The sequence below is a fragment of the Rhipicephalus microplus genome, chromosome 3 (assembly GCF_043290135.1).
Source record: "Rhipicephalus microplus isolate Deutch F79 chromosome 3, USDA_Rmic, whole genome shotgun sequence".
NCBI classification, from domain to species: domain Eukaryota; kingdom Metazoa; phylum Arthropoda; class Arachnida; order Ixodida; family Ixodidae; genus Rhipicephalus; species Rhipicephalus microplus.
Window position 1 is genome coordinate 25,167,059 of NC_134702.1, and position 110,548 is coordinate 25,277,606.

Sequence of the window (110,548 nt, forward strand, 5' to 3'; positions counted from 1 at the left end):
CAATGATCCCTGTGATCAGACGGTGTCCATACAAGGCCAAGAAATACCGAGGGTAAGTGAATACAAGTACCTTGGAGTATGGGTAAATGAGAGTGATAGATACATGGAGGTACAGGAAAAAGCCTCGGCAGCAAAAGGAAAGAGGAATGCGGCAATAATGAAGCACAGAGCGTTGTGGGGATACAATAGGTATGAGGTGCTTCGAGGTCTGTGGAAGGGTGTAATGGTTCCAGGGCTTACTTTTGGGAACTCAGTGGTGTGCATGAGGGCAGAGGTGCAAGCGGGAATGGATGTAAATCAAAGGACTGTGGGACGCCTCGCGTTGGGTGCTCACGGGAAGACGACAAACGAGGCTGTAAAGGGCGATATGGGGTGGGCAGGTTTTGAGGCGAGGGAAGCGCAGAGCAAAATAAGGTTCGAAGAAAGGCTAAGAAATATGAAGGAGAGTAGATGGGCAGAGAAGGTGTTCCGTTATTTGTATAGGAAGAGCGTGGACACACAGTGGAGAAAAAGAACTAGAAGACTCACTAGTAAGTATACGGCTGGTATTGTAAGCCGTATGTCAACAAAGAGCGTTAAGGGAAAAGTCAGGGAGGCGGAGAGGATTTACTGGATGGCAGCTATGGAGAAAAAACCGGCTTTGAGTAACTACCGAAAGGGCAAAAATGAAATAAGGAGGGAGGCATTTTACGATAATTCAAGGGGAAGCGCTTTACTGTTTGAAGCGAGATCGGGTTGCCTTAGAACGCGTAGTTATAAAGCAAGATTCAGTAAAGAAGAAGAACAATGCACATGCTGCGGGAAAGATAAGGAAACGGCGGAGCATGTTCTGATTGAATGTGGAGATATCCACCCAGGTGTACGTTTGGGCACGAGCCTACAGGAAGCCTTGGGTTTTAGGGACAACAATGGAAAGCTGAACACACCCGCGATTGAAATAAGTAAGAGACGGTTAGAGTATTGGTGGCAGAAAATTAGAGAGAAAGGACAAAAATAAATATTGGAAAAATAAAATATGGACAGTGTGCCGTAAATGGCAGAGAACTTAAGCTGAAAATTTACCCTTTTTTCTATTAAGATAGAATTTATCGAAGTAGAGGCATTAGGCCAACATAAAAAGGAAAAAAGTTTTTTTTTTTTTTTTTTTTTTTTTGTCGAGCCTGGTGGCATACTTGTCACCACCCCGTTATAAAGGGGACGCTCATAGCATCCATCCATCCATCCTGCTGAAGCAAGGCGGAAGCTGCCGCGTTACCCAGGATACCTTGCGCGTGGTCTCTTCCGCTGTCTGTTTCCAAGGGGGTTTACCAGCATCGCCGCATCGTTCGTTTGCCTGTTCAGCGCTATTCAACTGTGTGGAATGGACATCACGCCAAACGTGCAACAGCTATTGTCCACGCTGTCTGCGATGGTGACCACACAGTATGCGGAGCAACATGGTAAGTGTCTCCTCAATTTCAACACTGTGCTGTAATTGTAAGTTGAATGCAACACACGTGTTGCGTGGAGCGATTGTCTGCACGCGCTATGTTCATGTTGCAACGTTGCTCTACTGCTGATGCGATCGTGTCACTGAAACGCATCGCATGCGTCATACCGTTGTTCGTTTGCCTGTGTCCGTGGAGAACGAAAACCTTCGCCGCATCGATTGCACAAACACCGCTGTAAATATACAGCCAAGAGGAAACGTGCGCGCGACGCCGCTGTTCTTGCACGGAACGGCGTCATTACCAGGAAGCGACTTCCTATCACTTTAGAATGCAGCCACACGAATAGAAACGAACCGCGTTGGTGACAAGCGTGTTTTGTATAAGGGCAATTTGACCGATTGTCCACTGAAACAATTTTTTTTCTGCCCCCTACTCCGCTCCCGCGGCGAATCTCCCGATTTCAGAAGTCCCTAGGTTGGCAGGTACGCATTTGCGGCGAGATACCTCCAAAGTAACGCTTTTACAGTACAAGCACAACGCAGCGCGAGCGTTTCAGTACTGCACTACTATGTGGCAAGTTCCAGTGCACTCGCCTTTCAGTGGAAGCGGCGCAGAAGCAGTTGTCTGCCTTTATATGTCTCGAAGAAACTATAAGCAAGTGTTAAACACCCGAGAATTTGACTCCCAGGAAATTTTAGCTGCAGAGGTAGCAGCGTGAGTGCATGTTCTGCTATCTAATGGGTTGGCAATGTTACCAAGGTCAGGACATTGAGCACATCCAAATTAGGAATCGGTCTCAGTCCACAGAAACTAAGTTGCTTTTCCTGGAGTGTCACTGCCTTTTTCAGGCCTGAAAGATCGTGCTTCATTTTGATTAACAGTCAGCTGATCAGAAACTCTGTGCATCATGATGAGAGTGTGTAATTCAATCAAGAATGTGCACAATGTGTTGAGCTACTGTTGAAGAACTTGCATGCCACCATGTATGCTTACGTGAAATTGTTATTCAATATTTTGTGCCGCGATGAGATAGCATAGCAACCATAGAGTTACTGTTTTGTGAAGCTGTGTTAGGAAGCCTCACATGGCTTAGCTTAATTACATACATAGTTGCTAGAAATTCACATGGTGCTTCAATGTACAGCAATTTGTGTCACAGAACACAAGTCGTTGGTCGTTATGTCGCTTCATCTATGCCAGCTGTATGAATAACAATGCATTTCGTTTCTCCATTCACAGTGCCAGAACACAGCCAAAAGAGCGAGCAGCGCAGTGAGTCCATTTATTTATTTATTTAGAGAATACTGCAGGCCCATTTAGAGGCCCTAGCAGAAGAGGATACAAATGCATTCAAGTAATGAATTATACATGATATATACAGTTAGATCAGTGCAAAGAACACCAAGCACTTTAACGACAAAAATCAAAGTAGAAAAATTGATATCAAGACAAACTAAAACAGGTTGGTGCTTATATATGGCTGTAAGCTCTACAATTAATATCAACATAGCAGAATACCACAACCCTCTAACACCTGTGTCGGGTGACGTGCAACTGGTAACGTTTGTACAAATGTCTCAAGCACTTTTTCTTTTCAGGTACAGGCTGTGAGTGTACGGTGGGAGAAACAAAGCTGTTGCTCGACTACTACCAGCAGTATTTTTCCCAAATAGGGCCAATGAAGAAATTTAAAAGTAAAAAGGCAATGTTTGCCAAAATAGCGGCCAACATCACAGAGGCTGTCGGAGTCCCTAAAACAGGGAACCAGTGCTGCAGCCGCTACAAAACAGTCATGCGACGAAAAAGAAGCGCTGCAGCACATAACAACAAATCGAGGAATTCTCCTTGCAACGTTCCTTTTGAAGATGACATAGCCAAAATACATTGGCTAGATGATAGCCTTGAGCCAGAAGAGCTCAGGGACAGCTCTGTAATAGTTTCTATTAAAAGACCGCCCAGCCAAGCGTCGACGAGCCAATCGTCGACAAGCCAAGCATCGAGGAGCCAGGAGTTGACAAGCCAAGGTTCAACTAGCCAGGAGTTGACCAGCACAACGAAGGAACCTGAGCCCAAAAAGCCGAGACTCTCGGCTTCTAGAATGCTGGAAATTAATCACTTCTTTGACGAAATGAGCGAAATTCAGGAAGAAAAAGAAAAAAAACGAACTGAACGCGAGAATGAAAGAAGGAAGCGTCATGAAGAGAGGCAAGAACAGAAGGAGCGCATTCGGCAAGAAAAAGCAAAACAGCATGAAGAAAAAATGAAGCTTTTGAGCCGCTTTCTTGGCTTAGACAATGAATGATTCCAGTGGCCTAAAATACAATTAGCATGTTGAAATAAAATGTACAGTGCAAAACATGTACTTGTGCATATTGTTGCGAATGTATTTACTACTTTAGAGTAGAAAAGTACTCCAGCAGTCAAGATGGCAGCCGTTGTGTATTTTCGAACAGCCCAAAAAAACGTCGTCGTCTTCTTCTTCGCACCGCCCGCATAGCTGCATAGCCGCGAACCCGCAACATCGACCTCCGGCGGCGAAAAGCGCCGACCCGGCGCTTGTTAGCAGGTGTTGGACGAGATGTACGGCTTGAGGCGAGCGACGTGGACGATGTCGGAAGATGTGGAAGGTATCGAAGGGTTTAGAGGTGCTATTTCATAGGTAACATCAGTTACCTGCCGTAGCACACGATAAGGTCCGGAATACTTGGGTAGAAGCTTTTCAGCCAGACCAACATGTCGCGACGGAGTCCACAGAAGAACGAGGTCACCTGGACTAAAGTGGACGTCCCGATGGTGGCTGTCATAGCTACGTTTCTGACGGAGCTGCGAGTCCGAAAGGCGCTGGTGGGCAATCTGACGGGCTTTCTCCGCGGTGCTAATAGCGCGGCGAGCATATGCTGTGGACAGGTCGGCAGGGTTGGGTACAAGCGTGTCGAACGGCAATGTCGGGTCTCTTCCATACAAAAGGTAAAAGGGAGAATATCCAGCAGTGTCGTGGCGTGAGCTATTGTAAGCGAAAGTGACAAAGGGTAGCGCAATGTCCCAGTCACGATGATCCGTCGACACGTACATGGCGAGCATGTCAGTGAGTGTGCGATTCAGACGTTCTGTGAGGCCGTTTGTTTGAGGATGGTAGGCCGTCGTAAGCTTGTGCTTGGTTGCACAAGAACGAAGTAGATCGTCAATTACCTTAGATAAAAAGTAGCGACCGCGATCGGTGACCAGTTGACGAGGAGCACCATGATGTAAGATGACGTCTTGAATCAAAAAGTCGGCGACATCTGTAGCGCAGCTGCTTGGAAGAGGTCTCGTAATTGCGAAACGGGTCGAGTAATCTATGGCGACGGCGACCCATCTGTTACCGTCGGTAGAAAGAGGGAAAGGGCCCAGCAGGTCGAGGCCGACACGATAGAAAGGCTCGGCAGGTACGTCGATCGGTTGAAGGAGCCCGGCGGGGTGTACCGCTGGCCTTTTGCGGCGTTGGCACGACTCACAAGACCTAACATAACGTTGTACAGAACGGTAGAGGCCGGGCCAGAAAAAGCGTCGGCGGACACGGTCGTACGTTCTGGCAACACCAAGGTGGCCAGCCGTTGGTACATCATGTAGTTGCTGAAGTACGGTCGAATGCAAATGAGTGGGTATTACGAGTAGTAGTTCGTTTCCCACATGGTGCATGTTGCGGCGGTATAAAATGCCGTCTATGACAACGAACATGCGAAGCGAACTGTCTGTACAGCCTGTGTTCAGGCGGTCGATTAGCTCGCGTAGGGACGCGTCACGCCGTTGCTCACATCCCATGTTGCCGAAAGCAGAGAGCGAGGAAATACAGATGGACGCGTCGTCGGTTACTAGATCTGGAGCGTCAACGGGGTACCGAGAGAGGCAGTCGGCGTCTTGGTGTAAACGGCCAGACTTGTAAACCACTGTGTATGTGAATTCCTGGAGGCGCAGAGCCCAACGAGCAAGGCGCCCCGTTGGATCTTTGAGGGCTGAAAGCCAGCATAGAGCGTGATGGTCAGTGGTAACTGTGAAAGGCCGGCCATATAAATAGGGGCGGAATTTACCAACTGCCCATACAAGCGCCAGGCACTCGCGTTCCGTAATAGAGTAATTGCGTTCGGCAGGAGAAAGGAGCCGGCTGGCATACGCAAGAACTCGATCGTGACCGGATTGACGCTGGGCTAAAACCGCGCCAATACCGTAGCCACTAGCATCAGTGCGGACCTCGGTTGGAGCAGACGGGTCGAAGTGGGCGAGAATCGGTGGCGTGGTCAGAAGTGTTATGAGCTGGGAAAAGGCCGTGCCTTGATCAGGACCCCACTCAAATGGTACATCTTTCTTCAAAAGATCAGTGAGGGGGCGTGCGACCTCTGCGAAGTTTCTGACAAATCGTCGGAAATATGAGCATAGGCCCACAAAACTTCGAACGTCCTTGACACAAGTCGGTACAGGAAAATCCAGGACAGCTCGGACTTTGTCGGGATCGGGGCGGATGCCGGAGGAGTCAACGAGATGCCCTAGAATAGTAACTTGGCGATGCCCAAAATGGCATTTCGAAGAATTAAGTTGGAGCCCAGCCTCTCGAAATACTGAAAGAATTGAGGAAAGGCGCTCGAGGTGAGACTTAAAGGTTGGGGCAAACACAATCACGTCGTCCAGATAACACAGGCAGATAGACCATTTAAAGCTGCGCAAAAGCGTGTCCATCATCCGCTCGAACGTTGCCGGCGCATTGCACAAGCCAAACGGCATTACCTTGAATTGGTAGAGACCGTCAGGCGTTACAAAGGCGGTCTTCTCCCGGTCGAGGTCGTCCACGGCGATCTGCCAGTAACCGGAGCGTAAGTCTATCGAAGAAAAATAGGTTGCGCCATGAAGGCAGTCCAGGGCATCATCAATACGAGGAAGCGGGTAGACATCCCTTTTGGTGACCTTGTTTAAATGCCGATAGTCCACGCAGAAACGCCAGGTGTTGTCCTTCTTTTTAACTAGGACTACAGGGGACGCCCACGGACTCGATGAGGGCTCTATGATGCCTTTTGTGAGCATCTTATTCACCTCCTGTTGGATAACTTGGCGCTCTGATGGTGACACTCGATAGGGACGCCTGTGAATTGGAGCTGCATCACCGGTATTAATGCGATGTTTGACTTGCGATGTTTGACCTATGGGCCTACCGTCAAAGTCAAATATGTCCGAATAGCTCGTGAGAAGATCAGTGAGGTCTTTGACCTGAGACGGCAACAGGTCTGAGGCAATCATCTTAGTTACATTGTTGAGCCGTGTAGAGTTGGCTACGTCGGTGCTATGCGGGTTCGGCGAGGCGACTGTGGCCAGTTCACGTGACACTGATGAGATCTGGCACTCGTGTGACGGTGAAAGAGTGGCGAGAACAATGCCTTGTGGTAGGATTTGAGGGCTGAGTCCGAAGTTCAGAAGAGGAAGGCACGTCTTGTTCGCTGTGACAGTTAATATGGTGTACGGGGAGGAAACGTTGCGGGCCAGTAAAACACCGGGAGAGGGAAAGACCACGTAATCCCCATCCGGAACACTGGGATATGGTTCAACTGTGACACAAGTTAGGGCTTGGGGTGGGAGGCGAACAAACTCAGCGCACGAAAGCTTGTTCTGTACCATCTTCGACTCTTCGGTGGCCGCAGGCAAGTCAAGTTGCACGACGCCGGCTGAGCAGTCAATTACAGCGGAGTGGTCGGACAAAAAATCGAGTCCAAGGATGACGTCATGTGGACAGTGAGCGAGAACATGGAATAGAACGGACGTCTGGCGGTCGGCGAATCTCACACGCGCGGTGCACATTCCGAGCACAGCCGGGGTCGCTCCACTAGCGACACGTACAAATAGGGACTCTGGCGGCGTAAGGACCTTGTTTAATCGTGCACGGAGGTCAGAGCTCAGAATTGAAATATGTGCGCCGGTGTCAATAAGGGCAGTAACAGGAAGGCCATCCACTTCTACATCAAGCAGGTTTTTGTCCGTAGTCAAGGTCAGCAGAGGGTTTTCAGGTCGGGAGTCCAATGCAGCGTCACCTCCGGGAGCTGCATTGCTCAGTTTTCCGAAGAAGGGCGTCCACTAGGGTGGGGCGACGAATAGCGGCGGTGCTGAGGTGACCTGGAGCGACGGTCATGCGGGGACGGCGAACGGCTGGACCGGCGGACTGGTGTCGCAGGAGTGCCATTGTACGGTCCATCGTCACGAGCGCTGTACTGCAGGGGCCGGTGGTTGTCGTCACGTCGATAGCCAGGAAACGACCGAGGTGGATACGTGCGGAAACGACAGTAGCGGGAGATGTGTCCTACACCATGACAATGAAAACATATAGGCTTGTCGTCCTGTGTCCTCCACTGAGCAGGATCACGATAGCGGCGGAATCTTTCTGGTGCAGGAGAAGGCGCTATGGTACTGACCCGAGGTTCCGTCAACGAACATACAGGCTGCAGCCCAACGTTTGCCAGCTCCTCTCTCACGACCTGTTGGATCAACGAGATCGTTGGTCGATCATCAGATGGGCGGGTCAGAAAAGACGGAGACGCGGCCTCGATTTCTCTACGAACGATGCGAACCACACTCTCGTTGTTATGTGGTTGACTGCATGGCGGCTGAAGGTCCTCGCAAGATGACGTAGCGGCCGTGTTCGGAAGACGCAAGAAATTCTTGGCGACCCGGCGACTCTTCAGCTCTTCGAATCGGCGGCACTCTTTGATGATGTCATCAATGGTGGAACAGTCTTTGGAAACCAGTATGTTAAAAGCATCATCTGCAATGCCTTTAAGTAAATGGCTTACTTTGTCTTCCTCGGACATGTTGGGGTCGGCACGATGGCAAAGGGCGAGAACGTCAAGGATGTAGGTGACATATGATTCGGTCGTAGTTTGTGCCCGACCAGAGAGTTCTTTAGAAGCGGCCCGCTGGCGTCCGACGGCCTTACCAAACAGGTCACGAAGCTTCTGTTTGCAAGTATCCCAGCTGGTTATGTCCGCTTCATGAGCCTCGAACCACGCGCCAGCTGTTCCGCAGAGATAGAAGCCAACGTTGGCGAGCATCATCGTAGGGTCCCACCGGTACACTGCTGCAAACCGCTCGAACTTCGGAATCCAGTCGTCAACGTCAACATGGTCGGTGCCGCAGAAGTTGCCAGGGTCGCGCGGTTGCGTCAATACGACCGGCTGTACAGGCTGCGCCGGAGTCGCGGCTGAAACAGGAGCGGCAGAATTGGTTTCTGTTGCCATGGTCGGGCAGTCGAGAACACGTCCGCTTCGAAGTTCCGTCTTGCGTCGTACCCAGCGCCACCACCAAAATGTTGCGAATGTATTTACTACTTTAGAGTAGAAAAGTACTCCAGCAGTCAAGATGGCAGCCGTTGTGTATTTTCGAACAGCCCAAAAAAACGTCGTCGTCTTCTTCTTCGCACCGCCCGCATAGCTGCATAGCCGCGAACCCGCAACAATATAAAGGGGGCTGCGCATTGGTGCACACACACAGCCTCCCAACTACTGTGGGGAACTAAAGAGCTAGTTCAGACAAAACAGAGAATTATGTTGTTATTTCCCACAACCACTTCGCAGGAGCTTAGTCAAGACCTTTGCACGCTTAATTTCGCCAAGCTTGTGCAAAGCTCGCTCCTCATCAGTTTTATCACTGTGTTTATCAGTGCAGTTCTCCCACTGAATAGCATTGGGTGCTCCATCATCATCATTATCATCATCTGGCTCTTCATCACCGTAATCGATGCACAAGTTATGAAGGATACAGCAGCTTATGATACTTATTGAGCCAGTGGATAGTGTGCAACTCCAGGTACATGAGCTGCCTGAAGCGCTTCTTCAGTGTGCTGAATACATTTTCAATGAGCACTCGTGTGCCAGAAAACTTAAAATTGAAGCCTTTTTGTTGCTTATTCGTTGCACCGTAATCCGTGTATGGTGTCAACACTGCAGGTACTCCCGCAGCGGATATGCTGCGTCACCTAATATATGATAACGGCCCTGACATACTGAAGCTATGTTCTTTGAAAGAGGCGATAAGCTAAACACATGAGAATCGTGCATTTTGCTGGAGGTTCCAGTGAATGCATCGAGGAAGCCCCTCTTGTGGTCACAGACGGCTTGCAGCGTTAGTGAAAGGTAATGGTGCCTGTTGCAGTATGTGGAGGCAACCTTGTTGGCTGGGCACTGTATCTTGACATACGATCCATCTATACAGCCAATAACAGCAGGCATTCCAGACACCTGCAAGCAAGTTGTACTCTTCTAATGAGTGATATCATCCATGCCTGATCAAGAAATGAGCATTTGCGAGGAGTTTTTTTTAACAGGAAATACTGGTGCTCAAGCCCATTAACTCACAATCACAGCATATGCTTCATGATTCAGCACAATATATTTTATGTTAAAGATGCAAAATGCAAACCAAATTCAACTTTGAGAACTAGTTAAGATAACATACATTGCTGTCCACACTGTATACTACACGTTTTCTTGCTATCCACCTCTCTTTTTACAATGGTAAAATGGGAGAGAAAACAAAACAAAGCCTGCGTATGTTTTTTGCTTAAGGGAGTTGAAGTACGTAATTGGAATTTAATTCTTAAATTTAAAACCAAACCTCGTCCATATTGCATCGTACATCTGAACAGAAATTGCAAAGCATGCAGCATCATCCGCATGCAAGGAATTGACTGTAACTGCAGGAGAGACATAAGTTGAATGTTTCGAACACAACTGGATGAAGCTCGGTATTATCATCATGACCTATCACATTTTTCTTAAAGTCCTACCTCAGCGTAAAATTGAGCTTGAAATAACCCACAATAAAATGTGCACTCGTGTTTGTGATATGATGAATATAGCTTGGCCGGCCAATATTATTGGTCCTCACGATTGGTCCTCCCGGCATGTTGCAGTTATTGAACGCAACGAAATGCGCGTTGTGTCTTGTCTGTTGGCCGGCCACGATATTTCGCAGGGCCAGCGTACGCGGCGAACGCGGAAAGTTAGTACATCCAGACGAAGCAGGTGCATTGCTCTAGCGCTACAGAGCTATTTTTTTTTTGTATGAATGAATGCTATGAGCGACATAGAGTTCTCTAAAAATTAACTGGAGAGGCTCTGGCGCTGCGATCGTTCAGCGACCATTGGAATTATGTGTATGACATAGATTTCCTTAGTCTCTGTGCTTGTGGGCGGCGAATCACGCTTATGGCTTCGTTTTTTCCTGTATTTTGCTATATGTATATATTCTAGGTACTATAGTTTTGGTACAATTACGGTGTCGGAAACGGTTGGCTGGCCCCAAGAGGGAATCGTGCAGGTGTATAAATTACTTGTGCTTGTGTACATAAAAAAAGGTTGCCGCCCGGGTATCGGCTGTGCCACTATTCCTCCCGGCCCGCGCTTCAAGCCTCGTGTTCTCCGTGCGTCGCGTCCTCTTGTCCTCTGTGTCTTTGTCGAATTTGCGCTAGTATACATTATGTACATGTTAAAATAATATCTCACCAACTGGCCCAGCTCTCAACCCTACTTATCTACTCCTTTACCGCCGGTCAGCACAAGGGTACCATCGTTCCAGTCCCACTTTATGATAATGGTTTGGGAATTCGTATGCTTCTGTTTGAGGTGACAGCACGGCTCTGCGTATACATATAGTCCGTAAACAAGCATGCGACAGCGAACTCACGAGTGTGGTGTGTCGCGCTTGTGGTGGGGCTGGTGAGACCATCGCACACATTGTGACGGAGTGCACGCTACTGAGCCCTTCTAATGTGAACACAGATCTCGCTGCCGCGCTGGGGTTTGGTGGCGCAAATGGCGTGGTGGACATACGCCGCAGTGAGGCGCAGCAAGGCTCGCTCACAACAATGGAGGAGGATAACCCTCTAGGGAATTCCGGAGGGGGTGCTTCACCCGCCAGCCTGCCCAGTCTCCTGAGCTTCTTTTTTTCCTTTTTTCTGTTTGTATTTTATTGTACTATCTGTTTATTTATCATTGGTTAGGATGCCACAGGGTGCCCGCTCGCTACGAAAGGAATAGCCTCACTATCATCATCATCATCATCAGATCACGCATATGAAGATTAAATAAGTGTTTTGTCTTCTTCTTCTTCTTCTTCTTCTTCTTCTTCTTCTTCTTCTTCTTCTTCTTCTTCTTCTTCTTCTTCTTCTTCTTCTTCTTCTTCTTCTTCTTCTTCTCCTTTCATGGCTCTTACCCTGTGCAGGGGATTGGCCGAGTGTTAGGTGATTTTTTTTTCCTTTCGCCATACTACTCACATATGCTACGGATAAGCTACAAACAAATAATTACTGAACAATAATATTTAAATAATTAAAGGAATGAAGAAGTTAGCTCTATACTCTTTTAGTCTGACTGATAAATTCCTCTATGGCGTAGTGAACATCTATACTCTAGGAGTGTTTCCGCCCAGGCCTCGTGTGTGCCACTCTCTTCATTTTTACCGGCCCGCGCTTCGGGCACCGTGCCTGCTGTTCTCTATAGGTCGCATCCGACGCGCGTACAACAGTGATTCTAAAAAGGAAAGGTGGTGAAGCGTAGCTGCCGAACATTTGCCGATTTTCGTTTCGTGACAAAGCAGCTTCAAGCGACGCGAGGCCAGAAGGAACGTGAAGTACGAATACTAGGCAAATTCATGTACTATACCCTTAATTTCCATGCTCGCTAAAGCGCCACCAGTTGCAGCTCCGATAGACACTAGCGCCAGAGTTCCCTCTAGTGTATATTTAGAGAACTCTGTGATGGGCGACACCAACGCTTTGGGTATAGTGAACAAGTTGACTATAGTAGTTCACTATATCTTTGGCCAAGATCACCCTTTGGGCATGTGTTTATCGTTGACAAAATTGCGCACCCTCCTATCAGAAGCGCGCCGAATGTGACGGACTCTTAGAAACGACGCGTTAAAGGAACTAATTGCGGATTCTATGATCATGATGCATTACTGCACTTTACCAAGAACATTTAGAGGACTGTGGTAGATATAAAAGGAGTATTTTGGGTTCAAAGCATGCGATCATGGCACAGTGCAATAAAGAAAAAAAACAGCAGGGTGCAGAGGATAACGTGCCCGGCATGTGTTGCCGCAGACCTAATGGCCACAGATTTGACTTCCCATGATGGAACTTTTTGCTTTGTCTCTGACCACCCGTATTTTTTCGACGTCACTTCCGTGACAGAAATACGTCACTGAAGCCTTGGTGGACCCTGGCATAAAACACTTTCATGTTAATAAAATTGGAGTGGTAAGGATGGCAAGGGATCGGTGTGCCAACTCTGGCTCTGCCACTGGCACGATATAGCCTGCAAGCCGTGCGTTTGCGAACATGCGCGCAACTTCATCGTCCCGTCTCAACAAGTGCGGTGGACATGAGCGCGCATCGGCTGACTCGACAGTAAAGCTTTGGTGCAATGTATTCTATTTGTAAATGATGAGAAAGCTGGTGACTGAATCAGAAGTTCAAAGCTGCCTGAAATAAGCCATGGTGTGAAGCCTAAATCTCCGTCGCGTACTGGAATATTCTACCACATTGTCATCGTACCGCAAAGAGGCACACAGACGTTCTCCTGCTCCTCTCCGTGCCTTTGAGCTATCCGCAATGGCCTTCGTGACGTCACCTGTCCGATTAGGTGACCGCGCGAGCAACTGACTCCTTCATTGGGCGAACCTGTTTTAGGGGCGCGCGTTTCTTGCGCTTTCACCAATAGGGTGCTGAGAAAGGGCACTCGGTTGAAGTGAACAGACGAGCCGTGAAGCGCAGCGTTGCGATCCTGGATATGCGTGCAGACGACGACGAGGGTTAACTGTGCACTTCGACTATACGGAGAGAACACGTTCCTCGTGTACGTATGACTGACGAAACAAGCCCCTTCGGGGCATCCGGTGTTTATTCTCAAACGACGCGCGGGTGGTAGGCCATGACGGCGTTCGCCAGGAACATGAGGCTGTTGAGGATTCCCAGCGCGCCGGCGATGGAGCCCTGCACGTAGATGCCAACGCGCGTCTCGATGCACAGGTACGCGATGCTGGTCGGCACGTGGATGAAGGTGGCCATGAAGTAGTTCATCCGGTATATCGTCGAACCCGGGATCTCCAGGGCACCTGCGCAGATTAACACAAACATGGAGGCCACTGACCATCGGCAGTCGTGTCTATATGTGTACAGGAATGACATGTACGTACACACAAAAACTGATGCTAAATAATTTCAATATCGAACATTCAGAGACTGTCAAAACTTTGGGCGTCATCTTTCATCAACATATGTTCTGGAATTCTCACACTGAACAATTGTGTATTAAGCTAAGAAAAGCCCTTGGCGTGCTGAGAAGGTGTCAGTCATGTCTACCGCTCCCCCAGAAACTTCTTATCTTTAATACGCTTTTTTGTTCTCATCTACGCTATTGTCAGTTGGTATGGGCTTCTGGAACTGAAACATCAAAACAAAAGTTGTATACACTTCAAAAAAGCGCTTTACGGGCTGTTGCAAATATAGGTTACAGAGAACACACATCCCATTTATTTGTCAAGTTTAAAGTTTTAAAATTTTGTGTTGCATATGAACATAACTTGTTGTTGTCTTTGAGGTCTGAAATTCGAAATAGTTGCGCAAACCTGAGAGGCTTAGCACATTTACAGCCGAAAATTTTGTTGCGTCCGATGCGGAGTTCTGAACACTGGCACATCCCCCGACCGCGAACAAATTACGGACTCCAAATGCTAAAGCACTCTGTTCCCCATATACTAAATAAGTTCAAGCTCACAGAACAGCAATTGCGTCTCCTTTCAAGTAGTGATATATTAAACCTGTTTGTATAAAAAGCTATAAACCCAGAAAAACTACACCCAGTACTTGTAAATGCATGAAATTTTAAGTGTACCCCTTTCTGTTATAGCGTCTTATTTTGGTTGCCTTTTTTCCCAATAACTGTTTGTTTGTAAACACCCAAGTGTGCATCTATTCTGTACTTCATAAACAACCACTAGAATGTTATTTTCTTTTCTTTTTTTCTTTCAATCATACGTGAGCATCGTATGGAGTTTGGTGTGCCATTGTTTCTGTTGCCTTGTACAAATGGGAGGTGGGGCTAGTCAAGCTGCTATAGCGCAGCTTTTTTCCTACTTTCCATGCCACAATTGTTTCTTGTGTGTGTAAATCACGGTGTATCGTTGTGGTGAAATAAATTTAAATTTCAACTTTCAACTTTCAACAGTCAAACGACCAACTACTAGTGTACAGGCGGGTGCACTGTTAAAGGAGACTGCTGCGTGCAGAACACGTTTCATTTCCCTTACCCTTCAGAATCATAGAGGCCTAGATATGCATAAGACTACTGGTGGTTGTAGTGCTGACTACTCTTGACAGACTATAGTGTCATGCATGAAGATTGTTTCTTTGCCGTTATAGGGCCAGCAATACTGATTTTAGTTTGCGTGTTCCCTTTAACAGTAGACCGTACTGTACAGTCAAACGACCTCAGTATTCGGTTTTTCAAGACACTTCAAAAAGATTTGTATGTTCTGTACATCACGACAGCGCTCCAGAGGAGCGTGTTCTACCAACATGTCCATGATGCAGAAAAAGCAAGTATTTTCGGGCAATAAACGGTGTTTCCGATGTACCACGAAAGACCACAGGATTCGCGAGAATCTCGTGTTCGAAGTGCAAAGGGCAACATGCTTCAAGTAGGAGTTATTCATAGAGAACTACGCCAAAGTCACGCCATGGCTTCAATGGAGACAGTGTGAACCAAATGCATACACAACTAAAAAGAGGCTTACCCTGCATGGATGCGCGCCTGCGTGCGATGAAGAAGGAGAGGACATTACGGAAGCGCTTGCTGATCCACAAGGGATGTCCCTACCAACAGCTCGGGCCGTAATGTGACTTCTGGTAGTTTGACGATACCTGCTTCAAATGGACATGTTGCGGCGATCCATGCATGGTCCAGCGGATCACATTCTAACTGGCGCCCGCGTTCCTGTTTTGTCACACATGGACATGCCTGCCGCTTCGAGGGTGTTAGGATCGGCGCTTGAGCCAAGCAGAGAGGAGTGTACGCCGTTCTGCGAACAAGTTGTCGAAAGGAAGCTGCCCTACTGACAGCTGTCCAAAAATGAGTATTGTCCTCCCAACCGGGGAGTGAGGAGCATCCAGTTGCGACGCCGTGCCGCAAAGTGTACAACGACGGCCGAAATGTCTCCTAGAAGAAATGGCGGTGACAGCATGGATGACCTTCAGCTCCGCAGATTGAGCGTGGCGAGCCGGGGTCATTTGACGCTTCCGGCAGTGCGAGCGTGTGTGGCCCAACTCAAAGTGGCCTCATCATTCCAAAGAAGAGACAACCTAGCGCCAGAGGAGAAGCGTGGTTGCTACGGCCCGGTCAAAGACGTTGCCCAGGGTTGGTGTGGGCGGCACCGTCGAAAGTGATGTGTTTGCGGTGGTTGGACAGAGAAGTTTGAGCCCGTTCTTCCCATCTAATGGTGAGGGAAAAAAAGACTCTTGATAACCAGCCGCAGTGTGCTCCTGAGAGAGCCTTCGACGAGATCGTTATGATGTGGGACAACATCTTCTAGATGTTCGTCTTGTGATGAGAAATGTCGCTTGTAAATAATGTAGAATAAACCTCCGTACAGTTTTCCTCGTCAGTCTCTTCATGATTGGCGTTTTCCTACCGAGTCCCCGATGCCGGTAACAGCAAAGTCCAACTCCTCAACAACTGGTGGCAGTGGGTGGGCTCCTGGTCCATACCACCGGTTACAATAAGGGACATGCTGGACTTTACGGGACAGAATGCAACTGCTCCTGCTCCGGCTATGTCTGCTCAGCTCAGGTCTGTTGGAGTCCCGCGCTGCATCTACTCGGGTTCCGAGGGCGCGTTCTCCTGCTGTTCCTGCTACGACCGCCATATCTACCTCTGTGGTCGTGCCTAGGAGGCACGTTCATATGCAGCATCAGCCTCAACTGTGCCCGTAGGTGTCTGAAGTGTCTATAGCGCCTCGCCATGCCCCTGCATGCTGTACCTGAGCATGACAGGATTCCGAGAGTGCCGAAAATTCACTGCAGAGGCCAGAAGAATGAATGAATGAATGAATGAATGAATGAATGAATGAATGAATGAATGAACAGACTTTATTTCTGGAAAGTTACCGAAAAATGAAGCGAATCTAAAGGCCATTCAGCCTGACGTGGCTTCGCTACGCGAAAAGCCTCCTCCCGGAAAGGTGAAGAATTCGCCTGGCTTCTGCCCCGCCGGCACATCTATAGGGATGGTTCACTTCCGTCGGCTTGTACGGAAATGGCACCACTACAGGCGTAGACTGAAAGATGACAGTGCACGCTTAAATGATGCGGACATCCTCTCTCGGGAGAGTAAGGGATGGGGTGATGCAATGGTCAGTGTGCTGTGCATTTCGTTACGCTGTTATGTTGTGCGTTTTTTTACTTTTCTGTGTATACGGCACATTTTTATTTTTATTTTGCATTCATTACGTGTTAGGACCCCTCATGCTGTTCATTTCAAGGGGGAGGGGATGATGTGGTGTCGGTTTTTAGGTTCCGGTTAAAGAACTATAATTCTCTGGTCCCCCCCCCCCACCCCCTTAAAGGGCGCCGTACGGTTGTATATATAGGGACATGCTTGTATACACATAGTAAAGGGAGTTTTTTCGCCCGGGTCTCGGCCATGTCACTTCCTGATCTTTCTCGACCTGCTCTTCGGGCGCCGGGCCTCGTGTTCTCCGTGCGTCGCGTCCCGCGCGCGATACAACACTAATGTCTTGAATTTCTCGACAGTCGAGGGCGACGCATTTTCCGTAAACCCAACCCTGAAACTTGAAGCGCTTTCATTGAACAGAAACTAAGTACCTCTAGACGGTACATTTACGGCATGCAATACCTTTATGCTTTAGCTCAGAAAGTGCTGCTATTTGTATTGAATATTTTAACCAGGATAACGAAGTTGCAAAAATCCTAGCGCCTGCCTACGAGTTGCTAATAGAAACTACCTTCGCCATGGGATATCGCTTATATACTTTTAGATAATCAGTGGTATTTCTTATTACCGGGTGCTGATATTCATGCTCATTTTCATTGCTATAATTACTATACGTTAATGCACAATTTCAATTTAATTTGATTAAAAGTAAAACATGTGTTTAAAAACAATACGGCCACCATTTGAAGATGTATCTCCTCCTGTGTGGTCTTTATGGTTTTACGGCACTGTCCGTGGGCACTTTCACAAGGGCACGGCAACTCACCGACCAGCACGCAGACGAGTATGAGTAGCGCGTTGAAGAAGAAGACGATGGACGCGATGAAGAGGATGAGTGCGTCCAGGCGCATGGACAGGTAGCAGTTTGCGTCCAGGCGGCCCTCGCTCAGCAGGAACACGATGCCGGCGCCAACGACCATTTGGAACAGCTTCAGGATCCCGCTGGCCGTCAGCACGTACTCGCAGTAACAAGCCATGTCGGCCGATTCACCGGCAGTGACCGAGTGCGGCGCGTATTACACGAGACGACCGAAAGCACCACTCAGTGCGACCACTCGCCGGATGGACGTTCTTCACAGCACGCACGGCAGCTGGACTCGAGAAGCGGTCGTTTCGTGCCGCACGTGATGGCTGGCTTGCCGCTATGGATCACACCCACTGTGTGGGATTATTGTTGTTGTTGTTGTTTCCCTGTGCAAGTGGCTCGTACCCAAAGGAAGGGATTGGCCGATTATAAGGTGAATTTGCCCTATACTTTCAGCATTGCATCATTCCTACAAAACTTTTGTAACTTAATTTTGATTTGAAATGCCGATATCAAGTTTGCAGAAAAGAAAATAAAGAAAAATAGTGAGACCGTAATTTAGCATGAAAATCGTTTAGTCGCAGTGATGTATTCCTGAACGGCGAATAAAACATCCCTGTGGCTGAAACCCAGTGTATACAGGCTCCAAATGAAAGAAGATCAGGTTGTGATAATTGCAAGCCCAGTCTTTGAAGAGGTGGTGCTAGTATTCTTTGCCTGAATAAATCGAAACGGCGACAGTGTGGGATTAACAGCATTGAACTGACACTTTGTCTTCTCCGACAACCGGCAGTTAAAGGAAGATGTTTATGGCGAATTTTACGGAGAGTATCTGGGAGGTGCACGCGAGAAACGAAGAACAAGACCCGGACCTGAGGTGGCCACAGTAACTGCGATAAGGTACCGAAAATTTTCGCTTCGTGCAGATGCCATAGAATTAATTACGTCGTGGGCAGAGTTCAGTCATTTAAAATTTCCGTGGAAAATTCAGTGGTGTCCTGGAAGACAACTGGAAGTCGTATTAACTAGATTACGTTGTCGTGTCCCCCCGTTAAATTTGTATTCATACAGGGCTGGTCTGGTGATATCTCTTTTATGCAACTTGTCTTTGCAACCCGAAACAATAGAACATATATTTTTTTTATTATGTCACCGGTACAGACTTCTAAGTAAAAGACTACTTGATATCCCGCTCTCTAAGCAGGGGCTGAATTTGTCAAGGGACAATATACTTACCTTCGGTGCTGCGAGTTTGAGCTTCAGCCACAGGAATGTATTTGGTGCCGCTTGTGCTTATCTTTACGAAGCAAAACGAATGAGACTTGAACTGCCTAATTGTGTCTCATTAGTGCAGCAATAGCTTGACATTGAAAAAAAAGCAAGACAAGTTGTTTTATTTTTCACTGTGATTATTATTAGTATGAACAATTTTCAAGCACATTCAGTGCTAGTCAAAACAATATATATTTTGTCTGGTCTGGACAATAACACTTATAGGACTCTTTTCGCTTTACGTAGATAACTTGTTCACAAATATTCAACATTGAAAACGCCTAGGTCAGGTAATCAGTTCTTGGCCGATCCCTCTTAGCGGGTATGAGCCAAATTTAAGGCGTCATCATCATCATCATCATCATCATCCGAGCGCCTGATTACATCGAAGGTCAAAGGAACAACTGAGCGAGCCAGCGCCACTGGCTCCTGCCTGCCGCCCCTTCTTCGTCCTTTAGTTGTAACACACTCCCATGGCCGGCAAATTTGCGCACGTTTAAAAAAAAAAAAAGCTTTGAGTTTGCCAGGAGGGATTATACTGTGACGGATAGGTTTTGCCAACAACGGAGCTTGTGGAGGCGGCTGATTGTCTTCCGGAGGCTGTCGTTCAAATCTCGCTTTGATGTCCAGAGGGCTTTGTGGTCACGTTGTTTGCTATCTTCAGTTATGTGCTAGCGTTAATGGACCCAATCAGGTCAAGCATGGAGCTCTGTGCTTTGGAGGGAAGAGAGGGGCTGTTGCGCGGTCTCCCGTTCGGAGACCGAGTCCTGGTTGTCCAGCGAGTCATCTATATATGCCCCTCAGGCTATCCCTGCCAATCCCATCATGGAACTATCCAGGTGTACGAGGCGTCCTGCTTTGGAACATGCGCTATTTTCCTTGCATGTCTATGCAGTTCCCACTTTCTTTTATTGTGTGTTGCAGTAGCTTAATCAGAACTAGTCGTGAACAATTTTAATCTAAAGCTACCCTATGAATCTGCCAAGACACTCGCGCTTGTAAAGTGCAGAGAGTTATTAGGACAAGGGAAATGTGTGTGCGTGCGTGCGCAGTTTGCTAAAATGACCGGGAACCCCAATTTTATGCGGGATACTAATAGGGTTGTGGAGAAACTGATTAGTGTGAGCGATTCCCACTTGCAGTCAGCATGAATAAGGATAACAGAAGGACACACCCGCAAGATTACTGTCTGCCCCCCTTTGACCCCACCCTCCCCCGCCTAGAGCAAGTATATTCAAAACACAGCCTTACCAGTCTCCCTGACCTTCTGAAGGATCTCATTTCGAACTGAATTGAGTTTATTGCGCAACAAAGGTTGTCGCGAGTTCCCCCCTCCCCCGGTAAAAAAGTCCTGGCGCCGCCTCTGAACTGGTTTCCTCTGAGGAGCAGCCCGATACTCATGAAAATTGGCGGTAAAGCTAGTTGTACTATTAATCGAGGGAATTTCGGAAATAGATGCCAATTAACACATTCTTGGTGCTGCTTTCTAACATTTTGCAGTCTACCGAACAGGACGCGTTGATCGAACATATTGCAGTGTACGAGCTGGTTGAATTAGGCGCCATTTTTTTTCGCGTAGAACCGTTTTTTTAACAGTATACTTAATAAATAATAATACACAGTTGCTTTTAAAAGTTATTTTAACAGAATAAATTTTATGCGCGCCTGGTAAAAGAAATAAGCTAAGCATTGTTACATAATATTGAACAAAAGCTAGCGCCCTCTAAAACAACATTGTCGCGCAAATTGTTTGCATTACCCGACCTGGCGGCCGGATCACGTAAATTTCGAAAAGGACGCCCAACACCGGCGTTGGGACGCCACACAAACTGGAAGGTGTTTTGTGGCCACACGCTTTCCGCGGCGTTGTGTTCTGTGGTGTTTGAGTGTTGCGCGGCGATCGATTCAACGTATTACGTTCACAGAGAGTTGGCTCCTCTTACACGTGCCGTCACACCGAGTGAATTATCCCATAACGTAACTACGCCCGCGCCGCAAAAGAAAATCGCCAATGGCGACGGGATCGGCGTCGGTATCGGGTCGGCGGAGGTCCAGTCGGGGCATCTCCTTGCTGCCATCGCAGGACAACTTCGTGAAAGACTTGCCAACGGACATCCCCGAAGAAGACCGTCTACGCATCCTCCTTCGGCTCTGCTTTAGGCGCACGTTGGCCACACTGGCCGATGAGGTGGACGGCTTTGACGAACTCCACGAGAAACTGTTGGTTCAGGGTCTGTCGATGTTCGACAGTAGCGGAGACGGTGGCGACGACCTTTTGGACAAGCTCTTGAAGCTGACCACTTCGAAGAACGAAGACACCAGCGACGTCTTACCAGCGGCCGTCGCTGCCGAGCATCACGAGCTTCTGAAGTCGTTGGTTGCCGAGCACAAGCGCTGGAACGAGTTGCTAGCCGGGGACGTGCATTTAGAGCCTGGGCGGCCTTTAGTGAACGATGACGCCGCTCGAATGCCCGTCGCACGTCAGCGCCACTACGACATGCTTCTAGAAAGTGCCGAACGGTCACGGCGTAAAGCCGTCGCGATACTTTCCAACTTACCAGCCAGAGGCGAGGATGAGGACGATGATGGAGTTGCCGTGGGCGACAGCACCGCTGAATTGTTCGACGTGTAAAACGAACTGAATGTGCGGTATCGCTCTCGCGTTTTGCCGAGTTGTCCGAATCTCGGGCACCAAAGGCTTCGTGGTATCGTCGGGGCGATTGTTTGTATTTATTGGTTACGTTTTGTACTAAAAGAATTGCGACTTTAGCTTTTACGTACTCCGCGTGTGGCTATAGTGAACTAGAATATATTCTACTTCACTATAGTGTGGCTATCGCTGGTAGTGCCGCCTGTAGTCAACACCCAATAGACCAGGGGATGTTGGTGCAGTGCGGGAGACAGCGGCACTGTGACACTGGCGAACGGTTGTGCACCCGGAAAATGTCAAATTTGCTTTCTAGGTCATAGCCGGGGACGCCACCTCAGTGTAGCGTATCGTGACACAAGATACCCATCGTTCAGTGAAAAGGAAGCTCGACACGATACCAATGACGGTACTGCATGGCTGCCTAGTAGCTGAATCCGGTAACTGTTTTAAATGTGCAGCACTAAAGGGGTCCGGGCTGTGGTCGATTACCGTCACGCACACGAAACGTTGTGCTATAGCATAGCCATGTCTTTAAAGGGTCATAGCAACGCTTGTGTGTGTTGAACCTTTTCACTGTCTGTGTTGTGCGCTCTGGCCTAGCATAATGCTTCAAGCCCAGAGTATTACCTCAGAGAAAGGCAAGTGTCAGTGAGGCATAGAATAGCTGACCGAGGGGGAAAGCAAGGTAAGTGAGGAGGGGGGTAAAGCATAGCATGTGCAGATGCACATGCTATGCTGGTGCATGTGCATAGCAGGCGAAAAAGGGAAGTGGGAAATAATTCATTTGTGAAGCGTTGCTGAAAGGCAGGGCAAATTGCTGCGCCATGCTTCCTACAGCTGTCATGTTGAATGCTACCATATAATCTTGTTTTTTTGCATTGCTCTCTTTGCTGTGCAATTCATGCGCTAAAGTCTCACTGCAATGAACCTGCACTGCTCCGGAGGGTCGCCATTCAGGCAGGCTAGAGTGCCATAACTGTAGCATGTATTAGGGAGTTTCGAGTGGGGGCCTCAAAGCACTTTGTCTATGCACACTTCGGGTCAAGCAGGAGCGAAGAGTTTTCAAATGGAGTCTGCAGTGCTTTGGTCACTCTAGTACTGGCCGAGAGCAGTCACTTCAGTGGGTGCAGTCACGTTATTCTGATGCAAAGCTTTTAAGGCAGGCTTAGGGGCTACCACTATGAGCCATAGCGTACCAAACGCGGTTTGGGTTTTGTGCATGCAGAGTGGCCTCAATGCTATTTTTTGGGGGGCTCCCAAGTTTTTGGGCCCTGTATTATATATAAAAGAATATATAAAAGAAAAACAATACAGGTAAATGTTCACCTGTCTTATTGTGTTGTGCTTATTTTTTTATTTGTGTCATGCAAGTACACTCTGAAGACACTGTGGTAGATTACGGAACCAAGACAGCAAAATGACACCACAAGGCCTTTACTTTACTGAGCAAAACTCTGAACATGTGCAATATACATGGCAGGTGAAATGTACATGTGCATGCAACATCAAACACTTAGGTTGCAAGCGACAGAAAAACTTGGTGTGAGCAACTTCATCGATGCACTGAAAAGGCCCTCAAAGCTGGGCTCCGTGCCTTTTGTTTCTGGATGCTGCAGTCCAGAGGAATGGGAAAAATTGAAAAAATAATAATAATAAAGAAATAACTGCTGTTGCAAAACTCATACAAACAGATGGGTCTTGAGAACAGCCACACAAAAGCCATTTGAAACTTTGACGCGAAGTGAGGCTTTCTTTCAGAGGTCGTACCCGCTGCTTTCTGCATCAAAGTCAAGAAAAAAACATTAAAACATTGACCAGTGGATCAAAATGATTTCGTTACAGAAGAAAGCTTCAGAGCCATTTCAACAGCATCAAATACTCAAAGACCAGTCATGGTGGTGAAGAGCAGTTATTGGCAGTTTCAAGAGAACTTCCAGCTCAATAATGTATGCTTCTCTCCTCTTCCTTGCCATGAGAATTGAGTGTCAGCTTCATCGCAACATAGAGTATACAAGTGAACTTACAACAACCAGATGACATAGCAACACCCACATATCTACGTTTGGCAGGAAACATTCCCGCTTTAAAGTGCCGATAACGACATACCACAGTGGCACTGCAAAACCTTACAGAATCCACATTCATGTACATATTTTTTTTAGATGGTTGACAAATAGCCATACGTTGATAGGACTAGATGCTCCTTACAGCCATCAGCATAATGGTAATTATGTTTGAGATGCCATACGAAAAGTGCTTTTACAATACGGCATCACATCGTGCACAAGGAAAAATATTGTGTGCAAACTCCAAAACCCTGAGGAGTCCCGCAGGAGTTTATAAAGATAGGTCAAGCATACCTGCCAACATTCACAAATATTTTATAAGCTTGAAAATTGAGCTCTATTAGAAGGTTTCACACAATTCATCATTTTAAAACAAGACTTCACAGTGGTCAAAGGTGAGGTGACAAAGATGTCGCATACCAGAGTGAGCACTTGCTTCAAGCAAGATGACTCTCTATCTCTGAAGCAGGTAATGTCAACAGCACTGTTTCTAAATAACTGTGCTGTTTTAAGTTTGCCACCACATATGTGCTGAATGTTAGGTCACATCACAATCGATAATGTTTGTACAAACACCAGAAAAGTGTTGGATAGAGGTCGAAATTTTGAATATGTGTCATACAAACCTTTTCCGTGCACGATTTTTCAAGAATTTTAGCAGTTTAAGGTTGGCAGGTACGCATCAATCTGGCCTACTTGGACAAAGACTTTCCGAGTGACACAACTTCTGTTCTGGACATCCCATGTCTATCCAAGCTTATGCGCTTGCATAGGGACCAAAAAATGATGCATTCACAGTGCTTGAAAGGGAACCACACTATGAGGAGGATCAATCGCTTCGTGAAAAAGCCATTTGAGCCTCCATTTTGTCTTTATTCCAGGGAGGTGGAGCACTGCCATATATGGCAGTACTCCACCAATATACGTACACTCCACCTATATACGTACAGTACTGCCATATGGCATATCTTGGGAGTCAACATTTCTATACTGAAACACAGTACACAGCATAGTTGCACAGCACGTTGGGAGGAGAAATAACCATGTAGTTTTAACTAGCACAGCGAAGTACAGGCAGAACCACACTTCAATGAGAAAGTGTCAGCATTACATTTTTATCCCATGTAAATACTAGCGTCGTTGATCGTTTTGTTACATTAACACATGCGACAAAAATGTCGCAGTGAAATGCACGCTCTAGGCCACACCACGAAACTTGCATTACACATTTCGAACAAGAGTGCGCGTAAAGCTAGAGCCATGCTTCCTTAAACGTTACACAAGCGGTAGCATGTGTATGTGATAGGTGTCCAAGCTACACCAGACAAGAGACTGTTGTGGAGAAATAAATGTTCATTTGAAGTCGTATTCTAAAAGGCAGACCTTGATAGTGATGCTGCCAGATACTGCTGAATAACGAACGAGTTCGCACGTTTAGCACATTCGTTTCTTTGATTAAAAACGTTAGAGCTAAGGTACCACATTTGACGATTGTAAGAAAGCATGCATAAATGAGTGAAATTTCAAGCACCTCCTATAAAAAATCATTTCTGATAGCATGTAAGTCGTAACAGCTGTGTCGGGTCATCCACTTAGCGGGGGAAGAAATTGACTCGTTTGCAGTTCTCACAGTACCTCGACTTCTTGGAAAGCCCACAGACTACTTTTTTGTTATTATTGGGTAGGTGGCTGTGTAATTCTTCACCATAGTACCATTGGTCTCAACAAAGTTTGAAAAACACCCTACATCTTATACAAATGAAGAGTAATTCAAGTGGCCTTACACACTAGCCTAGTGAGTGCCATTGGAATGCTCTGAAATACACTGGCTACAGCAGTTTTACTGCCACCTTGTGAGCTTCTGAAAAGTGATGACTCGTGGCTGATGCCTGTACCGAGTGCTGTACCTATCAAGACTTCCAACTTAACAGCTACCTTTGCTCGGGTAGTACAAAACCCACAACATGAGGTTAAATCAGTTGACAGTGTGAGAATGACGTGAAGCTGCATGACAAAGTTTGGTAAGTATAGCGGCAGACAAATCACAACTGATATTCTTCATATGGGGGCCACGTCAAAACTTGTGCAGTGGTATCAAGTGAGTAATTTTGGTTGCACGGCAATGCACCGTGAAGAGACGGGAAAAACCAAGAGCAAAGAACACTCCAGTTCTTTCCATTTCTAGAGCTCATTCGGAGATCCTTTACATGACAACAGGCTGTGCAACATTTCAACAATGCCACAGTGTCAAGTGTACATGATTATAAGTCTCACATTTCTGTAATGAAGTCACCATTGTCTATCGAGAGCATTCATTGATTGGGTATGATGCATTTGTATAGTGCAAAGAGAAATAAATACTAAACTGGAACGAAGAAAATGCACTCCAGCCTCAAATGTGAGCTGCATGCTATGATGGGAGCGAGACCATTTTGTACAATATTGAGAAAGTGGTTGAAATGAAAACAGCTTAGTAATATTAATAATAAAGAAAGGAGCTCGAGCGATTTTTTTTTTAACATAACTAACATGCTGGTGGAGCATGGCACGACCCACACACAGGGTCCCTTCTGGGAGCAATGACTTTGCTGTCATAGAGTATCAGAAGTTTCAGACCGGATAGTACATGCTGAGCACCTGCAACCAGTACGTTTTGAGCACCTGCAGGTATGGTCACACACACACAAAAACACACCTTTGATCGCTTTAACAACTTCGGTAAACCATCAAAAGTGCTCACTCAGTGAATCGCGAAACACTTGCAGCGCAGTCCGTTATTGAAGGGAACACGGCAATTTGGAGACATCGGCAAAATTTTTTTTGGGGGGGGGAACCATGGAAATGCCCTGTTTTGTTAGGAACAATCTACAAGGAAAGCCGCTCCAAGGACCTGTGCATTGCAACGACATTGCTTCTGCCGAAACCTTGAAAGAGTGAGCCACACTCATTCCCTTCAACAGCAGCCCTTGCTGTAAGTAACACACCTGTCCTCCGGCTCTTGAGCACAGCTATGTGCAGCAAAATATTTGGTTTGATGTCAGTGCACACCACCTCACAATGCCTACTAAATTCACTCATCTTTTGCCGATGCGTTGCAAAGAAATCCTGACATCCAAATGAAAAGAAGTAAGAACAGAAACACACCACGCAACAACTTCGTCACATTGTGGCTATAGAAGGAACAAAGAGCAAGTCATGCCAGCTCACCAAATGTGAACGTTTGCAGTAAAACAGAGATTCAGTGTCGCGGTAATGCAGCAATTTTGTAATGATGTTCATGGAAACTCGGCAGATGGACACCTACGGATCAAGGCATAGCACAATGTTCTGCTCGAACAACCTGGCTTTGGTGGTAGCTGAATTGATCAGCCAATGGGGGAAAGTGCGGCTCTACCAGCCTCAAGGCTTACGCAGTCCATTTTACATGTACTACACTTGCTTTGTATCATCCCGTAAACTTCCAACAATATCAAAACCCAAACAAGTGCACCAGGCACACAATGCAGCTAGCTTTCTCTGAAGCACGTGCTTCACATGACACAAGTACCATCAACTTGCACACTTCACTACAAGCGGTCACAATAGAACTCTCGGAAGGTCGGACACCCCTCCATCAAGAGATGAAGCTGACCACAACAACCACACAACACCGAAGGCCAGACAAAATGGGGCACTAGATTGAGCGGAGAAGGATACAGGTTCTCCCTGCGCCTCCATTCCCACTGGCTTGCGAGGAAGCGTGGTCACCCACAAAACAAGTGCTGCACGAGGCATTGCACTTTTCTCCGCGCTAAGCGAGGTCCATGTAGGGACAGCAGAAAGAAGCCAGGCTCGGCTTGCAGCGACCGAACGACAGCTGCCGGTACCTTGCCCCCGCCGGCGAGATTCCGCGAAGGAGTAAGGCAGCGACGTAGACGCTACCTCAGCTACTCTGCTTGGTGCTTCGTATACGGCCCAGGTGGCACGACTCCCGGGAGTCTCGCGTGCTGGTGCAGCCGCTGCACGAGCCGACCGGTGCACGGCGCTCGTCCTCGTCGTCGCTCGTGTAGCAGGTGGTGGCACGAGCGACGGCGCCTCGCGTGCTCGTCGCCTGCATCAGTTCAGGGTCTGGGCCATTGCGGTTTTCGTAGAGGAGGATGTTAAGGGTCTCCTCGTAGATGCGAGCTTCGGGGAACTCGACCTGATGAGAAAAGAGCAGAAGACGACGATGCTGTATGTAGCGTGTTCAGGAGGCTTGTTTGTGACTTAAGTGATTAATCAAGGAATGGCCAGTCGGGCTAGGTGAATTATGTTCACTGCAATGATGGAAGCTTGTGAAAAGTATACAAACATGCCGATGATAGTGACGAAACAGTCTTTTCTGGATAAAAGTTGAAAGTCAGTAGTGAGCGCTTTTGCTGTTCTAAATTATGCTTAGGATCACGTGTTTATTCGGTTTTAACAAAAAAACAAAAAGCCTTCGTTAACATCAACCATTAATCTTAATGACTTGGTTTCATTCAACTAACTAGAAGTGTGCAAATAGTAATTTTTGAGATAAAATGAACTAAAAATTTTGTGGTGCCATAAATTAATTGAATAAAATACTTAATTACAAAATGATGTTCATAACATAGTAGTTCTAATTTTGTCACTAAAAGTACAAAGGGAGCCTTAGAAACTATTAAGCAGATTCTGTGTGCCCAGAACTCTTCAGAAAGTGTGCTAAAACTAATTGATAAAAAGCAGCGAGTTGCAATCACTAACATGACCATGGTCAATAATTTCTGTCAAACGTTCTTTATAGCCTATGAGGCGCGGTACACAATCGTGGTGGTGCTGAATCAGTCACTGTACTAAATATTTTATCTGAATCAAGTTACCTTAACCATTCTCGAATAGCAGTGCAGTTGCTGTCCAGCCTTATATATTATCCTACCATTTGAAATACACACACATACAAAAAGCTACAAGTCTGAATAATTGTAAAGTACACACAGATAAATGGCTGAAAGCGTCGACGAAATTCGCCATTACTTACTGACAACAACTTGGCATTCTAATTATGTGCTACTATTTGCAGTACTGTCGTTGACACAAACATAATGGCACCTACAACTGTATACTGACATGCACCAAAGCTTGAACAAAATTAGCAGAGCAAGACTCAATAAAATTGGCTCACACTTTTGTCATTAATATTTAGGTAGGGCACAACTTTCCTGTCAGCAAGGTGGCTGCTTCGTAACACGTACTTGGCAAGGAAAACTTGTTTTTAGTGCACAGGACGTATGTAGAAAAGGAAAGGACAAGATAAAACCGAGTACACGCTTACAACCATGTTTACTGCTCACACGATAGGACTATGTCATTTGAGCAATGAACTAGATTGTGAGTGAACGCTCTGTCCTATATTGCCCATTTCAACAAACGTTCTGGGCAGTGAATAGGTTTCCCTTGTCAGGTATCTATCCTCTCCACTGAGAATGCAAACCAGCATGAGCCTGTTTGACATGTTCACATGGTATTTTACCGCATGGTTCATTCAACTTCTCATAACCTAAGCAGCGAAAGACAGCCTTCAGGAGTTCGAGTTAATTCAAGACAGCAATGGGGCAACCTTAGAATATATTAAAAGAAAGAAGGCAGGTTTAACTCATGATATATGGGTAGCCCCGACCAACAATGCCAAGTTTTACATTCTGCATTTTTACGTGACAAAAAAGGACCTTTGCAAACCCAAAGCCCTAAATTCCCTTTGCGTTTTATCTTTAGCCAGTTTGGATCATTTTATATCCAAATATTTGGAGTACACCAAGTTTTGCATTGCACTAAAACACAAAATCTGAAATTTCCAGCAGTGCTTAGTGTCCCTTTACAACAGTCACACTTAGAAACTTCCTCAGATCCGGTAAACGGTTGAGGAAATTAGACACTGTAGACTGTGTAGAAAATGGAAGGTAAAAGGAAACAATAAAATGTGGCTCACTTTGGTGTGCTTCTTGTCAGTTGCGTAGACAATCGATGTACAGCAGACCTCGGCAACCTTTTTACCGTGACCGTAGAATGTCCAGCAGCAGATTTCGTTGCTGCCTATCACATCCTTTATGAACAGGACGCGGCTGCAGAACCGCAGTGACAGCCGGTCAAACATTTCTACATTCTTGAGGAGATTGTCATCAGAGGTGCTGCAAAAAAAAAAAAAAAAAAAAGGCGGGAACCGTGCAATGAAGAGGTCAAGTCTGGTTGAGAAAGGCATTGGTTAGGTAAAACCAAGCACTTATACACGAGCAAGAATTATATTTCAGGGAGAAAGGAAGGTCCACACCTGAATTTATATACATGTATGAAATAGATTCATATATTGTGTAGCGTGTTTGATGAAACGAGAACCACGGATTAAAAAAAGGAAGGTGGTTAACTGCGCAGGAATGAAATCAACGACATTGGCTGCCTTCACGTAGTACTGGTTATGCCACTTAAGTGTATTTCGTTACATTGTAGATGGCATTCGTAAACGCCCTATGCAATGATATAGTGTGACAACGTATATGCTGTGTCGTAATTTTTCTGAAGCATAAGGAAGGCCCCCGAAATATGAAATACAATCACATGACCTATCCAAGAGAATTAGAACCCTGTGGAGCACCCACCAACACATACAATGGTCAAAAAATTTTGAAGGGTTGGAACTCCACTCGTCTAGTTATGATAAAGTACATAATTAAAGACACATCTGTAAATAGTTCTCTAGATGGCACACTATTCTAAGCAGCAGAACATCGAGTGTCATGTAAACAGAGTTTTTACAGTAATGATGAAGAAATAAGGACCTATTTCTAACTCATGTAGGAGCTGTTATGCACTCTTATTCAGCAGTCCAGTGCAAAAAAGTACATCAGCTAGGTGGGCAGGTAGGTGTCCCAACAAAAGATTAGAACAACACAAGAGCAACGCCGCCTAACTCAATATGGGAGGTTATCTTGTGGCACATGACTCATGCTGCAAGTGTAAGACCTTGTTTAGTTACATGCGTGTGGAGTCCAGACACTGATCAGCTTACTAGAGAAACTGTAGAAAACGTAGAAATTGACAAGATAACCCACTAAGCATTGCCCATATGTATCCTTCTTGGATAAGAAAAAAAAAAAAGAATAATCACACAGTTTCTTTTAGCGGTACAGGTAGCTGGGTTCTATTGCTTCGTGATTTCCCCATATATATACCTATACGTATATCTGTGTGTTTATCCTTCTTGAGAAGTTATCTAGGCACTAGTTTAGACAATGTAAACACTAAACCAGGACAGTATTTGCAAAGTTATTTTCAAACACGAGCTGGTGTCAGCGCTGATTCACCTGTACGAGATGCGAAACACACCGCAACGTATACAGAAACATGTACACTTGTTGCAACAGGCACCGACTCTGGTATAGGGTTGTTTACACTGGAATACATGACCAACCACATGCAACACAGGAAGTTGCGAAAGAATCCTTCCTGTGCAAAACACCCACACAAAACTTATCTTATCACTGACATTCCATATACTGCTGACAAAAAAGGGAAGCCTTACCTTGTGTAGGAATACTTGTTGTTATGTCTGTTGATAAGCAGCTTGACCAGAGGCTGAAACAGCATTATGATAACGTATTATTCACAACACACCTGATAACCAATTTCCAAAAATCTACTGACACTTTCCAAATGTACTTAAAAATAAACGAAGCATAATGTTGGTAAGATGAATACAAGCACACCTGCTTAGGCATTGTGCATCATACGCGCATGGTTTCTCATATGGGTGTGACACGGGCTAGTCTAGGTCGCCATCGGCCCCTTGATATCTCGAGCGCGATTGACTCTTTTGAGCAGATAAGTCGATCGCGATCGAGACACTCGATTCCGATTGAAATCCTGCATCCTGCTGCGCCCGCAACTCTTAGAAAGTGCGATATCTAACCTTAGTCGAAGTGCTTATCAGTAGGTTTCCTTCCTTCTCGTTCGTGATGAGTGGAACTCTGCAAATTGGTTCTTGCGGGCTCTCCTTCTTCTGCAGGGCGGCTTCGCAGCTTTCCACGAGCGCTTGGATGAGGTAGTACTTGGCTTCGGCCAGTAACTCCGCAATCTCCCTCGTGGATTCGGGTAGCGGCACCGAACCGTCCCTCAGAAAATTCAGGATGGTGCCGAAGTGTTTCCCACATCTGTCAATGAGTATCCAACCTAGGAAGAACAACCCAAGGGAAAGTAGAGAGACAAAGACAAGTCAACGCAGTCGGGATCCTTTGAAGCACGTGAAATACGGAGTTATACAACACGTTCTGCGAATGGATAAGACAAGTACGAAACAAAGATCCCGTTACCCACGGTTCGACAAACGTTCACGGCGACAAAGCCGACACAGTTTCTCGCTCGAAACGAAACCGGCCGCTGCAAAACGAACCCTCGTCCAGCCGTGATGGGAGTGGCACAAGCTTAGAAACGCGGCCTGCCGGATCGACGAAACCGGCAGGAGAGGCTCACCTTCGGAGTCGGTGAGCACTTCCATTCGGCCGCTGAACATGGCCCTGAGCATGCTGTCATGTTTGGTGAGGGTGCCGATGGTGGTGTAATGGAGGGACCCGCCTACGTTGAGCTTCACGTACTGGCTCGGGCTCCCGTTGATGACAGTCCGGTGATCGCCAGACATGGTTTTGCCCTCCTCGGCTGTCGGCCCTGGCGGCGGCGGCAGCGTCGAAGCACACAGGGCGTCAATGGTTGCCGCGTGTTAGCGTCGTGAAGAAAGTGCGTCAAGATCGGCCGAACCAAGATGGGAGCCAGCGGCGGCGCGAGGAAAAAACGCTCACGATCGCACTGCCCAAAGCTCCGATTTCTGACAACACGCGCGCCACATCCAGCCTCAATCGCTCGCGTAGTGATCACGTGACCTAAAAAAAAAAAAATGAGTGCCTTTTCGCACACGAGAGGTCGTAGCAGCTTCCGCTGCGTAATGTAGTGCGCTAAAGGCCGAAACCGAAACTGTTGGTGCGCGCGTTTGAGTTAACGTTTTATACCGTTGTACTTCGGGAGAACACAAGTAGCCTTCGTTATTCTGTACGCGTAAGCACTTCCCATGCCGTTTGAACGTTTGACTTCTCTCTGGTTTTCATGTGTGCCAAATGTGAGAACGAGCAACCTGAAAGGAGGGTGAAAGATCGAACCCATTAACAGATCACTCAAGCGCAGCCAGAGCAGCTCTACGCATGCTCCCGCTCATAATTGTCAAACAAAATAATTTCAAATTTTGAATTACTTCTGTAAAACACCAAGGCTAACAAAACACAAAAATATCAAACTAAAATTAAAAGTGTTCTAATCTGACTAAATTAGTCCGTGAAACTGTAGATATGTTGATTGTAGTAGGCATGCCAAGTGACGTACTTTCCAAATGAATGGCAGTTATTATTTGGGCGCATTGAACCTTCCAATATCGTGAAACTTTTATTCATGTTTATTCAGAAGTTGCATGCATAATTGCATTAATGAATTCTACATTAGTTAATAATGCCAAGCGTGAGGGCAACCTAAAGTCTATTATCCAAGAATACACACACTCTCTATTAGTGTAATAATTGTGATAGAGCATATGTTTGTTGGCCACATTGCGGGATAACTCGGCCAAGTATTCGGACATTGGTGAGACGCACAGTTCACGCAAACACGCACTCACTCTTTTTGGCCTGGTGCACAGCTTGTGGGAGAACGTCCCAGAAAATGCGATGCATTGTTTAACAGGCACTTCCACGTTTAGCACATAGCCAATTAAGCATATTTTCTAATCTCCCACAAAATATACAAGTGACACACACGCACTCAGCAACATGATGTAGTTTAGCAAACTATTGCTTGTTAGCCTGTGCTTAGTATACTAACTACAAAAGTTTTAGTATTTGAGCCCTCATGCTTCTTAATGGATTTGAATGAAGGAATATACCATATTAATAGCCACAACGTCCCACCGCCAACTTTTTTACGGTTCTGTAAACAATCGACTACAGAACTAGAGCACAGCTAGAAGCTTAGTATTTTGGAGCCTTTTTTAAGTGTGACCACTCAATATGCAAGTCTCAGAATTCGTGAAATCATACCAAGTGGTCAGAATAGTGCCATGCAACACTGGAAATTCCAAATTGTTTATAGTTTGGCCCAACAGGGCAAAAGAGTTTTATTATTAAAGACGATATCTTCCTTCGGTTACTTCGACGCAAAAATTTTGGTCTGTCTATCTGTCTGTACATTTGTGTGTTCGTCCACCATAACAATACCCCAAACGGCCAACCCCATCATTAGCACCCACCAATATTTCTCAAATTTAAGGGTTCATACTTGTGTGATTGTCAATAAAAAATCAATCAGAACACATACCTAAAGCACTATACCAATATGTCAATATTCGGTATGTGTGTCTTTATACTAGGGAAGGCATATATGAGTAATTCTAAGGACCGTAGCATTTATAACACTGCGCTGACAATGCAACGCTATGCTCCAAAAGGCAAGTGCTTCCAACGCTTTGCTAAGACGACACAGTGGTGGCACCTGCCCGTCGCTTTGCATTCTGCACCTTATAGCCTCCGAGACAGGTGCGCACGCCTTCCTTCGATTTCAAAGATAACTGCCAGATACCGCTTGTGTCTAACGTGCCTCGAAGCGCTCGTTCGCCTTCACTGCACTGATCGAGACGCTCTAATGCAGCACCTTCAGAAGACAATTAACCGATTTTTTCGCGCAGGACATCAAATAAATGTTTTGTTCACTCTCTCCAGACGCAAGACTATTGTCTTTCGACGACATTTGCAGCGAAACATGCAGATATGGGGCCAATTTTTTTAATAGTGTACCAAGAACATTTACATACTCCGGGGACACCAGTAAGAAACTCCGCCGCGGTGGTCTAGTGGCTAAGGTACTCGGCTGCTGACCCGCAGGTCGCGGGATCGAATCTCGGCTGCGGCGGCTGCATTTCCGATGGAGGCGGAAATGTTGTAGGCCCGTGTGCTCAGGTTTGGGTGCACGTTAAAGAACCCAGGTGGTCGAAATTTCCAAAGCTCTCTCTCATAATCATATGGTGGTTTTCGGACATTAAAACCCACATATCAATCAACCAGTAAGAAACTGACAGAAGTGCTGAATCTTGCACAGCATGTGGAAATGGCAAATGTAGTGTAACGCTGTTGCCCCTGGCATAGCTCATGCACGTGTTGCACATTCAAAGGCAAGGCACCGGATGATAAAGCCACAACTGGTGAACAAGCATAACAAGCATATCATGAGAATTGTTTAAACATTAATACAGCAGCTATTTCTGCCATACATAGACAAAACATGACAGCCGTATAAAAGAGTTGCGAACTCTAGTTTATATGAAAAACCTGCATGCAAAATGTCTTGTTTGAATGGCCAAGCAAATAAAAAAAGAGAATTTTTTTATTTCCTATGATTAATTGTTCATACATCATCTATGATGCAAAATGCAAAGACAGTGCCATAATGCGATAGCGGAAATAAAATACACGCAAAGTAGGCACAGTGTCTACATTTATGACGATGCCAAAGAAAAAAATAACATTTCGTACACTTAGTGTACATACCTATAAACACAAAAAGTATGACAATCGCAATCGAACAAGCCAACACTCGACTAGTATTACTTAATCATTGTAGCCTATATTAAGGCTGCAGAACTAAAACGTATATTACAAACATAAAATCTGGGAAAAGCAGGCATGATTTCATTTTCTTGTGTACAGCTCCTCAAACACATCTTATCAATTGTGCAGGTTATGCTACAATTCACCAAGGCTTGCATGACCGAACATGAAAATCATGTGCGATTTCTGAGCGACAATATTTCCGGCACTTTTGCAACATACTTGGAGGTCAATACTGCTTTTTGCCACACTTTTTGTTGGATAATGTTCATGCAAGTAGACAATATGTAAGCCATCTGCTTGCATGAATTGGCTAATAAAGCTGCTGACCTAAAACGGTTTAATTTGGAGGTGTTTCAAAATGTAACATTATACCGGCACCCACTGCCTCACTGTAAACACAAACGTAGTTCATGTTGCCACGTGACTTGTCTACAAAGGACGGCTTCAATGAATCAAGTAGCAAGAATGCACATACAGGGAGTCAGCATCCCAATGCCTACAACTTGTGCAGTGCTGAATGATAATACAAGAAATAAACTTCAATCTCGCACAGCTATTGCAAATATACAATCGTGAAATCTGCTTTGCTGATTTAACAGATGAAATTGCACTCTTTCTATATAGTCTGCTATTGCACTTTATGACCTTGCATTATATAGCATGAAGAAATATAATTGTGGGTTGTCGTTACCAAAGTCATGTGTGGGACATTGTGTGAGGAGTTGTGGATTACTCTTGACCTTTTAGGTTTCCATAAAGTTCAATCCACTAAAATGCACTGCTACAGCCGTAGATTGGACTCGGAACCTAATGCTCAACAGATAATAACGCCATGTTCACCAAGACAGCACAATGGGCCCTGCATAATTTGTGCATGTGCCTGAAACAAGACAGAATTTATTTGCAACTGACTATAAGTGTGCGATTACTGGGACGTAAGGTGTCCTGCTTACAACCTCGAGCAAAAATACAGCATGGTGAACGAGACTCACGAAAGCAGGAAGAGACCAATGCATTTTGTATACTAGTTGGAAGAACATCCAGCACTGCAACAAGTGACCAGCCATCAGTGTGACTGCATATCCTTCATAATGATCTAGACTGAGGCTGCAGGACTTGTTCAGTTACAGCCTGTTCGTACCGATGCTGCTACAAGGTATGCTATGTGCAACAATCATGTATTTCCTTTTGCACTTGCTCAAGCTTAGTAATGAAGCCCATCATATATTGATCTAATCCATATCAAATGGTATAATCATATGTCAGCTCTATATGAAGGCTATATGGATGACAAATTATGTGCAGGTAAGGCAGTTTTACAGACTGTTTATACAAGACAAAAGACAAAGTTGCAACGACTTTTTGAAATACATCTTCACAGCAGAGTATATGGTGCAAACATAACTTGACTAAGAGGCCCACTGGCTTAGCCAATCAACATATGCTACACGGCCAAAAGTAGGAGTTCCTGCAGACTACTTTAACATAGTGCCATACATCAGACGAGGTCACGTTACACTATGAAACACTGACAAGTTTTGTACTTTGGAAGTCAAGAGACAAGACATCATCAACAAAAATTGAGAACATGATCACAATGTTGGATTTGACGTCCGCGCTTGCAGGCCGTTTCTCTTGCTGCGTTCGGCACTCTGGTGTTCGTCAGAAATACCGTCGTCAGTCAGTTTCACACCATACTTCCAGGCTTTCAGCTGAACAAGCTTTTCTTGAGCTTTAGCGAGGCGCTCGAGTACGTGAAGTATTTCCTTTTGTGTTTTCAGCAACTCGCCTGCTGGATCTTTTTTACGGCCTGTAAGGTAGACAGATAAAAACGACACTTAGGAGAACTGCTCCCTAAATGTACAACACATTTTGCCTCGCTGTTGAATAGTTTTTAACTGCCATATAAACAGACAAACAATAGGCACCGGAGAAATCCAACCCTTGAGGTACAGACATATTCCATTATGTCAAAACACATCTTGGGGGTTCCACAGCTACCCATGAGGGTCTGGGTTCAATCACTAGCCATGACGGCCACATTTTAATAGGAATGAAGTTTAGAAAATCATCATAGTAGAAAGCAGTTGAACCAAGTTTGTCGAGTGATAGATTTGTGTTGGCTGCTTTAAAAAAGAATAAGACATTCGAGGTTCTTGAGCTCTACTGGCCCGGCGAACGAATTCTGCTTGCCGTTTTCAACGTTCCCGACGGTACTAAAAATTAGCTTGGTGGCTCGATTTCTCCACATGCAAATATAGTATAGTAATGTTGTTATGTAGAGTGTCTAAAAGGTTGCTGTGTGCATCTTCCCATGTTTTTCCAAGCTAGTGCATCTACACCCAGCCACAGAAGTTTATATGTCAGGCCATTAGAGTTGCAATTAAACTAACTTCCGCATACGCTGTGGGAGTGCCCGGCACAGTACAGACACACTAACGCCACGACCCTTTCGTCGAAGGTCCATGAGGCTCTGCAGAGCCCTACTCTTGACGACCAAACCTGGGCGACCCACCAGGCCCGTTAAGCGGCGTCGAGAGAAGCCCTTGACGTCCCCTCATGGGAGGCCTCGGCCCGTCCACCTACACCTGCTGGTTTCTTATCATAAAGTTTATTCCTCCTCCTCCAAAGAGCCTGGGCACATAGGTTTGAACTAAAAGTTTCAGTCTACTAGCTTCTCCCAACACATGGATCCCTTAAAGGACACATGGACCCCTTAAAGGGGCACTGCAACAATTATTGAACATAGCCAGAAAATGCCGCCAAACAGCAGTCAAGGCTGATTCTTACGAATTTGTGAGTTAAATATTATTGGACTGAATGCAGCACGTGTAGGGAACTTACGAGATTGCCACAAATCACTTGCTCTCTCAGCAAGCAATGCATCAAGCAGGATCAAGTTAGCATGATGCACACAGGCCAATTTCAAAAATGGTGCACCACTGTACCTTCTTGGAGGCAATGGGACTTGCTGCACAAGTAACAAGCGCTCGTTCCCAAGCCTTCTGAATAACACTCGCACCAGTACAGTGTAAGTCTGAGTGAGAAGTAGCGACCAATAAGGTCAAACAAAATGGACAAGAAAATGTTCAGTAATCAACATACATGCAACTTCTGGGCAACCCCATTATGCATAGCAACAGTCCTCGCCAACTAAAAAGCGTTTTTGTCCGTCTTTTTCATTCTACATTTAAACAAAAAATCGTATGCTGCAAACGATTTTCTATGTATTTGTTTACTAGTTTTGTAGAAGTGGTGTAGAGGCCTTTAGTCAGGTACTGCTATGCCTATAGCTTCTTTACCTTTCTTGGTGTAATTAAAAAATATTGAAGCATCTGCATCTGAAATGCAATACACAGTCTGTTAGTGGCTGACACATCTAATCTTTTTTGTGCCACCTGTGGTTGCTGCATGATTCCTTGCGTGTTAACTGTCATTAAAATGGAAAAATAAGACCTTTGTTCTCATTGTATTTAACAGTATTTCTTTTAGTGATGCCACAACGAAAACAGCCACTTCGGTGTCCTCAGCACTTACCAGTCGCATATAAGTCACTCTGGCCAACTACCAAGATTGGATTGCTTACTACTACACAAATGTGCTAAGAAGAAGAAAAAAAGACAGGCCATAAACACACTTGTGCCTTACCTGCATCTTGTGAACTCAGCTCACTTGTCTGGGTCGACCTAAAATAATGACACAATGAAGCAGCCTGAACAACCAGTGCAATGAATATTACCTATGGAAAACATATAAAATATTCCTTATTTCATACAGAAATGTTCCATACAAAAGGTATTGCATATTTTTCATTTGAAAAGTGCCTTGTCTGAGACTAGTATCCTTTGCTGCTACTCTCAAACCTTGTAACAAAGTCACACCTGTTATGCAAATACTTTGTTATATAAGAAAATTTGTTATAAACATATATTTGCAGCACTGTCTCTATGACAGAGCTATTTTTCGTTGATTGTGTTATGACCAATAATTCATTATATCTGTTTGTCATATCAAGGTTTGAGGGTATCTGGCAATTACTTTCTCACTGGAATATTTATATGTAGTGTCCCAATTAAGTTCTTTCAAGTTATACTATTTCTGACATCTAGCTTTATACATCCTGTACCTTCTATGTACGTTCCATTTCACTATGTGGTGGATACGAATTGATTGATAATGACTGTAACAGTGTGATCACCGTACCTGGGTAATGTATTGCAGATTCATACATCAATTTAAATTATGTTGCTTCTCTCTTAAGGAGCCTTGTGATAATTTGGCGGTACCTCATGTTGATGTCTGAACCTACATCACAAATCTGTGGCATTACCTCATGGCTATTGATCAACGATACATTGATTGAGAACAGTTGCGATTCCAACTTTTGCCAAATGCACCAACCCCTCATTTGCATAATTTGTTGCCTAGTCAGCAAGCAACAAGAAATGAGAACAGTTAGCGTTATATGATGTTTGAGCCACAATGCAATACCTGAAACTTTGAATGGAATCTAAAGTGTTTTTTGTGCCATTATGCAGGAAAATGCTGGCACATTATTCTGGGAGCATGGAACTACAAAAAATATGTTCATGCGAAGTAACAAGCAATGTGCTGCTGTTTATTCATTTCACAAGTGGCACGAAGATGAGTAAGAAAGAAAATGGGCATTGAAGGACCTTACTTGCTATTGCATGGAACTCCCTCATCTGTAAGAAAGAAAGTTTTGGGATTACTAAGTAGAGATTATATGTAATAGGTGCAATAAAAATTGACTTGTTGGACGGTAGGCATTAATAACAATAATAATTACATATTAGTAATAATAATGACAATAATAATAATTGTAGGAGTTTTATGTCTCAAAACCACGATATGATTATGAGACAGAGTAAAGGAGGGCTGCAGAAATTTCAACCACTCAGGGTTTTCTAAAAACACACTAAAAAGAAACAATGACTAGTGACAGACTGCAAACCCATATGTTTCACTATCATATGTTCATTATTAGTGGAGAAAACCGAGGTTGAAGTATCATTTTGAAATTTTGAGCCAAAATCTTTGCGTGTGAAGGAGAAAATTTCAGAAAGTATTTGTCATATTTTTGTGACATTTGCTCCATGAAATTTTCTAAAACTTGTTAAGCTAGGTCTGTGGCACTCACAAATTATGATGCACTTCATTTTTTATCAATTACAAGCTACATAATTGATTGACTGATTTGTGGAGTCTAACCTTCAAAAACCACCATATGATTAAGAAAGACGCCGTAGTGAAGGGCTCCGGAAATTTCGACCACCAAATTTCTTTAACGTGCACCCGAATCTGAGCACACGGGCCTACAGCATTTTCGCCTCCATCAAAAATGCAGCCACCACAGCCGGCATTCGATCCCGCGGCCTGCGGGTACGAAGTACCCTACGAGTACCTTAGCCACTAGAACACCGTGGCGGGGCTGAAATCTACGTAGGACCTTGTAAATGCCTTCAGAATTTATGAGGTTGTGGTGTACGGTGCGGGAATCCCAAAGTGGTGTCTCCACCCGCATTTTCTTTCCGAGCGTTTTCCCGCTTACCAAGTGTGGTTTCGCGGTCAGAGTGATGTTCTCGGGACTGTGAAATTGTGCTTTAATGGTACGCGAAAATTGTTTTGCTCTTTAGTGTGCCTTTCACGTGCACCCAAATCTAAGTATACGGGCCTAAAGTATTTATGCCTTCATCGAAAATACGGTCATCACAGTCGGAATTCGATCCCGCGACCTCCAGGTCAGCAGTTAGGCGTCATGACCTCTAGGTCTACCATAGCAGGAGGAAGGAAGGCAGGCAGGCACTGCATACAGGTAAAAGTGAAAGGCCGAGTGAAGATATGCTGAGAAAGGAACTTATGAGATATGAATTTAATGAATCACATGCAAAAAAATTGAGCATATCTCGTCATGCTCGAACAATTGGACCATGGCTTGGCTCTGAGCATAAAGCACCGCAGAAACTTAGAGAACAATGTATGCATAACTTTTCTGACCAACACGACATAAGATGGCAACACTCTCGGTTTAGCCCTGTCGCTACTCTTCTACAGAATGAATACCGTATTGGAAGCAATAACAACAAATGGCTTCCGGAAGTGCTTTAAACCACTAAAACTGCATTACAGCAGGTGCGTCTATGCAGCAGGAGAATGCCCTATTATGAATTTTCAAAGTTTATAAAAAAAGACAAATTATGAAAAGCTTGTTTGCCCTCCCCCTTTTTTTTTTGCTTTCAACGATAGACAATAACATACCAATACATCAATAAAACTTCGAAGTTGTTGTTGCAAAACTAATGTCTTTTGCTGAAAATCGAAAAGCACGAGAAGTTGCCAAGTTGGAAAGAAATTTTAGTCAAGTTCCTGTGAGAGACTGGTGGTTCTTGAAAGACTGCAGGGCACTGTTGCGTTTTATGCTGTACAATACGTGTAATCGGCACCAAATCGTTACCAACTCTACAATCATCTATAAATACTTGGCAGCTAGCACGCACAACTGTAGCCACGAAAAGATATACTTATTTAAAAAAATGTCTGGCCTGTAAAAGTGCAATCATCGGCAAAAAAAAATTACCTATGTGCAGTTCGATGCCTTCACATTTTGGCTCTGGATTGCTTGATCTGGAAAATTGCAGCACAAACTCAGAAACCATTTTTGAGACCCTTACTTAGAAGACGAAGCACATAATGCCACATATGCTTACCCGTTATCACAGACGGCCTCTTCGGGGGAACTGGGAGGCTCTGAAGAAACGAGGATGAACAGAGTTGTAAGTAAAAAAAAAGAAACATAAGAAGTGCAGTTGGAACGAAATTCATGCAGACACTAAAGGATCTTTGATGAGATCTTTAAAGTGTGTTCAAGGAGGGCCTTGGGAGCTCTTAGAGTACACAGCCAATTTTCCATCATCAATGTTCATGGAAAAATCTAGCACACAACTGGTTAGCCATAACTGAATAGTGGGATACCTTTAATTAGCGTGGTGTCGCCTTCCCTTAATGTGAGATTTTGCAAATGGTGCAAGGCCGTCAGTGGCATGCAATGTAGGGTATGCAAGAAACTTGGCAGACATTTATATTATTTTACACAACCATAAATTCAGATTTCAAACTATTTATAGGAATGCACGAGTCTGCAGACTACTAACCAACTCTACTGTATAAATATCCCTTTTAATAAAGTAGCTACATTACTATAATAATAAGTTACATCAGATTACACTATGGAGTCACATTGGATTACACACGCTGGCTCCTGCACATCAGATTACACTATGGAGGTAAAAACCCGTATATTGATGGCATACTAATTTCATAAATGTAAAGCACTCAGATCTGTAAAAGTAGTCTTTGTTAAAATGGGCTGTTATAAAAACTGAAATAACAACATCCTTTTCGGAACAAACGATTTCGAGTACATGCCAGCATTTAAGGTTAGACAAGCTAACACTGAAATCTAACATGATCGTATACAGGTGAAATTCATAACGTGCTTGCTATTTGTCAAGTTATTAGCTGTAGTTCACAGCATAAACATAAAACACTTTACACAAAGTCACATGCAAACAGCATAAGATTACCTAATTCTCAGAACACCAATAGAGTTATTTATTACATTGTTGATACAGTCAGTGTTCCCAAGTAGTCTTTTATTATTTTGTTTATGCAATGCTGGTGTGCAATCACACTTGCAAAGCTCAATTGAACTAAGCCTCGAATAAAATGCACTCTTTTTCAGAAAGCCTTCAGTCCACATAGAAAGAGAAGAAGGTAAGGAAGCACAACTCTAACACAAAAGCGTACACAACTTCAAGTAAAGCTATGCTTGTATCAATTCAAATATAGCTTTGCGTTATGATGACAGTCACCATCCTTTGCAAATATTGATATGTAAGTGCATCATAGCAAAATAACATTCCATATATGCTCTACATCATTTAATTGTTGCTTGTTGCGGCACAAGAGACAGCTAAATGTTTTTGAATGAATGTAAACCAAAAGCACGTACCTTGTTTGACATCTATATTAGTATTTGTATTATCGCTCGACTCATCAGCTCCTGCAGAAAAGAAAGTTTGAAAAGCATAGCAGAATAAGTTACAAAGAAAAGTGTAAAAATTGACACCTAGAAACTACCAGCAATATGAAAAGGGGGCCAAAATGACCACCTTTATCAACTTAACTCCAATACCTACATCACTTATGACAACTCGAGAGAAAAGAATTCCACTATGTGGCACTGCTCGCTAACTACGGTGTGAGGCTGTGTGCTATGCCAACTTTTGCCATTTTAACATATTTGGTGACCCTCACTCCCACTCCCCTCCTCCTGAAAACTAAAATACTTTTACGCTCAGGCCTATGCTACTTGTGGTGAAGTCAGTTGAATTGCATGTACAGTTAGTCCAGGGAAAGCAAAGAGGATGATAATTGTGTTTAACTGCAATGCACTAATTGCATGGTAAACTGAAATGAATTCCAACTCAACAAAAAGATCACCCATTTTGTCAATGAAATCAAAGTCCACAAGCTTCTAATTCTAATTTGTGATGTGAATTGAAAATTAATTCGAGTGAACACAAAGTCGTTTGTCCCAAAGGCGGGACGTAAACCCGCAAGCTCTGAATTCAAAGGTTGCAGGTTCGAATCCCACTGACAGGATGGGTAATTTTTTGTTCATTTGAATTTTCTTCAATTTATGTCACAATTAGAACACTGCAGTTAAATACAACAATCGATGTCGCCTATGCTTTCCCTGACCTCACTGTCTGATTCGTTGGGTTGCATCTAACACATGAGCAAGCGCCTCAAAAAAAGTTCCCTTTCTTTTGACTGTGGCAAACAGTGTTACAGAAAATATGTCCAGAACTTTCATGATCGAGTGGACTTAGATAATGGCTGCGATGTGGCCACTATTATTAGACAAAGAATTTAGAGAACAACAAAGGGAACAAAGCTACAGAATAAACGCTGAATTAACCTGAGTTTGTGTAGCTTGCACCACTGAAATTGTAAAACAGGCCACTTTTGCTACAGGTTGCAAACCAAAATTACAAGAATAAAAACAGGGCAACTTGAACTCTCGAGCCAGCTCCATGCGATTACTATGAATTGTGAAAGCATTTCCTCAATGCTAGTCTACCTGTTCATGAGTGCAAAATTAGCAACATATTCTAAAATAAAGCAAAGGTTTCAACATTGAAACATGTGGAAAAAAGTACCTAGATGAGTGAGAAATATACGAGTTCAGGATCAATTCGCTGACACTGTAGTTAACCATACAAACGAAAATCCTACTATTTTTCTCTACTACTGTAGGTGAACTTTTCTTTACTCAACAAATGAAACCGAGTATATTAAAATGGTCTTTGTGTTTCTCTTTAGTATCTATTTTAAAGGGAACGTAAGGGCTTCTGCTTGAGCAAGCAACCATAGAAATTCCCAAATAGGCAAATGGCCAAAGGAAAGCTCAATATGTTTTTCATTGGTTTGCCTACGAGGCATCCCTCGGCACACTTTAGCCATAATTGGCGTTTGCAACACAATACACCACGGTTTCTCATCAGCCTGCAAACAATATGATCAAGGAAGTACACCTGTGCTACTTGGGGCTTCTGTGCTGTTGCCGAGCAAACAGTCTTCCACAGGGATTCCTATTACGAGCTCGTTGTGATTATTGAACAGGGCAGCTTCAGCAAGAAGGTTCCCAGCTGTAGCACCACAGCTGGCTCCTGCAAAAGTAGTTATAGAAGATGTACAACTAGGATCAACACGAAACCTTCCGGAAAAAAACAAATGGGTGCCCTCCTGGCCACAAGAAGGCCACCGACAAATCTTGGCCACTTAGCCCACACACAAATGTACATTAACTAAATTCAAAATGAGTTTTCATTTTTTCAGTAGTGTCTCTCTAGTGCTCTTGCTCCTTTGAGACATTTCATGCCGCATAATTGTGTTATATTCGGGCATAAAATGCAGCGCATAAATGAAGCCACAGATGGAGGACATGGATGTTAAATCATAACTTGGCATAATTTCCCTCATATACAGCGAGTAATACTCAATCCACCAAAGTTCCATGATTGATGATTGATATGTGGGGTTTAACGTCCCAAAACCACTATGTGATTATGAGAGACGCGCTGTAGTGTAAGGCTCCGAAAATTTCGACCACCTATGGTTCCTTAACATGCACATAGTTCCAGACAGGAGAAAATGTTTCTCCCCTCCGGAGGGGCGGGGGGGGGGGGGGGGGGGCAAAGGTTTTTCACAGCATCCCCCCACCCCTATAAGGTCAGACTATGAGGCAGACTAAATTGCATCCCGCCCCTCTTAGGAGACTAGGGCACCATCCACCCCGCTTTTTTCCCGTGCGCACGATACGGTTGTGCTACTAAATGAATGTTTTGATACACTTCCAGTAGGGCCACCAGGATTTTCTAACTGAAACTTCTAATCAATAACGGTTGGCACTCTCGACTACACAACGCGTGCGCACTTTGATTCGGAGCATGTGACGTCACGGGCGCCGATTCTTACTTAATGTCACTCCAACATGGCGGCTGCGATAACGTCAACGCAGCGGCTACTCCAGCCTGACGATAGTTATAGCGCGAGAACGAAACGACGACACAGATACAAGAAGGAAACGAGCGCTAACTTCCATAGAAGTGTGGCAGCTTGGGCTAGTTGGTATGGCATGACGATAGTTATAGCGCGAGAACAAAACAACGACACAGAGACAAGAAGGACACGAGTCTTTCGTGTCCTTCTTGTCTCTGTGCCGTCGTTTTGTTCTCGCGCTATAACTATCGTCAGGCTAACTTCCGACTGAGTTTATTGCGCTCTGCGCTATAAACTCAGTTGGAAGTTAGCGCTCGTGTCCTTGTCTCTGTGTCTCGTCGTTTTGTTCTCGCGCTATAACTATCGTCATGCCATACCGACTAGCCCAAGATGCCACACTTCGCCAGCACCAGAAACTACGCTCAGGTTGACGGTGGCTTCAAGTGACGCTAGTGAGAGCGATCGGAGACGAGAGTTGGCAGGCGTTACTGGCGCGTGAACGGCTTCGGTGCTGTAAACCAGAGATATTTTACCTTTCTTGCATAACGATTTCAAGTCGTGCCATTTCTTTCTGATCTCGGCCGTGGTTCGATGCACTCCGGAAACGGCAAAGAGGGACTGCGTTATCGAATCCCACGCTTCGCTCCTACTTTTGGAGACGCCCGCGTATCGCCGTTCGAACACAGTCCTATGCTTCTTGTATCCCGCGACCAACGCTTCGATTTCGGCTCGGCTGAAGTTCGGGCGTCTTCCCTGCGGATTGGTGTTTACAACTACCACTTGCGTGTACGCTGCCATTTTCGTGTGGGCTGCGTCGATCCAGTTGTCTACTTGAAACACGGTTTCGAACGTCCAGTCCGTACACTTTTTTTTCAGTCAGTGCACTTCATTGATCGTTCACGGGAGCACACTCAAGTCATCACCGTTGATCGTCACGAGCCAGATTGAAAGTTTTCCAAGACCCCGTGGGTTTTATCGTAAGACAAAACTTACGACATTGCGTCGAAGGCAATCGCAATATTCGGAAAGCGCAGCTTATTCGAAAAGACCCAGAAAAAGCGCGCGACAAGGTGCCGTGACGTCATCGGGCACAACAAAACGTACGTAAGGTGTGGAAAAATAACAAATAAACTGAAAACAAAACCTCATTTTTCATTCCTCTACATTGTATTGTGGCTTTAACACCGCATATATAACAGGTAATTGCCAATAAAAGTGATTATGCACAAACAAACATGCCTGTTACCTTGACAACGGGACTGTTTACAAATGGCTAACGAAGTGTTCTCGCGGGCTGGGCTTTACGTCGACGAACTGAACAAACTTCGCATCGCTGATCCGGATGCGATCAGGGAAACGCAGGAGCTCAAGGATGATTGCCACAAATTCATCGAGAGTAAGGCGCGTCTCGAATGTTTTGTTGGGACCCCATTTCTTCGCGCATGATCGAATGTTTGATTACAATTCTCCCAATCTTCCTCCAGGGATGACCGAATTCCAGTCCGTCGTGGATAAATACATTGCCATATCAGACAAACTGGCTGCGGAAGTAGAACACGAAAAGCTAAAGGTGAGAGCCTGCTAAAAACTAAAGGTGAGAGGCCTGAGGAGAGGGGAGACGAGAGGGGGAGAGAAGCTATTTAATTAGAAACGTATAATTCTGACGGCGTATGTAGAAGCGCTTACACGTTTGTGAGGAAATAATGGACCTCGGATGAGGAGGGCAAGAAATGAGAAGAAAACAAAACAAAAAAATGAAATATGGTGATCGTGATATCTGTACGTCACAACTAGCAGTTGTGATGCAATTGTTACTGTACCTTTTATCACATAGGCACTGCGCCGTGCTCCCGACCGGGTTGCAGAAATTAGGTGCCTTTTCTCATCTTCTAACCACTACCGCCACCACCTTTTATCACTTCATTTAATGTCCTCTAGGAACACGGACAGAACTTTTAAAATCTAACAAGCTGAGAAAAAGAGGACATAGGTCCAAGTATTTCATCTAGCGTGGCTTAGGAAATTGAGCTTATATTCTACTTTGGAGACGAGCTCTTTCTTCTCTGTATGCCTGGAAATCTTGCAAAATATTTTTTTTATGGTTTCTATTGCACCGTAGTTGTCACAGTATGGGTCAGTGGTCAAGCCAAAGCGACACATGTGCGTAGTGGAGGCGAAGTCGATGATAGAGTGACTAGAAGTGATGAGGAAACTGATTCAGAGGCCTTGTTTTTAAGTTGCATGTTTGCCAACAACCTTGTCCTAACGTTTCACACACAACATATAACGTTTTTGTTGTATGTCGGACGTTATCATAAGTACAGTACTACATCAATGCTTAATTTGAAATATTCGTGCAACATTCAGTCTGAAACGCAGACAATTGATGGTTATATTAGAAAACTTCGGAAAATGCTGTAATCGTACAAAAATTACTACAGCAGTTTAACTTTCCAGTGATGTTTACATAACATTTTAACATAAATATTTCCTACAAATTTGCATATGCTGAGGAATAATTTAATAAAAAGTTTAATAACCTTTTTGCTGAACACATACACTTTAGTTTGTAAACAAATCAGTTTTCTAAACAATATAGAGAAAAAAGTAATTATGTACATCATCTTAGAAAATCTTATTGGGTTTGGCTGTTTACAAGGCACCAAGCTATGATTTCATTGTAATAACGTATTGCATACCATGCTGCTACATGACATAAAATGCAGTTCTCATACAAAAAAAAAATGAGATCAATAATTTTATTCCTAGAGTGTTCTTCTGAGAACTTGATCACCAGCACCATTATAGTATCAGCAGTAGATAATTTTCTGCATGCTGATACTAGTTCACTGCTGATAACACTAGGGTGGACTGATGTGATTATACGTGTTTGTTGGTACCATTAAAGGTAACTCTTCTTTCTAATTGACTCCGTAACTCATAGTAGCACTTGAAAAATTTGGGACTGCTGTGCCCGACCCTAGGCCAATCCTCCTGAATCAAGATGGCACACGAAGTTTGTGCCACTCACCCCAAAAAAATTTTTTCACCTTGGCAAACTGAATGCAAAATGACCATTTTTATGTCTGGCCGCCCCCATGTCAGATCAAAATGTCCCCCCTTCCCCCCTCAAAAATATTTCTGCCTATGCCCCTGCCCTGGCTAGGTGTCATCCCAGGAGAATCTTCATAGATTTTCCTTTTTCTATGGCGTCGTCATTACCACCACCACAATGACTGAGCAGCGTTCGGGTAAGTATCAGCTATTACAATGTATAACGATAGTGCTATGGCGGATAACTACCCAAGAATGAATCGAAGAAGCTCTAACCACAGCCATCACTCTTTTACCTCCAAGATAATTTGCATGCTCATTCCTCACAAACACATTCGCTTATTTTGGCGGCTAACATTTAGTACTTTTCAGGAATTTCTTGAGGCCCTATTTCATACTTTCAGTTTATGCTTTTCAAAACCGTGGATGTACCTAATAAATGTTTGTGTCGTTGCAGGCCATCGGATCTCGAAACCTGCTGAAGTCTGTCGTGAAAGACCGCGAAACACAACAGCAGCAGCTCCAAGCGCTCGTGCTAGAGAAGAAGATAGAGCTGGAAAGGTTTCACTTTTATATTGAAGCTTTAAAGACAAGATAGGAATGACGAAGTGCGCAATGTGAAAGTGGTCACGGGTGGACAACATTTATAAATCAGGGGTTTGATTGGTAACAACTTTATTGGTAGTTCGGCAGAGCTTTAACCAACCGGGCTTTGGGTCTCCCGCGTGGGGATGTCAAGGCCTTGCCTGGTGTAGAAAGGATTTTATTTCAGGAAGGGTTTGACCCCTCTTTATGAACATGCCTGCAACATGCGTACAAACTGCACAAGTTGCAAGATGGAAGGGTCGGAACCCACTAGCCCTCTTTCCGTCTATGCCTATGGTCTATACATATGCTCACGATCACATGCGACCGGGGAAGCACGCTGGCTAATAAAAAGTGGACATCCTAAATAATAAAGGAGCACTAAAAAGAATCAACACTACACATTACCATCAGTGCCATTGTATGGTACAAAAATTCCTAGCATGCCTTGAAATTATACCGGTCTCAATTTGGCAAGCGTGCTTCTGTAGATGCATGTGTTTTAACAAAAAATGATTTGACAGTGTGTGCAATCAGCACTTGTATCTATTACTCCTTTATGTAATCAGAATGGGCGCACTATACTTTGTTTCATACATTATCTGCAACGCTGTGGAAGTTAGCAAAGCTTCTTGCGTCGATGCATTCTCAACAAAAAATAGTTCTATGTTCAAAATATTTTGCGCCTTACAAATAGCAACGCTGTTAAGTGTCTGTTATTATGCGTCTCCATATTTTAGTTTCCACGTGATGTCATGTACACAAGTGTGGCGGTTTGGGCTAGTTGGTATGACATGACGATAGATATAGCGCGAGAACAGCAGATATAGCGCGATATATAAACGGCGAGATTTATAAACGGAAGATATGGTGCGTGTTTTCACGCTATATCTATTGTCATGTCACATACAGGCTCTTTGCGCTGGGTACAAAACGATGGCAGCCTCCTGGACTTAATCTCATGAGTTGGTGTCAGTGCTGGATAATACAGACGGTCGTTCGATCCCCGCTTTCCTTTGTGCTCTTTCCGCTTCCTTCTGTTCACCAGTTTCACCGATGGGGAGAACATAGAAATGCGAGGGTGCACCGGCATTAATGAGATGTCACGCGACAGACCACGGAACGCGCAGAGCTGTATGTTTTGCTGGCTGAACTGTTAGCATAGCTTCCACAGTATTGCACCTGATATGTGAAACGTAGTAGTATTGGGTCATCCAGCAAATGTAGATGTAGGCTATCAACATTTTCGCTCGGTTACTTCAAAGGGGAAGGGATCGGCTGGTGTCCTGATCAGTCATGTTGTAAAGTGAAGTTGGGCTACTTGTTGCACATTAAAGACTTGAAACATATCCCATTTGTCAAAGACATCGAACAAGACCAACAAGCGCAGAGGACACTGTCTTTATCCTCCTTAGACTCGTCTAACATCCACGTTGCATTAGAAATGTTTCAAGTCTTCAATCAGCCCCCTCAAACCGATGAATATAGATATGACAACAAAGCCTTGAAGAATATTTAGCACTTAGTGCCATGTTGAAGAGCCAAAATGGTTGTCATTTTTCTAACAGCATGGTGCACATTTCCCCATTCTTGTCCTTTCTTGCTTTCAGATTGAGAATACAGCTGAATGCATTGAAGAGAGAGGAAGCTGAACAGAACGAACTGATTGAGCAGTTCTCGATGCAGTCATGAAGCTACTGTACTGATTGAGCCAGAGTGCAACGCAGAAATTGTTATTAAAGTAATTCATACCTCTTCAGTGCTTTTTTATCAAGACACATTGGCACGTGTGCTGTTTTGCTGAACACTACTGTTGCATAAATATAAGCAGCTAAACATCAGATATATGCGAGGCAAACAGGCCTCTTGATCACTGCATCACCAATAATTTTCGTTTCATGACTCACTTAATAATTGTTGGTGTTTTAATGTTTCAAAACCACCATATGATTATAAGAAACGCCATAGTGGAGGGCTCCGGAAATTTTGACCACCTGGGGTTTGGTAACCTGCATATGGGCACACCAATCACTCTGGGACACACAAGAGTACTACGAAACGTGCCAAGTGAATGCGAGGCAAAGGTTTCACAAATTGGAGCATGGGAAGGCCTGCGGCCTCATAGGAGGTTTTTCCACAAACTGTGAGAATCAATTTTGTCAGGCTTGCAATAGTTTTCTACCATTTTTTTCTATACGGAAAAGTACATTGTGATGGGACTTCTTGGGAGTCCAGAAAGCTTAGGTAAGGAATGTGACATGTAGAAAGAAGATGTCCTCTCTCGAGACGGGATACAGGTGGCTATTGATCTGGCTTTAAAAACTTGTGCATTAGGAAGCAATATCAACAAATGGCAGGGAAGCCTCATCATATCTGGTTGCGTGCAATGAATGCGGTGCAAGCTTGTAAAGGCATAAGAGGTCCAATATTCATAAACTAACTTCCTTGTGTCATGTGGAGGCAGCTGCCAGCTCACTGAAACGTGACATCGATGTTTGTTAAGCATAAAAAAACAAGGTGCTCAGTGCATGGGTGGTCTGAAAGAGCATCTAGTTTTATGCCAAAATGATGATATGATTAGCTAGTGGAGGGCTCCGGAAATTTTGACCATATGGTGTTCTTTAACATGCAGTGACATTGCACAGTACACAGGCATCTTTACTTTTGCCTCCATCAAAACACGACCTCCACAGCCAGGATCAAACCCACAAACTTCTGGGTCAACAGCCACGCAACGTAACCGCTGTACCACAGAAACGGACACTAGGGTCATAAGAGCGTGCCTCGTTCAGCTATTGCACCTGAACGCAAATGCGAAGAGGCCGAATTTCCGAGAAGAAACACAACATGCTCGAAACCATTTATAAAAGAAATGAATTGAGTTTCCTTCATTTATTATGTTTCTGAACACAAGAGTGGCGAAGACATCAATGAGCAAGAGCCCCCATGGGATCCCAGGCTGGCAGCACCTTGGGCTCCTTCGAGTTTGCAGCTATCACGTCTGCAGGCAGGTACTTCTTGTCCACAACCACTTCGAACACAAACTCCTTAAACCAGTCCCTGGTCATCGTGAAGAAACCTGAGAGAAAGATTCAGTAGAAAATGCTTGAAAACAAGAAACGGAGAAAGAAGCATGTTGTAGTAGTTGTACTCAAGAATTCTACAGTACATCGCACTCAGTAAAACAGCAACTGAAGACACCATATTTGACAACTGACTGGAAAAAGTAAATAGATTACCTTTCTCTCCAGTGTCATCGCCCCAGGAGTTTTCCACCCGGAACTTCACGGGTTTGCCATCAGCCTGAGTAAACAGGAAAGGAAGATAAAACAAGCTGACCCTCATTACAGTGCCAGCTAACACTGAACATCACAACTTGAAAGTATGTTCCGTGCTTACAAGTAATTATCGCATCTTATTTTCACTACTCGTGTGCTCCGACAAGCACCAGTAACTCCGTACACTAGAGTAGCTGAGCTGTTGGCAGGCACCAAGATGTGCACAAATGTGCTCACAATTGATTCATTCGTCTATATATTCACAAGCAGCTGCAGCAGCAAAGTTCGAAAAAAAAAAAAAAATTTGCCCCTGAGTTTTACATAAACTTGTGGTTTAGTAATGAAACGCCGTTGTAGGGCACTGCGGATTAATTTTGAACAGCTGCGGTTCTTCAATATGAATCTAAATCTCAGTGCACAGGTGGTTTTGCATTTCACCTTTATTAAAATGCAGCTGGTGTGGTCAGGAATCAAAACAGCGTCCTCGTGCTTAGCAGCTGAACACCTTAACTGCTAAGCTGAGGTGGTAACCGAATCTAAAACAAAAATCCCAGGTGAAGAAGTACTGCTTTAAAGCACAGATTCAAAACTGTGGCCAAGTCTGTATGCCGAGTCCATTTAGCTATTTGCAGCTGCAGATTCTAGCCAAACCGGCACCACAACGTGGAAGGGCTCTTGAACCGCTCTTGCAAGTTCTGTGAACCGCTCTTGCAAGTTCTGAAACAAGAACTGGTTCAGGCAGTGTGGGTGCATTGAAAGGACTTTAAATGTTCACCCCCTCCCTCCTCCACTTTTTTTCTTTAGAAGAGCAAGTTCGCAGTTGTAGTTAATAATAAACCATAAAATGTACTTGCGCGACCACAAAGTGCCCAAAATTGGTGCTCGTTCACTCACATCGAGGGACACTCCGGTAAAGAGCATCGCATGGCCCATGCAGGATTCACCATAGATGAGACGGTCTGCTCTGGACATCCCTAATGTGAAGGTGGTCCCGAAAAGTGCTTCGTAGTCAAAGCTGAAAGGAAGGAAAATAAAAACCGAAGTTGCAAACAATAAACAGGACGACACAGACGGTGCTTACAAAGGAACATTTCCCACATAACACTTCTAATGCCGTATTCATCAGTGATATGGAGTCACCAAGAAGTGACATAGCATAGCACTATATAAGAAATCTTGTTATACAGCTGTCAATACGTTCTTCTGGACCACTTAGCGACCGCTATGTGTTAATTTTTTCGGCATTTCTTTTGCAGCGCACCACGGCAACTCGCATGTAGGCTCTCGCTCTGCCTGCACAAGCGTTCATAATCATGAAAGCAAAGTGCAATGTCTACACAGTTGCACATTTGGCTGAACGAACTTTCCCACGCATAGGTTCCACAGCGTTGTATCTGATGTATGAAAAGGAGTAGGGTACTTATACCCTCCATCTTTCTGTGAATGCGTCTGTCAGCATTTTTCATACACCTGCAAGTTACTCACTATTTTACTTCAGAAAAATGGTAATATTAAGTCCCTGCATGAATCGATCATGTGACATACATATCCTAGAACCACAGACATGACACGCAATCTACGAAACAATGCAAACACTTGCTATGCACACATAAATATTTAATAATCAATACCCTAATTGAATTTTCATCTCATTTATTTCATATTATGTAACCACATTCACTTGTGTAAGCCCTGCCCTTTTTTTCCAGGCTTTTAATTAGATGAGGCTTTTACACGAGTCAGACATGACTACTTGCTAGAACTGTGAAGTAGTCCGAAGTGGTGTACAAAGCCTTGAAGACACACGCATACACTAATTTAGCGTTCAGCCACGACAGATAAAGTTTCTTTTATTGCGTCTTGATTGGAGCTAATCATACCATTAACACATTACTAAAGGAGTTCTGGGTGTGCGCACCAGAGCAACCAGCCAAAACAAAACTACTGTTATTTTTCAAATTTTTTAATCTTTGAAGTGTAAGATGCAGGTCCTAAAGTTCTAAACACACAGCTAAACATTTTATCTTCCATCAGTAAAAACTAGTTTGCGGACGATATGGGAGCTAAGAAGATTTCACTAATGGAATGATGTGTCTGTATGAATGACAAGTTAACAGTTTTGGCATACTTACTAGTCTACGTCGAAGATTCCCCTCTTCAACTCGCATCTCTTGACAACTTCACAGCCGAACCACACGGGCTATAAAGAAATTGCACACAGGAGGAAAGAAAAGTTTGGACAAGATAATAAGCACAGTGCTGAAGTAACCTGGCATCTTTGGAAAAGATTTGCATTTTAAGTGAGAACATAACACGGCAAAGGCAGCAACGCAGAAAGTATGCAGAACGAGCACTGTCGAAAAATATCAAATGATGAGAAAACTTGTTCTTAAATTTTTAAACAGTTTCTTTTCCCCCCATAATTTGAACTGTTAAACACTGCCCACTACATGTCTTTTCTATCTGAGTACTTCCATCAATTTCTGCATTGATTCAAGTAATGCAACCACGGCAACACTACCGGTACTCCACCTTATATAAAAATGGCTATAACAGCAGGAGCTTGAAATCTCTAGGCCACAGTACCAACATGCCTGCTGTAGATTTTTGTGCAGTTGGTTTGCAGTGGCAGATAAAATAGAGCTGGAAACTCATTTCCATGCGAGGAGCAACCAGTTGGCAACCAAGCCCCGCTACATCCAGCCCGTTCCATCTACAACCATTTCAAACGAGAATTTCACATCTATTGACATTCAATGCTCAAATGGAAGAGATTGCAATAAAAAATTGAATAGCATTCCCCCCCCCCCCCCCCCCGACTCTCACGCAAAGCGAATATGGCATCAAAGAATGTCGGCACAAAGCAAGTCAAAGCTAGTCTTTCATGCTGACCAGCTACAGCTCTTGAGCCAACGGTTATTTCCATCCTTTGTTTATGATATGAAGCACTTGTTCACATGATAAGCGTTGCATTCCTTAAAAAGAAAATATAGTCATAAACTAAACACCTCGTTTGCCTTGACTGAGTCAACGATGGACTGCATAAACACTTCTATGGCCTGGTTGTTGTAGACTGTAGGAATGCCCCCGACAACGTTGCCGAGGCAATCCACCGTGTAGGTGTCGCCGAAGGGGTTCGAGGGTCGAGTGTCGTTCACCAGGCACACCTGCAAAGTGTTAGAATATACAACAATAAAAATATACCAAAAGAAAAAAAAAGAATATAAGTACTCTCGACAGGTGGCTTTTAGGAAGGCTGGTAGAGATACATGGCTGAAGAACAGCACAACTTTGCGTCAGACCAGAACAGCAGAGAACCCCGACGCGTGCCCACTCTTGATTTATATGTGGAGTTTAACATCCCAAAACCACGATGTGATTATGAGAGACGCCGTAGTGGAGGGCTCTGGAAATTTTAACGACCTCGGGTTCTTTAATGCGCACCCAAATCTGAGCACACAAACCTACAGCATTTTCGCCTCCATCGAAAATGCAGCTGCCGCAGCCGGGATTCGATCCCGGACCCTGCGGGTCAGCAGCCGAGTACCTTAGCCACTAAACCACCGCAGCAGGGTGTGCCCACTCTTTGTCCCTGTAATGTTTGACTGATCTTTTGGCTTCAGGAGCTATAGCTCTTGTTTCTTTAATAAAAGTAATGCACACCTATTTCCACTATATCAATCCTCCAGTACCACTACAGCGAAGTCGTGCACCTTTAGACACACATAGAAAAACACCGCGTTTGCAGTACTGGATTTCTACGAGTGTGAAAAACTGCACTGCTTTTACAAGGAGCCCACATTTTACACCCAAAAGTTGACTCCTTTCAGAATTAGCTTTATTAATATTAAACACGATTTCTTTTGCTGGCACTTACAGAACAACACTGATTAACAATAAGTAAGCTCTTTCAATTTCATGGATTGCGGTTGTTAAAAACGTGGCAGATTCTTTACAGCGCAACCAGTGTGGCACTAGTTTCATTGGAGCATTGGCTGTCTTTGAGAGAGATGCCCACAAAATTGGGGCTTCTTCAATAGCTAACATGTATTCATGAGCAGGGCGTGATAACATGGACACAAGAAAGATGTCATAAACGCCATTCGGGTTGTTTCGACTTCTCTTTTCATGATGAACACTACTCTATGATATCAGAATATAATCACAGTGTAATTACGGTAAACCGTAGTCACAAAACTACAGTTTACCGTAAAATATACTGAGAAATAAAAATGAATTTTCGCAACTGACTCGGAGGAGTCTTTGTACGGTTTTGAAAGCGATTAAAAAACTACAACAAAACCTACGCCTAAATAAACTTTACTGTAAAGAAATTTCATTTTGTGTGTACTGAGTTTTTTTTGTGCTTTTCCGAGATAGCGCCCCCACCCCTCATTTTGCCAGCAATATTGAATTCGTTGGGGGGGGGGGGGGGGAGCAAGAATGCTTGCTCAGAATTTTACGATACATGCCTTATTGTGGCAGTGAGATATTCATTTTGAAAGTATGCTGCTAAGAGCATCAAAGCCTGTTTGCATGACAATCTAAAGTCAAATGCTACCATGACAGATTGTACAAACAGCTCTGTCAGCCCTTTATGGCGGCAGAGACTACCTGGAAACACCAAGCCCCAATGACTGCACTCGCAGTACACAAATTCAGGTGGTCCCTGCATCGAGTATAATGCCGCTGCAATGTCTGAAGAAACGTCAACTGTCAACAACCGGCAGTCAGCAAGACACCTCTCGCTACGGCAGTTTGATTTGACGATACATTGTGCTGCTATCATTATTTCTTCACCCTCAATTTCCCAGTCAAGTTCTGCCAAACCTGAGCGCTTTTACATGGAGGGAAACATTCCGAGACAAACTTAAGCAATCATCGATGAGCAGGCATGTTTGCTAGGAGAGTCAAAGTGCCATGATCTCACCTTGTCGTCAAAGTTGAAAACAGGCTTCACATGCTTCTCGTAAAACTCCAACGGAGTGATGGGCCCCAGACGGTTGTAGGCCTTGTTCTTGTCGTAGTACTCCCAGGTGAAAGTGGTAGGCGGTGTTCCGAGACAAATGGAAGCAATACGGTACACCTGCATGGTACACAAGCCCAAAGAAAAAAAAAAAAGATGCAAACAACAAAATTAGCTGAAGAAAGGATTGGTTCAGGCTGGTTGGTAACCAATAGTAGTCTGAACTAGCCAATATTTTTGTAACCAATATTAGCCAATAATTTCCAGTGCAGAGTCTTGTAAAAAAGAACTATTATTAAGTTAACTACAAATACCTCTACATATGTAACTGAAGAACTTAAATGCATTAACTCATATGCCAATTTGTACAACACCTTATTTGTACTGGTAGAATTTCCTTTCTTCATGAAAAGAAGGGGAAGGCCCTAACGTAATGTTTGAGATGGCAGTCCTTCTGAGCTAACACGATATATTTTGGAAGTGTTGTAATTTTGATTTGTTGGAATGATTATGATTAAAGTTTTAAAACCACCTATATATTATCTTAATAACTGTTCAGGTACTAACACACTGCTTATTGTTATTTCTAGTTCTCATAAGTGTGTTATAAGTGTGTTATTTCTAGTTCTCATAAGTGTGTTGATTAAAAGTACACATAAGAATTGCATTGTGTTCTGAAGGTTATCTTCTATGTTGTACATCTATCTCACATACTGTACTGTGTAAATTGCGCAGCCTTAATTTACAGCTAGGCACACGTAAGAAAGATACTGATTAAATTATACAACAGCATGAATGCATAAAAAAATGTTTGCTGTGCATACTTGAGCCACAAAACACCTATCAAAGTTAGGGTTCACGTGGTGAATATGGAACTTACAGTTTCCATCATTTGCTCTATGGTCGATTGGACATCTGCATCAGAGGAACCTTTTGCCAGCAGTGTGTACAAGTCTTTTGCGAATTCTCGCAACTGAAAATAAAAGTGTGGTCAAGTTAAGCAATGATCAATGCAAATAACATTATCTCAGTAGGGGAAGGAAGATGTGCAGTACAGTCCACTGTTACAGTGAATACTCAAATGAGCACATATTGTCGGTACCCTATCTGCAAGCAGACAAAGAAGCAGCTTATGCTTGGCACTATTCTGTCAGAAGGAGTCAGAAAGGTCCACCACCAGAAGTCTTCTACAAATTTAAGCCACGATGGTTTTGCAAGATAGAGAAACGCAGATATGCCCAGCACACAATTGTTGCCTTTAACAAATGACCCACCTGTACGTGGTGTAATTGATCTTTGCACGGTAAAATTTTAACGTCATGGACTGCCCATTGTCGGAGCTCATGCAGTGGAATGAAAAAATGCAAACTAAGCCAATTGCCGGCTATGAAGCAGAGTGGCAGAGACTAAAGTAGAAATTACGAAAAGGTGCATTGCCTAGGACCACCAAGCTCTAGAGAGCCAGATAAAACAGACACCTGTGAAAAGGAGTGAAATAGCGGACAATAGACTAAAAGAGGAAAAAGCCTGTCTTTGTACCCACTTTTAGTAAATAACACGTTGTTGCACTGTTTTTCCCAGTGGATTACCAATGAGCCTGGTCACATACATTGCCAGATGTAAGAGATGTAAGATTGCTCCATGTAAGAGATGTTCACTTTCATAGTCCACAATGAGAACAAGGATTGAAAAGAACAACAGACACAGTGCTTGTTCTTTTCAGTCCTTGCTCTTGTTGTGGTATAAGCGAACATGAAGAAACAACACATCATTCACTTTTCCAGTAAGAGAGTACAACCTTGCTAGTGAGGATCTGATTGAAGCGACGCGATGACTCAGAGGTGACGGACTCCTGGTAGCACTGCTTGGGCACGAGGCCATGCTTGGACACGAGATTGTGAACCATGTGCCACTGACCACCATCTTCGAGGGGCTCACGGAGGAGGAAGCTGAACAGGCGACCCTCAACGGTCTCACCCCGCCGCCACATCTCGACGACGTTGTTGAGGAAGTAGTTGCTGCGCTCCACCTGGAGTGATGCGACAGAGTTCGTCACAAAAAGCATGAAAAGATGAACAAAGACTAGCAATTTCATTGAACTTGTCAATTAACTAACAGGTCCATTCTTGTACCCCGAGTCTCAGTCTTGAAGGCAAAGTGCAGGAAAAGGAGTTTATCCCTTGACAAGGAATGCACAGTGTGGCGTTAATTAAAAAGAAAAGAAATGGGAGAAGGCAAACAGTGTTGGCCGAATTTTTCCCATAGCTTTTGGACTGAGGAAAGTTATTATTGTGAAAGAAGTATCACACAGAATCGTATCATAAGATTCCATACTCTGCTACAATCCAAGAAAAAAAAATGTCGGCTCCACCCAGGGCCATCACAATCACCACACACAGAGAGAACTTGCCCAAATGCTATCCAAATGCTATTTGATTACGTCAAGTACTTCTTGGGAGTCTTGGTTGACTTTCCCATACAAACACGTAACTTTGTTGCCGATTCTACGTTGGATACTCGGAAACTTAAAGGCCCTGGTAAATGTCATCCCAGGTTTTTAATCACTGCTCTGTCATATGTAACCATTGAGGCAGTAATGATGAACCTGTAACTTTTGATATGCAAAGTGTTTCCAATAGCCAAAAAAAAAAAGTTTTTACTGCTTGAGCGAAAACCAGTGAGCACAACTGTCTTTCACAGGTAAGAGGCAGGCATGCAGCAGTTCTGTGAATGGAGCTTACATTTATTTTCTTGGGTTCTAATGAAGAACAGTATAGCAGTACATTATTTAGTGTGCTCAGATGCCAGACAATTTTTCAGCCTGTTTAGAGGGCATAGAACTTAATTTAATGTGACAACATAAAAATGTTACATTGCTACTCCCAATTATAGCCAGAAAGCGATATCTGGATCTCACCTTGTCCCAAAAGAAAAGGTAGGCGGGGCTGAGCTCGAGCTCGTCCAACTGGAACTGCCTCATGAGTGGAACCCGAATTGCGTTCAGGCACGCAAACAGCCAGCATCGCCCTGTCACCTTCTGGTTAGAAGGTGGCCTCCCTTCGACATCAACCTGTTCAAAAAGCATACAATGAGTTATGAAGGTCCCTACTGTGAAACATGTACAATACACAGAAAACCAAGTTACCCGTGGGGCCTACAAAACCTACACATAATTAAATCCAGAGGTTTCATATGCCGAAACCATGATGCAATTATGATGCATGCTGTTGAGAGGGGACACCAGAATGAAGTTGGTATGACATCATTCTTCTATTGCGCTATACTAACAAAATGAAAAGGGGACAGGGGTGACCTGAAAGGTCCTCTTAGGGGCATGCATTTAAATAATTATGGGGAGGCAAAGAGTGAAAACGTCCTAACATTCCCTCCTCTCCCCCTTAAAACCCACAAGCTCCCCTTGGGTCTATGCCGCCACTTTTCTGTTCCTCTCACCCATATTCCCGTCCAACTGCATTTTATGCTTCGTAGTGGCCAGAAAGCCGAGTGACGCAAAGGGGATAAAACTGCTGTAAGCACCAAGAAAGCACAGTATCCCACTTGCCTTGTGCGACACTACATGATTCACTTGAGACGTGCGCTTTTGGCACAGGTCCTTGAGGTCAACCTTGGTGCAGACATTTTGAGCAAGTCGGTTCTTAGGGTCCTTTTCGAATTCCTTCTGGAACTTTTCAAGCAGTTCTCTGCGCAAAGCTGCAAAAGTAAAAAAAGAAGAAAGAAGCACAATGCAGAATTGACAGGCTTCGCATTCACCATGTCTTAAGCACCCGTAGCTAACACAGTTAAGTTACAGCCTAAGACTAGGATTTGATGCCACTGCTCTGAAAACAAGGCTAAAGCTAGCCTATCCATGAGCTCTAACAAGACACTGAGTTTCATTTAACAGTTTTAACAGTTGTCCTGAACTGTTTCAGCACATTCCAAAGATGTCTTTGGTGTTCTTACAAGGGAATTCATTAAACATCGCTAGAACATTCTCACGAAGTTTCACGATCATTGCCCCGACTTTACACTAAAGCAAGATCACAGTGGTTTTGTTATAAACTTGCACTAACTAGAGCATAAGCAGTTCCATCATTTTATTATGACACCAAATGCTCCTGGCAATACCAGAACTAAAAATGTTTCTTTCATTGTAAAAGACAACGTGGCACGTAAAGTGCATATTTTTTTTATAGGCAGCACGCTGCTTGTAGTCTACATTGTTCTTAAATTGTTTGAAGAACACAGAACTGTCTCATACTCTGAACATTGACGTGCCTGTGACAATCCAGTGCAGTGCACCACTACCAATGGTCATGTGTAGCGTGTTGACTTCCGCTTACAGATACTACATGCGATGTGAATGTATCTCAAGAAAATACGACTTTTGTCAATGTTATCTGCTGTAGCGTGTACTCTGTATGCCTTTCTCTCCAATCTTTCATGAGACAATGCCCTCTGTTGAAGCACTCAACATACACCGGTGCTGATTACACTGCTACGAACAAGCTACCCTTTTAAGATACCAAACTAAAACAACCCTCAGCAAGGATATGCGTTATCAGCAAGAAAATGTGCAAAAAGATAAAATTTGCAGTGGCACCACACTGAAGTTCCTGTACCAACTCTTCATGATGTTATTAATACTGATCTATGTCTCAAATGCCACCTAGAAATTTCTTGATGCTTTGTGGTCTGTCTGTCTTGTCAGTCCCTGCCCGGCAATGCTACACGGCTACAGCGGTATGCGGTCGCGCAATGCTGGACAAGTTATTTCGCAGCCGATTCAGGTGCCTGCTTTCTCAGAATGATTGATTGATAAGTGGGGTTTAACGTCCCAAAACCACTATATGATTATGAGAGACGCCGTAGTGGAGGGCTCCGGAAATTTAGACCACCTGGGGTTCTTTAACGTGCACCCAAATCTGAGCACACGGGCCTACAACATTTCCGCCTCCATCGGAAATTCAGCCGCCGCAGCCGGGATTCGAACTCGCGCCCTGCGGGTCAGCAGCCGAGTACCTTAGCCACTAGACCACCGCGGCGGGGCTGCTTTCTCAGAATGTTATGCACCGACCCTAGAAGAGCAAGGTAAACTTGTTTTACTTGAGGTTTGAATCAATCAGTTTTGTAGGAGAAGGGACGGAAGGCGGGAAAGGATTTCAGATTACAAAGGGTTAATTTCTCTCGGTGTTTTTCCAACGCGTAGCTCAGTATGGAGTATCCCTCTCAGGATAGCCGGTGGGAGAGCAGGTGGCTTCTATGTTGTTATTAAAAAAATTAAGCCACTTGGTTTCGATAAACCGCTTAGACTTCGTGGAAAGCCGAAAGACGTATGACTCTCTCAAAAGCTTTTCACAAAGACAGAGGAAATCATTTTGCAAACATACTAAAGGATTTATGTATAAGATCTTATGTAACAAAGCAAAATTTGAAACCATAGCAGTAGGTCTCACAGTAGGCTTACAACAAACAAGCTGACAAGTGGCTGTGAGGTGCAAATGAATGCCTATTTGAAGTTCACAATGCATGCAAAACAAAACATAATGTAACATTTGGTGGCAAAGTAAACATATATATGGTGAAGCTGTATGCCATATGAAAAGTTTAATTCGCAATGCTATAGAAGCAGAACACTGGTAGTAAAAAGAATACATAAACAGCAGCCACTTCAAAATTGTTGGCCCCACTTGACTGGAAAGTGCTAATTGGTGGGAAATAATGCCATGTTTTGATATGTATTACATACACATATATAATTGAAATATATTTAATTTGGATTGACTACACATATTTCTGCATCAGGCGAGGCCTGCGATTTGCAACGAGAACGGAAATAATGCTACACCTGGCGAAACTGGGGTAGGGCGGAATACTTTCACATCAGTACACACACTTGTGTATGTTTCACCAAATTTTACTGTGTGTACGTGCTGTTTTTTTTTTTTTTGTCTCGCACGTGTGCTTTTCGCAGTGTTCCAGCTGCGAGGTAAAGGCGACAAACGACAAAAAAAAAAAACAGAACTAAAATAACCAATGAGCTTCAGAGCCTGGCAGCGCACTGGAACAGCTCATTATTGCGGTGCAAAGGAACAGTTGAAAAACACGCTAGAGTTCAGTTCAAATGGTGCGGTGCGCCTAAAAACAGGACAATTACGCGAAGTCAAAATAGCAACAGTTGGAAAAAGCTTAAGACAAGCTTGGAAAAAACAGAGGGGATGCGAGCTCTAACGCGGAACTACGTGTAATAAACGAATGTACTGAGAATTCAGAGAGCTCAAGAAAAATTAACTCTCGGTGTGAATTCGATCCATCGAGCAGCAAAGGCGCGATGTTGCAGGACGGTTACAAGCATAAGCGAGCAGCAGTAACAAAATAAGTGAACGTCGCTGCTTACCTAGTGCCATTGTGGAAAGCGCAAAATAGCAACTGCAGCGGACCTCAAATGCAGGCAACTGAAGTGAAGTAAGTGATGCGTTTTCCCCTTTACGAAGGAGTGCCCGTCGCGGCGAAGTTCTCAGGGGAGGCTGGGAAGATCCACTTGAGCGAAGAGAGCAACGAATGGCGATACCAGCAAACCGCTGCCGAATGCCGGAAATGTCGAATTGGGGTCCCAGTCGCGCGATATGGCACTGCGCCGATTGCCGAGACCGCTTCCCACAGCGCTTCCTATGCGTGGATAAAAATTACTCCTTTTCCCCCCACTATGCGCGAAAGCTCTCCGATGCTACCGCGCTACTACCACCCACGATGACTGAGTTTGTTTCGGAGGCTCAAGATGCGAGTTGTAAAAAAGATTAAGGAATCTTCGATTTGGCTTGCACTAGTTCAGAAAAGTGCAGGTGCAGAAAAAGCGGTGCCAAGCGGTGCAGTGAGCGTGCAGCGCCGGTCGAGCAAGTGCAGGTGCAGCCTCAACCACGCCTCGGCACTAGCCGACACTAGCGCGCGACGGCTACAGCCAAAACGAAGGCGTGAGTTGACGTGAGTGCAGGCCGGAGAACACCTTGTAGTGTAAGCCTAAAATAGCCGCCTCCGCCGCCTTGTCCGATCAATACACGGCCGTGATGGCACTTCTTGTGACTGCGATGGAATTGCTGGACTCGAGCAGCGACGACGATTCCGTCAGCGGTGCCGTTTGCAGTGACTGCGACGATGAGTACGACGATGCGTGCATCTTGGTCGCGTGCGCGTTGGTGCGCGACGATGCCAACCGTGTACCCGGGTACGAAAGCATTATCGGCAGGTACCATGAGTATGAATTCAAGCGCCTCTTCAGGCTGTCCAGGGAGACTTTTGATAGTTTCAGGGCCAAGTTCAAGACTTCAGCCTTCTACCCAAGGGCAGTGCAAGGCCGCCAACAAATCAGTGCCGAAAAAACATGCCTCATAGCGCTTGTGTACCTAGGCTCACAAATATCTATGTACGCCATAGGCGACAAATTCGATGTTACCGAGTCGTCTGTTCATGTTTGTGTGACACGGGTCGTTCACTTCTTACACGCTATTAGCGATGAGATAATTTGCTGGCCTAGTAGCGCGGAAGTGACCCGCATAAAGAACGGCTTCCTCGCCAAAAGTAAAGGCAAGGGCCCAAGAAACACCATCGGCTGTATCGATGGATCACACATCGGGATACTCACTCCAAGCGAATCTACGCAGTCTTACTTCAACCGGAAAAAGTGGCCTTCGATAATCCTGCAAGGAATCTGCGACGACAGGAACAAGTTGCTGAACGTGTTTATTGGGTTTCCAGGTTCGGTTCACGACGCCCGTGTCCTGAGGGAGAGCCCCTTCTTTGCACGCGCAATTCAGGAATGTGAAGACAATTATATACTGGGTGACAGTGCATATCCACTGATGCCATGGCTCATGACCCCATTCAAGGACAATGGAAGTTCTTTTCCTACGTGGAAAAAGAGCTTCAATAAACGACACAGTCAACAACGAGTGCTTATTGAGAACACCTTCGGCCTGCTTAAACAGCGTTTTAGGAGGCTCTACCTTGTTGATGCAAAAAGTGTGCAACAGTGCTGCTATATAGTTATGGCTGCGTGTGTGCTACACAACATGTGCAACGATGAAAGGGACTTCCTTGAGGAACTTGCAACGCTTCCCCAAGAAGAAGATGTGGGCAATGATGAAAGTGAAGGAGATTTTGATTGCAGTCTGCCAGGCTACAGTCAGTCTCTGCGAGAGTTCATTGCAAAGGAACAGTGCTAGAAGTTCATCTTTGCTTCGCGATTTATTCAGTGTGCAAATGTTTTGCGAAGTGGGGTGCCGCGTCTAGAAGCAATGTTTTTTTTTAACAAATTAGATGGAGTAGACACTGCTAGTGTTATAAAAGTTTATTGCCCATATTATAACCCGTCCTTATTTGAGAGTACGTCGATCAACCGATCGAATCGCTGCATGCGCTCATCATGCCGCTTTGCCTTTGCCTCTTCCCATTTTTTTCTTTCCTCCAGTTGTTTCACTGCTGCCTCCTCTTGCTTAGCTCTCGAAGCTTGCATTTTTTCTAATGCCTCCAAGAGCGGCGTGACTTGGGACCTACTCTGGCGCTTCCTTTTTGGCGTTGTGCTGCTCCGAACTTTGGATGCTGTGTTGCACTCGACTGGGACTGCTGCATCTTGAGGTGCTTCAGTGATGCTGGTGCTGTTGAAAGTAATTGTACAGGTGCCATGTCATTTCCAGGCTACAGCACAAATTAAGTAATTTTTACTTACTCTGGACTTGCACTAGGCAGGATTGTTTTTCCAGGCTCCAAGAGCAGCCTTGGATTTACACTATGTTCTTTTTCCAAGACTTCTGCCAGCTCTCTGTAATAGACACTATGAGAATCACTGAAGATATGAAGACACAATCGTAACTTACTCTTCATATTCACAGTTCACACGGTGGTGACCTGAAGAATTGTTGTCTTTTTTTGACTTTTTATATGCTCTGTCCAGCGACTTCCATTTGTTTTCCACTTGTGTGGCAGTCACGTTGCACAAGAACTCCGTATTGATGGCCTCAGCCAACTTCTTCCACAGAAGCCTTCTTGTGCTAAACAAAAAAGCAAAGCACAGTTAGTAGGAAAGAAGGAAGCGACGTAACGTGACCCAAGTCTTGCAGTAGCACATGAACCTTTCCTTAGTACTTCATATGTGTAGCTTTCAGGGATAATTGCTAGGGATGTTCGATTATTCGAAAATTTTGGATAATGAATCAAACAGCACTGTATTCGGTTCCTAAGTCGAATCGAATTGCACATATTCTAAGTAACAAATATTCTTTTAATAATCGGCACTGGCGGGAGAACCCCAAAACAACGAAACAGCTACAAGTCATTCTTTCAATCCCTAATGTGACCTGTACGCAGCCCAAGCTTTTGCAAGACTACCTACACTATATTGATTGTCGAATGAATGCGCTTCTGAAAGCTCCATTCTTGCTCAATTTTTACTGCACTTTAGCTGTATCGCATTTATCAGCTCCTGTCTTCGTCTTGTAATAACCAAAGGTGGGAACTACGAGTGCTTGCAGCTTCACGACTAGCAACAGATACAAGTTTTGCGTTTGCGTAAATTGTTCTTGCAGATGTAAATTTCAACGCCCATTGTTATCCGCTTTTAGTGCGCAGGCCATGTTGTGATGACGGGTTGATCTGCTCCGTTACATATTTAGTTGTATCTGCAATGTTTGGTTGTAAATTGTTTTGTTTTTGTGTCCCAATTTTATTTAAAGTGAGGTGACAAAGTCTCACGTTGATAACGCTAGTCAATGCCGTAGTTGAACCTACAATTACAAAATGTTACGAATATTCTAGTTCCTGCTGCATACGAGATTACCTTAGTTTTCGTAATTGTGGTATTTTGAGTAGATTCAAACTGACTGTAATGGCCTTTGTCGAAAGTTTGTGACTATTTGTTTCAAATAAAATGTTCTGTTCTAAGGCTGTTTTGAAAATGGTCTACTTACTATTCAAACAGTATTCAATTACTATTTGTATTCTATTTGGTGCCATTACTATTTGACTCTTACTTGATTAGGTTCCGAAATTCACTATTCACACACTTCTGATAACTGCGAACGTTCTTTTTGTGCGGGAAGCATTATGTTGGAGAAGTTGAACATTGTGTAAATCACTCTTTTGGATCATAAAGCTTCACTAAGGAGACAGCCATATTCTAACCTGTCTTTGCATTGTAAAACATGCAGCTGCGCAACCTTGTTTGCTGACACGACGGCGCAGTCTAGGTTCAAAGATAGGGTAGCACGTGTCAAGAAGCATATCTCTTTTAACAATGAGCTGCACCATCTTGAAAAGTGGCAGTGCGAGAGAAATGCGGACAGACAGTGAAGACACAAGGACTGCAGGGCGAGACTTGCTAGAGATGTGCCTCAGAATAACAACATGCAATTCCCTCTAGTGCAAATTCTCAAGGCAGCACTACACTTGCAACATGGCTTGAGCTTGGAGGTGCTGCACCTTTTCGGCAAGACAGCGGTTGTGCAATGCCCAACACAAAAGCACCGTCGCTGTTTTTGAAGATCACTTGACTTAATGAAACATTACGAATGCCTTCGTTGTGTATATATGTGCGTGACTATACATACTGTTTGTGTGTATATGTAAACGTATATGTCACAGTCAGGCGCATAGCCAAAATTTTTTTTCAGTGGGGGGGGGCAGTAAAATGTAAATTGCTGGCAGTAAAATGTAGGCAACAATAACCATCGCCATTGTGAACTTCATGCGCCCTTATCTTGTTGGTGCTTGCCTAGAGTGAAACGGAATAATAAAAAGCTGCAAATAATTTTGGACATAGGATGACATACCGAAGTGCCCTGGTTTTTCCCACCAAGTCCTTCATTTCCGAGTATTTGGCGATGAAGAACCTTGTTTTTCGGGCGCTCCAAAGCTCTTCCACATCTTCAGCCGACGCGGCTGCTGCTGGAAATGCGGCTAAAGCCCCATCGCTGTCAACGTCGCCGTCGCAGGCAGGAGAAGGCGTCGGCGGTTGTGCCGGAGGGGGGTCATTTTCACGATTCCCTGCCATGAACCGCAACGTAACGCGCTTGCCGTCTGCAAGGGCGAAAACCAAGATTAAAAATACCGACATAGCATAAGCAATGCTACGAGGCTGTTTGCTGACCGACTACGACTCCTGGCCGCTAACCACGTTTTTTGGCAATGCATGCAGCCTGACTTACCTGATGCCTCATAGACGTAACCGTTGGCGTCCGTCATAAATGACCCGTCGGGATTGTGAAGTGCCTTAACTTCCTTTTGAACGCCCTGAACAACTATTTGCAACGTCGTCTGCTCTGGCCTTGGGGGGACGCCCGCCATGCTGCACTACTCTGCACCTGCTTTGGAGTGCGTGCACGCCGGTACAGAACTCGTCAGGAACTAGGCTTACACCTAGACAAAACGAGGGAGCCAGTGCAGAGGGTGCGACAGAGGGCGCGCGCTGCTCCGGCAAAACGAGGACGAAGGTGCTGCACCCTTTGAACTGGTTCAGCCGGTGCAGCCAAAACGAAGAGACCATTAGTATTGCACGACTTCACATTTGTTGAGTTTTTCGGGTTTTCTTGTTGAAAGGGAGCATTGTTGCCAACAAGAACACGGTTTCCGCCGCCGTGGTAGAATAGGCAAGGAGTAACGCACTTGGCGCGGAATTTGTTTTTTACGTTGATTGGCAACATGCGCATCATGCAGTTCTGCAGTTTTTGCTCGCACGCGACAATAGGTACAGCTTAGAATTACAAAGAGCTGTGCTAGTTGGTGCGCATTCATTCTAAAAAAGACAGGGTGTGCAAACACGGACTCAAGAAGGAAGTCAAGACACCACAAGCCGTACTACTAGGGTGGTGTTAAGTTTGGCCTGGAAACTCGTCTGAGCAGACGCCTTTGTGCGTAAGCCGATCTACGGGTGAGGCCCTCAATCCCTTCGGCGCCCAGTCTGACAGACGCTGTCAAATATTTGAGCAATTATCCAGACCAAGCAGCAAGCAAAGGCGAGTTCCCGTCCTTCAAATGCGGACCCTTTTGTCGTCCCTTCAAGCAGCAGCGTGACTGATGGCCTCGTCGACTCATCGGGCGACAGGAAAGCTGGCGTGGCCGGCGCCATAGCTGACGGCGGAGCGGCGCTTCTTTAATCCTCAGTCAAGTAGCCGACCGGCCGACTGCCTATGCCCGCCAGGCATTGTCCCTGCTGGCCGGAGGAGGAGACGTCGTGTCGCCGCGACGCCACGACTACAGAGGGCAACAGGGACGGCGTCTTCCTGAAAGAGACTGCGATGGCCACCGCAAATCGCCCCGCTAATTGGGCGAGCTGTGCGGCGGACCCTTTGAAGTATGCTGCCAGGATCGTGGGAACTCTCGAATAGCGGCGCACACCCGACGAGGAAGAGCCCTGCTGGCGCCACCACAGTGCAGTGTTCATGTGGACCGTGCATGCTTGTCCCCCTCACCTGTTGTGTGTGTGTGATTGGTGCTCCACTCGGAGAGGAGGAGCCCGACAGGGCTTAAAACGACGCCGGAGAGTACTGGACGTCGTTCTGAACTATGTAACGTTCAACCAACACGCTCGTGGTTTGGGAAACCCCTAAGCTTTCTTTGCTGTAAATATATGTAAATAGTGCTATAAACCTGTTTGTTTTCCGTTTCCTTCTCCCGGTTACACCACGCTGCCACAAGAGACCGGGTAGTCCCCCATCTTTAACAGTGGCTAGAACCCTACCTACTACTCCATGACCATGTGAAAGATGCATTTGATTTCATCTCTATGCAAGGTAATCGGTGATCGTCTCAGGCATGCACCACGCCTATCTTAGCTAGGCGTGCTCACGGGGGGGGGGGGGGGGCACCCCACCAATCACTAAAGAGGAGGGGCGCAAAATTCAACCTACTTGGGATGGAAGCGCTCCCACTTTGGGTGGGGGGGGGAGCAAAGTGAGCTCTATACATTTACATGGTAGAGGGGGGGGGGCGCTGCAGAGAACCTCCCCCCCCCTCTCCCCGAAGAAGCACCCTGCGCACGGCTATGCCGAATATCGATAGGCAGTGATTATGGCGACGGAGGCCGTCAACACAGTAGTATCAGTATGCCATGTTTCAATCATCAGGCACGTTTCTTCCTACCTATGCCGGTACAAAACTGCGCATTTATCGAATTTTGGCGTGCACTTACGTTTTCCACAATGTAAAGAAAGATTAGAAGGTGAGCCTCCTCCGGTTAGCAGTCTATTACGTTCTAATAACATCAACGGCTCTTAGTTGGTTCTTTTCTCTTCACTTGCCTGACTTCACACCAATATTCCAGACAAAATTAATGGCAATTATTTTTGCCCTGTGTAAACTCCCAGCGTACATTTCTTCAGTAGTATGCGTGTGCATTGCTCTAGCAGCATCTCACTCGTCGAACTGCCTTACAGAACTTTATTCGTATATGCCAAATGATGTGCGGAACGTCCATCTAGTTTGGGTACCAGTCCACACTGGATTAGAATTAAATGAAGCGACGAACCCCCTAGCGGCAGCATTCATTAAAGGACCCGTCCTAAATATTTTAAAACCGTGCTCCAATAACACGTTCGCATGATTATGAAGCCTTTATCAGCACGAGGAACATACTAAATCTTCTGTCCTAAGTGACACAAGTTTTCACCACCTAGGTATCCGTGGAATAACTCATGGTGCAGCCCATGGCAATCAGAAGTTACGTCGTTAAATTTTTACTTGCACAGACATGAATTCGTCCCGTCCCCCCCTATGTAACTTTTGTAATGAAGCAGAAAAGATCGAGCACTTTTTTATGGAATGTCGCAGATATCAAAACATAAGACAAATATTTCTGAAACCACCTTTTTAAAAACGTGGCCTTGAGATTTCCACATCGCCATTACTCTCCTTGGGGTCGTCGACACTATAGGCACTACAACAGGGTCATTTATGATGCCGTATCTAATTACTTAACACAATAAAAAATAATGCCACCTTAATACTATCAGTGCGTCTAAAATTATCTTTGATTTATGTATTTACCTTAACTATATCAATCATTTGATTCATATGCTTGACCTTACTTTAAGAAGAATTACATTAAAATACACCAAAATTATCACAAATGTTTTGCTTCCCTATGGATTACCTTCTTCGCATATCCTACCCTCTTTTCTCTCCTCTCTCTCTCGTTTTTTTAATTTTTTTTGTTTCCCGCATTCTACTGCCGCTCGCCTCATCGCTGATCCCCAGTGGTGGGTTGAGTCATTCTTCCGGGAATCATCATCATCATCACCATCTTGCATATAAAACAGCGACAATCTCGTGCCCACGGCTGCGGTCACGAGCGGGGCCTCGATTGGAACTGATCCCGCTCAGGGTTCGGTGTTTTCCCCATGTTTTTAACGGGGTAGCCGAACACAGTAAGTCGGAAATCGAAGGCAGCGTCCAGCGCCTTTCTTTCTATTTGTTTGCAGCGTGTTCTGAAAGCAACGATCTAGTAAAAATGGCGCATTTATATGGCACGAGAACAACCGTCATGTCGATTGCTTGAATTCCCTTTCTCGGAAAACTGGCGCTCTTCACTTTCACACGAAGAGTACGCTATGTCACGTTGATAACGTGCATGACGATCGGGACTTGCAAATGCCGGGCGCACGTCGATAGGGCAAGGAAACTGGCAAGATAGATGACATGATTGTTGTGGGTCAAAAAGACGCCCTTGAACAGTTCTTACGCGTCACGGATCGCAGAGGGGCGCTGCGCGCCGCCGCCTTCCTCAAAACAGGTGCAGGGCAGGTTGCAGCTTTGCCATCCTCTCGGTACTTTCAGCGAATTGCTGACATATTTTCATTACTGATCAAATTACGCTGTCTCTAGATATGCCAACGTGGCAGAAAGTATAACTGAGGTGCGCAAACTCAGACAGAAGAGCAAACCATGAGATGCTCAGCTGCTGAACTGAAGGTGGCGGTTTCGACTCGGCCGCAGCGGTCGTATTTCCACGAAGGCCATTATGCTATAGAGGCCCGTGTATTGAGTGATACTTGCGCACGTTAAATAACGTCTGATGGACGAAATTTCCGGAGCCGTTTGCAATGGCGGGAATGCTTTATATGGTATCTGTTTATCCGACATATTCCTGACATCAATCCGGTAATCTGACATCAGTCCATAATTCTTCAACTATAGAAATGAATTATGCGAACGCTCTTCGTTCACCACGATTCTCCATGTTTCAGCCAAAATCCAACATGACCGACCAGAAGCCCGTGGCCAAGACCGACATGGCGGCCGGGATCACGGACAACAAGTCAGGGGCCCCTGGTCGGCCACCCAAAGTGTCACGGAAATTAAAAAAGGAGGAGGCCGTCTACCAGCGCGACGTTCTGAAGAAAGATGTTTCTATCCCGGTCGCAACCGAGGAGAGCGCAGGCGGCAAAAAGCACGAGCTGACGAATCTCCTACAACGCGAGGAAGCACGGCTGCAGAAGATTGGCCAGCATCTCGACAAGCCGGAGTTGCTGGAGCAAAATCTGCGAGAGCAGACCACTCAGAAGTCCGAGTCTGCGTTGGCGTCCACAGCCAACATCAAGACCGACACGAACATGCGCATGACCGACGACGTCCGGGGTCCCTCTCCAGACCAGAACGCTGAACCGCGAGGGCAGCAGGCTCCTAGCGGTGGCGGCGGCGGACCCAAGTTGGTTCGTGCCGGTAGCGCCGGCGGCAAGCAGCCCCAAGGAGGTGCGCCGAGGAGGGGCCCGTCGAAAGAGAAAGTCGCAACCGGAAAGGCGACCGGCACGTCCTACGCAACGCAGGGCAACTACCCGAAGACGGATATGGGCGCCGTCATCACCGACAACCGGTCGAAAATGAAAGATATGAGTAGGACGGCACTGGAGGATTTGAAGCGCCAAGAAGAGAGCTACGCTCGGGACCGGCTCCTGATGGCGGCGTTGGCTCAGGGACCTCCGGTCGCAGGCACACGGGGCAGCAGCATCCCCCAGAGGTCAGACCGCGCGTCGGTGCAACGGGGAAGGTCGATGCAGCAGCAGACAGCAGGAACCCCAGGTGTAGGTGGAACGGCCGGTCATCGGCCAAGTTTGCGACACGGCCTGAAGGTCATAACTGCCAGCCCCGACCTCGATGAAGAAACGACCACGACTTCCGAAGAACAGGCGCCTGGTATGACCTGCTGGCTGATGCCTCAGTGTGTTCAGCGGGTTATTGACAGCGGCATGGAAAAGATATACGGACCGCGACCTAGGCGCCCGTACAGACCGCCTATGTTGGAGATGGAAGTGGACGAAGATGACGACTACGACCCGTACACTCTGAAAATCGAGGCTGTCCAACGAGTGCACAAGCCCGAAGAAGGCCGAGTCATGTACCCGAGTAAGAAACGTCACAAGAAGCGACTTCCAAAGAAGCGGGATTCTAATTTGGTCTTAGAGGATGAGTTAGTAATCAGTAGCGGAGCTTCTGTGACGCTTGACGATGACGCCGGGCGTGCCGACGAAAGGAACATGCGCGTCAAGGAGACGGAGGACGCCCTTTACGTGAAAGACGTAGTGTATCAGGGTGGCCTAGGTGGGTGCATGATGCAGCCCATGGGACAGCCAAGGATGCAACCCATGATGCTGCCAATGATGCCCTTGACGCAGCAGATGGGGCAGCCGATGATCTGTCAGATGAGACTACCTATGATGGGACAGCCAATGATGCCGCAGATGGGTCAGTCCACGATGCAGCCGCTCGTGGTGCGGTCGATGTCTGCTCAAGATATTGTCGAGTGAGAAAATTCGTAATTTTAGATTGCACACACATGGTGCACATTAAACAAATATTGTTTTAGCTAGGCAGCGATATATAAATGAAATTTAGGTGGCGCAATAAAATGACAGTGTAAAGGAAATTTAGCCAGGGCACTTAGACTGGTTGCGTTATGTAGTGACCTCGTAGCAAAATACAGCCTCTTGGTATTCGTCTACATTCGTTCCAGTTTTTTTCTGTGTGTGATACGTTTCGATACCGACTAGATGACATAGTATACCACAAAGAAGTAAATATATATATAGTGCACAGAGCAGCTGCGCTTTTATGTTTTCTAATGCGCTAGCAACTTCATGGAGCGAGCCAGGAAAGTTGATATGGGTTAAATGATGCATGCTAAAAAAAGCCCGTGTGTGATGTACTAGTTTTACTGGCCTTTCGGCCTAAACCTGGCAAAAGGTTGCACGTCAATGTACACACAAAAATAGCGAAGCCGACGACACAAAAAGTGAATAAGTGAGTCGAAGTGTATATATATATATATATGTATATATATATATATATATATATATATTCCTTACGTTACGTATTGTGGGAATATTAATTTATTGGTTTCTACGTATATTCTTTTATTTTTATTTTTATAGATTTATAACATTCCACGGCGATGCTACCATAGTGGTTTTCGCAGTTGCACTGCGCCACAAAGCACTATATAGTTAGTTGATACAATTTTCGAAGGTCACTGAGGAGGGGCCCTTACCAAGGTGACCAAAGCGCGTTCGCTAAACCGGTCACAAAAGTTAGACTGCTGAAAAAAAAAATGCTGGCAGATTCCAAATATTGCGAGAATCGATCATACGAAGTAGTCGGTGAATAGCTGCCCATGTCACTTTTTTTTTTTTGCTTTGACTCAAGCGTTCGTTGTCGTGTAAATTGATCATTTGTGGGTATAAGTCGAGAGCTCACCAGTGGCACCAACGTCAGTGGTGCCACTGACGTTGCTGAAGGGTTCGATGCAAGAACGTTGGAGCACACGTACGTCATTTTCGTTGAAGCGAACTGCACGGTTTGATTCGTGTATTTCTCCGCATTCAAACAACCCTTGTTTATAGCTGCCGAATCATATGAGTATACATGTGGTGCTTGTTATGTTATCAGAAAGTGGCTAGCCAGTACTACAACCACCAATGACGTTGCTCCGACTTTACGGGGTATAGGGTCTTATTTATGAAGCAATTGGCCCGCCGTGGTGGTGTAGTGGCTAAGATACTCGGCTGCTGACCCGCAGGTCACGGGATCGAATCCCGGCTGTGGCGGCTGCATTTCCGATGTAGGCGGAAATGTTGTATGCCCATGTGCTCAGATTTGAGAGCACGTTAAAGAACCGCAGGTGGTCGATATTTCCGGAGCCCTCTACTAGGGCGTTTCTCATAATCATATGGTGGTTTTGGGACGTTAAACCCCACATATCAATCAATCATTTTTGAAGCAGTTCCAATACTGGCATGTATCTTTGGTAGGACACTTGAACACTTGACAGCCACGCATAATGCCTATGTGTTCGATTTTGACAGAAACCGTGATCTTTATTCTTTGCGTGATTCGGTCTTCTTAACGCTATCATGTGATCCGAAGTGCATTCTGGCCATTGTTTGGATATGTAAGTCTGTCAACTGTGAAGAATACCTGCACTGCACGCATAAGCCATGCGTGGTAGGTGGGTATGGGTCTCACGTTACTGACGGAAAGAGTTTCGTAACGTACGCTACAAGCATTTCGTGACATTCCTGTGATGGCCTGTTAGTTGTGTTCCTCACACACATATTATCCTTCACTAATATTGGTCTATGCCAGGTTAAGCAGACGACTAGGTATGTGTATTAGCTATAGAAACTGTGTCTTTGAATGGTGATTAAGTGTTTCGTATATTTAACACCGTGCTGTCTATGCATGTTTCATTACCGATCACACCCGCTGTACGTCTACAACACACGAAATCACCACCAAATTCGACCACGGAATTTTTTCTTTCATTCTTTTTTTTTCTTTTTCATTGTCAGGCTTAGAAGACACCCGACTGCATGTTTGCAAACGGCTGCAGACGGCAAGTCAGCGTCGTTAATCTAAAGCACGACCGCTGGGACTTGTTTGCATTACCGCTTGCACTAATCTGGCATGTGTAGCGTGCCAACTAAATTCACGCTTCCTCGTGCGCTTCAGCGAAGTAATAATAATAATAATAATAATAATAATAATAATAATAATAATAATAATAATAATAATAATAATAATAATAATAACGCAAAACGTTTGAGACTGGCACTCGTACTGTGTTCGTAAAATAGTGATTATCTGTGAGTCACCTTGCGATTTTCCTTTTAGGGGCAAAGCTCCTTAAGGCGTGGGTTGGTACATCCTCCGATGTTATGCGTAGCCACCGGTGGCACGTATACCCGCTCTAGAGCGAGTATGTGTCACAGGGGATGCGAGATGGGAGATGACGGTACTTAAAGTGTTCACTAGATGGACGCACGTACGGATGCATGGACGGACAGACAGACCAGCAGATGGACGGACGGATGAACGGACGCGCGGAGCGGGTATGTGCCAAGGGGGATGCGAGACGGTGGCACTTGGAGTGTTCACTAGATGGACGCCCGGACGGACAGACAGACTAGAAGACGGACGGACAGATGGACGGACGCGTGGACATACGGACGGATGACTGCACGAACGGACGGACAGACGGATGGACGGACGCATGCATGGATGGACGCATGGATGGTTGCGCGGATGGACGGAAGCAAGAATGAACGGACGGACAAAAGCATGGACGGGCTGATGGACGCTTCGCCACACTCATCATTCATCATTCACTCCATGGATATGCTGTGATTCTTTAGTAAAAGTAACCCCCCCCCCCTCCTCCCTCCCCGCCTTCCTCAGAAAGCTTTCACCGCCTATGTATTTGTACGGTTTTCAGGATCGCCGCAGTGATGGGCGTAGTCAGGGGTGGGAGGAGAGTTGGCCGGATCACCCCTATGCTGATTTTCTTTTCAGTTTTACTTGCAGACAAACACACGCACACATACAAACGCACACACGAGCATACATTAGGTTACGTCGAGCCCCCCCCCCCCCCTCCAAAGAAAAAAATTCTGGCTACGTCCCTGCCGCTTCGCAACCGCGACCTGCACGTCACTTTGTGTTTGGACATATCCGAGATCAGCACATCTTTGTCCATGCGATGATTTCATGGGATGAAGGCGTCACGTGACGTCCCGATGACGCTTAAGTAACGTCTGGCGAGCTGCGCAGTCATGATGACGTCATCAAGCATATATCTCTGATCACGTGACTTGTAGCATCGTTAACGCCGACGCCGACAGTCACTTTTCTTTCATGAGGCATCTATAAGCTTCACCTCATAAATATGGCTTTTCGCTTGAACCAGAACCACTTATTTAGTACCGCTTTGCGAAGTTGTTTATACTGATTGTTCTTTACGATAATCTTTACTAATTATATGGCTCAAACTTTAATTTATTACATACCTTAATTATACAACCCCTATCATGACGCATTCCGTCCCTATCATGTTTTTTTTATTTTTATTATGGTTTTTGGACAACTTGCACCAGCGCATGACAGGCGGGTCGTTAAAATATATGTGAATAGCGTCGGCACTCGAGCTGGGGTACGTTCAAATGATGAGCACATAATATCCATTTCGATATTTAAATTATCAGATAACAGAAAACGCTGTTAACCTGAAAATAAGCAATATAATAGCGATTGATGTATTAGTATGAAATTAAAAGTCTGGAGTAGGCATATCCTTCACTTCACTGCTTTCTTATTTTTTGTTCGACTTCCAAACTATACGCATATACTCGCTTCAAAATTATTGGCTATTGTTCTAACACTCCGTAAATTTCCGCTGATGCTAATCAGCTTTAGTAATAATTATATTCCAGCTCTCTACGTACCGCACATTCTGTGGCAAAAAGTTTACATTTAGGAGGATATTTCGACATATAATACCAAGAAACTTACATGATCAAAAAATCTGTTGCTAGGGGTACTGGCCTACCACGTATTTCATTTGAATGAAATGGTGGAATTCGCCCCAGTCAGTGGAAATAGCCCCTGTCTATCATTATCTGTGCGCAATATTGTCTACAGAACGTACATAATGCGCACGTGTGTTTTTTAATGTTTATATCGTTTATCTACGTCAATGGACCTGTCGCTCCATCATTGGCATTCACTTCGTGGATCTGCAGCAGTATTTTCCGCATTTGTTCGAAAGGTAGTGTATACATACACGCTCGACAGGGTACCAATTGAGTGGTTGATATTTCCAGACGTCGTTTGGACATGCCAAGATTTTAAGAACTGCCCTCTGGTGCGGGTATACTTTCCGTTTTGATGAGCCGGGCGGCATCAAAGTTTAATGCGATGATCCATCTTCTCGCTGTGTATTGCGAGAGCGTTTGCGAGTCTGTTAAAGACGACAGTCTTTCTTGGGGACGTATGGCGCGAAAATTTTGGTCTGTCTGTCTGTTTGTCTGCCCTTAACGGTACCCTGAACGGTACCAAAGTGGCGAAATGATACTATAAACGGCCGACCCCATCCGCAGCGCCCACCAATATTGCTCAAGGTTCGGCGTTCATACTTGTGCGATTGTCTATTAAAAAGCAATTATTGCGCATATATGAGGTACCATAACAACACTTCAATATTCTGTATGTGTGTCTCTTACTAAAAAAAGGCATACAAAGGTAATTCTAAGGTCCGTAGCGTTTATCACGTTGCACTGACCATACAACGCTTGCACGAAAAGGCAAGTCTTTCCAACGCTTTGTTAAGACGACGTTCTACACCTTATCACCTGCGAGACTGGCGCGCAGGGCGCGCGCGCTTTGTTTTCCAAGATAACTGCCAGATAACGCTCATGTCTCACGTGTGACGTGACTTGATGCGCTCGTTCGCCTCCGCTGCACGCTCGAGGCACTCTAACGCAGCGCCTCCAGAATACCAATAATTACCGATTTACTTGCGCACAACATCGAATAAATGTTTTGTTCACTCTCTCCAGATGCAAGACTATCGTCTTTCGACGACATTCGCAGTGTAACATGCATATACACGGGCAAATTTTTTTATTCCTTCATATTCTCGGTTCGAAATAAGTCATGATTCACCAGAAACCCCACCTGATACTCTGACCGGTTGCTGATTAAGCATTTTCATCTATTCGATTGTTTATGTTTACTCTAAATTTCTAGTGTCCTTTAACTTCATACCATAACCTGGTTCTTGGCCAAGCCTCTTTTGTGTATGAGCGCCACATCATCATCATCACCATCATCATAATCATCATCATCCTCGTCATCGTCGTCGTAGTAGTAGTAGTAGTTTACACGGCTGAAACGTTGTGGCTGATTCCTCTCTCTTCCTGCTCTTGTGCACGGGCTACTTGTTGGAACTCTTTAATATCGGTATTCAGTACCAATAAACTGCCATCCTCACGCCACCAACGGATCGGGAGCTGCAATCTTATAGAACGCTTTGCATGACAAGTTGGTTCATTGTTTCAAAATAAAATAAGAGTGCGAAGAAAAACGGGGCAAGAGAGACAACAAGATGGTATATGAGTGCTCGTTAAAATTTGTACATCTTGTCTCCCTATAGTCCTGTCTTTTTGCACTCTGATTCCATTACCTCTGTTCTCCTATAAAGATTGGTCAATACTTCGGCACTCAGCTACTCAATGCCGAATAAATTTCTCCATCGCAGTTACGACGACGAAGAGGTTGCGGAAGTAGCGCATCGAAAAGCTCGCGCTCGAGGCTGCCGTCTCGAGCGGGGCCGCGATTTCTTCAGCTCCCGCTCTGGGCTTTGTGGTTTCGCCATGGTTCCGACGGGTTAGCCGACAAATGTAAGTGGCGCATCGAAGGCAGCGTCTAGCGCCTCTCGCGCTATCCGTCTGCCAAGTACATTTCCCGAGCTATACGCTTCGCGGAGCGCCGGCGGAGGGCGTTTCCGCACTGCGGCCTTCCTCGAGGAAGGGTCAGCACCGGATGTAACTTCTCGTCTTCGAACCACTCCGAGTTCTGACGGGGGTGGCGTTCCTTTCTCGCTCTCACTATCCTTCGGATAGGCGCTATCTACTCTTCATTCCTTATTCCTTCTCAAAACAAGTGGACAGTGCCAGCTCTAAGCGTCGAGCATAGAATCTCGTGCTTTACCGTTACACCCTGTTATCTCCGCTTGCGTAGTTCAAAACGAGCAACACGAAGTGAGACGAGCCAATCGCCCACAGTGATCGTGCGAGAAAAAACAGGACAGTCTGATATGTCTCGTATGCGGTCTGATGGAAAGAATTAAGCTTTCCATTACGATTACTTTTTCCCTTCACAAACAATTCACATCGTTCTTTGTATTTTCGGAGGCTGTTTAAAGGCCCTTTAAAACTATGACGTCCTTTCACAACACCGTCCACGAACCACTCATCGCATAACTTTATTACGGCGCAAATTGCCCTGTACTGAGACATGCCGGCATGGAAGAAACTAATGCTTGCGAACATGGACAGTAGAAAAGAAAATCAATCAATACAAGGAAAGAGAAAGGCAGGTTGGTTAACCATATTGCACCTGGTTTGCTATCTTGCATGGGAAAGGAAGAAAGGGGAGAAATACTACAGGGAGAACATGGATATATCAGCTTGATATACTAACAATAATTTAGGTGAAAAGTCGGGCTGAATGTGTCATTCATGTTATGCTCCTTGTGGGCAAGATGCAGACATTTTATGACTCAGTTTGCTTTTTTTTATTTAGTGCAGGCAATTGCTTGTATTAAACAAATAACGGGAACGCTTTTCCTTCACCACACTTCTTCGCATTTCAGCAAAAAGCCACCATGGCCAACCAGAAGGCCGTGGCCAAGACTGACATGGCGGCCGTCATCACGGACAACAAATCAGGTGCTCCTGATCGACCACCCGCAGTGTCACAGAAATTAAAAAAGGAGGAGGCTGTCTACCAGCGCGACGTTCTGGGGAAGAAAGATGTTCCTCTCCCGGTCACGACCGACGAGAGCGTGGGCGGCAAAAAGCACGAGATGACAAACCTCCTACAACGCGAGGAAGCAAGGCTGCAGAAGATCGGCCGGCACCTCGACAAGCCAGAGTTGCTGGAACAGAATCTGCGAGAGCAGACGACCCAGAGGGGCGAGTCGGAGTTTGCGTCCTCAGCCAACATTAAGACCGATGATAACATGCGCATGACCGACGACGTCCGGGGACCCTCGCCGAACGAAAACGCTGGACCGCAAAGACAGCAGGCTCCTGGTGGTGGCGGCGCTGGAGGTGCCCCGATGAGGCTTCCGTCCAAGGAGAAAGTCGCACCCGGAAAAGCTACTGGCACGTCTTACGCCGCGGACGGCAACTACCCGAAGACAGATACGGCCGCCGGCATCACTGACAACCGGTCGAAGTTGAGTAAGACAGCGCAGGATGAGGTGAGGCGCCAAGAAGAGATCTACGCTCGGGACCGGCTGAAGGCGCCGGTGCCTCAAGGGCTACCAGTCGCCGGCCTACCGAGACAGTCGGCCCCAACGTCAAACCAAGCTCACATTAGCGAAAGACCGGGGCTTGGTGCGGGAACCACTGCTGACAGAATGCGGAATGAAGAGATGGCCTACGCGCGAAACGACCACGCCCCCATGAAGTCAGGTCGCGCGGCATTCCAAATGGAAGGACGTGCGTCTGTGCCACAGGGAGGACGCATGTCAATGCCAACGGCAGGTCGTACGTCTGTGCAGCAGGGGTGGCGGGCATCGGAAGGAGGCGAGAGAGTCATGGCGGCTACCATCTACACCAAGGAAGACGGGGCGTCCACGACGTCCGAAGAGCAGCTGCCTCGCGTGGGTGGCTGGCTGCCTCAGAGTTTTCAGCGAGTTATTGACAGTGGCATGGAAAAAATCTATGGACCGCGACCGAGGCGCCCGTACAGACCGCCTATGTTGGAGATGGAAGTGGAAGAAGACGACTATGACCCGTACTTCGAGAGACACGAGATGGTCCAAGTTGTGCGCAATCCCGAAGGAGGCCGAGTTATGTACCCGGGTGAGAAGCGTCGCAAGACCCGACGTCCAGTGTACCCGGCGGAGGAAGATTTCGATGTTATGTTTCAGGACGAGGTAGTAGTGGGTGGGGGCCGTTCTGTGATGTATGACGATGAAGGTGACACTGGGTATGCCGATGAAGGGGACATGTACGACGAGGAGACGGAGGACGTTCTTTATATGGAAGAGATGATGTACCCGGGAGGCCAAACTAGTCGCATGATGTACCGTCAAGCCATGGGGCAGCCAATGATGCAACCCATGATGCAACCCATGATGCAACCACTGGTGGGACAGCCTATGATGCAGCCAATGATGGGCTCTCCAGTAATGCAGCAGATAGGACAGCCTATTATGCAGCAGATGGGGCAACCTATGATCCAGCAGATGGGACAACCTATGATGCAGCAAATGGGTCAACCTATGATGCAACCGATGGGACAACCCATGATGCCACAGATGGCCCCCACTATTATGCCGCAGATGGGCCAGCCAATTATGCAACAGCCCATAATACAAACAATGCCCGCTCAGCAGTACGGCTATTCCCAGCAGACGGCTGATCAGAATGAAACGTATGACCATTCACAAAGCGTTGCCATAGATCAGAAGAATCGCATAGAAGTGACTTCCTCGGATAGTGACGTCAACGTCAAATGGACCAAGCAGTACACAGTGGGGCTGCCATCTGACGCGGACGATGCTAACCAAACAACTCCCGGTGTTCGAATCGACCAACGTGTGAAGATAGCTACTCAGAAGGATCAATCATCCTCGACTGAGTCTGAAGAAAGGGGTGGGAAAATATCAACCGCCGTTCAGACGACGCGCCAAGACCCAATATCGGAGCCATCGCAAACGGACAAGCCAGCGAAGGACTCAAAGGGCATCGAAGCAAAAGCCGACACAGATGACGCAGCCACGCAGAGAAACCGAAGTCCAGAAAGAGCGGCGGACACGCAGACATTTGGCACATCGCCGTTTGTTACAGGCGCCGGCATGCCGTTCATGATCCCACCTGGTATGATTAACCCTTACATGATCGGTGGCATGGGCATGCCCCAGCAGCAGGTACCTCCGCCACCTCCGCCTCTTCCCGACCCGCCGCCACCGCCAGTGATACAGTGTGAAGAGTGCGCGCAGGCTAAATCGTGCTGCGACGACGTGCCTTTTGAAGAGTTGCAAAAGAACATTGAAGATGACATTGCCAACATAGTGAACGAGAACCTGGACGTAAAGATTAGCGACGAAGACACCAAGATACTGGTCGCTCGCCCTGACTCCCCTTACAAGCTTGTCTACCTGATACCGCAGCGACCACAGATCGTCAAGGAAGAAAAAAGCAGCCAGACGGCCAAGCAACCCACGGACAAAAGCATTCAGACCAATGCAAAGAAAACCGTTAAGGGGGCTCTGTCCTTTGACACAGACGGCGGCGAAGGAGAGCGCGTGATTATGGCCTCGTACAATACTCAGGAGCGCCAGATCAACGGAAAGCGCGTGCGCACGACCAAAGCCTTCCGCGTCACGCAGTCTGACGACGAAAAGGTAAGCGTCACGGAAGTGCAAGAATCGTCGAGGATCTCGGAAGACGGCAGGTCCAGGTCTAAACGCCGGTCGCGCTCCAAGAAACGAGCCAAGCGCGCCCGTTCGGACGGCGCCTATCCACGCAGTCTGACCATATCTGTAGGCCGCACCAGCTCCACCACGAGCCGCAGCCGTTCGCCCGGGCATGGTCGTCGCACTCCGAGTATCGGAACAGCACGGAGCGAGACTCCTGTGCATGGCCGACGCCACTGGCGCCGGAAGGGGGCCGCGCCTAGCACTAGCTCGTACAGCGTCAGCAGCGAGGCAAACGTGTCCATCGTCGGCCCGGCTTCGAACCCCGAAACGATAAGCTGCACTGCTCGAACCTACGCCGACAAGTCACCGGCAAGGACTCACTCGCGCTCCCCGTCTCGCAAGCAGGCTGCGCACGAAGATGACGAGGCGCGCATTTCGGCACGCCGCACCGTGGTGACGTCGGACACGAACATATCAGCGAGAAGCATGGAGGACGTCCCCAAACTGGTGGGCGATGTAAAGCCCAAAATGAACAAGGTGTACGTAGAGCGCGTCTACAACGAGCGTCCGGAAAGCTCCCGCCTCGGCCAGCGCATGGGGAAGCGAGCGCCCTCCCCTTCCCCGCTAGTAGACATGACGACGCGCATGAGCGGAGAGAGACCTCCGTCTCCTCATGGTGGTCGTGAGAAGGGCGGCATGATGTTCAAGCCACCAAGGTCTGTATCGTCTGTTTTTCAGACGGCTGCGGGATCTCGATGCTACCAGAGTCCTAACCGGAATGCTAGTTACATCGAAGCCGAACGGATCGCTAAACAGATTGCCCAGCAAATCGCGCCACAGATCATCGCCGCTCGCCAGAAGGAACCCCAAGCGCAAGATAAACAGATAAGCGGTGGGCAGTCGTCGGTGCTTCAGGACATGATCACAACCGCTAGACAGCACCACCAGCAACTTCAACAGCAGCAGCAGCAACAGCAGTCACAGCAACGCTACCAGCAACAACGTCTACAGCCTCGTCGGTCTCAGCTCCGACAAACGACGTTTCCTACAGACGAGGAGACGATTCTACAGCCGCGACGGTCTCATACCCGACAACAACCATGCCGTAGAGACGAGGAGCCACCACTGCAGCCTCTTCGATCTCAGAACCGACAACAGCCATTCCGTAGAGACGAAGACACGCTTGTGCAGCCTCGTTGGTCTCAGCTGCGGGATTCACCGTTCCGTGGAGACCAGGAGACCCCTGTGCAGCCTCATCGATCTCAGATACGGCAACAGCCATTCCGTAGAGAAGAGGTGCTTGTCCAGCCTCGTCGGTCTCAGCTCCGAGAGCCGCCATTCCGTAGAGACGAGGAGACGACCCGTTACGAAAACAGAACCTTATATGAGACCGACGGTCGCTACGCCGTCACGTCCCAGCAGTCCCTGGAGCGCCTGAAGAATACAGAAGGCAGCCGCATCGTGACAGAGAACAAGGTGTGCCGGTACGGTCCTCCTGGTGCTGTCCCCGTCAGGTCCTCGCTGAGCCAGAGTTTTCCGCAACGCTACGCGGGAGGCAGTTACCGTCACGTTGGCGGCGGTGGTGGTGGCGTTGCCTCACCAAGGCGGTCTGCCACCATGTCCAGTGTGAGCCACAATTTGCAGCAGTCGCCGCACCACTTGCAGTCTCGTGGAAGTCCCCTGTGTGGCAATAAGAGTCCGCAGGCTCGGTACATCCTGCCAATCCAGCTGCAAGTAACCGGCAGGCCAAGTCGGGTGGGCACCGCTGCTGGGTACAACCAGCCACTGTGCGGCGGAGGCTCGCGTCTCTCTCCGGGGCTCTCCAGGAGTCGCTCTAAGGTCATGATGCAGCAACAGGAGCAGCGCTCGAGTGTCGTCATGCGCAGCATCGAGCCGGATTCGTCAAATCCTCCCCGCACGACGCCCACCAACTCCTGCCACGGGGACAAGAAGAGGGCATTTTACAAACGGTGCGTTAATGCGTATTGGTCAAAAACAAAATAGAAAGGGGCAGGTCATGGCATCAAATCCCGGCTGCGGCGGCTGCAATTTTGATGCAGGCGAAAATGCTGTAGGCCCGTGTGCTCATATTTGGGTGCACGTTAAAGAACTCCAGGTGGTCGGAATTTCCAGAGCCCTCCCCAACGGCGCCTATCAAAATCATATGGTGGTTTTGGGACGTCAAACGCCACATATCAATCAATCAAATCAAAACAGAAAGGAGGACATATATGGAGCATGGTTCGTTACTGACACAAGTCAAAAGTTTTCATGCAAAGTGCCAGGGTCCCTAAAAATACTTAACGCACAGTCGCAGTGCTCGCAGTGGACCTGAGAAGAGATGAATCTTTTGTTGCACAGCCGTCCGTTACAGAAGCGCTCGAGCGAAAAATTTACACTACGAATAACTCATAAAGACAGGCTAGCAGATTTAAACGATTATAGTGAACATTTCACCACTAGTGTCGTGTTACTACTTTTTCTTACTCTAAAAAATAGAGTATTTGAGGAGTGTTTCCGCTACACAGCAATAGTTGTCATCTGCTCCGAGTAATTTTCTCGCGCTGTCACAACGGTTCCGGTACTTCGCGATCGCAAACAGCGTGCGCGTTATCGGTGTGACAAAGCATTCCCGACAGGAAAGGGGCCAGCGCCGGGTTTCAAAAAAAGCAAATGCGAGCGAGTTAGATTACGATTATTCTTGTGTAACAGAACTACTCCCCGAATACTCCATTTTTCTTATAGCCTATAGTTATTTTACTTCCAAATAAGAGTAATATACACAGTTGCCGGATGAAGAGGGAAGATGTAATTTGCTCAATCGTAAAATACACGCTTAACTGCCACTCTTTGAGGCGCATTTTGAATAATAATTGTGATCAACCATACTTTCACGAAAATTCTGCGGTCGCTGCCACATTACGTTAATAGCCAGTGAGCACTTCGCGATTTGGTAATATATACCGGGCATACAAAGTTTACAAGAAAACGCAGCAAGCAATGGTAGTTATTGCTCAAAGCGGAAAACTGTATATTATCTATTACTCTTGGAGAGTGTGTATGATGTCCATTGCTTTAACGAAGTTTCTCATTGCTTTTGATTTAACTGCCTTTCAGTGCTGTTTTCATTGGTCATGCGGTATACTTATTAATGCCATAAAACTTGCGTCACCAGATACTATGATCGGGGCCCTCAAGTTCACGTCTTTTGGGGTTTGTTGACCAAGATGTGCTAGTCTTGAGTGTTAAAGATGAGTCTCAAAGCGTGATTGCATGTGTACCCGTTGTAGTTCTGGTTCTTGTCAATTCTCTGTGCATTCTTTTGGTGGTGTACAATATACTACGAACACCAAAACTAAACTGTTATCGGGAGATATTCTTAGTTCACTCGTATACTTGTGAAAATGCTATGCGACGTTCATGGGTTGTGATGACGGTTTACGTTCTGGGTGTATTTTCATGGCCTGGCACCAGGGCGTACCGACTACGAATCCCAGCCCAGGAGAAACAAGTGCTGACGTACGCGCTGGTCGCTCTGGTGGCCCTCATCAGCATCATCCTTGTCATCAACACTCTCGGCAAGAGGCGCGCCACCATCGAGTGACAGACGAGCGTCAAGATATCAAAAAACCATCAGAAATTTCACCGCCACACGGTGTACACACAACGGCTTCGCCTGCAACGTGGCAGGCGCTCTTGGCGTCGAATCGGCGCTTCTCTACGACACGCTTCGATGACCGACAGGCGACGCCAGCTGCACACTCGCACCCTTCAGATAAAGTAACAGCATGCGTGACTCCTCGAAAACGCGGAACACACATCCAGAAGGCAGGTTTCTGTCTGTGTCAAGTAAAATAAAGACTTCTAAAAAAAAACATCCGTAAAAACCGCTGGTTTGATGTTTCCGCCGGTGGTGTCAGGATTTCACTCCAGGCGGCTGTAGTGACATAGTTCTTTTAGTGGGGGGCAAGAGAGTTACGGATTGGCACTGCGCCGTGTCACCCAAGAGGCAGACAGAGATTAGGTGCCTTCTTCCCTCCTTTCTAGAATCAATCAGTTGGGGCAGGGGACCTTGAAGGAACTATAGTCTTAATGTCAGACATCGGCGCCAGGTGGGGACGGGGAGGGGATGGGCACCCCCCAGCATATTTTTCGCGAAAGCTTTAAAGAGCTTGTTTCGCAGAAATATCGGTATCGGCGTCGTTGGTTGTGAGCGAAAAGTCGTCTTCCAGAAAGATACAAATAAGATCAATGATAAATTTTCCGTTAGATTGAGAATCAAACCCAGGCTGTCTGCGGGGCAAGCGTCAGATCCACGGCAACAATTGCTTGAATTAACTACGAAGAAAAAAAAGTTATGGATGCCATGTAGTGGGACGAGTTTCCCTGAAGCATGTAATATTGCATGGCAGAATAGCGTATACGCTATTCAATACCTGGCGTGATTCTAGAATCACGCCAGGTATCGAAACAATCTTGACTTATAAGGAGGGGGGCGGGGTGCTGCAATGAACCTTCGCCTCCTGATGGAGAACCATGCGCACGCCTGTGAGTAGGAGGATGAAAAAGGGAGAGAATCGATGGGACATGAGGCTACGACGCGGCAGGCGTCGGCGAGGGCCTGAGACGTCGACGTCCCTGACTTCCGTTAGAAAGTGCCCGGCGACCACCGGACTTAGAAAGGTGTACACCTGGAGGCGGCGTTTACTTTCTGCCGACCGTGTGCGCAGGGCCTGGGTCGAGTTGGTGCGAATCCAGGTGATAGGCCGGGATTTCGCGAAAGCGCGTCAGGTTTTTGTGGTCAGAAACGGTCTCGTGACATGGAGCTGCAACGGCCCAGATGAAAGAAGCGCGGGCAACGGCATTCACCGCCTAGTGGAAAGCCTAATGGCCTGAGCGAAGTGGAAAAGAACGAAGATGAAGATTAAGAGAGCGCGTGCCGGTTGATGATGATGATAATTTCTGTTTCAACTGACAAAATTGCGGTGATTTTAACCATGGATTAAGCAGGTTCACTGTTAAAAATGAATTCTGGCTATGTTTTGTCGTTTACCGTCACATTGCGGGCGTTGGCATCTTGTGGTTGTCACAAAGGGTGTAGGTTGAATTTTGCACATTGATTTGTTGAGGGATCCAGGCAGGCAATGGTCATCTTGAGCTTTGTATGCCATGGCGAACAAAATTTGGGGGGGGGGGATGCCATCCTCTGGCTACACCATCTATTGTGACAAAATTTTCAAGCGCTTTTGTGTCTGTCTCCTCGCCTTTTTACAATGTATGGCAATTACCCGTGTTCTTTTTTTTTCTTATACCCTACGCTCTACATTTAGGAAAGTCTATTTGGGGAGTATTTGTGCAACGCTCTAAAAATCGAGTAATTTGGTAGCATTTCTGTCACCACAACACAAAAGTAAACCTACTGCCACGAGGATGCACATCCGTAATTGAGATGCAATGTGCCAATCTAAAGAAATAGAGTTACTGTATATGCAACCTAAAGGCAACATATACAGTAACTTTGTAAAGAAACAACTTATACCGCCACTTACCTCCCTTGCTTTCTTTGCGTTGTCACTGTGCTCTCTCAGCGTGATATACCTTTCTTGAAAGAAAAGTGTTTAAATTGCAACATAAAAATGCGGGAAAACCAGATGACGATTATTGCTGCATGGCATAAATACTCCCGGAATATTCAATTTTTGCTTAGAGTGCAAAAAGAAGAAAAATCGAGTAAGAAGGGCGTATTTTGACCCACACCGATGATAGTCTTCTGGCTTGCTTATGTTTGTTTTCTTGACAACTCGGCCCTCGCCACTATCCTATCGAGGGCGCACCTATATGTCACACCAATAACGGGCGCCCACCGTTTGTCGCTCGGAATTAAGGACCGGGTGAGCGGCGATCATAGAACAAGAAAAAGACACCCAAGGTAGATGGCGATTGTTGTCGCGAGACGAAAATACATCCAGGATGTCACAGCACAAAATGTCCCTCGACCTCATATGTGCGTGCCCGCGCCCATAGAGTTTTCTGTAATAAATTTTAGAAAACTCTACGCCCGCACCCTCCCCCCATTAAAAATTTCCGCCTATGCCTCAGACGTGACATATTCATGAGATATTCTGAAGTATTTGAGAGTGTGCTTCTAGAATAAGTTTCTAACATTTTGGCGTTAGCTTGCGTTACATTAAACCTCACCACAAATGACTGCTCTGTGCGGTGTTTTGCCCCTAACCTGCCCAGATATCCCCTCTCCAGCGCCCACGTCTAGTTCATACCTTCTACCGCTAGAGCCGTAACCTATAAGTGGCTCGGCGCGTTAATCAACACCTGTTCGCTGACGTCTGCTTCAGTGTTTGTGATCATATTTTGGCCAACAGAGCATTCATATTACGCAATTATTATGCATAAATGCAAAATAAGTCAGAAATAAGTATACTAGAAGTCATTAAAATGTTTGCAATTTTATGAACGCGACACCACATAAATACTTGACCACACTGAATAGTTTACTTGACCAGCCGTCTAAGTTTGCAGAAATAGTCGCATATACGCCGGTAGTTTATCACAGAATGCGGGCTTTCTTACTCCAGCGACGTCTAAACAACCATTGAATAGCAGACGATCAAGTTATAGGTAGCGTCATCAACGGTGAGCGGTTGAACGAGAGCGGGGCCCCACCTTCTGGGCAGGTCAGTCTAATACAGTAGGTCGTGGTTTTGTCAGCGGCCAAAATTTATGGCCAAAATAAGTGCGAACACTAAGCCCTGCTAGGCAACACTGTGCTCAGCTGTTTCGGTTTTTGTGAATGGACGTCCTCGTGAAATCCTCGTCGCTTTCAAAATGGTATGAGTCAGCGTTATTGTACCGCTTTATCGGTCTAAAATTTCTGAAAATGCGTGTGCCAAACTTCAGCGTTGTCACACTAACGGGATTTTTCAGCAGATTGTTGTTACGCTTTATTTCGCGTGCTTGTTTTCTGAAGTGGTTGTATGTAAACAACGCTCGTCAGAACGAGTGAATCCCCCGTTACAAAGTACGCGGCCTGTCTAATATTCACCTTAAATATCTGCAATTGTGCAGCAATCCATTTACTCGTCTTCGTTCAACACGAACTGCTCGCGCGGTCTTGTTAATGTATTTTGACATTAGTCATTGCCAACGAAGCCGCTAGCAATGACGCGTTGACGCCTGTTGTCAGGCTATCTCGGTTTGCTATAAGAAATAATAAGCGAGAAAAATCTATCGGCATTGAGTAGGAAGGTGCACAAAAGAGGCGTTATTGAGATTCTGTTGGAGTTTGGTGTTTAGTATACAGATTCCAGCATCGTATTTCGCATAAAGAATATATCAACGTCAGCGTCTCTGAATAGCCAATACCTGTGTCACCATAGAGCGAGCGTGCAGATCGTCTTATGTCGTCTTATGTCACTTACGAAGGCCCATCGTGTGCTTTTAAAACACTGCTTTATAAACGCTAAAGCATCGCGAAAGAGAGATCAGTTCCATTCGCTTACCGTCCGTGTCATTTGTGCTGCTTTACTTAACCCCGTGTGATGTCACCTAGCTCGAGAATCTGCAAGACTGCGGCTTTCTGTGGATTTTAACAAAACAGACGGTCTTGTCCAGTGAGAGAGTTTGAATCCTTTTCCGGCAAACATAGGCATGTACTTGTTGCACCTCCCCCCCCCCCCCTCCCCTATGAACTGTAGTGTTAACTGTAGCGTTCACCGGAGACGGTAACACCGGCATAGCATGGGCGTCTGAGGAGCCCGTGCTAAGGCAACCAGTCGCAGCTGAACCCAAACAACTCCCTTTCATTCAGCTACGCATAAAAGGAATTGCAGCTAGGAGGGGGCGCCACCCACTGACAACAGTAGTGACCTCTACACTACAGTAACCTAAAGGTGGGAGTGGGGTGGGCACAAAGTGTGCCTCATACATTGACTTAGTAGCGGAGGGGGGGTGCTATGATAAACCTCTGTTCCCCCCTTCCCCAAAGGGAAACCCTGCGCATGCTTATCACATACCCATTCTGCATTTCTAAACTTCGTGTGCATTCTTCCCAGTTTCCGTTCAACATGTTCCATGATCACCTGGCCCGGCCGTTCAACACTCAGTACCGTTCGTACTCCGTGTCGATGCTTCCTGGAAATGAGCGGCAAGACGTAGAAAGAGGAGGAAAAAGTAAGTGCTGTCTTAGTCCGTTCCTTCTAGAAAAATTTTAATTTTATGTAGTGTGGCAGGGAAGCACGAAAAATGGGACTGTGAACACACTGGGCACAGCTCTAAACGCTTATTAATTTTTAACTCATTCGTTATGCTCAACGAAAGTGTCTTTGTGTCTGTTAAAGGGACACTAAAGTCAAAGAACAATTTACGTCAGATTGAAAGCTCAATATATGACAACATCTAAAACGACAATATTATCAACAACAGTACCCTACTTACCGAGAAATTACATATGCCACAGTATGACATTCTCAAAATGATTTTGATGACATCAGTCGGACCGCCTACAATTAATCACTAGCAATCGATATAGCTGCGCTAAATAAAAAAACCCTCCTTGCATCGAGAGACGCTATAAAATACTGCCTGTTTCTTTCTGTTTGATTCATAGGAAAAAAAAAAAAAAGAACCGCCGGACGTTACTATGAGGATTGGCGCAAGTGATTCAAAAATTCAAATTTCGCGCACTTACACTGAAAAGGTGGTGCCATCTAGCAGGGCGCAATTGAATCAAGAAACATCTGCAATCTCGAAGCCAATTCTGGGAAATTGATCATTGGCCGTTCTTGCTGCTGTGGCTCCCGCTGCTTTGGGTCTGCTGTTACTAGCGCAGTAAAGCCGGGCAACATTGCGCGTGGCGACAGTGAAGCGAGTCGGTCCGGACGGTCCGTTTCTTGAAGCGGGTAATTTGAAGTGCGCTAACTCGATGCGGACCACTAAAACATGATTTTATTTCAAAATAGGCCATTCCTTGGAACAAAAGTAACTCTACAGGGTTTATGGACCTTTATTTCAACAATCAACATCGACTTAAGAGTTGCCTTTAGTGTCCCTTTAAACTGTGGCCTGTAATGCTGCAGTATTTCTGTTCTACTTTTTGTTAAGCTACCAAACCTAACAGCTCGCATCCTCGTGTTTTTTATGATTCTTGTTTGGCATTCAGAAACCTAATGATAAGCATTTTGTGCATTGCTTTCCAGTTATAATGCCTCCATCTGCACTGGACCATTTAAGTGAGTATACTTTGTGGTAATATGCTTCAGTACCATATTGCATCTTCAATAATTTTCCTCTAAAATTGCAATTTAGTTGCTCCAAGCTGTCACATTGATGTATTGTACTATGGTTTTGTCCAAATTTCAGTGTGTTATGTTTTTATTAATGCATTGTTATCAGTTTTAATTGTTTGCTGTAACAGGATTAATTATAATTCCACATCATGCTTCAAGTACTTGAAGTACTATAAAGAGCTTATTCCTCATACACATCCTCAAATTACAGATTCATTCTTTTACAGCAAAAGCTGTTACAAGATCACAACTTGGGTCACGCGCAGTTGTCCACTGCCGCCGGTGTCCGTAACCACATCGCGCGAAATTAGAAGAAAAAAATCTAGCACCAATGACACAGTGGGGTTCTAACCCGGGCCCGCTCGGTGCCAGCCCAGTATTCTACTACTGAGCTACGCTGGTGCTTGAGACTTGTTGGCAAACTTGCCTTAGGCAGGCTTGATTTCAGGAGAGCAATCGCTTTAGTATGACTTATAAAGTGTTTTAAAACAGTGAAAGAGCAACCAGTCGTTACACAATGCGAATAGCTTAACGGGTGGGCCGTCCAATGCTCCAACTTGTTATAAAAGCTTGTTTTTGTTCCCCTATTAACTGTGGCGCATACCCATTACAGCCATAATTCCTTATCGTCGTCACCCACTGCATGAACAATTGGCACAAAATTCCTTGCAAGTGTTTAGCAGATACCACGCTTCTCAGAAGAATGACGAAAAATAGCATAGGGAATGCCGGCCTACTACTTAAAGTTATTATTAATGCCCTAAGGGGTATCAAGCAATTGTGCTTGCGGTAGTTACCCAATGAGTGTTTTGAAAAGGCTCTGAAAGGCCTCTCTTCTAGCTTTCGCAGTGACTGTGCTGCGCCTTCCGCACAGGCCTGGCATTTTTTTACTCTCTTCTGTGTTGGGATGCTGTATCTATAGGAAAAGTATCCCAACCATTTTGTCAGCCAGTTGTGTTGCAGTGTTCTACAATAACAATGTCTGACAATTTTTTTTTCTTCTAGCACGTCTCAACATTGTCTACCCAATGTTGTTCAAATTGACTAACAAGAAGTCAAACCGCGAGACCCACTGCGGTGTTCTCGAATTTGTCGCTGATGAAGGCAAAGTGTACCTTCCATACTGGGTAAGTGTGTCCTTTGCTGCCGATAGATTGATTTGTCCTTATTGTATCCATCCTTCGTAACTTATTGTGCTTCCTCAATTGATGAATAGATGATCGACTTGTCGTTCGCCCTTGTAAACTAAAAGACCTCAATTACCCACCCCGATAGTTTAGTTATTGTACTCGACTGCTGAACTTGAGGCTGTGGGATAAAATCCAAGCTATTCTGGCTGTAATTTGAAGGACGCGAAATACTAGAGGCCTTTTGTTTATGTATAGGTGCATGTTAAAAAACGTTCAATATTTCCTGAGCACATTACCATGCATTCCTTGCAATCATATGATAGCTTTACAACGTGAAACCCCAACAATTATTATCTTAATATAAGACTGTGCTGATTCTCTTGAGTACAGACCAGGAAATGAAGAGAAGCGGTTTCTCTGGTTCTTGTGTGCTAAAGAGTCTGAAGCTTATGAGTGCTTTTATTGATGCTTCTGTTTCTTGCTTTTGCAGATGCAGAGGAACCTGCTTCTAGATGAGGGTGACATTGTCCAAGTAGAGAGTGCCACGCTTCCTGTAGCCACATTTTCTAAGTTCCAACCCCTTTCAGTAGACTTCCTGGACATCACGAATCCGAAGGCTGTGTATCCTTACCGATGCTGTGTTTCTTTATTGACTGAAGCAATCACCACAGTGTTCCTAAGGCACGACATAGTGAAGAAAACCAAACAAATGCGTGTGACTAGTGTACTGCAAGAAGGGAGTAACAAAAGAAGGGGAATGTTTTCAAATGGCTTGTTTCTTTTTTTTGGGGGGGCACAACGAAGTTAATCCTTATAAGATTTAGGCCGGGGGAAGCATAGGGACCATTATTTTTTGTCTTTAACTTAAGTGTAGTAGTAATGGCATAAATTAAAGTAAATTAAAGTGGATGAAAAATCACCATTTTCATTGGTAAGATTTGAACCTACAGTTTTCGAATTATGCGTTTCATGCTCAACCAATCCAGCTAAGATGAAAGGCACTTCCTGAACACTTCATTGGGTATTTCTGTATATGTAGTCGCTGGCAGTGTTTGCTATTACCACATATAGTCAAGGTGGGAGTTTCTATCTTTTTGCTTTTTTTTTTGCCTTGATTGTGTGTTATATTCATTTGGTTTTGAAGGAAGACAGTAACATTCCATGGTTCATTTGTCGACCTGACATTGATTATAATATCAAGTGCACTGTGCAGCAGGCACTATGTCTTTCTTTTATTGCAAGTTTTTGTATAATTTAGTCGGTCTTTGTTTAGCACCGATATAAACCCCTTAATTGTCGTGAATCAGTTATGCCGTGGTTGCATTGAGGTCTGTGCACTGGGGGGGGGGGGGCTTCCCTTGCTACCCAAGGGGGGGGGGGGGGCATCGCAAAATGTGCTCCATACATTGACTTTATAGGGGGCAGTGTGATAGTATCGGGGGAAATCAGGATGAATTTTTGACCCCTCTGGTGGGGAAGCTTACGCACGACAGTGGTTACATTAGGTGAATTACACAATGTGGCATGCATAAAATTAAGCCAAACAGTTCAAATTAACATAAATTGTTGATTTTGTCTCGTCTATTAAGCAGCGTTAAAAATGACCCAAAAAGCATAGCTGACCAGTGAAAATACCAAGATTGTTGAGTCTGAAAAATTTTTAACAGCACACTGTGAGTTGTTAGTGCTTGGTAGCATGGTATGATGTACTTTCCTGAGCAGAACCCGCTCAGCTTGGAGAACGCGTTGAGAAACTTTGCTTGCCTGTCGACTGGTGACATCATTGCCATTGAGTATAACAACAAGGTGGGTCTCAAAACACTGTGGTGCTTACTTCGGGCTCTGACCCCACCTTCTTTTGTTTGTCCCCACTTTTAGAACTACGAACTGTGCGTGCTGGAGACCAAGCCAGGCAAGGCAGTGTCCATCATAGAGTGCGATATGAACGTGAGTACTCATCACCACGTTAATTACGCTAGATGAATGGCTATATGCTCCCAGGGAGCTGGTGATGCCCTTTGTTTTGTGAAAACTTGGCATTTGTAATTGTGCACAATCTGTGTTTTACTTGCTTCAGACCTAAGAGCCGGACTTCGATCTATTTTATTTGTGTAGTAGGTGTTGACTTAAGTGAGCACCAGGGATATCAGAATGACGTTGAAGAGTGTTGGGGAGAGGGGCTGCTTCATATGGCGCAAATGCATGGCACATAATATCCATGCATTCATGACAGTTTTCTTGCCTAGATGGTAGCTACACTGAAAGGTAAACATGCAAAGTATGTTTATGCTTACCTGTCGATTCCACGTCTACGAGCCATTCTTCCCTTCAACAGAAGAAACTAGTAGGAGGACAAAGCAAACATTGTGCCTTAATGTCTCAATCATTAACTGGTTCTAAATGCATTTGTATGAAAATATATTCTCTGAAACACATCATATTCGCTTTGTCGTTTTTCAAGTTCTGAAAAAAAAAGGGTGTAAGCTTTTTTAATAAATTAACATTGAATGTCAATAGCATTCAGAGGCTGCATGAACACATAAACATTTGAAGTCTGGTGTCGATCTGAATGATGTGCAATCACTATATTTGGAGATCTAGAGCATGTTAACTGCAAGAAGTTGTGCTTGGTAGCAATATCCCAGTACGTGCCTCTTGCAGGTCGACTTTGCACCCCCTGTTGGCTACAAAGAACCTGAGCCCAGGAACGCTCCAAAGGCACAAGAAAAAGAGGCAGAGGTAAGCTGTGTTGCAGGTGACGATTGAATTCTCATCTCTTGCTGAGTGTGATAGTATCGGTCTATTGACAATGAGAGCTTAGTGCCAACTGACATGTGACAGAAGGCAAAAAACCGTGAAAAAGAAATGCAATGTTCACAAGCAAGATGATGACCTTTTCCAGCCTATGTTTATTGTCTTGCATCTATTGGGATTTTTTCTTATATTTGGCATCAATCAAATTCATCAGGTTATAGAAAGAGAAGAAAGATGACTTGCAGGTATGAGAGACTGCAGTACCTTAATTTTAATTGCATGCATATCATTCTAAGGGCATGGAGGAGGAGGAAAAACTTTATTGGGCAAGTGAGTCTCAAAACATAGAAATTATGCGCTTCGACTGAGTCTGCAATATAGCAAGCGTAAGTTGACCGAAACGATGACACTCTTCAGTGGTGAAATTTTATGCATGTTCCAAATCTGGGCGGACGCAATCCGTTCATTACGTCAAAAAGTGAGTGGTCGACAGCGGTCACGAGGATGAGGGGAAGCGAGCAGGCAATGTGAGAAATGGAGGCTTGTGTCACAATTTTGACGTCGGCTTGAGGACTAATTGAACCAAGTTGAAACGTGACACGCCCTGCGTCTCTGTGGGACGTGCTCCGTGGGAAACGAGACGCGTCCAGCATCTCTGTGGGGCGCGCCCCGTTTCTCTGACGGACGCATCTCGTGTCCGTGGAGGACGCGCCCAGTGTCCGTGACGGTTGCACTCGGTGTCTCAGCAAGGAATGCGAGCATGCTCGTAACACCACGGAGTAAATGATGATGAGTGGAGCGAAGCTTAAAAGGGTCTCATCGGTAAACCGTGAATCCTCTGCCTATCTGTCTGTCTAAGAAATGGACATGGATGGACAGACGGGGTGGCTAGACAACGGAGGAGAATCGAGCCACAGCTTAAGTGCATGAGGCTCGCTGCGACGCCATGTTCTCAAAGCACCCGGATACTGAAAAGTCATGAAGTGCTTGCATTTCAATCCAATCCAAGCCACCTCGCAGCCATTTCAATCCATTTCGTTTCAGATGGTCTCTTCGACCGTTCTTTTGTCTCTGTGCAAAAAATGGATAAAAACAGACAAGTGACACCTTGGCTCACGTGACATAGAACGTAACAGCATTTGTCACTGCTCAAATGGGTCAATCGCGTGCGACTCGATGGAACGGAACGCCTCCCCACGTATTTGGCTCATGTGACATAGAACGTCACGGCATTCCCCACGGCTCAAATGGGCCAATCACGAGCGACTCGATAGAACGGAACGCCTCCATCCAGATTTGGAACGCGTATAAAATTACACCACTGCTCTTTAAAATGTGTGTAATCTGTGATTATTTGAAACTACGAAGAGAAAAATACCAAGTGGGTTTGTTCTTACTATACAATGCCATACGGGCACGAAAAAAGGCATCAACTTCCTAATTCCTTAAAATTTTTAATGCCATTCGCATTGTGCCACATGGGCAAATAAAATGGCATTTGCCTAATGCCTTCGCTAGAACTCATTCGACTGAGCAATGTGTATTCTCAACACCAAAGCTTGCTCACTGCAGTGCACACGAGACATTTGAAATAACATCTATATATGTCAAAAATATGTTATACACGACTTTTAACAGAAAGGATGTTATTTCTCTGTTGCACTACTCTGAATTTCACTTTCAAGTTGCAATGGTTTTGACTTGACAGGTGCCAGGTGACAGGTTTGACTTGACATGGTTTGACTTGACAGGTGACAGGTGACTTGAATTTTAGGCTTCGGATTTTACTTGCAATGGCCGATGGTGCTGTGGTCGGTTGAAATGTTGTAAAAAAGTGAAAACAAACTCAAGCTAATGGCAATATAATAGCTTACTGTTGCATTTCACTATTCCTGAAAGCAGGTTGAGTTGTGTGTTTCTATTTTATTTGTCGCTGTTATGAACGTTGTCAGGTTAAATGCCATTAAATTTAAACATGTGGCAGCTCGGCTGAAAAAAAAGACTTCATTCTCAGCTGCTGAATGTGATTTCTTGTGCTTGTATGGCACAGGTATTAGTCACTCTCCACAACAGCACATAAAAATTGTCTCATGCCAGAACTGTGTAGATAAGCTGATAAGCAGCAAGAATGCCTCTTTAAAGTTTACAGACCTCCTTGGTTGGTTGGTAAGAACTTTATTGGAAGTCCGGCCGAGCTTTCGCCGACCGGACCTTAGGTCTCCCGTGTGGGGGCGTCAAGACCTTGCCTGACCGCCGTCTCGCGGGCCTGCTGGACGGCCCAGAGTTGGTCACTGAGGATAGGACTGCACAGGGCAGCGGCCAACCACGGCGGAAGGGTTCCGGATTTAGCACCTTGCGGATTTCTAGCGCAGTCCCAGAGCATGTGATTTAATGTGGCAACCTCACTATGGCATATCTTGCATATATTCGTCGGATATATATTGGGGTATAGTCTGTTAAACAGCGATGGGTTGGGATACGTGTGCGTCTGCAGCTGTCGTAAAGACACCGCCTGCATCCTGTTCAGCTTCTCGCTGGGTGGAGGGAAGGTTCGGCGGGCCAGGTGGAAAGCCTTGGTAATTTCATTATAAGTCGTCAAACGGTCTTTGGTGTTTCCCCATAGAGGACGGTCGCCGGCGCGGTTCACGAGCTCGCGCGCCTTGGCGTGTGCCGTCTCGTTTAGGTTGCGGTGTGTCTCCAATACCTCTCCCATGTGAGCCGGTAACCACAGGAGTCTGGTTTGAAGCTCTCTGTGTCTTGATAAAGTTTTCTATTGCACAGGACTTTGGCCGCTCATTGCGAGATCCATCCTTTGGCGAAGTTTCTTACTGCTTGTCTCGAATCACAGAGGACAGTAGTGCACGACGGATCCGTGAGCGCGAGCACCACCGCTACTTCCTCCGCTTCTTGTGCGTGGTCACATTGAATACTTGCCGATATTCTCGTTTTGCCTTTCCAATCGATGACCATGACTGCAAATCGCGGGCGGTCTGCGTATTGAGCGGCGTCAACGAACCGCGTTCCCATTTCGTCGGCGTGAGTGCGCAAGAGAGCTCTTGCCCTGGCCACTCTTCTGCCCGGGTTGTGTTCCGGGTGAACGTTGCGTGGAATTGGCTCAACCCTTATCGTTTGTCGGATCACGTCTGGCACAGCGACTTTCTGGCTTTGTTCGGTGTAGTAACGGATGCCGAGACTTTCCATGATCTGGCGTCCCGCTGTCATGCCCGATAGTCTTTCCAGTTGTGAAGTGCGCTGCGCCTCGGATATTTCGCTTAACGTGTTGTGATGTCCAAGCTGAAGCAGCAGGTGCGTGCTGGTGGACTCGGGTAGACCCAGTGCCACCTTGTACACTCTGCGGATAAGGACGTTGATCTTGGCTTCTTCTGCCTTGTACCAGTTATGAAATGCCGCAATGTACGCAATATGACACATGACGAAAGAGTGTATAAGTCGTATTAGACCATCCTCTCTCATTCCGCTTCTTCTGCTAGTGACCGTCTTGAGAACTCTCGTGGCGTTTGTAGTCTTGTGCTTTAGTTTAGTGAGCGTTTCACCGTTAGCTCAATTTGCCTCGATTATCATACCGAGGACCCTTATTTTTTTTACTATCGGGATGGTTTTTCCGTTACTTGTGCGTAGCCTGATCTCTTCGTATTCTCGTCTGGTCCTCGCCGCCATTCCTTTAGGCCCGAGTGGCCTATCTCTGTGTGTGGGGCGGTAGAGCAGGAGTTCAGACTTTTTTGGTGAGCATCGTAGTCCTGTTCCATCGAGATATTCCTGTACTGTGTCGATTGCTAGTTGTAACGCCGTTTCGATGTGGCCATCGCTGCCTCGGTGCACCCAGATAGTAATGTCGTCGGCGTAGATTGAGTGCCGGACATCTTCAATTGCTTGCAGTTTTTTAGCGAGTCCAATCATGACTAGGTTAAAGAGTATGGGCGAGATTACCGATCCTTGTGGTGTGCCTGTGCTTCCCAACATTTGCTCTTCTAGTTGGAGGTCTCCTGCCACCAGAACGACTCGCCTGTCTGTCAAGAAATCTTTTACGTAGTTGTACGCACGTAGACCGAGGTTTTGTCGAGATATTTGGTGCAGTATCACCGAGTGCTCGATTTTATCAAACGCGCTCTCGAGGTCGAGGCCAAGAATTGCTCTGGTTCCTTTCGCGTTGCCATCGAGTACGTGATGTTTCAACTGTAGCATTGCATCTTGTGTGGATAACTGTGGGCAGAATCCGATGATCGATGATGGAAATGCCTCTTTTTGTTCTAGATAGGCTTGCCAGCGGTTAAGTAGAGCGTGCTCCATAGCCTTGCCTACACATGACGTCAGCGATATGGGGCGAAGATTGTCGATGCTCGGCGCTTTTCCGGGTTTTGGGATAAGGAGAATTCTCGCAGTTTTCCACTCTTCCGGCAAGCAACCCCGCTGCCAGCAGTCGTTCCTGTATTCCGTCAACCGCTGCACGGATCGGTCGTCAAGATTTTCTAGAGCACGATTGGACACCCTATCTAGACCCGGCGCCGATCTGCTGTTGAGACTGTGCAGCGCCGTCCTGATCTCTTCTACGCTGAAGTCCTTATCCTGTTCTTCGTTAGCGTCCCCCTCGTACGGGAGGTGCGGCACCGATGAAGTGTGTGGTAAGTACTTTGCCCGTAATCTGGCAGCCACTGAATCTTTTCCATGTTTTTCGATCTCCTTGTGTAACAGACGGGCAAGGCAGTCTCTCTGGTGTGACTTGGTCTTCATTTCGTCCAGGAGGTACTTGAGGAGGTGCCATGCTTTGCCATTGTGTAGTTGCCCGTCCACTGAATTACACAGCTCGTTCCTGCTGGCGGTTGAGAATGCGGCAGTGTTCCTTGACATTGCGATTCATCTCCGCTATTTTCTTTCTGAGTCTTCGATTGAGCCTCTGTCCCTTCCATCTTGCTAAGTTAAAGTTCTTCGCCTCAATGAGATGTGCCAGGCGGCTGTCCATCTTGTCCGCTTCGATCGCCGTTTCAATTTTCTTGGTTGAAGCTTTGGTGTCCGCTACCAGTGAGCGGGACCACGCTTCAATGTCCGTGATTTTATCTTCTGTAGATTCTTGTTGCCCACGTTTCTTTCTGAAATCGTCCCATTCAGTCTATTTAAATCTGCGTTTACTGTCCTGTGCTTTGTCCAATGTCGGAACGTGAATTTCGATAATCATGTGGTCACTACCCAGGTCTGCAGATGTGTTTTTCCACGTGGTAACTGCCGCCCGACATTTCTTACGAAGGTCAAGTCCGGAGTCGCGTCCCTGGTGGTGGAGTTGCCTATTCTTGTCGGGTGCGCCGGATCCATGATTAGAGTGAAGTCGAGCTCTTGCGCGTCTTGGCCTAGTTGTAGTCCCTTGACCATACTGTATCCGTAACCCCACGCCGTGTCTGCCGCATTGAAATCACCCCCTACAACAAGTGTCTGAGACCCAGCAATCTTGAGGGTCTTCTGAAGCAACGCCCTAAATTGTTGACACTGCTTTGACGGGTTACTATAAACGTTCAATAGAAATATGCTTTCTTTCCTTCGTTTAGTGGGGACTAGTTCGATGAGAGCGTGTTCCATCTGGACGCCGCTTAGTTCATGGTGAACGAACGTGAGACGCTTCCTTACGAGCGTGCATAAACTCCTTCTTTCGATTTCGCTGCTGTGCGAATTGTAGCCTGTTAAGGTAGCCGCGTTTGTAAGCGTTTCTTGAAGTAATATAACACCTGGTTTTCGTGTTGAGTGTCTAATGTGTGGCTGTAGAACTGCCTTTTTTTCGGCGAAGCCACGGCAATTCTACTGCCATATGACCATCCCTTGAGCAGCGTTAGCCATGATGCGGGTTTAGGTTACTCGGCTGACCTGGAAGGGTGCTCGGTCCCGCGTCGCTGCGTGCCGTTACGTGTCCGTGTTGCGTGAACGCGGGATAATTCATTGTCATCTGCATGCTTCCCTCGAGTTTAGTGGTCCTATTTGCGAGTCCGAGGACAGTTGCGTGTAGCGTCTCAAAGGAGCTTTGCATAGTGCACATCATTTTCTTGATGTCCATAATTTCAGCTCGTAACTGGCTCTCGGAGCCTTCTTCGTGTACTTCTGGTTGAATCGCCCGTTTTTTCGAAGCTGGAGCACCTGCGTCTGTATCAGTCTAAAGCGCCCACGTCTGGAACGCTCGCCACCACCGGGTGGTTTTTGGTATGTTTGTTTTGTGCCGACACGGCACGCTCGCGTCTGAGTTCTTGCACCTCTTGGGTTAGCTTTTGGACTAGCTCGCGCATTGTCGCGTTCTCTTTTCTTAGTTCATCTATAAAGGCAGTAATTTTCAAATTTGTTTGCTCTGAAGCTGTAGGTGCTTTACCGACCCCCTCCCCTGCGGTGCACCGGACTTTGTCCGCCCAGACAAAGTCCGGGGCACCGCACCTTGTCTCACCTTGTCTACTGGCGTCGTAAACCTGGAACCTCTCGGTGATCGTGTGAGCCTTGTCTTGCTGCGAGACCAGGACTGGCTACGCAATTGCGACCTTGATTTCGATGCGGCCGTCTCGGTGAGCAGGTAGTCTTGCTGCGTCCATTGGTTATTAGCTGATCGGTGCTCCCATCGGCATCTGCGTATCACGTACGGAGTCTTGTACCTTCCTCTGCAGTCTTTGTCGGCGGTCATATGGGTGCCACCACACAGGTTACACTTGGGCGAGCTCTGGTGTTGTCGGTCGGGGTTGTGGAGGCCGCAGCCCCGGCAGATGCGGTTAGTGGGATTCGGGCAAACGTCCATACGGTGGCCGAGGCGGCCGCATTGGTAACAGATATCTATTTTTTTGCGATACAAAGTGCAAGGAATGAGCGTTGCGCCATACCTGACGAACTTGGGCACTCTGAGTCCGTCGAACGCGATGAAAACCGTGGATGTATTGCCTATGCGTTTGGCCGCCAATGCCAACGGGTTTCTTGGGTTTACGATGCTCTGGTCCAGCATTCGAGGTCCGTCCTCAAGGGGAATGCCTCGAATCACTCCCTTAGTTGTATTGTCGGGTGCCGTTTCATACGCGTTGACTTCGTGAAGTTTTCCTTGGATGGATATCTGCCGTATTCTGGCGTAGCGGTCGGCGTTTACTCGTTTCGGAGTGCTGATGACGACGATGTTCTGGTGGGCATTCGGACAGACCGTGTCCTCTGCGCTTTCTTCTTCCGTCATACTGGCAGCCGCAAAGATTGCCGCGGTGACTATTGGGGCGCCGACCTTGACAATGTCGAGGCCGCCTTGTGGTCGCACCACAATCTTGATATCGTCTTTCGGTAGTTTGGGCATGCGTCCCGCCTTGATAACTCTTTTTTTGGTATTCTTTGGCTTAGTACTTTGCTGGCCAATGCCGAGCTTGTTAGTGCTTACGCCGATGTCGCTTGACGAGTCCACCCCGCATTGCCGGGCTCTCGAACGCCGTGTTCCGGCCATCTTCCATCCGGCGTCTTCGGTAATTTCTACGACGGAAATGTCTTCCCCCATCACTTGCACATACATTTTTGAGTCACATTCGTCGGCTTGTGCCGTTGCATTGGAAAGAGTCCGCACAAGTGGCACCGCGTTCATCGGCGCCGCTCTGCTCTTGCGCCGGCTAGGCCTAGCATTAGGCGTTCACCTACAGAACTCCTGGCTGAGTAAATTTCAATGCATCAGCTAAGGTGGACTTCATTACTTATTGACACTACTTTCATGTGGGGCTTGAGGATTCACTGCTAAGTCTTAATAAATAAAGCTAGGTCTTTACTTCCTCTCACAGTAATCATCCACTTACCACAAAATTGACAAAAAAGTTAAGTTTTCGAAGGACACTTTGTCATCCAGGTATTACTACTCTTTAATGTTGCACGGGAGCCTCACCTTTAGGATGGTCGAGTCGGTTACATGCTGCAGCCAAATGAAAGAATTGTAACTTTTGTTTGCTCTTCTCTCATTGAGTTTCGTGGTTCGTATCAGAGTACTTGCTACTTTCTTTCAGATGGACTATGCTGCCTTTGAGACAGAGCCCAGTGGCTTTGTGGTGAGTCATCTCTTGAAGTGGGCTTGCTTGCTCAAGTTACCTCTCCATTTGCATGCGTTTATGCATGCATGTCTGCATGTGTACATGTGTTTGCCAGCTGTCACAGCCGAAAAACAGTTAGAAACCAACTTTCACGTGGCGCTGTAAAGGTTTACGATCTATGTCTGTGCAAATGTGCTGACACAGCTCTTTCATCGGGTACTACTTCAAGTGTTGATTGCCTTTGAGCTGACAGGGAAACAGAAGGTAGTGAAAGAAAAGTTCACATCTAACTGGGAAACTAATCAAGTGCAATTTACAGAAAGTTTATGATCCCCCGCATCACCCAAACACACTTGGTCACTTTGTCCAAGAGATTGCGCTGTATTGATTGCCTTGATATGGTTAGACTACTACTCTTTTGTTTCAGGCATTCAGTGGCACAGGGAACAGGCTTGATGGCAAGATTCGGTGTCCAGAAGCATCTGCAAACAGTACGGTCAAGACGATTCCCAAAAGGTTTGTCTTTCCTCTTGTTTTCACTTTCGTAATTTTTTTTAGACCTTTTAGTATATAAATCATTTAAGATTCTGTGTAGCGTTTAAGTTAAAGGTATGAGAATAGTTTACCTAATCTTTAGCTTAGCCATAGCTGGTACTGAATAAAATACTGTCGACTCTCAGTAAATGGCAATCTGTTAAACAAAACTGCTACTTAGATGAAACAACTGCCTCCAAGGCATTTGGTTTCATACTTGAATTCTGTATCCCTGTTCATCTCTCGGTAAACGAAACGCCTGGTAAGTACTTGAACACATTTTGCTTGTCTCTTCAGGTTCCATTTGAAGGGATCCTGAAGTGGTTTCGACGATTTTTTACAAACACAATGGGCCAGTAGACCATGCCCTAAGGGTCATTTACAGACTGATTTGAGCTCTCTGCATAAACTGTATTATAATGCCTTAAAGCTGCAAATCGCTGCAGATGCTACAATTCAAGCGAATGCGTTTTCAACCAGCCATTCACAGAACGACATGCCCTGGCAACGCGGCATCATCGAGGCTGCTGATCTGATTGGCTACAAAATGCGGAAGTTAGATCGGCTGGTAGGGTGGTGGCGCCTGTCGGAGCAGATATAAACCACTTTGCGATTTTAATCCCCATTGCCAGACTGCGTGCATGCTGCCAGGCGCACTGTGTGATGACCCCCGAGATTGCGTGAGAATCTGTCGGCATACAATCTCTGAGGTCTAGATTGGGCAAAGCTCAAATTGCTGAGTGTGCTCATGGGAGCTGTGCGATTACCAGTGATGCCAGCGTGTCTCATGAGTCAAGGAGGCAAGGCAGTGGTGAGGAGGAGGGTATGATATGATTGTCCATAGCGGCCTTGACACAAGGCGTGTCACTAAGTTTGTGGCGCAAATGATTTGATGATGCTCTAGCCTAAACGCTGACAAAACTTCAGAAAACCGTTTCAGGGTTCCTTTAACGAGAGTCTACCGTAATAAGCGGCCACAAACTCTTCCATATAACACACTTCTTTGCTTTAACAGTGCGCTGAGGGTAGCCCCAGGTCTGAGATGTCGAGCCCGCATGTGACCATCAGCTTGGCCGTGTGTATTTACTGTAACAGAAATAGGCACACATCCACTGGGTGTAGGTGCCTCTAGGAGGACACTTGAGAGTACAAGAGCTGTGCTTTATCGACAATGACCTTTGCAATAACCAATTACTAGGTGCTATTCATGTGGTGTGCACATGTATTTGGGGTAACCCTTTGATTCACAGTATTGTTGCAGTAAGTGAAAGGCGAACACTGTAAGATTACACGACTGTGACATATCATTCTCAGCACTGTTTTCAGGACTGTGTGTCTACAGGTGGTTGTTTTTATAGACTGATGGCGCTGTATAAAAGAGCACAAAATGAGGCTTGAACTTTCTGTACAAGCTCTAGAAAAGGGACAAAGAAAGTGTAGGCGCCTGTTGTGGGTTTAGTATTTTGGCTATGCTGACCAGCAAGTATGGCCAACATTGGCTTTTCTGTTGTTGGCTGTGTATATGCCAACATGTCCCGAGCATATCGTGGCTACGCACAGCAATGCCCTTAAGAGGCAGACCTGTCTCCATTCTAAAGCTTATCTTTCTTCTGAAGGATCTGTATTAGTTTTATTTTGTGCTACCACATAGTACTTGCAGTTGGTTAGTGCATCATGTCTTCAGTGAAACTTTCTCTGGCTTGCAGATTTTTTACAGCCAAAGCTGTTATGAGATCAATTCTCGGGTCATGCGCAGTTGTTGTTGTCCACCGCCGCCTGTGTCCATAACCACATCACTAGAAGAAAAAAAACCTTGCACTAATGACACAGTCAGGCTTGAACCCGGGTCCGCTGGGCGCCAGCCCGATATTTTACTACTGAGTTACGCCGGTGCATGTAACTTGTTGTAAAACTTGCCTTAGGCAGGCATGACCTAGCACCAATCGAACAGCGGGGCTCGAACCCGGGTCCGCTGTGTGCCAGCCCAGTATTCTACCACTGAGCTACACCGGTGCTTGTGACTTCTTGTCAAACTTGCCTTAGGCAGGCTTGATGTCGGGAAAGCAATCGCGTTAATACGACTTATGAATCATTTTACAACAGTGAAAGAACAACCAGTCCTCGCACATTGCAAATAGCGTAACGAGTGGGCCGTCCAATGCTCCAAACCATCACAAAAGCTTGTTCTTGTTCCTTTATTAACTGTGGTGCACACCCACTTCAGCCATAATTCCTCATTGTCGTCAGCCACTGCATGGACAATTGGCACAAAATTCCTAGCAAGTGTTTAGCAGATACCACGCTTCTCAAAAGAATGACGAAAAATAGCATAGCGAATGCCGGCATACTACTAAAAAAAAAATATTATAATGCTCTAGGGTGTATTAAGCAAGTCTGCTTGCTGTAGTTACCCAATGAGTGTTTTGAAAAGACTCTGAAAGACCGCTCTTCTAGCTTTCGCTGTGACTGTGCTGCGCTAATACTGCGCAGGCTTGGCGTTTTTGTCAGTAATAATTTGCTTGATGAATGCTGAAGCACCTACGAAATGAGCCATTTTGACGAATCTATTTTTATTACTTTCAGTTTACTCACACTCAACATTAAGGCATGCCCTAATCATTTTCTCATTTCGCAGGGGCATCCCAGATTATGACTACGTCATCGGCACTCTGCGCTTCATCCGAACAGCTCGGCCAACTCTAGAGGATGCAGATGTGAGTTGATAAGGTTTTATTCTTAAGGATATAAAGTACCTTCTGGCAGCATCACTGTCATTACAGTTCTTCGTGAATAGATCAATTCCATGGACTGCAGCTTCAGTAGCTATACAGTCATGAGCATAACCACATCATCGGATAAGGTTAAAGTTTTAAATAGGCATGAATATTGTCAGTTGTATGCTCATTTAGCCAAGAAGCATGGTGTTAACGGAGTCATGGCAACTGGAAGTGGATGCTGCTTTGAAGAGCATATCGGCAATGATCTAATTTGGGATTGAGAAGGTCTGATGGAGAGGAGGCATTGGAGAGGGAATCTCGCCGAGGAAAGAAAGCTGCTTTGGGAGAGGAGACCAGAGGACGATCGGAGGGTAAGAAAGGAAAGAGCGAAATGAGCGATCTCAATGTTTTGGATCATCGATTGTATGTAACTCTGCTATTACAGCACCGTTTTGAACACGATCGCATTTTCGTTGTAGACAACAACTGCCACACCACAACTAAATTTCAACATTTGGGTGGTTTAGAGGCCCTTTAAGTTGTATGTATGACTGTCGGCTTGATTGTCATTAGCTTCTTTCCGTTTTTGCATAACAGGTACTGGGTATTTTCTGTTAAAAAATGCAACAACTAAACTTTAAACCAGAAGTTCTTTTTGGAAAAACACAGTACTAGTGGCATAATTTACATATGTTTGTGTTTTTTACATACTTGATGCAATGCTTATTGCATGCTTCTAAGGCAGTATCAACGCGCAAGTGGTAATGCTGGTGTATAGGTAATAGGCAGCATATGTAGTGTACATCTCTGACTAAAATATCATTCTTGTCTGTCTGTGTGCTTCTTTCTTCTCTTTTAGGCCAAGACTAAAGATGAGTTCTCAGCCTTTTCAGGCAAGGCACATTCTCTGAGACAGCAAAAGACTGCGAAGTGACTTAGGTGTCACAATAATTAGGCACAAAACATGATTGTACATGACACGAAACACCAGCTGAAATAAAATTTACACATTTTATACGACTTCTGTTTCTATGGCCTTTCATGGTAGGCTGCTACTGGCGTAGCAGCCCACCATGAAAGTATCGTGACACAAGGGTATCGGCATAGTATCTTGGAGATACTTTTGAGTATCTAAACTTCTGTATCAAGACACATTTGAAAAATGTGTGCGTTTTTCAGTAGTAGTAAAAAGCTTTACGATGCATCGAATGTATTGCGATACTATGCAGGGCACGAGTATCTTTTTATATTTTACTTCGTACTGAGCTGATGTGTTTTCAAGAGAAAAAGAAAGAATTTTTTATGCTACGCCAAGCAAAGGTACGCCGATCTGTCAGTCAGTGACAGAGGGAAATCAGCCAAGGGTTCGGCACACAGAGAGAATGGCCATTGTAGTGAAGCATCTGACGCTGCTCACAACAAAATTGAGGAGGTGGTGCGGACAAAAGTAGATCTCTCTGAAGGCCAGTGCAGAACTTCCCATTAAATTTTTTTTCAGACGGCATTTTGACATTTGATATAACACAAACTTGTGCTTGTCTATAGTGGCAAAGTAACTAATCTATTTTGCGAGTCATGTTGAAGCTGAACTGATGCAATCTAGGAGACAGCTTATTTGACGTGCAAAGAATGCAAAAACTTTCTCAGCAAAACAGATGGTGGGTGTAAAATAAAGGTTTACATTCTCTGAATTCACTGGTGTTCATTAGTAATTCGAGCAATATTGTTGACTTG

The 110,548-nt window shown here is 45.6% G+C and overlaps 9 protein-coding genes and 1 pseudogene across 10 annotated transcripts; 5 read left to right on the plus strand and 5 right to left on the minus strand.

The window, feature by feature from the left end:
- Positions 1-13,341: 13,341 nt before the first annotated feature.
- On the minus strand, positions 13,342-18,085 carry LOC142802745 (uncharacterized). The gene is made up of 2 exons (XM_075887772.1): positions 17,721-18,085; positions 13,342-13,559 (listed from the first exon to the last, which is right to left on the minus strand). Exons 1-2 carry the CDS (start codon positions 17,929-17,931, stop codon positions 13,351-13,353), a joined length of 420 nt encoding a protein of 139 aa, XP_075743887.1. The 5' UTR covers positions 17,932-18,085; the 3' UTR covers positions 13,342-13,350.
- Positions 18,086-20,819: 2,734 nt separating this feature from the next.
- Positions 20,820-21,800, plus strand: LOC119180242 (uncharacterized). The gene has a single exon (XM_037431389.2). The coding sequence runs from the start codon at positions 21,043-21,045 to the stop codon at positions 21,661-21,663; it is 621 nt and encodes a 206-aa protein (XP_037287286.2). The 5' UTR covers positions 20,820-21,042; the 3' UTR covers positions 21,664-21,800.
- A 5,579-nt stretch (positions 21,801-27,379) lies between these two features.
- On the minus strand, positions 27,380-32,633 carry LOC119180231 (BTB/POZ domain-containing adapter for CUL3-mediated RhoA degradation protein 3). The gene is made up of 5 exons (XM_037431378.2): positions 32,250-32,633; positions 31,690-31,949; positions 31,303-31,355; positions 29,716-29,914; positions 27,380-27,927 (listed from the first exon to the last, which is right to left on the minus strand). Exons 1-5 carry the CDS (start codon positions 32,413-32,415, stop codon positions 27,670-27,672), a joined length of 936 nt encoding a protein of 311 aa, XP_037287275.2. The 5' UTR covers positions 32,416-32,633; the 3' UTR covers positions 27,380-27,669.
- Positions 32,634-36,986: 4,353 nt separating this feature from the next.
- On the minus strand, positions 36,987-46,950 carry LOC119180222 (uncharacterized). The gene is made up of 8 exons (XM_037431367.2): positions 46,540-46,950; positions 45,040-45,174; positions 43,452-43,502; positions 42,148-42,187; positions 42,018-42,064; positions 40,101-40,125; positions 39,068-39,105; positions 36,987-37,229 (listed from the first exon to the last, which is right to left on the minus strand). Exons 1-8 carry the CDS (start codon positions 46,802-46,804, stop codon positions 37,012-37,014), a joined length of 819 nt encoding a protein of 272 aa, XP_037287264.2. The 5' UTR covers positions 46,805-46,950; the 3' UTR covers positions 36,987-37,011.
- A 311-nt stretch (positions 46,951-47,261) lies between these two features.
- On the plus strand, positions 47,262-51,404 carry IFT20 (intraflagellar transport 20). 2 transcript variants are annotated; one of them, XM_075889110.1, is made up of 5 exons: positions 47,262-47,402; positions 47,491-47,576; positions 49,173-49,257; positions 49,518-49,621; positions 51,256-51,404. In XM_075889110.1, exons 1-5 carry the CDS (start codon positions 47,276-47,278, stop codon positions 51,295-51,297), a joined length of 444 nt encoding a protein of 147 aa, XP_075745225.1. In that variant the 5' UTR covers positions 47,262-47,275; the 3' UTR covers positions 51,298-51,404. The 2 variants fall into 2 exon arrangements, with proteins under 2 accessions (XP_075745225.1, XP_037271183.2); XM_037415286.2 differs by lacking the exon at positions 49,173-49,257.
- Positions 51,405-52,505: 1,101 nt separating this feature from the next.
- LOC119180213 (bleomycin hydrolase) lies at positions 52,506-64,694 on the minus strand. The gene is made up of 11 exons (XM_037431359.2): positions 64,287-64,694; positions 61,452-61,600; positions 60,807-60,959; positions 59,688-59,918; positions 58,770-58,862; positions 57,854-58,009; positions 55,932-56,090; positions 55,056-55,123; positions 53,818-53,938; positions 52,885-52,948; positions 52,506-52,724 (listed from the first exon to the last, which is right to left on the minus strand). Exons 1-11 carry the CDS (start codon positions 64,294-64,296, stop codon positions 52,573-52,575), a joined length of 1,356 nt encoding a protein of 451 aa, XP_037287256.1. The 5' UTR covers positions 64,297-64,694; the 3' UTR covers positions 52,506-52,572.
- Positions 64,695-72,193: 7,499 nt separating this feature from the next.
- Positions 72,194-74,799, plus strand: LOC142802746 (uncharacterized). Its single transcript, XM_075887773.1, has 2 exons — positions 72,194-72,300; positions 73,120-74,799. Exon 2 carries the CDS (start codon positions 73,132-73,134, stop codon positions 74,674-74,676), a length of 1,545 nt encoding a protein of 514 aa, XP_075743888.1. The 5' UTR covers positions 72,194-72,300; positions 73,120-73,131; the 3' UTR covers positions 74,677-74,799.
- A 5,676-nt stretch (positions 74,800-80,475) lies between these two features.
- On the plus strand, positions 80,476-88,231 carry LOC142803646 (uncharacterized). The gene is made up of 3 exons (XM_075889111.1): positions 80,476-80,601; positions 81,576-86,326; positions 87,831-88,231. Exons 2-3 carry the CDS (start codon positions 81,588-81,590, stop codon positions 87,958-87,960), a joined length of 4,869 nt encoding a protein of 1,622 aa, XP_075745226.1. The 5' UTR covers positions 80,476-80,601; positions 81,576-81,587; the 3' UTR covers positions 87,961-88,231.
- A 2,832-nt stretch (positions 88,232-91,063) lies between these two features.
- On the plus strand, positions 91,064-109,829 carry Ufd1 (ubiquitin fusion-degradation 1-like). Its single transcript, XM_075889114.1, has 12 exons — positions 91,064-91,202; positions 92,426-92,543; positions 93,569-93,601; positions 94,664-94,785; positions 95,279-95,409; positions 96,522-96,594; positions 96,667-96,735; positions 97,450-97,527; positions 105,540-105,581; positions 105,991-106,079; positions 108,733-108,811; positions 109,674-109,829. Exons 1-12 carry the CDS (start codon positions 91,200-91,202, stop codon positions 109,746-109,748), a joined length of 912 nt encoding a protein of 303 aa, XP_075745229.1. The 5' UTR covers positions 91,064-91,199; the 3' UTR covers positions 109,749-109,829.
- LOC142802626 (uncharacterized) lies at positions 99,755-101,745 on the minus strand (annotated as a pseudogene).
- Positions 109,830-110,548: the final 719 nt, after the last annotated feature.

What these genes read in the sequence shown, in the direction of transcription:
- LOC142802745 (XM_075887772.1), bottom strand. Translation starts at nt 17,931, where the DNA reads ATGGCTTGTTACTGCGAGTACGTGCTGACGGCCAGCGGGATCCTGAAG. An exon ending in ACTCGTCTGCGTGCTGGTCG is followed by an intron (nt 13,560 to 17,720) that starts GTGAGTTGCCGT and finishes TAATCTGCGCAG; the next exon opens with GTGCCCTGGAGATCCCGGGT.
- LOC119180242 (XM_037431389.2), top strand. Translation starts at nt 21,043, where the DNA reads ATGGCGACGGGATCGGCGTCGGTATCGGGTCGGCGGAGGTCCAGTCGG.
- LOC119180231 (XM_037431378.2), bottom strand. Translation starts at nt 32,415, where the DNA reads ATGTCTGGCGATCACCGGACTGTCATCAACGGGAGCCCGAGCCAGTAC. An exon ending in AGTGCTCACCGACTCCGAAG is followed by an intron (nt 31,950 to 32,249) that starts GTGAGCCTCTCC and finishes TGTTCTTCCTAG; the next exon opens with GTTGGATACTCATTGACAGA. An exon ending in CTGACAAGAAGCACACCAAA is followed by an intron (nt 27,928 to 29,715) that starts GTGAGCCACATT and finishes TTTTCTCATCAG; the next exon opens with GTCGAGTTCCCCGAAGCTCG.
- LOC119180222 (XM_037431367.2), bottom strand. Translation starts at nt 46,804, where the DNA reads ATGGCAGCGTACACGCAAGTGGTAGTTGTAAACACCAATCCGCAGGGA. An exon ending in GAGGCCGTCTGTGATAACGG is followed by an intron (nt 42,065 to 42,147) that starts GTAAGCATATGT and finishes GCAATTTTCCAG; the next exon opens with ATCAAGCAATCCAGAGCCAA. An exon ending in GCTGAGTTCACAAGATGCAG is followed by an intron (nt 37,230 to 39,067) that starts GTAAGGCACAAG and finishes TCTACCTTACAG; the next exon opens with GCCGTAAAAAAGATCCAGCA.
- IFT20 (XM_075889110.1), top strand. Translation starts at nt 47,276, where the DNA reads ATGGCTAACGAAGTGTTCTCGCGGGCTGGGCTTTACGTCGACGAACTG. An exon ending in TTGCCACAAATTCATCGAGA is followed by an intron (nt 47,403 to 47,490) that starts GTAAGGCGCGTC and finishes ATCTTCCTCCAG; the next exon opens with GGATGACCGAATTCCAGTCC. An exon ending in TAGAACACGAAAAGCTAAAG is followed by an intron (nt 47,577 to 49,172) that starts GTGAGAGCCTGC and finishes TGCCCTGGCTAG; the next exon opens with GTGTCATCCCAGGAGAATCT.
- LOC119180213 (XM_037431359.2), bottom strand. An exon ending in TAGAGCAAATGATGGAAACT is followed by an intron (nt 58,010 to 58,769) that starts GTAAGTTCCATA and finishes TGTACCATGCAG; the next exon opens with GTGTACCGTATTGCTTCCAT. An exon ending in TTACCGGAGTGTCCCTCGAT is followed by an intron (nt 52,949 to 53,817) that starts GTGAGTGAACGA and finishes CTGTTTACTCAG; the next exon opens with GCTGATGGCAAACCCGTGAA.
- LOC142802746 (XM_075887773.1), top strand. Translation starts at nt 73,132, where the DNA reads ATGACCGACCAGAAGCCCGTGGCCAAGACCGACATGGCGGCCGGGATC.
- LOC142803646 (XM_075889111.1), top strand. Translation starts at nt 81,588, where the DNA reads ATGGCCAACCAGAAGGCCGTGGCCAAGACTGACATGGCGGCCGTCATC. An exon ending in AAGAGGGCATTTTACAAACG is followed by an intron (nt 86,327 to 87,830) that starts GTGCGTTAATGC and finishes GCCTGGCACCAG; the next exon opens with GGCGTACCGACTACGAATCC.
- Ufd1 (XM_075889114.1), top strand. An exon ending in ATCTGCACTGGACCATTTAA is followed by an intron (nt 93,602 to 94,663) that starts GTGAGTATACTT and finishes TTTTTCTTCTAG; the next exon opens with CACGTCTCAACATTGTCTAC. An exon ending in AAGTGTACCTTCCATACTGG is followed by an intron (nt 94,786 to 95,278) that starts GTAAGTGTGTCC and finishes TTGCTTTTGCAG; the next exon opens with ATGCAGAGGAACCTGCTTCT.